The sequence below is a fragment of the Ovis canadensis genome, chromosome 21, assembly GCF_042477335.2.
Source record: "Ovis canadensis isolate MfBH-ARS-UI-01 breed Bighorn chromosome 21, ARS-UI_OviCan_v2, whole genome shotgun sequence".
NCBI classification, from domain to species: domain Eukaryota; kingdom Metazoa; phylum Chordata; class Mammalia; order Artiodactyla; family Bovidae; genus Ovis; species Ovis canadensis.
The window spans coordinates 57,861,994-58,005,194 of NC_091265.1; the positions used below are offsets into that span (position 1 = coordinate 57,861,994).

The 143,201-nt window shown below is 39.0% G+C and overlaps 2 protein-coding genes, 1 long non-coding RNA gene and 2 pseudogenes across 8 annotated transcripts; 3 read left to right on the top strand and 2 right to left on the bottom strand.

The window, feature by feature from the left end:
• The first annotated feature begins 35,032 nt into the window (after positions 1–35,032).
• LOC138426965 (solute carrier family 22 member 10-like) lies at positions 35,033–58,984 on the top strand. Its single transcript, XM_069566016.1, has 10 exons — positions 35,033–35,652; positions 36,608–36,711; positions 48,273–48,427; positions 48,531–48,699; positions 49,849–49,972; positions 50,664–50,779; positions 53,773–53,987; positions 56,066–56,174; positions 56,657–56,860; positions 58,128–58,984. The coding sequence occupies exons 1-10, from the start codon at positions 35,251–35,253 to the stop codon at positions 58,186–58,188; spliced, it is 1,659 nt and encodes a 552-aa protein (XP_069422117.1). The 5' UTR covers positions 35,033–35,250; the 3' UTR covers positions 58,189–58,984.
• LOC138426968 (uncharacterized) lies at positions 51,595–73,432 on the bottom strand. The gene is made up of 5 exons (XR_011251852.1): positions 73,316–73,432; positions 57,103–57,187; positions 55,728–55,822; positions 55,137–55,261; positions 51,595–53,636 (listed from the first exon to the last, which is right to left on the bottom strand). It is a non-coding gene; the product is annotated as an uncharacterized lncRNA (long non-coding RNA).
• LOC138426966 (solute carrier family 22 member 10-like) lies at positions 72,142–106,256 on the top strand. Of its 6 annotated transcripts, XM_069566018.1 has the most exons (12): positions 72,142–72,909; positions 73,384–74,117; positions 75,065–75,168; positions 78,534–78,688; positions 78,791–78,959; positions 80,486–80,609; positions 83,117–83,232; positions 93,542–93,756; positions 95,760–95,868; positions 97,793–97,996; positions 100,354–100,429; positions 105,178–106,256. In XM_069566018.1, the coding sequence occupies exons 2-11, from the start codon at positions 73,734–73,736 to the stop codon at positions 100,406–100,408; spliced, it is 1,635 nt and encodes a 544-aa protein (XP_069422119.1). In that variant the 5' UTR covers positions 72,142–72,909; positions 73,384–73,733; the 3' UTR covers positions 100,409–100,429; positions 105,178–106,256. The 6 variants fall into 6 exon arrangements, 4 of the variants coding, with proteins under 4 accessions (XP_069422119.1, XP_069422118.1, XP_069422120.1 ...); XM_069566017.1 differs by lacking the exon at positions 105,178–106,256 and having other exon boundaries at positions 100,354–103,118; XR_011251850.1 differs by lacking the exons at positions 72,142–72,909; positions 105,178–106,256 and adding an exon at positions 104,515–104,978 and having other exon boundaries at positions 73,323–74,117; positions 100,354–100,574.
• LOC138427356 (U6 spliceosomal RNA) lies at positions 76,624–76,720 on the bottom strand (annotated as a pseudogene).
• On the top strand, positions 105,110–105,459 carry LOC138426967 (transmembrane protein 216 pseudogene; annotated as a pseudogene).
• Positions 106,257–143,201: the final 36,945 nt, after the last annotated feature.

Consider the following 143,201-nt stretch of genomic DNA (forward strand, 5'->3'; position numbering starts at 1 on the left):
TGAAGAAGGCTGAGCGCCGAAGAATTGATGCTTTTGAACTGTGGTGTTGGAGAAGACTCTTGAGAGTCCCTTGGACTGCAAAGAGATCCAACCAGTCCATTCGGAAGGAGATCAGCCCTGGGATTTCTTTGGAAGGAATGATGCTAAAGCTGAAACTCCAGTACTTTGGACACCTCATGCGAAGAGTTGACTCATTGGAAAAGACTCTGATGCTGGGAGGGATTGGGATCAGAAGGAGAAGGGGATGATCGAGGATGAGATGGCTGGATGGCATCACGGACTCAATGGACATGAGTCTGAGGGAACTCCGGGAGTTGGTGATGGACAGGGAGGCCTGGTGTGCTGCGATTCATGGGTTCTCAAAGAGTTGGACATGACTGAGCAACTGAACTGAACTGAACTTGCATGTGGGCCACTCACAGGAGTCTGCTCCTAAGGCTGCCCTGGAGGACTTGGGTCTGCTGCAATGGGGACCAGGCATGGAGGCAGCATGGCTGCTTGAGTTGAGGAAGGCTGGTGGTGCCCAGCATGCAGGTTAGCCTGTGGCCATGGATGCAAGAGATAAGGCTCTATTGGTTGCTTTTGCTAACCTCCAGAGGCAGGCAGGCAAGGGGCAGCCATGGCTGGTTCTTCTCTATTTCTGGGTAGCCCAGGCTGGTGTGTGGGGAGAGAGAAGCTACAGTGGTGACTCTACTCCCTGCATGTGACTCAGCAGTCGCGCCCTGCTTCCATGGCAGTCCAATTTTCCTCCAAAGGCATTCCCTGTTGTGGATTTTCTCCTCCTATTCCCTTAAGACGTCTCCCCCAGCCACCAGCAGTCCTCGCCTGGGTTTGCTCTCCAATCCCCAGGCTCCAGCTCCCAGACCCCGTGCATACCTGTGGATGTGGCTTCCAGTCTAGGGTATGTAGGACTGTGGCACAGATTGTCTGTATGGTTCTCACTCTATCCAGACAGATCAGCTGGTTCATCCTTTTCTGACAGCCTCAAATTCTTCCCTTCTGTCCCAACTGATTTCCCTGGATGTGGGAATCTCTCCTTTCCTTCAGCTACCCGACCCTGTGGTGTAGGCCTGGTCCTGCTTGCTCTCCTCCTTATTCTCCCTTCTTTCTTTCATCTTAGCCAGTTATGTGTGGCTCCATATGGTCCTTTCTGGTGACTGAGGTCTCCTGCTAGTAGTGTTCAGCCAGTGAGAACTTTTGCACCTGCAGAGGTATTCCTGATGCATCCGTGGAGAGAGATGCACTCCATGTCCACCCACTCCCCTAACATCTTGGAAAACCCCAACAAACAGTTTTTAAATGGATAAATTCATTCCTACACTTAAAACCATTCTAGGAAGAATCAGATTTAACAGATCACAGAAAAATGACTATAGATTTAACAGTGAGATGAGTTCAGAGAGAGGGGACAGTGTAATCCATGTCCGAATCACGTGCTCAGTCATTCTATCCTCTTGAAAACCATAAAAGGAAGCTAGGCCCCCTGTTCCCATTTTACTGCTGAGGAAATTGAGGTGCATGTAATATGTGACTCACATGTGTAGTTAGATATCAACATTGTTGGTAGTGGCAGGAGTATTTATTTATTTTTTTGGGGGGGTAATTATTTTATTTATTTATTTTAATTGGAGGCTAATTACTTTACAATATTGTCATGGTTTTTGCCATACATTCACATGAATCAGCCATGGGTGTACATGTGTTTAAAATATTTGTTGACCTCTACCATACATAACTGGGGCTTCTTCTAAAAATTTTTTTTATTTATTTGTTTATTTTTGCTGTGCTGGGTCTTTGCTGCTACACTGGCTTTTCTCTAGTTGCACCCAGCAGTGGCTACTCTTCATTGCAGGGCATGGGTTCTCACTGGGGTGGTTGCTCTTGTTGCGGAGCGGGAGACCTGGAGCACACAGACTTCAGTAGTTGCGGCACATGGGCTCAGTAGCTGTGGTTTCTGGGGTCTAGAGCACAGGCTCAACAGTTTTGGTGCATGGGCTTAGTTGCTCCCCAGCGTATAGGATCTTCTCAGAACAGGGATTAAACCTAGGTCTCCTGCATTGGCAGGTGGACTGTTTACCACTGAGATACCAGGGAAGCCTGGGGTACTTTTTGAAAAGAATATATATTATGTGCACAAAATTGCTAGATCTCATGTCACACTTTGAGAGGGAATTATGTATGTGAGGCACTCTCCAGTTTAACCTTCATAAACTTCTAGGAAAAACTCCTGCTGAATAAGCATAAAGGCAATTTGTCTCCAAGTCTGTCATCCCAGCATGAAATTATGACTCATATTTTCCTAGAGTTAGTTTAACACAACATGAATGTCTAGTTGATGTAGTGGATATTAGGCAGAAGGCATAAAACATGTCAATAATCATATAGCAAAGAAGGGTTGACTATACCTGTCTGCTCTTCTTTCATCAGGTGGCTGGTGGAATCTTCACGGTGGCTGATTGTCACCAATAAACCAGATGAGGGCTTAAAGGAACTTAAAAAAGTTGCACACAGAAATGGAATAAAGAATGCTGAAGAAATCTTGAGTATGGAGGTAAGCCGGAAAGGGAAGGTGGTTATTGGGTGGGAGGGAAGTCATGAACTAATGCCTGCCTCCTCCTTATTGAGATAGACAAACTGCTTTTGTAACAAGGCCATCTGGTTGAGAATGCAAGCTCAGTTTCCTGGTCTTTCATGCGCATTTCTTATAAAAGGAGCTTTGAACACTATACAAGGACTTCTTCCTGTAGTTCATCTCCTGATTTGAACCTGCAGCCTGTGTGCTCTCCTGGATGCCCTGCTCACTTCCCTCCGCCTTGGCCTCATTAAAAAAAAAAAATCATTGTTGCTGTGTAATTTCCTGGAGTCTCCCTTAACTCTCTACATCCTCTATATCCTGTTCACACAAGTGACTGCATGTGTAATCTGTTGTACTACATAGAAAGGGAATGTATCTCTCCTATCCTATTGGGTGCCAGTGTTCATTACAATACCTGGCACTATGTCAGCAAGTGATATGTGTTTGTTGTTGTTGAAGGGCTTGAAAGCGACCATGCAGGAGGAGCTGGAGGCAGCACAGACCAAACCTACTGTGTTTGACTTGTTCCGCACACCCAATCTGCGTAAAAGGATCTGTCTTCTCTCCTTTGTGAGGTGGGCTTTACAGAATGCATGTGGTTGTTGCTAAGTCATGTCCAACTCTTTGTGACCCCAGGGACTATAGCATGCCAGGTTCCTCTGTCCTCCACTATCTCCTGGAGTTTGCTTAAACTCATGTCCACTGAGTCGGTGATGTTATCTAACCATCTCATCCTCAGCAGCCCCCTTGTCCTTTTGCTTTCAATCTTTTCCAACATTGGAGTCTTTTCAAACAAGCTGGCTCTTCACATCAGCTGGCCAAAATATTGGAGCTTCAGCTTCAGCAGTAGTCCTTCCAGTGAATATTTGGGGTCGATTTCCTTTATTATCGACTGATTTGATCTCCTTGCTGTCCAAGGAACTCTCAAAAATCTTCTCCAGCACCGCAGTTTGAAAGTATCAATTCTTTGGCACTCAGTCTTCTTTATGATTCATCTCTCACACCCATACAGGACAAAACAGGACAAAACATCCATACTGGATAAAACATAGCTTTATATAGCAACATTAAAAGAGTACTGACATGAAACTATTTCATTAATTACAACAGTGTTGTGACAGGGAGGCACTGATTTGAAGATAAAAGATGAGGGAAACACACCAAATAATACTGCCACAGAAATTAGAATATGAAGTAGAGTTGGTCATATCACTCTGCCAATCTCTTCAGTGAAGGTTTATGTTGAAAATTTCTGTCACAGTGTGGATTTGGGGGTTTATTTTTTTCTTTAAATTTTAATTGAAGCCATTTTTGCCAATCGATACATGAAGATATTATGAATATTTACAGATCAATGAATATTTCAACATGTAAAAATGTAGCAACTTCCAGATCAAAGCCTGAAAATCCTAATACCCCAGGATTCCCCTCACATATCCTGTACAATAATAAACACCACTACCTCCACCACTGGCTCATTCTTGTTCTCTCCTCACTGCCCTCGCCTGTCCAGCTGCTCTGATCTCTTTCACTGCAGAAGAGTCTTGCCTGATCTTGACCTTCACCTAATGTAAATGATAAGAGGATTCTGTGACAGGCCCCCTTTTCTCATACTCATTCCTGAAGATTCACCCATTCTGCTGCGTGTAACATTAGGTGGTTCTCCTCCCTAGTGCTCCAGTTTTCATTAGATGAATACAGCACAATTTCTTTATGTACGTCAATGTTGGTGGACTTTTAATGGTTTCCAATTTGGATGCATTTTATTTGTGTGTTAGCACAAGGGCTTCTGTAAGGAAATCTTGGTCATTGTCTCTTGAAGGGATATAAGTACTTTGGTAGAGTCCGAAGGAGAAATTTTAAATATAATTCTTTTTTTAAAATATAAATTTATTTATTTTAATTGGAGGTTAATTACTTTATAATATTGTATTGGTTTTGCCATATAGCAACATGAATCCGCCACAGGTATACACGTGTTCCCCATTCTGAACCCCCTTCCCTCTTCCCTCCCTGTACCATCCCTCTGGGTCATCTCAGTGCACCAGCCCCAAGCATCCAGTATCATGCATCGAACCTAGACTGCCGATTCATTTCATATATGATATTATACATGTTTCACTTCCATTCTCCCAAATCATCCCACCCTCGCCCTCTCCCACAGAGTCCAAAGCAAAAGAGACACAGAAGTAAATATAATTCTTAATTTGTGAACACTGAATGCACAAGAAACATACAGGACAACATAGACCCACTGACAAACTTAAGTAAGTGACTATTGCATTTCGTAATTGGTCTCTTCCCAGGCATATCATAGTAGATCATTTCTGCATTTAACTTTATTATGATTTTTCATAATGAAGAATGAGGGGGAGGCACTGATTGGGAGATAGAAGATGAGGAAAACACACCTAATAATACTCACATGGAAATTAGTGCCTCATTTTTCGGAGGGGCTTCCCTGGTGACTCAGACAGTAAAGAATCCACCTGCAGTGTGGGAGACCTGGGTTGGGAAGATCCCCTGGAAAAGAGCACGGAAACCCTCTCCAGTGTTCTTGCCTGGAGAATCCCCAGGACAGAGGAGCCTTGTGGGCTACAGTCCATTGTGTTGCACAGAATCTGACATGACTGAGTGACTAAGTTCACAGCACATGCATTTTCAACTTTTCCATATTCTCTAGGACATAGACTTGTGTTTCTGAATCCTAGACAATCAGAGTGGAAGGAAAAAATAAAGATGACAGTCATCAGACACCTTTCTTGGAATACTGTGATCTGTGATGTTTCTTCTATTTTAATGTCTAAGTCTAGTTGTACTAAGTCTAGCTCTCTCTAGGTATAGTAGATCATTAAAGTGGGCTTCTTTCCTTTAAATGTTTTCTGGGTAAAATCTGAATTGAGATCCTTTGATTCCATTTCTGAAGTTACTGTTGGTGTATGTTTGCTTTCCTGTATTCTTACACTGTTTCTTAGCCTTAAAAAATCAGGAATGAACTTTACATTTCCTAGAACTGTGTTAATCCCCAGGGCACTATGCTGTCAAGTCAAGGGGACACAGACAATATTTTCTAGCTTCAACCACTAGTTGAGAAAATAGAAATTCCTTGCAGTATTGGGATTGGGCGAAGAGGGGGAGGACTCACAGCATATAGACAACCCTCAAAAAGAAATTATTTCCCTAATTTCTAAGTTTCACTGTTAATGCTTCTGTTGTCAAATATTATATACCATCTTGTTTGGAGACTGAGTCACGTTATGTTTCCTCTTACTGTCATATTTGTGTTTAATAAATCAGACAAAAGATTGTCAGAAAAAGTGTCATTTTCATATACAGCCATGTAATTTTTATGGTGATTTTTCACTTTAAAATGAAGAATTACACAAGTCAGATAGGGCCTTTATTGTTTAACTTTGATCATTGGCTGCCTGGGTGAATATAATTATCAATTATAGTACCTTTGCTCTAAGTCTTATGGTTTATGTCTTTTTTCTTCTTCTTTTTTTTTTTCCACTACAGATTTGCAATCACAATACCCCATTTTGGCATCTTTATGAATCTACAGCACTTTGGGAGCAATATTTTCTTGTTCCAGGTAATCTTTGGAGCTCTCACGGTCTCAGTCCGAAGTCTTGCAGTTTTACCACTGAATCACATGGGCCGTCGACCAACCCAGATGTTTCTCATGTTCCTGGTAGGAATTTCCATTTTGGTCAACACATTTGTGCCCCAAGGTGAGAGAAGACTGGACTTTGGGGGAAATGAAGGGTCTTTTTCTCATTCTTCAAGGTTTGTTTGGTCATACTTGTCTGAAGCCAGGAGTAAAAAGAGGTCCTAATGAAAGGTTAAGTATTCCCCCAAACCAAACTGATGAGAACTTCTGCTAATAAGTTTTTTAAAATTTAAATTTATTTATTTTAATTGGAGGCTAATTACTTTACAATATTGTATTAGTTTTGCCATACATCAACATGAATCCACCAGTTTTTGAGAAAAGAGCTAAAGGTCAGTAAGGGGCAGCGCAAACATATATTTATCTTTCATCATATAGTGGAAATGTCTGGAAAATGGTCCCATTTATTCCAGGTAGTCTCTCTAGGACAGCAATCATTCACTTGTGGTTTTCCCATTCACACATTAAATAACAAGTAGAGAGGGATGAGGCTTTGCAATTATATCCCATGTGAGAGCATACTATGGCCACTCCCTCTATTTGGGCTCTTCATTACCAGCTTTGATGACTGGTCTACTTCCCCATTTCTATGTATCTACATATGACTGTGAGCTCAAGTCACTATGACTATGGTTCTTTCTTAAGAAAGTCTCCCAGGAAATGAAAAAAAAATCCTCTTTTTCAAGTGGGGAAGGAGGGTGCAGTAGAAACAAGAATTGAAGCTGAGAAAAATCTTTGTCCATTCCCTCTCAGATTACTTTATAAGTTAATAGAATGATGATATGTAATAATTAGGAGAAACTTGGTGGGCAATTTGCATCTCCAGTGCAGGAATGTGACTCACAGCATTACAGATAGGTATTTTTATTGCTCTTCAGAATATCATCAATAATGCATTAATAATACTGCTTTACTATGGAGGTCTTTCCAATATTATCCAGTTATAATTACATTTCTTTTTATACTGTGCAGAAAACTGATTCCCCTAAAATTTTCTCAATTGTTCCCTAATTCTGACAATTTTCCCCAACTACAGGCTTTGATGTTAGGTTCTTCATGTCTAACATTGATGTAGACCTAGCTTCTCCACAGCCTGTCCACTAATAGAGCAGTACTGTCCTGTTACTCTCTGGTGTCATACTTACCCTATGGCAATGCTATATCTACAATAGGTTGATTGACTCATTTGAGTTTACCTGGGACTTTTCTGATTTTATCAATGAAAATCTCACATTATCACAACCTTCAAATTCCCAGGATGACTGGTCACTTTAAAACCTGCTACAGCCCAGATTACTGTACCCAGCAAGGATCTCATTCAAATATGAAGGAGAAATCAAAAGCTTTACAGACAAGCAAAAGCTGAGAGAATTCAGCACCACCAAACCAGCTCTCCAACAAATTCTAAAGGATATCCTCTAGAAAGGAAACACGAAAAGGGTGTATAAACCCGAACCCAAAACAATAAAGTAAATGGTAACGGGATCATACTTATCAATAATTACCTTAAACGTAAATGGGTTGAATGCCCCAACCAAAAGACAAAGACTGGCCGAATGGATACAAAAACAAGACCCCTCTATATGCTGCTTACAAGAGACCCACCTCAAAACAAGGGACACATACAGACTGAAAGTGAAGGGCTGGAAAAAGATATACCACGCAAATAGAGACCAAAAGAAAGCAGGAGTGGCAATACTCATATCCGATAAAATAGACTTTAAAACAAAGGCTGTAAAAAGAGACAAAGAAGGCCACTACATAATGATCAAAGGAACAATCCAAGAAGAAGAGATAACAATTATAAATATATATGCACCCAATATAGGAGTACCGCAATATGTAAGACAAATGCTAACAATTATGAAAGGGGAAATCAACAATAACACAATAATAGTGGGAGACTTTAATACCCCACTCACACCTATGGACAGATCAACTAAACAGAAAATTAACAAAGAAATGCAAGCTTTAAATGATACATTAGATCAGTTAGACCTAATTGATATCTATAGGACATTTCACCCCAAAACAATGAACTTCACCTTTTTTTCAAGTGCTCATGGAACCTTCTCCAGGATAGATCACATCCTGGGCCATAAATCTAAACCTGATAAATTCAAAAAAATCGAAATCATTCCAAGGATCTTTTCTGACCATAATGCATTAAGATTAGATCTCAATTACAGGAGAAAAACTATTAAAAATTCCAACATATGGAGGATGAACAACACACTTCTGAATAACCAACAAATCACAGAAGAAATCAAAAAGGAAATCAAAATATGCATAGAAACTAATGAAAATGAAAACACAACAACCCAAAACCTGTGGGACACTATAAAAGCAGTGCTAAGAGGAAAGTTCATAGCAATACAGGCATACCTCAAGAAACAAGAAAAAAGTCAAATAAACAACCTAACTCTACAACTAAAGCAACTAGAAAAGGAAGAGTTGGAGAACCCCAGAGTTAGTAGAAGGAAAGAAATCTTAAAAATTAGGGCAGAAATAAATGCAAAAGAAACAAAAGAGACCATAGCAAAAATCAACAAAGCCAAAAGCTGGTTCTTTGAAAGGATAAATAAAATTGACAAACCATTAGCCAGACTTATCAAGAAACAAAGAGAGAAAAATCAAATCAATAAAATTAGAAATGAAAATGGAGAGATCACAACAGACAACACAGAAATACAAAGGATCATAAGAGACTACTATCAGCAGTTGTATGCCAATAAAATGGACAACGTGGAAGAAATGGACAAATTCCTAGAAAAGTACAATTTTCCAAAACTGAACCAGGAAGAAATAGAAAATCTTAACAGACCCATCACAAGCACGGAAATTGAAACTGTAATCAGAAATCTTCCAGCAAACAAAAGCCCAGGTCCAGACGGCTTCACAGCTGAATTCTACCAAAAATTTCAAGAAGAGCTAACACCTATCCTCCTCAAACTCTTCCAGAAAATTGCAGAGGAAGGTAAACTTCCAAACTCATTCTATGAGGCCACCATGACCCTAATACCAAAACCTGACAAAGATGTCACAAAAAAAGAAAACTACAGGCCAATATCACTGATGAACATAGATGCAAAAATCCTCAACAAAATTCTAGCAGTCAGAATCCAACAACACATTAAAAAGATCATACACCATGACCAAGTGGGCTTTATCCCAGGGATGCAAGGATTCTTCAATATCCGCAAATCAATCAATGTAATTCACCACATTAACAAATTGAAAAATACAAACCATATGATTATCTCAATAGATGCAGAGAAGGCCTTTGACAAAATTCAACATCCATTTATGATAAAAACTCTCCAGAAAGCAGGAATAGAAGGAACATACCTCAACATAATAAAAGCTATCTATGACAAACCCACAGCAAACATTATCCTCAATGGTGAAAAATTGAAAGCATTTCCCCTAAAGTCAGGAACAAGACAAGGGTGCCCACTTTCACCGCTACTATTCAACATAGTTCTGGAAGTTTTGGCCACAGCAATCAGAGCAGAAAAAGAAATAAAAGGAATCCAAATTGGAAAAGAAGAAGTAAAACTCTCACTGTTTGCAGATGACATGATCCTCTACATGGAAAACCCTAAAGACTCCACCAGAAAATTACTAGAGCTAATCAATGAATATAGTAAAGTTGCAGGATATAAAATCAACACACAGAAATCCATTGCATTCCTATACACGAATAATGAGAAAGTAGAAAAAGAAATTAAGGAAACAATTCCATTCACCATTGCAACGAAAAGAATAAAATACTTAGGAATATATCTACCTAAAGAAACTAAAGACCTATATATAGAAAACTATAAAACACTGATGAAAGAAATCAAAGAGGACACTAATAGATGGAGAAATATACCATGTTCATGGGTCAGAAGAATCAATATATTGAAGATGTGTATACTACCCAAAGCAATTTACAAATTCAATGCAATCCCTATCAAGCTACCAGCCACATTTTTCACAGAACTAGAACAAATAATTTCAAGATTTGTATGGAAATACAAAAAACCTCGAATAGCCAAAGTAATCTTGAGAAAGAAGAATGGAACTGGAGGAATCAACTTGCCTGACTTCAGGCTCTACTACAAAGCCACAGTCATCAAGACATATGGTACTGGCACAAAGACAGACATATAGATCAATGGAACAAAATAGAAAGCCCAGAGATAAATCCACACACATATGGACACCTTATCTTTGACAAAGGAGGCAAGAATATACAATGGAGTAAAGACAATCTCTTTAACAAGTGGTGCTGGGAAAACTGGTCAACCACTTGTAAAAGAATGAAACTAGATCACTTTCTAACACCGCACACAAAAATAAACTCAAAATGGATTAAAGATCTAAATGTAAGATCAGAAACTATAAAACTCCTAGAGGAGAACATAGGCAAAACACTCTCAGACATAAATCACAGCAGGATCCTCTATGATCCACCTCCCAGAATTCTGGAAATAAAAGCAAAAATAAACAAATGGGATCTAATTAAAATTAAAAGCTTCTGCACAACAAAGGAAAATATAAGCAAGGTGAAAAGACAGCCATCTGAATGGGAGAAAATAATAGCAAATGAAGCAACTGACAAACAACTAATCTCAAAAATATACAAGCAACTTATGCAGCTCAACTCCAGAAAAATAAACGACCCAATCAAAAAATGGGCCAAAGAACTAAATAGACATTTCTCCAAAGAAGACATACGGATGGCTAACAAACACATGAAAAGATGCTCAACATCACTCATTATTAGAGAAATGCAAATCAAAACCACAATGAGGTACCACTTCACACCAGTCAGAATGGCTGCGATCCAAAAATCTGCAAGCAATAAATGCTGGAGAGGGTGTGGAGAAAAGGGAACCCTCCTACACTGTTGGTGGGAATGCAAACTAGTACAGCCACTATGGAGAACAGTGTGGAGATTCCTTAAAAAATTGCAAATAGAACTACCTTATGACCCAGCAATCCCACTTCTGGGCATACACACCGAGGAAACCAGAATTGAAAGAGACACATGTACCCCAATGTTCATCGCTGCACTGTTTATAATAGCCAGGACATGGAAACAACCTAGATGTCCATCAGCAGATGAATGGATAAGAAAGCTGTGGTACATATACACAATGGAGTATTACTCAGCCGTTAAAAAGAATTCATTTGAATCAGTTCTGATGAGATGGATGAAACTGGAGCCGATTATACAGAGTGAAGTAAGCCAGAAAGAAAAACACCAATACAGTATACTAACACATATATATGGAATTTAGGAAGATGGCAATGATGACCCTGTATGCAAGACAGGGAAAGAGACACAGATGTGTATAATGGACTTTTGGACTCAGAGGGAGAGGGAGAGGGTGGGATGATTTGGGAGAATGACATTCTAACATGTATACTATCATGTGAATTGAATCGCCAGTCTATGTCTGACGCAGGATGCAGCATGCTTGGGGCTGGTGCATGGGGATGACCCAGAAAGATGTTCTGGGGAGGGAGGTGGGAGGGGGGTTCATGTTTGGGAATGCATGTAAGAATTAAAGATTTTAAAATTTAAAAAATAAAAAACTAAAAATTTAAAAAAAAAAAAAAAAAAAAAAAAAAAACAATAACAGACTCACAGACTTAGAGAAAGAAAAAAAAAAAAAAAAAAAAAAAAAAAAAAAAAAAAGAATATCATCAATAATGCATTAATAATACTGCTTTACTATGGAGGTCTTTCCAATATTATCCAGTTATAATTACATTTCTTTTTATACTGTGCAGAAAACTGATTCCCCTAAAATTTTCTCAATTGTTCCCTAATTCTGACAATTTTCCCCAACTACAGGCTTTGATGTTAGGTTCTTCATGTCTAACATTGATGTAGACCTAGCTTCTCCACAGCCTGTCCACTAATAGAGCAGTACTGTCCTGTTACTCTCTGGTGTCATACTTACCCTATGGCAATGCTATATCTACAATAGGTTGATTGACTCATTTGAGTTTACCTGGGACTTTTCTGATTTTATCAATGAAAATCTCACATTATCACAACCTTCAAATTCCCAGGATGACTGGTCACTTTAAAACCTGCTACAGCCCAGATTACTGTACCCAGCAAGGATCTCATTCAAATATGAAGGAGAAATCAAAAGCTTTACAGACAAGCAAAAGCTGAGAGAATTCAGCACCACCAAACCAGCTCTCCAACAAATTCTAAAGGATATCCTCTAGACAGGAAATACGAAAAGGGTGTATAAACCCGAACCCAAAACAATAAAGTAAATGGTAACGGGATCATACTTATCAATAATTACCTTAAACGTAAATGGGTTGAATGCCCCAACCAAAAGACAAAGACTGGCCGAATGGATACAAAAACAAGACCCCTCTATATGCTGCTTACAAGAGACCCACCTCAAAACAAGGGACACATACAGACTGAAAGTGAAGGGCTGGAAAAAGATATACCACGCAAATAGAGACCAAAAGAAAGCAGGAGTGGCAATACTCATATCCGATAAAATAGACTTTAAAACAAAGGCTGTAAAAAGAGACAAAGAAGGCCACTACATAATGATCAAAGGAACAATCCAAGAAGAAGAGATAACAATTATAAATATATATGCACCCAATATAGGAGTACCGCAATATGTAAGACAAATGCTAACAATTATGAAAGGGGAAATCAACAATAACACAATAATAGTGGGAGACTTTAATACCCCACTCACACCTATGGACAGATCAACTAAACAGAAAATTAACAAAGAAATGCAAGCTTTAAATGATACATTAGATCAGTTAGACCTAATTGATATCTATAGGACATTTCACCCCAAAACAATGAACTTCACCTTTTTTTCAAGTGCTCATGGAACCTTCTCCAGGATAGATCACATCCTGGGCCATAAATCTAAACCTGATAAATTCAAAAAAATCGAAATCATTCCAAGGATCTTTTCTGACCATAATGCATTAAGATTAGATCTCAATTACAGGAGAAAAACTATTAAAAATTCCAACATATGGAGGATGAACAACACACTTCTGAATAACCAACAAATCACAGAAGAAATCAAAAAGGAAATCAAAATATGCATAGAAACTAATGAAAATGAAAACACAACAACCCAAAACCTGTGGGACACTATAAAAGCAGTGCTAAGAGGAAAGTTCATAGCAATACAGGCATACCTCAAGAAACAAGAAAAAAGTCAAATAAACAACCTAACTCTACAACTAAAGCAACTAGAAAAGGAAGAGTTGGAGAACCCCAGAGTTAGTAGAAGGAAAGAAATCTTAAAAATTAGGGCAGAAATAAATGCAAAAGAAACAAAAGAGACCATAGCAAAAATCAACAAAGCCAAAAGCTGGTTCTTTGAAAGGATAAATAAAATTGACAAACCATTAGCCAGACTTATCAAGAAACAAAGAGAGAAAAATCAAATCAATAAAATTAGAAATGAAAATGGAGAGATCACAACAGACAACACAGAAATACAAAGGATCATAAGAGACTACTATCAGCAGTTGTATGCCAATAAAATGGACAACGTGGAAGAAATGGACAAATTCCTAGAAAAGTACAATTTTCCAAAACTGAACCAGGAAGAAATAGAAAATCTTAACAGACCCATCACAAGCACGGAAATTGAAACTGTAATCAGAAATCTTCCAGTAAACAAAAGCCCAGGTCCAGACGGCTTCACAGCTGAATTCTACCAAAAATTTCAAGAAGAGCTAACACCTATCCTCCTCAAACTCTTCCAGAAAATTGCAGAGGAAGGTAAACTTCCAAACTCATTCTATGAGGCCACCATGACCCTAATACCAAAACCTGACAAAGATGTCACAAAAAAAGAAAACTACAGGCCAATATCACTGATGAACATAGATGCAAAAATCCTCAACAAAATTCTAGCAGTCAGAATCCAACAACACATTAAAAAGATCATACACCATGACCAAGTGGGCTTTATCCCAGGGATGCAAGGATTCTTCAATATCCGCAAATCAATCAATGTAATTCACCACATTAACAAATTGAAAAATACAAACCATATGATTATCTCAATAGATGCAGAGAAGGCCTTTGACAAAATTCAACATCCATTTATGATAAAAACTCTCCAGAAAGCAGGAATAGAAGGAACATACCTCAACATAATAAAAGCTATCTATGACAAACCCACAGCAAACATTATCCTCAATGGTGAAAAATTGAAAGCATTTCCCCTAAAGTCAGGAACAAGACAAGGGTGCCCACTTTCACCGCTACTATTCAACATAGTTCTGGAAGTTTTGGCCACAGCAATCAGAGCAGAAAAAGAAATAAAAGGAATCCAAATTGGAAAAGAAGAAGTAAAACTCTCACTGTTTGCAGATGACATGATCCTCTACATGGAAAACCCTAAAGACTCCACCAGAAAATTACTAGAGCTAATCAATGAATATAGTAAAGTTGCAGGATATAAAATCAACACACAGAAATCCATTGCATTCCTATACACGAATAATGAGAAAGTAGAAAAAGAAATTAAGGAAACAATTCCATTCACCATTGCAACGAAAAGAATAAAATACTTAGGAATATATCTACCTAAAGAAACTAAAGACCTATATATAGAAAACTATAAAACACTGATGAAAGAAATCAAAGAGGACACTAATAGATGGAGAAATATACCATGTTCATGGGTCAGAAGAATCAATATATTGAAGATGTGTATACTACCCAAAGCAATTTACAAATTCAATGCAATCCCTATCAAGCTACCAGCCACATTTTTCACAGAACTAGAACAAATAATTTCAAGATTTGTATGGAAATACAAAAAACCTCGAATAGCCAAAGTAATCTTGAGAAAGAAGAATGGAACTGGAGGAATCAACTTGCCTGACTTCAGGCTCTACTACAAAGCCACAGTCATCAAGACATATGGTACTGGCACAAAGACAGACATATAGATCAATGGAACAAAATAGAAAGCCCAGAGATAAATCCACACACATATGGACACCTTATCTTTGACAAAGGAGGCAAGAATATACAATGGAGTAAAGACAATCTCTTTAACAAGTGGTGCTGGGAAAACTGGTCAACCACTTGTAAAAGAATGAAACTAGATCACTTTCTAACACCGCACACAAAAATAAACTCAAAATGGATTAAAGATCTAAATGTAAGATCAGAAACTATAAAACTCCTAGAGGAGAACATAGGCAAAACACTCTCAGACATAAATCACAGCAGGATCCTCTATGATCCACCACCCAGAATTCTGGAAATAAAAGCAAAAATAAACAAATGGGATCTAATTAAAATTAAAAGCTTCTGCACAACAAAGGAAAATATAAGCAAGGTGAAAAGACAGCCTTCTGAATGGGAGAAAATAATAGCCAATGAAGCAACTGACAAACAACTAATCTCAAAAATATACAAGCAACTTCTGCAGCTCAATTCCAGAAAAATAAACGACCCAATCAAAAAATAGGCCAAAGAACTAAATAGACATTTCTCCAAAGAAGACATACAGATGGCTAACAAACACATGAAAAGATGCTCAACATCACTCATTATTAGAGAAATGCAAATCAAAACCACAATGAGGTACCACTTCACACCAGTCAGAATGGCTGCAATCCAAAAATCTGCAAGCAATAAATGCTGGAGAGGATGTGGAGAAAAGGGAACCCTCCTACACTGTTGGTGGGAATGCAAACTAGTACAGCCACTATGGAGAACAGTGTGGAGATTCCTTAAAAAATTGCAAATAGAACTACCTTATGACCCAGCCATCCCACTTCTGGGCATACACACCGAGGAAACCAGAATTGAAAGAGACACATGTACCCCAATGTTCATCGCAGCACTGTTTATAATAGCCAGGACATGGAAACAACCTAGATGTCCATCAGCAGATGAATGGTAAGAAAGCAGTGGTACATATACACAATGGAGTATTACTCAGCTGTAAAAAAGAATTCATTTGAATCAGTTCTGATGAGATGGATGAAACTGGAGCCGATTATACAGAATGAAGTAAGCCAGAAAGAAAAACACCAATACAGTATACTAACACATATATATGGAATTTAGGAAGATGGCAATGATGACCCTGTATGCAAGACAGGGAAAGAGACACAGATGTGTATAACGGACATTTGGACTCAGAGGGAGAGGGAGAGGGTGGGATGATTTGGGAGAATGACATCCTAACATGTATACTATCATGTAAGAATTGAATCGCCAGTCTATGTCTGACGCAGGATGCAGCATGCTTGGGGCTGGTGCATGGGGATGACCCAGAGAGATGTTATGGGGAGGGAGGTGGGAGGGGGGTTCATGTTTGGGAACGCATGTAAGAATTAAAGATATTAAAATTTAAAAAATAAAAAACTAAAAAAAACACAAAAACAAAACAAAACAAAAAAACCCCCCTGCACTTGAATTGTAAACGTCTCATGACTGGAGCTGAATATTAGACTCAGTAATTGTCCATATCATGGTCTTAACTTCAGCAATAAGGATATTGCAAATACTGGACAAAATTAGTGAAAGCAAATTTCTGCCACACTGTTTCCTTTTTTCTTTTCTTGCAAATCTCAGATATGCAGATGGATTTGTTGCAACTATTCCAGATAGTTTTATGTAATTTTACCACATATATTGTTGATTTTACATTTCTCAGTTTATCAACATATATATATACACACACACATATATATATATATATATATATGTATATTCTATGGTATATTTCAAACCTATCAATAAACCATAGTTTTCTTTTTTTTCCTGAGTAAATTTGGTGGGTGCCACTTCTTCCAGCCCAGATTTCTTAGTGTTGCTGGTCTTCCTGCCTCCAGAAATGCAGACCCTGCGTGTGGCTTTGGCAAGTGTGGGAATTGGCTGTGTTGCTGCCTCTACATCTGCTCTTTCTGTCCAGTCTACTGAACTCATCCCCACTCTCCTCAGGTAAGAGTTTATGGATGCTCTGCCAGGATCTAAATTATGACTTCCCCATCTAACTGATGCTTATTTCAGGAGTGAACACAATAAGATCTTTAAGTTATAAATTAATCATTTGTAATTGTGATAATATATCAATAGCAACTATAGCTAAAGTTAATTGAAAAACCCAACTTTGTTCTGTGTATTGTTCTGAGCAGTAATTCAATGTATCTTCTCATTAATCTTTTGAATCTCTTATTACTATAGGTCCAATGTGTAACATTCCATATAAAATAATGAAAATGTATCAATACACTTTGACAAAGACAGCTAGAAAACCAGGGAGCAAATCTCAATAACAAGGGTTTATCATCAAGCTCATGAATATAGTAATTGTGTTTCATTGCAGAGTAATATCTCTCGAATTTTATGTGCAGATATTTACTGAATTACCACATCATGTCATTTACTCCTTCAGGGCAAACTTTGTAGGATTAGATATGCTAGCTAGCAGGTGTGGGGCAACCCTGGCTCCCCTCTTGATGACCCTAGTAGTGTATCTACCCACCCTGCCCTGGATCATCTATGGAGTCTTTCCGATTGTTGCTGGTCTTCTCATTCTTCTCCCACCGGAAACCAAAAATCTGCCCATTCCTGACACTATCCAGGATGTGGAAAATAAGTGAGTAAACCTTCTACCACCCCCTGGGAGGGACTGTGTGCTTTGGATCTGTGGGTGAGAAAGGCAACACACCTCACGAGTCCCTCAGATCACTGGGGAGGCTGAGCCTTGCCTGGGATACTCCCATCTTGGGCCATTATCTTCATGAGAGGCAAGGTCATTTCCATCCATTGTGAATTCTAGTCTAGACTGCTGAGATCCCCTCTGCCCTGTTCTCATTGGTAGTTTTAGTGCTGAACTGATGGTAATTAGCTCTGTTATGATTTTGCATCCTACCTGTCCTCAGGAGAAACACACATTCATATTGGGATCATGATCCTTAGATCCATAAGAGCTTGGGATAGAGGGGAAATAAATGGGATGACCAGTGAAGGAGCATTGTTAGGAAAATCACATTTAGTTAAGGACTTTCTGTGCAAAGGTAGTAAAAAAGTTATTTGTTTGCATGTGGCTGTAAGATTCAGTCAGTTTTGCTGCCACAAGTTATGCAAAGATTGAGGATAATAAGAAACTGGAAAAGGCATTTTAAAACTATAACATTGTATCTTAGTTTCATAGGGCTTCTACAGTAGAATCTGATAAACTGAGTGACTTAAGCAAAATAAATTTACTGTCTCAAATTTCAGGAGGCTGAAAGTCTGAGCTTAAGTTGTTGGAAGGACTCTACATCTTCTGAAGGCTCTAGAGAAGGATCTGTTCCAGGTCTCTCCTGGATTCTGGTAGTTCCTTGGTTAATGGAAAATAGCCCCAGTCTTCACATTGCGTCCCTCTGGCATGCCTTTATGTCTCAAGTTCCCCCTTTTTATAAGATCATCATCCTATTGGATCAGGGGCTCTTTCTACTCCAGTTTGACCTCATCTTAATTAATCAGCAACAACCCTGTTTTCAAATATGATAATTGCATATTCTGAGGTAGGTTGTTAAGACTTCAATATATATACTTAGGAAGGTACACAACCGAACCTATAACAAGTTGGGAATTCCTTTAGATTTTTAACCCAGTTCCTGACTTATCAAAGGTGTCATTGGCCAGAGATCCAAATGACAAAGTGAGAATCTGAAAGGCTGAGTGTGAGTAGCACTTTCAAGTGCTTTCATGTGTCTGCACAGTTGGGGTTGTTGAGTCGCTAAGTCACGTCTGATTCTTTTGGGACCCCATGGACTGTGGCCCACGAGGCTCCTCTGTCCATGGAATTTCCCAGGCAAGAATATTGGAGTGGACTTCCATGCCCTTCTCCAGGGGATCTTTCTGACCCAGGGATCAAACCTGTTTCTCTTGCATTGGCAGGAGAGTTCTTTACCATTGAGTCACCCTGATTCAGTGGTAAGAAATCTGTGACTTAGTGACTCAATAGCAACAATGAAAGAAGTTGATGGTTAGGGATCAATTTGTACTTGTACAAAGAGGGCATCCAAACTTATTTTTATTTTTTCTCTTTCATAATGCCTATTCTTATTTTCTGATTGGTTGGTTAATTTGTTGTTTCTCCTTTCGTTTTTCAGCCAAAAATTCTCAAGAAAAATAAATGAAAAATATTCTGACATAAAAGTGACAAAATTTTAAGGCTCTTCATGGTCTTGCTGGTGAGGAAGAAAAAAATACGAAGAAAAAATATCTCCAGGAGTAGATATCTCCTTTATATCTACAAAATGGCAAGAAAATACACTTGAAAAATACATCTCATTTATAATTATTGCATTAATTGGCAATTAAATATATAATAAATGAGAATATGTAATTCCATGAACAATCCCATTTTGGGGGAAGAAGTCAAAAAAGTTTAAAATTTATCAATAAATTATTAATAGACAAGGTGATTCAGAAACAGAAGAATACCATGGCAGGTTCATGTAAGGAGGACCATATGATGAACTCTAAATAAATTTGCAAAAGTCAAGTCAATCAATGTAATACACCACATTAACAAATTGAAAAATAAAAGCCATATGATTATCTCAATAGATGCAGAGAAAGCTTTTGACTAAATTCAACATCCATTTATGATAAAAACTCTCCAGAAAGCAGGAATAGAAGGAACATACCTCAACATAATCAAAGCTATATATGACAAACCCACAGCAAACATCATCCTCAATGGTGAAAAATTGAAAGCATTTCCCCTAAAGTCAGGAAAAAGACAAGGGTGCCCACTTTCACCGCCACTATTCAACATAGTCTTGGCCACAGCAATCAGAGCAGAAAAAGAAATAAAAGGAATCCAAATTGGAAAAACAGAAGTCAAACTCTCACTGTTTGCAGATGACATGATCCTCTACATAGAAAACCCTAAAGACTCCACCAGAAAATTACTAGAGCTAATCAATTAATATAGTAAAGTTGCAGGATATAAAATCAACACACAGAAATCCCTTGCATTCCTATACACTAATAATGAGAAAATAGAGAAATTAAGGAAACAATTCTATTCACCATTGCAGCGAGAAGAATAAAATACTTAGCAATATATCTACTTAAAGAAACAAAAGACCTATATATAGGAAACTATAAAACACTGATGAAAGAAATCAAAGAGGACACTAATAGATGGAGAAATATATCATGTTCATGGATCAGAAGAATCAATATAATGAAAATGAGCATACTACCCAAAGCAATCTATAGATTCAGTGCAATCCCTATCAAGCTCCCAACGGTATTTTTCACAGAGCTAGAACAAATAATTTCACAATTTGTATGGAAATACAAAAAACCTTGAATAGCCAAAGCAATCTTGAGAAAGAAGAATGGAACTGGAGGCATCAACCTGCCTGACTTCAGGCTCTACTACAAAGCCACAGTCATCAAGACAGTATCATACTGGCACAAAGACAAATATAGATTAATGGAACAAAATAAAAAGCCCAGAAATAAATCCATGCACCTATGGACACCTTTTCTTTGACAAAGGAGGCAAAAATATACAATGGAGTAAAGACAATCTCTTTAACAAGTGGTGCTGGGAAAACTGGTCAACCACTTGTAAAAGAATGAAACTAGAACACTTTCCAACATCATACACAAAAATAAACTCAACATGGATTAAAGATCTAAATGTAAGACCAGAAACTATAAAACTCCTAGAGGAGAATATAGGCAAGACACTCTCTGACATACATCACAGCAGGATCCTCTATGACCCACCTCCCAGAATACTGGAAATCAAAGCAAAACCAAACAAATGGGACCTAATTAAAACTAAAAGCTTCAGCACAACAAAGGAAACTATAATAAAGGTGAAAAGACAGCCTTCAGAATGAGAGAAAATAATAGCAAATGAAGAAACTGACAAAGAATTAATCTCAAAAATATGCAAGCAACTCCTGCAGCTCAATTCCAGAAAAATAAATGACCCAATCAAAAAATGGACCAAAGAACTAAACAGACATTTCTCCAAAGAAGACATACAGATGGCTAACAAACACATGAAAAGATGCTCAACATCACTCATTATCAGAGAAATGCAAATCCAAACCACAATGAAGTACCATTTCACACCAGTCAGAATGGCTGCAATCCAAAAGTCTACAAGCAATAAATGCTGGAGAGGGTGTGGAGAAAAGGGAATCCTCTTATGCAAACTAGTACAGCCACTATGGAGAACAGTGTGGATATTCCTTAAAAAACTGGAAATAGAACTGCCTTATGACCCAGCAATCCCATTGCTGGGCATACACACCGAGGAAACCAGAATTGAAAGAGACATGTGTACCCCAGTGTCATCGCAGCACTGTTTATAATACCTAGGACATGGAAGCAACCTAGATGTCCATCAGCAGATGAATGGATAAGAAAGCAGTGGTACATATACACAATGGAGTATTACTCAGCCATTAAAAAGAATACATTTGAATCAGTTCTAATGAGGTGGATGAAACTGGAACCTATTTTACAGAGTGAAGTAAGCCAGAAAGAAAAACACCAATACAGTATACTAACTCATATATATGAAATTTAGGAAGATGGTAATGATAACCCTGTATGCAAGACAGCAAAAGAGACACAGATGTATAGAACAGTCTTTTTTGACTCTGTGGAAGAGGGCGAGGGTGGGATGATTTGGGAGAATGGCATTGAAACATGTATAATATCATATGTGAAACGAATCACCAGACCAGGGTCGATGCATGATACAGAATGCTCAGGGCTGGTGCACTGGGATGACCCAGAGGGATGGTATGGGGAGGGAGATGGGAGGGAGGTTCAGGATGGGGAACACGTGTACACCCGTGGTGGATTCATGTTGATGTATGGCAAAACCAATACAATATTGTAAAGTCACTAGCCTCCAATTAAAATAAATAAATTTATATTAAAAAATAAATTTGCAAAAGTCAGAACTGTATAGCATATGCAACTGGACATCGAAAGAAATCCAGAAGCAAATACCTATATATCTGTAAACTTAGTGCATGATACTTTTGATGTCATAAGTCACTGGCAATTAGAAAATTATGTTCTTTTTGGAAATACATTCATTGAAATGGTAACAGTGGTAAACTTTAAGTGGTCAAATTTTAAGTGATTACTTTTTCTTTGCGATTTTTCATGTTCATGTTTTTAAAAAGTAAGCATACATAATTTAAAATATCATAAGGGGATGACCAAGTGACTACTTAATAGAGAAATTGTTATGGATCAGCCATCTCAACAGAAGCAAAGCTATTGTTCAAGGACATGGAAGAATGACTGTGAAGGCAATTCAGAGATTTTCAGAGCTGCCACTCCATTCACAAGCCCAGAGGGCAAGGGGCTGAGAGGGCCTTGTTGTTATTGTTATTTTGTCGCTAAGTCACATCTGACTGCCACCCCATGTGACCTCTGCCTGGTGCTGTCTCATGTTGTTGTCTATGGTTCCCTTATTTTTGGTATAATTTACACATGGTAAAAAGTACAAATCCCAAGGTCAAAATTCAGTGTATTTGCATAAATTCAAATACCAGGGTCAAATGCAATCCAATCAACAGGGAGATTAATTCCATCACCCAGAAATTACTTTTGTGTTCATTCCTCAGTCAGAATTGTCCCTTAGCTTTCAATCCTCTTCCACTGTGTATTTCACTAGGTGTTAACTTTGTTTCTCCTAGACCATCACGTAAGTTTATTACAGAGTTATACTTTTTTTTGTATCGACATTTGCTTGGTATATTGTACTTGAAATTCATGCCTGTTTTTGTTTGTATCAATATTTCATTCCTTTTTATTGCCATGAAGTATTACTTAGTATAGATTTGAAAATACTGCCAAGTTAGATATCTGAAAAAGGGTTAATATCCAAAATTCATAAGTAACACCTACAATTCAATAACAAAATACCAAGTAACCCAATTTAAAAATAGACAAAGAACTCTAATAGACATTTTCCTAAAGAAGACATACAATGGCCATCAGTTTTTGGACAGTTGCTCAACATCGCTGATCATCATAGAAAGGAAAATCAAAACTACAATGGAGAATCTCCTCACACCTCTTAGAATGGCTATGATGGAATAAAATTTATACTTTAAAGCAGGACAAGAAACTTTAAGCATGACATATTCCTTGCCCATACCGATCCCTCCTTCATGCACAATGAGTATCTGCGTTGTACATTAATCAGAGCTCCTAAAGGATGAGAATGTTTGCTCAACTGTAACAGGCAATGGTGATCTGCTGCTTGCTTGGTGTGTGCAGAACTAGACTATGTATCTTTGGTGAACTTGATGCAAAATGTCAGTGTGTCATTTGTGATGTAAATTTCTTTGTCTCAAATATATATATGTGACTGTGCCTTCAACTTCTAACAAATAGAACAGTCCTCAGAGTTTTCTGAAAGGCTGTCTCCTGGATTACAATCCTCAGCCTGGTTCAAATAAAATTCTCTATTCCTCCTTTGGATTGACTATTGATTAATTTTTTCATTGACAGCTAGCATCAAGAAGACAAGAGATAATAAGTGTTGGTGAGTATGTGGTTGGTATTTAGTTGCTGAGTCTTGTCCAACACTTTTGCGATGCCATGGACTATATCTTGCCAGGATCCTCTGTCCTTGGAATTTTCCAGGCAAGAATACTGGAGTGGGTTGCCATTTCCTTCTCCAGGGGATCTTCTTGACCTAGAGATCAAGCCTCCCTCTCCTGCATTGCAGGCGGATTCTTTACCACTGAGCCACCAGGGACGTTAATATGTGGAGTAGAGGCAATACTTGGTGCTAATATGAATGAGTGCAGTTACTATGGAAAACAGCATAAAGATTCCACAAAATTTTTTTTTTAAATAGCATATAATCCAGCAACCCTGTTTCTTGTTTTATATGCAAAAAGAATGAAAACAGGACAATGAAAAGATATTTGCATTCCCATGATTCTTTTTTACAATAACCAAGAAGCAACATAAGTGCTCATCTGAAAGTGAATGGTTAAAAACATGGTGTAAGTTTGAACAATATTATTCAGTCATGAGAAAAATAGAAGTGTTCTTGTGAAAACATGAATAGACCTTGGTAGCACTGTGCTAAGTAAGATAAATCAGACAGAGAATAACAGATACTGTAAATAAGTTAGATGTCAAATGTAAAAAAGTCAAACGTGTAAAATGGTATAAGTAGGATGGTGGTTATCAGGAGCTGGGAGATTGGGGAATTGGGGAAATGTTTAATTGTACAAATTTGCAACTAAGTAGATAAGATGTAATGCATAATTTGTGATTATAGCCAACAATGTATGTGTGTGTGTATGTGTGTGTGTGTGTGTGTGTGTTTGTGTATGTATGTGTGTGTTAGTTGCTCAGTCATGTCTGGCATTTTGCAATCCCATGGACTATAGCTTGCCAGGCTCCTCTGTCCATGAAAGTCTCTTGGCAAGAATGCTGGAGTGGGTTGCCATTTCCTTCTCCAGGCGATGTTCCCAAGCCAGGGATCAATCTTGGGTCTCCCGCATTGGAGGCAAATTCTTTCCCATCTGAGCTACCAGGAAAGCCCATAGTCAACAATACTATATTGCAAATTTCAAAAGTTGTTAGTCTGGATCTTAATTATTCTCCACACAAAAAAGAAATGATAATTCTGTGGCATGATTAGTGTTAGCTAATAATAATCATGTGGTGTGCATACTCAGTCGTGTCTGACTCTTTGCGACCCCATGGACTGTAGCCTGCCAGGCTCCTCTGTCCATGAAATCTTCCAGGCAAGAACACTGGAGTAGGTTGCCATTTCCTTCTCCAATGCATGAAAGTGAAAAGTGAAACTTTTCATGTCTGACTCTTCGCGACCCCATGGACTGCAGCCTACCAGGTTCCTCCATCCATGGGATTCTCCAGGCAAGAGTACTGGAGTGGGGTGCCATTGCCTTCTCCATCATATTGAAGTATATAAATGTATCAAATCAGCACTGCTGTATGTCTTGTTGTTGTTTAGTTGCTAAGTCACGTCCAATTCTTTGCAACCGCATGGACTATAGCCTACCAGGCCACTCTGTCATGGATTTCCCAAGCAAGAATACTGGAGTTGGTTGCCATTTTCTTTTCCAGAGGATCTTCCCTACCCGGGGATTGAACCCACCAGTCTCTTGCATTGGCAGCAGATTCTTTACCACTAAGCCACCAGGGAAGCCCCCATTGTATATCTTTTGCGTGTGAGCTAAGTCACTTCAGTCATGTCTGATTCTTTGCAACCCCATGGAATATAGCCCACCAGGCTTCTCTGTCCATGGGATTTCCTAACCAAGAATACTGGAGTGGGTTGTCTTGCCCTTCTCTAGGGGATCTTCTCATCCTAGGTAACTAACCTGCATCTCCTCCATCTCCTGCAGTGGCAGGGGGGTTCTTTACCACTAGCATCACCTGGGAAGCCCCTTATCTTAACCTTATACAATTTTTTAATGTCCATTATATCTCAATAAAGAACAAACAGACAAATAAAAACTTGAAACAATCCTGTTGGGCTTTGCCAGTTAAACTTACAATGTATATGTATTTCATGTATTCAACAGTGAAAAGAAATAAGTTATAGAAACACATACCAGCTTCCCTGGTAGCTCAGCAGGTAGAAAATCCACCTGCAATGCAGGAGACCCTGGTTTGATTCCTAGGTCGGGAAGATCTGCTAGAGAAGGAATAGGCTACCCACTCCAGTATTCTTGGGCTTCCCTGGTGGCTCAGCTGGTAAAGAATTCACCAGCAATGAGGAAACCTGGGTTCAATCCCTGGGTTGGGAAGATCCCCTATAGAAGGGAATGGCTACCCACTCCAATATTCTGGCCTGGAGAATTCCATAGACTATTCCATGGGGTGGCAAAGAGTTGGACAGGATTGACTGACTTTTGCACATAGGATAGGCTTCCCAGATGACTCACTGGGTAAAGAATCCACCTGCCATGTGTGAGACCTGGATTTGATCCCTCGGTTGGGAAGATCCCCTGGAGGAGGGCATGGCAACCCACTCCAGTATTCTTGCCTGGAGAATCCCATGGACAGAGGAGCCTGGCAGGCTACAGTCCATGGAGTGGCAAAGGATTGGATGTGACTGAGTGACTAACACTTTCACTTTTAATTTTCTTTGCATCTTGATATAATTTTCAACATGATAGTTTTTTTAATCTTTTCTTTCAGATATTCCATTATAAGTGCATAGAAATGCAATAGGTCTCTGTATTAATCTTGTGTCTTATAGCCTTGCTGACTGCGGCTCAGATCATGAACTCCTTATTGCCAAATTCAGACTCAAATTGAAGAAAGTAGGGAAAACCGCTAGACCATTCAGGTATGACCTAAATCAAAGCCCTTATAATTATACAGTGGAAGTGAGAAATAGATTTAAGGGACTAGATCTGATAGATAGAGTGCCTGATGAACTATGGACGGAGGTTTGTGGCATTGTACAGGAGGCAGGGATCAAGAACATTCCCATGGAAAAGAAATGCAAAAAAGCAAAATGGCTGTCTGGGGAGGCCTTACAAATAGCTGTGAAAAGAAGAGAGGCAAAAAGCATAGGAGAAAAGGAAAGATATAAGCATCTGAATGCAGAGTTCCAAAGAATAGCAAGGAGAGATAAGAAAGCCTTCTTCAGCGATCAATGCAAAGAAATCAAGGAAAACAACAGAATGGGAAAGACTAGAGATCTCATCAAGAAAATTAGAGATACCAAGGGAACATTTCATGCAAAAATGGGCTCGATAAAGGACAGAAATGGTATGGACCTAACAGAAGCAGAAGATATTAAGAAGAGGTGGCAAGAATACACGGAAGAACTGTACAAAAAAGATCTTCATGACCCAGATAATCATGATGATGTGGTCACTAATCTAGAGCCAGACATCTTGGAATGTGAAGTCAAGTGGGCCTTAGAAAGCATCACTAAGAACAAAGCTAGTGGAGGTGATGGAATTCCAGTTGAGCTGTTTCAAATCCTAAAAGATGATGCTGTGAAAGTGCTGCACTCAATATGCCAGCAAATTTGGAGAACTCAGCAGTGGCCACAGGACTGGAAAAGGTCAGTTTTCATTCTAATCCCAAAGAAAGGCAATGCCAAAGAATACTCAAACTACAGCACAATTGCACTCATCTCACATGCTAGTAAAGTACTGCTCAAAATTCTCCAAGCCAGACTTCAGCAATACGTGAACCGTGAACTCCCCTGATGTTCAAGCTGGTTTTAGAAAAGGCAGAGGAACAAGAGATCAAATTGCCAACATCTGCTGGATCATGTATAAAGCAAGAGAGTTCCAGAAAAACATCTATTTCTGCTTTATTGACTATGCCAAAGCCTTTGACTGTGTGGATCACAATAAACTGTGGAAAATTCTGAGAGATGGGAATACCAGACCACCTAACCTGCCTCTTGAGAAATCTGTATGCAGGTCAGGAAGCAACAGTTAGAACTGGACATGGAACAACAGACTGGTTCCAAATAGGAAAAGGAGTACGTCAAGGCTGTATATGGTCACCCTGCTTATTTAGCTTATATGCAGAGTACATCATGAGAAACGCTGGGCTGGAAGAAGCACAAGCTGGAATCAAGATTGCCGGGAGAACTATCAATAACCTCAGATATGCAGATGACACCACCCTTATGGCAGAAAGTGAAGAGGAACTAAAAAGCCTCTTGATGAAAGTGAAGGAGGAGAGTGAAAAAGTTGGCTTAAAGCTCAACATTCAGAAAACGAAGATCATGGCATCTGATCCCATCACTTCATGGGAAATAGATGGGGAAACAGTGGAAACAGTGTCAGACTTTATTTTTTTTGGGGGGGGGGCTCCAAAATCACTGCAGATGGTGATTGCAGCCATGAAATTAAAAGACGCTTACTCCTTGGAAGAGAACTTATGACCAACCTAGATAACATATTCAAAAGCGGAGATATTACTTTGCTGACTAAGGTCCGTCTAGTCAAGGCTATGGTTTTTCCTGTGGTCATGTATGGATGTGAGAGTTGGACTGTGAAGAAGGTTGAGCGCTGAAGAATTGATGCTTTTGAAATGTGGTGTTGGAGAAGACTCTTGAGAGTCCCTTGGACTGCAAGGAGATCCAACCAGTCCATTCTGAAGGAGATCAACCCTGGGATTTCTTTGGAAGGAATGATGCTAAAGCTGTAACTCCAATACTTTGGCCACCTCATGTGAAGAGTTGACTCATTGGAAAAGACTCTGATGCTGGGAGGGATTGGGGGCAGGAGGAGAAGGGGACAACCGAGGATGAGATGGCTGGATGGCATCATGGACTCGATGGACGTGAGTCTGAGCGAACTCCGGGAGATGGTGTTGGACAGGGAGGCCCGGTGTGCTGCAATTCATGGGGTCGCAGAGTTGGACACGACTGAGCGACTAAACTGAACTAAACTGAACTTCATTCATTACCTCTAACAGTTTGTTGGTGGTTACTTTAGGGTTTTCTGTAGAGCATAGAGTCATCTACAAATAGTGATAGTTTTATCTTTTTCCTTACCATTTGGATACATTTTAGTTTTTTTTCTTGTCTGATTGCTGTGCACAGGACTTTCAGTACTTTGTTAAATAGAAGTGGTGAAAGTAGGCATCCTTATTTTGTTCCTGAATTTACCCGAAGTCTTTCAACATTTTCCCTTTGAGTATTACATTGGCCATAGGTGGTTTTGTTAAGAGGCCTTTAGTATGTTGATTTATGTTCCTGCTATAACCACTTTGATGAAAGTTTTTATGATGAATGGATGTTGAATTTTGTCAAATGTGTCTTCTTTGTCCATTAAGGTAATTATGTGATTTTTTTGTCTTTCTTGTGACTCTGGAATAAATCCAATTTGATCATGGTAAATGATCCTTTTTATATACTGTTGGGTTTAGCTTGGTAATATTTTTTTGTTGAGGATTTTTGCATCTATATTCATCAAAGATATGGGCATGTGATTTTCTTTTGTTTCTTGTATTGTTTGCTTTTGGTATCAGGGTAATAAGAGCAGCCTTGTAGAATGAAGTTGGGAGTGTTACCTCATCTTCATTTTCTGGTAAATTTTTTAGAAGAACAGGTTTAATTTCTTCTTTATATGTTTGGTAGAATAAGTGAAGCTGTCCAGTGACGGACTCTTTCTTGGCAGGGATTTTTAAAAAATACAGACTCTACTTCACACATAATGATTGGTCTGTTCAAACTGTCTGTTTCATCTTGACTTATTTTTGGCAGGTAGTATGTTTCTAGAAATTTGTTTATTTCTTCTAAGTTGTTCAATTTGTTGGAACGTATTTGTTCATAGTATTCAATTCTGATTTTTTTCCCCTGTATTTCTATGGCACCGGTTATTATTATTTCTCTTCTTTCCTTTCTCATTTTGTTTATTTGAGTCCTCTATCATTTACTTTTTTTTTAGTTTTTTATTTTTTAAAATTTAAAATCTTTAATTCTTACATGCGTTCCCAAACATTTACTTTTGTTGAGTCTGGAAGTTTGTCAAACCTCTGAGTCTAGAGGTTTATCAATGTTGTTTATCTTTTCAAAATATTAGCTCTTGGTTCCTTTGATCTTTACCACTGATTTTTAAAAGCTCTCGTTTATTGATCTCCTCACTGATCCTTATTATTTCCTTCTTCTGCTGACTTTTGGGTTCTTGTTTTTCTGATTATTCTAAATAGTATGTCAGGTCTTTTATCTAAGATTTTTCTTGTTCCTTGGTGAAGGCATGTACAGCTCTAAACTTCCATCTTAGAATTGGCTTTTTTGCATCATTAGCTCATTGGGTTTCCTCTTTGATTTGATCATTAACTCACTGGGTTTTATGTAGTATGTTGTATAGTCTTCACATATTTATTCTTTTCTGTTTTTTTTTTTCTTTCTGAAATTGATTTCTAGCTTCATAACATTGTGGTCAGAAAATATGCTTGACATAATGTCTATCTTCTTAAATCTGTTGACACTTGTTTGGTTACCTAGTATGTAGTTGTTCTGGAGAACATACTATGGACAATTTAAAGAATGTGTATTTTGTTTTATTTGTTTGTTTTTGGTTTGAATGTAGCATCCATTAGATATCAATTAAGTCCAACATTGTTTCATTTAGGACCTCTTTTGCTTTATTGCTTTTCTTTCTGGATATTCTCTCCACTCGTGTCAGAGGGGTTTACAGTATCCTACCATTTCTGTATTTTTGTCATTTTCTCCCTTTGTGTCTATTAGTATTTATATATATAAGTGTTCCTATATTAGGTGTGTGTATTTTAATGAGTGTAATAGCCTCTTCTTGTATTGATCTATTTATCATTATTTATGTCCTTCTTTGTCTTTCTTTATGTCTTTGTTTTAAAGTCTGTTTTGTCTGACATGATTACTACTCCTGATCTCTTATTTCCATTTGAATAAAATATCTTTTTCCACACTTTCAGTCTGTGTCTTTTGTCTTCATGTGACTCTCTGGTGGACAGCATACTGCAGGTTCTTATTTTTTTTAATCCAATTAACCACTCTGACGTTTTAAAAAAGATTTATTTATTTGTTTTAATTGGAGGCTAATTACTTTACAATACTGTGGAGGTTTTTGCCATACATTGATATGAATCAGCCATGAGTGTACATGTGTCCCCATTCAGAACCCCCTTCACACCTCCCTCCCCATCCCATTCCTCTGGGTTGTCCCAGTGCACCAGCTTTGCCACTCTGACGTTTGATCTGGCTATTTAGTATGTTGACATTTAAAGTAATTATTGATAGCATGTACTTATGACCATCTTAATTTTTGTTTTCTGATTGTTTTTGTAGTTCTTCCCTTTCATTTCTTCTTCTTTTTGTTTTTCCTTTTATAGTTTGATGATTTTCCTTTTTAGTATGCTTTCTTTCTTTTTAGTTTTTGTGAATCTGTTGTTTATTTTTGATTTGTGGTTACCATGAAGTTCATGAAATTCACCACTGTGTTTTCTTTCTGTAACCCAGATTCATTTAAGTTCAACAACATTCTAAAAGATCTACATTTTTGTACTTCCCCCTACGTTTTTTGATACTTATTTATATCTTCACGCTTATTCTTTTTACTGTGTATTGTATTTATAATTGTCTTTATAAGTTTATATCTCTTTTAATCTACATATACTGGCTTATTTTACTAATCTTCAATCATTTCTATATATTTGCCTTTCCTACTGTGATTCTCTCTTTTCTTTATATTCTTGCTTATTCTCTATTTAGAGAAGACCCTTCAGCATTTCATTTAGTTTAGGCTTAGTATTGTTGGATTCTTTTAGCTCTTGCTTGTCTGAGAAGTTCTTTTTATTTTTGATATTATTATGTAGGTAGGTAGGCTTCATGTCCTCTTACACCACCATCTTGATCCCTCCCCTCTAAAACAGCTGTAAATGATAGAGTTTAAAAAATGGAAAACTCACTAATAGTTGCCAAAATTGGAAAAGGAATAATAGGAGCAAGGGCAGATGGTATATTTATATCCGTACAACAAGAAGAATACTTTAGTTAGGAATTCTTTAGTATCTTGAATGTGGTGATGGGCACAAGAAGCTACACAGATGATAAATCTATATGGTACTAAGTATCACACACACACACACACACACACACAAATACAGGTAAAACTGATTGAGAAATCTGGATAAGATCAGTATATTGTATCACTCTCAAAAAAAATGGTAACATTATACTACAATTTTACAGATATTATAATTGGGGGAAGCTGGGTGAAGGGCATGCAGTTTCTCATATTATTTCCTGCAGTTGTATGTGAATCTATAATAATCTCCTAAAACACATCAATTAAAAATGTTTATGAATGTTATAGCATGTAAATTATAAGAAATCTGGAATGGGTATATTAATATTAGAAAATAAATAAATTTAAATTAAAAAAAGAAAATAAGCAGTTGATATTGAGGAGTATTACTAGAGATAAAGAGGCCAAGTTCATAATGAGAAAATGATCAATTCATCAGGATTCTGAGTATCACCACATAAAAGATCCTTAATATATTCTGTTAAATAAATAAATAAATCTGAGAAAATAAACTCTTATGTGAGCTTACCTATCACTACTTTTCTCCCTTATCTTTATTTGGAAGAATTTAAATTATTGTGAGGTCCTGGTGTGATTTAAATTGATGCAGAATGTCAGTTACCAAAATGTAGTAATTGTGCCACTACCATACTGTCTTGATGACTGTAGCTTTGTAGCATAATCTGAAGTCAGGAAGGTTGAGTCCTCCAGCTCCATCCTTCTTTCTCAAGATTGCTTTGGTGGTTTGGTGTCTTCTCCATTTCCATATGAATTGTGACATTTTTTGTTCTAGTTTTGTGAAAAATACCATTGGTAATTTGAGATCACATTGAATCTGTAGATTGCATTTGGCAGCATAGTCATTTTCACAATATTGATTCTTCCTTCCCAGGAACATGGAATATTTCTCCATCCGTTTATGTCATCTTTGATTTCTTTAATCAGTGTTATAATTTTCTGTATATAGTTCTTTTGTCTCCTTGAGTAGGTTTATTCTTGGATATTTTATTCTTTTTGTTGCAATGGTGAATGGGATTGATTCCTTAATTTCTCTTTTTGATTTTTCATTGTTAGTACATAGGAATGCAAGTGACTTCTGGGTATTCAATTTGTATCCTGTGACTTTGCTAAACTCACTGATTAGCTCTAGTAATTTTCTGATAGTATCTGTAGGGTTTTCTATGTAAAATATGTCATCTGCAAGTAGTGAGAGCTTTACTTCTTCTTTTCTAATCTGGATTCCTTTTCTTTCTCTTTCTTTTCTGATGGCTGTAGCTAGGACTTCCAAAACTATGTTGAATAATAGTGGTGAGAGTGGACACAGTTGTCTTGTCCCTGGCACAAATACAGAAATCTAGACCAATGGAACAAGATAGAAAGCCCAGAAATAAACCCATGCTCATTTGGGTACTTTATTTTTTTAAAAGAAGACAAGAATATACAATGAGGGGCAAAGACAGCCTCTTCAATAAATGGTGCTGGGAAAAATGGACAGCTACATGTAAAAGAATGAAATTAGAGCACTCCCTAATATCATACACAAAGATAAACTCAAGATGGATTAGAGACCTAAATGTAAGACCAGAACTTATAAAACTCTTAGTGGAAAACATAGGCAGAATACTCCATGACATAAATCAAAGCAAGATCCTCTATGACCCACCTCCTAGAGTAATGGAAATAAAAACAAAAGTAAACAAGTGGCACCTGATTAAACTTAAAAGCTTTTGCACAGCAGAGGAAACTATAAGCAAGGTGAAAAGACAACCCTCAGAATGGGAGGAAATGATAGCCAATGAATTAACGGACAAAGGATTAATTTTCAAAATATGCAAGCAGCTCATACAATTCAATACCAGAAAAGCAAACAACCCAATCAAAAAGTGGGAAAAAGACCTAAACGGACATTTCTCCAAAGAAGACATACAGATGGCTAACAAACACATGGCAAGATGCTCAATATCGCTCATTATGACAGAAATGCAAATCAAAAATACAATGAGACATCGCCTCACACCGGTCAGAATGGTCATCATCAAAAATTCTACAAACAGTAAATGCTGTAGAGGGTGTGGAGAAAGGGAAGTCTCTTGCTCTGTTGGTGGGAATGTAAATTGATACCGCCACAATGGAAGATGGTATGGAGATTCCTTAAAAACACTAGGAACAAAACCACCATATGACCTAGCAATCCCACTCCTAGGCATATACACCGAGGAAACCAAAACTGAAGCAGACACATGTACCCCAGTGCTCATTGTAGCACTATTTACAATAGCTAGAACATAGAAGCAACGTAGATGTCCATCGACAGATGAATGGATAAAGAAGTTGTGGTACATATACACAATGGAATATTACTCAGCCATAAAAAGGAACGCATTTGAGTCAGTTGCAAAGAGGTGGACGAACATAGAGCCTATTATACAGAGTGAAGTGAGTCAGAAAGAGAAAGATAAATATCATATTCTAAAGCATATGTATGGAATCTAGAAAGATGGCACTGAAGAATTTATTTGCAGGGAAGCAATGGAGAAACAGACAGAGAATAGATTTATGGACATGGGGAGAGGGGAGGAGAGGGTGAGATGTATGGAGAGAGGAACATGGAAACTTATGTTACCATATGTAAAGTAGATAGTCAATGGGAATTTGCTGTATGTCTCAGAGAACTCAAATAGCAGCTCTGTATCAACCTAGAGGGGTAGCATGGGGAAGGAGATGGGAAGGAGATTCAAGAGGGAGGGACCATAAGTATACCTACAACTGATTCATGTTGAGGTTTGACAGAAAACAACAAAATTCTGTAAAGCAACTATTCTTCAATTAAAAAATAAATAAATTTTTAAAAATATAGCTATTGCACCACATTCCACCTTGCTTTAATTAAAAACAAAGGACTATATTTTGTTAATTATTTTAATCTAAATTCAATGAAAAATAAACAAACAAACAAAAAAACACTTGTTTTATCTTCTTTCCACAGGAAAATCATAAAGCAGTTCACTTCTATGTGTCTCAAATATTGTTTTCTGGAAATGACTGAAGACTGTGTGACAGTCTTATTTTAACACATTTAGAGAATATGTACATGCTGAAGTCCAATATTGATTTTACAGAATAACTGAGGGGAAGTGTTTTCAGAGAGTAAATCTTTAAACAGTTTTAACGATCAACACATAGAAGTGTCTTTGGTAAATAATTTTCTTTATAACTTTGCTAAAACAGTGATACCTCTTGATTCCAGAAAGACTGAGAAAACTGCTCCCACTGCTCTGTTGCAGTAGAGAGGGGGGATGGGACACATTGATGTGATACTGGTGTGAGTCACATAGATCTAACATGAGTTAATGAAAGGAAAGCTTTTTCTCCCTTTGAAGCTAGAACTGAGGTCATTTTGACTCTTCTTGAAGATTGCCTTTGCCCAATGGCCTTTGAGGAGCTCCTGGATGAAGTTGGTGGCCTGGGAAAATTCCAGGTCCTTCAGATGGTTTTAATTTTTCCTTCCCTCATGATAATAGTTTGTCAAATACTTTTGGAGAACTTCACTGCGGCCATTCCTCGTCATCGCTGCTGGGTCCACATTCTTGATAATGACGCTGTCTCTGATAATGGCACTGGATTCCTCAGTCCTGATGTTCTCCTGAGAATTTCCATCCCACTAGATTCAAACCTAAAGCCAGAGAAATGTCATCGTTTCCTTCACCCCCAGTGGCAACTCCTTCACCTGAATGGGACCTTCCCCAACATGACTGACCTGGACATGGAGCCCTGTGTGGATGGCTGGGTGTATGACCACAGCTTGTTCTCCTCCACCATCGTGACTGAGGTAAAGGCCCCATTTTCCTCTTCTAAGTATATGATCTGGGTATTTAGAATAACACAAAATCATGTCTGAATATTCATATCTTCACTTACTGAGTAGATAGTGTAGCCAGCTCTCTTTCATTCTTTTAAGAAAACTGGTTACTTATTTATTTAATTGCCAAGTACAATTGATGACAGTGAAGTAAATAACTGGATATGAATTTTAGTATCACAAAGGTTTACTTTCCTAACCATCTGCTGCTGGTAAGTCGCTTCAGTTGTGTCTGACTCTGTGAGACCCCATAGACAGCAGCCCACCAGGCTCCTCTGTGCCTGGGATTCTCCAGGCAGGAGTACTGGAGTTGGTTGCCATTTCCTTCTCGAATGCATGAAAGTGAAAAGTGAAAGTGAAGTCGCTCAGCCGTGTCCAACTCTTAGCAACCCTATGGACTGCAGCCTACCAGGCTCCTCCTTCCATGGGATTTATCTCACATAATGTGAGAAGTACTTGATATAAACTGCGGAAAATTATTCTTGGTCCTTTGCTCTCAGTCTAGTTGCAAATTATAAATATTTGTATTAATTTTTTTTAAAAGTCCTTTCCTGGATACTTGTCATACAAGCAAATCAGAGTGCATTTCGCTCTAGATGTGAAATCTAGAGCGTTGAAAAATCTAGGTTGTTGAAAAAGCAACCTCAAAGTTTTCAGTGTGTGGAAATGATTGAGAACCACTGAGGTATGCAGTGCTAAATGAATATGAAGATTGGCCCTAATATAACCTAGAAGATTTAGTTGATGATTATTAGAAGAAAACAATGCATAAGCTGAGACATGAATGATATAGATTAGTACATGTGGTAAAGAGAAGCCAGTGGACATGAATTTCACTGATGGCTTTTCAACTGAGTGAGCGTTGAGGGTTATAAGACTATAAGATTCTGTGAAGCTCCTGTGTGCTGGTTTCCTTCTCTTCTAGTGGGACCTCATTTGTGACCATCAGTCACAGAAACCAGTGGCTCAGTCCCTATTCTTGGCTGGAATGCTGGTGGGAGGCTTCATATATGGCCATCTCTCAGATAGGTATGTCTCCAGATCATTGCTGTCCTACTCTGTGTTGTTTTCATAGTTTATGATTAATTGTTTCATAAATAAGTCTTTATTGATTCTGATAGACAGTTTATACTGTTGGGGGTTTCCTTAGTTCCCAAGGAGCTACAGATGGAAATGTAGGATTGGACTCATTGTGAAGAATGCAATTTTGTTGCCACAGAGATCTCTGTACTGGGCACAGAAATGATATCACCATAAGATCTGGGGGCATTTCAGAATAGCTTATTATTATTATTATGAAACTGCTTTATTGGAACTGGAAGAGTTGCTGGAGAAAGAACATTCAATTTGAAATTATTTTTTAAATTAATTTTTATTGGAGTATAGTTACTTTACAGTATTAGTTTCTGTTGTACAATAAAGTGAATAAGCTGTTTGTATACATATATCCCTTCTATTTTGGATTTCCTTCCCATGTAGGTCACCACAGAGGGCTGAGTAGAGTTCCCTGTGCTACACAGTAGGTTCTCCTTAGTTATCCATAGTAGTGTTACACAGTAGTTATACATAGTAGTTATAGTAGTTATACATAGTAGTTATGACTATGTGAAAGAAAGTGAAAGTGAAGTCGCTCAGTCGTGTCCGACTCTTTGCGACCCCAGGGATGGTAGCCTACCAGGCTCTGCCGTCCATGGGATTTTCCAGGCAAGAATACTGGAGTGGGCTGCCATTTCCTTCTCCAGTGGACCTTTCCAACCCAGGGATCGACCCGGGTCTCCTGCATTGCAGACAGACGCTTAACCATCTGAGCCACCAGGGAAACCTGTATATGTTAATATGTCAACCCCAGTCCCCCAGTCCATCCCACTCCTCCTCCTCCCACTAGTATCCATATGTCCATTCTTTGGAGATCCAACCAGTCCGTTCTGAAGGAGACCAGCCCTGGGATTTCTTTGGAAGGAGTGATGCTAAAGCTGAAACTCCAGTACTTTGGCCACCTCATGCGAAGGGTTGACTCATTGGAAAAGACTCTGATGCTGGGAGGGATTGGGGGCAGGAGGAGAAGGGGACGACAGAGGATGAGATGGCTGGATGGCATCACCGACTCGATGGACATGAATCTGAGTGAACTCCGGGAGTTGGTGATGGACAGGGAGGCCTGGTGTGCTGCGATTCATGGGGTCACAAAGAGTCAGACATGACTGAGCAACCGAACTGAACTGATACTTCTGCTTTGCAAATAAGTTCACCTACATCACTTTCTAGATTCCACATATAAAAGTTATTATATGACTTTTTTTTCTCTTTCTGACTTTCTTGACTCTGTACGACAGTCTCAAGGTCCAACTGCATCTCTGTAGATTGCACAGTTTTGCTCCTTTTTAGGGCTGAGTAACGTTCCATTGCATATATACACCACATCTTCTTTATCCATTCCTCTGTTGATGGACATTTAGGCTGCTTCCATGTCCTGGTTATTGTAAATAGTGCTGCAAGAATATTGAAAGTATCTTTCTGAATTATGGTTTTCTCTGGGTATATGCCCAGAAATGGGATTGCTGTGTCATATGGTAGTTCCATTTTTAGTTTTCTAAGAAATCTCCATACTGTTCTTCACAGTGGCTATATCAATTTACATTCATTCTGGAATTTCCTTGTTTTTTTTTTTTTTTTTTTCCTATGATCCAATGGATGTTGGCAATTTGGTCTCTGATTCCTCTGCCTTTTCTAAATCCAGCTTGCACATCTGGGAGTTCTTGGTTCCTATAGCTGTGAAGCCAACTTGAAGGATTGTAAGCATTATCTTACTAGCATGTGAAATGAGCTCAATTGTATGGTAGTTTGAACGTTCTTTGGCATTGCCCTTCTTTGGGTATGGAATTAAAACTGACTTTTTCCAGTCCCATAACCATTGCTGAGTGACCTAGGTGAGTGATCACACCGTGGTGGTTATCTTGGTCATTGCTGCTACTGCTAAGTCACTTCAGTCGTGTCCGACTCTGTGCGACCCCATAGACAGCAGCCCACGAGGCTCCCCCGTCCCGGGGATTCTCCAGGCAAGAACACTGGAGTGGGTTGCCATTTCCTTCTCCAATGCATGAAAGTGAAAAGTGAAAGTGAAGTCGCTTAGTTGTGTCCGACTGTTCGCGACCCCATGGACTGCAGCATACCAGGCTCCCCCGTCCATGGGATTTTCCAGGGAAGAGTACTGGAGTGGGGTGCCATTGCCTTCTCTGGTAATGTACATAACAAGTTTTAAATGACAGAGGTAAAATAACAGAAAACAGATTACTAGATCTTGGTCATTAGGACATTTTAAAAATGGTTCTTCCGTGTATTCTTGCCACCTCTTCTTAATCTCTTCTGCTTCTGTTAGGTTCTTGCTGTTTTTGTCCTTTACTGTGTCCATATTTGCACAACATGAGAGAACCTCAAAAAATTATGCTAAGTGAAATAAGCCAAGCACAAAAGGAAATTGTAGGCAACCACTTATATGAAATATCCAGAATAACCAAACAAATGAAGAGAGAGTTTAAAATTTTCAAAAGGATAAAGGGCAGGGATGGAGAGTTATTGCTTAATTGTGAGAATTTGTCTTAGGTTGATGAAAACGTTTACAAAAAAGACAATGTTGATGGTTCCATGATATGATGAATATAATTAATTACTGACTTGTACTTCTAAAAATATTAAAATGAAGAGTATATACAGTGTCAGTTGTATCAAAATTAAAGGTATCAATGTATCAAATATATCTCTATCATAAATTTTGTTATCTGTCAGTTTTGCTTCATGTAGTTCACCTTTGCTGAGTAAAAATACATTTGATGTTTTCAACATTATTGTGTCTGTAAATAAATTTTGTTTTGAAATTTTTTTCTTTGATGATGATATAAAGACTCTAGTCATCTCATTATTACTACCTGAATTGTATATATTTTTATCTGTCAATTTACTTTCAATCTATAATATTTTAAGTACTATAGTGGGCAGCATAAAATTCCATGTCTTTTTAAACCCATATGGTAATCTCTATCATTTGATAGAGAGAGCAATTAGTTCATGTGGTTGTTGTTGTTGTTCTTTTTAATTTATTTTTTTATTGAAGGATAATTGCTTTACAGAATTCTGTTGTTTTCTGTCAAACCTCAACATGAATCAGACATAAAGTGAAAGTGAAGTTGCTCAGTTGTGTCCGACTCTTTGCAATCCCATAGACTGTAGCCAACCAGGCTCCTCTGTCCATGGGATTTTCCAGGCAATAGTACTGGAGTGGATTGCCATTTCCTTCTCCAGGGATATTCCCAACCCAGGGCTCGAACCCGGGTCTCCCGCATTGTAGACAGACCTTTTACTGTCTGAGCCACCTCCTTTTTTAACTTCCCTCCTATCTCCCTCCCCACCCCACCCCTCTAGGTTGATACAGAGCTGCTGTATGAGTTTCCTGAGCCATACAGCAAATTCTCATTGACTATCTGTTTTACATATGGCAATGTAAATTTCCATGTTACTCTCTCCATACATCTCACCCTCTCCTCCCCTCTCCCCATATCCATAAATCTATTCTCTATGTCTGTTTCTCCATTGCTGCCCTGTGAATAAGTTCTTCAGTACCATTTTTCTAGATTCTGTACATGTGTTAGAATAAGGTATTTACTTTCTCTTTCTGACTCACCTCACTCTGTATAATAGGTTCTAGGTTCACCTACCTCATCAGAACTGACTCAAATGCATTCCTTTTTATGGCTGAGTAATATTCCATTGTGTATATGTACCACAACTTCTTTATCCATTCATCTGTCGATGGATATCTATGTTGCTTCCATGTTCTAGCTATTGTAAATAGTGCCACAGTGAACACTGGGGTACATGTATCTGTTTCAATTTTGGTTTCCTTGGAGTATATGCCTAGGAGTGAGATTGCTAGGTCACATGGTGGTTTTGTTCCTAGTTTTTTTAAGGAATCTCCATACCATCTTCCATTGTGGCGGTATCAATTTACATTTCCACCAACAGAGCAAGAGACTTCCCTTTCTCCTCACCCTCTACAGCATTTACTGTTTGTAGAATTTTTGATGATGACCATTCTGGCTGGTGTGAGATGATGTCTTATTGTAGTTTTATTTGCATTTCTGTCATAATGAGCGATATTGAGCATCTTGTCATGTGTTTGTTAGCCATCTGTAGGTCTTCTTTGGAGAAATGTCCGTTTAGGTCTTTTTCCCACTTTTTGATTGGGTTGTTTGCTTTTCTGGTATTGAATTGTATGAGCTGCTTGCATATTTTGAAAATTAATCCTTTGTCAGTTGATTCATTGGCTATCATTTCCTCCCATTCTGAGGGTTGTCTTTTCACCTTGCTTATGGTTTCCTCTGCTGTGCAAAAGCTTTTAAGTTTAATCAGGTGCCACTTGTTTACTTTTGTTTTTATTTCCGTTAGTCTAGGAGGTGGGTTATAGAGGATCTTGCTTTGATTTATGTCATGGAGTGTTCTGCCTATGTTTTCCTCTAAGAGTTTTATAAGTTCTGGTCTTACATTTAGGTCTCTAATCCATTTTGAGTTTATCTTTGTGTATGATATTAGGGAGTGCTCTAATTTCATTCTTTTACATGTAGCTGTCCATTTTTCCCAGCACCATTTATTGAAGAGGCTGTCTTTGCCCCATTGTATATTCTTGTCTTCTTTTAAAAAAATAAAGTACCCAAATGAGCATGGGTTTATTTCTGGGCTTTCTATCTTGTTCCATTGGTCTAGATTTCTGTTTCTGTGCCAGTACCATACTGTCTTGATGACTGTAGTTTTGTAGTATAATCTGAATTCAGGAAGGTTGATTCCCTCCATCTCCATTCTTCTTTCTCAAGACTGCTTTGACTATTTGGGGTCTTTTGTATTTACATATGAATTGTGAAATTTTTTGTTCTAGTTCTTTAAAAATGCCATTGATAATTTGATATGGATAGCATTGAATCTATAGATTGCATTTGGTACTAAGTCATTGTCACAATATTGATTCTTTCTACCCAGGAACATGGAATATATCTCCATCTGTTTATGTCATCTTTGATCTCTTTCATCAGTGTCTTATAATTTTATATATACAGTTCCTTTGTCCCCTTAGGTAAGCATATTCCTAGATATTTAATTCTTTGTGTTGCAATGGTGAATGGGATTGATTCCTTAATTTCTCTTTCTGATTTTTCATTGTTACTATATAGAAATGCAAGCAATTTCTGTGTTTTGATTTTGTATCCTAAAACTTTACTAAATTCGCTGATTAGCTCTAGTAGTTTTCTGATAGAATCTTTAGGGTTTTCTTTGTACAGTATCATGTTATCTGCAAACAATGAAAGCTTTATTTCTTTTTTTCCAATCTGGATTCCTTTGTTTTTCTCTTCTCTGATTGCTGTAGCTAGAACTTCCAGAACTATGTTGAATAATAGTGGTGAAAGTGGACATCCTTGTCTTGTTCTTGATCTTAGGGAGAATGTTTACAGTTTTTCACCATTGAGCATAGTGTTTGCTGTAGGCCGATCATATATGGCCTTTACTATGTTGAGATAGGTTCCTCAACATAAGTAGGTTGGGTTGGAACATCGGAACCTTGGCTAGGTTCCAATGTCCATGTTTTGAATAGTTTTAATCATAAATCACTCCAGATGGTGACTGCAGCCATGAAATTAAAATATGCTTACTCCTTGGAAGAAAAGTTATGACCAACCTAAATAGCATATTCAAAAGCTGAGACATTGCTCTGCCAACAAAGGTCCGTCTAGTCAAGGCTATGATTTTTCCAGTAGTCATGTATGGATGTGAGAGTTGGACTGTGAAGAAGGCTGAGCGCCAAAAAATTGATGCTTTTGAACTGTGGTGTTGGAGAAGACTCTTGAGAGTCCCTTGGACTGCAAGGAGATCCAACCAGTCCATTCTGAAGGAGATCAGCCCTGGGGTTTCTTTGGAGGGAATGATGCTAAAGCTGAAACTCCATTACTTCGGCCACCTCATGCGAAGTGTTGACTCACTGGAAAAGACTCTGATGCTGGGAGGGATTGGGGGCAGGAGGAGAAGGGGACGACAGAGGATGAGATGGCTGGATAGCATCACTGACACGATGGATGTGAGTCTGAGTGAACTCTGGGAGTTGGTGATGGACAGGGAGGCCTGGCGTGCTACGATTCATGGGGTCGCAAAGAGTTGGACACTACTGAGCGACTGAACTGAACTGAATCATAAATGGGTGCTGAATTTTGTCAAAGGCTTTTTCTTCATCTATTGAGATTATCATATGGTTTTATTTTTCAATTTGTTAATATAGTGTATCACACTGATTGATTTGCATATATGGAAGAATCCTTGCATTCCTGGAATAAACCCAACTTGATCATGGTGTATGAGCTTTTTGATGTATTGCTGATTCTGTTTGCCAAAATTCTGTTGAGGATTTTTGCATCTATGTTCATCAGTGATATTGGCCTCTAATTTTCTTTTTTTACATGTTGTCTTTGTCTGGTTTTGGTATCCGGGTGGTGGTGGCCTTGTAGAATGAGTTTGGATGTGTTCCTTCCTCTGCAATTTTTGTAAAGAGTTTTAGAAGGATAGGCGTTAGCTCTTCTCTAAATGTTTGATAGTTTTCTCCTGTGACACCATCTGGCCCTGGACTTTTTTGGGGGGGTAGATTTTTGATCACAGCTTCAATTTCAGTGCTTATAATTGGGTTGTTCATAATTTCTATTACTTTCTGGTTAGTCTTGGAAGATTGAACTTTTCTAAGAATCTGTCCATTTCTTCCAGGTTATCCATTTTATTGCCATATATTTGTTCATAACAATCTCTTATAATCCTTTGTATTTCTGCACTGTCTGTTGCAACCTCTCCTTTTTCATTTCTAATTTTGTTGATTTGATTCTTCTCTACTTTCTTCCTTATGAGTCTGGCTAAAAGCTTGTCAATTTTATCTTCTCAAAGAACCAGCTTTTAGTTTTATTAATCTTTAGTATTGTTTCTTTCATTTATTTCTGCTCAGATCTTTATGATTTCTTTCTTTCTACTAATTTTGGGGCTTTTCGTTCTTTGTCCAGTTGTTTCAGGTGTAAAGTTAGGTTTTCTATTTGATATTTTTCTTGTTTCTTGAGGTAGGATTGTACTGGTATAAATTTCCCTCTTAGAACTGCTTTTGCTGCATCCCATGGATTTTAAATTGTGTTTTCATTGTCATTTGTTTCTAGAAATTTTTTGATTTCCCTTTTGATTTCTTCAGTCACCTGTTGGTTATTTAGAAACGTGTTATTTGTCTCCATGTGTTTGTGTTTCTTTTTTTTTCTGGTAATTTATATCTAGTCTCACAGCATTGTCATCAGAGAAGATGCTTGATATGATTTCAATTTTCTTAAATTTACTGAGATTTGATTTGTGACCCAAGATGCAGTCTATCCTGGAGAATGTTCCATGCGCACTTGAGAAGAGGTGTATTCTTCTGCATTTGGATGGAATGTCCTGAAGATATAAATGAGATCCATCTCATCTAATGCATCATTTAAGACTTGTGTTTCCTCATTAATTTTCTCTTTTGATGATCTGTCCATTGGTGTGAGTGGGGTGTTAAAGTCTCCTACTATTATTATGTTACTGTCAATTTCTCCTTTTATGTCTGTTAGTGTTTGTCTTATGTATTGAGGTACTCCTATGTTGGGTGCATAAATATTTACAATTGTTATGTCTTCCTCTTGGACTGAGCCTTTGATCATTATGTAGTGTCCTTCCTAATCCCTTTTTAATCCTATTTATTTTAAGGTCTATTTTGTCTGATATGAGGATTGCTATTCAAGCTTTCTTTTGCCTCCCATTTGCAGGAATATGTTTTTCCATCCTCTGACTTTCAGTCTGTATGTGTCTTGAGGTCTGAAGTGGGTTTCTTGTAGACATCATGTATATGGGCCTTGTTTTTGTATCCATTCAGCCAGCCTGTGTCTTTTGGTTGGAGCATTTAACCCATTTACATTTAAAGTAATTATTGATATGTATGTTCCTATTGCCTTTTTCTTAATTGTTTGGGATTAATTATGTAGATCTTTTTTTTCTCTTGTATTTCTTGAATATATAAGTCCTTTTAACATTTGTTGTAAAGCTGGTTTAGTGGTACTGAATTCTCTTAACTTTTGCTTGTCTGAAAAGTTTTTTATTTCTCCATCAATTTTGAATGAGATCCTTGCTGGGTACTGTAATCCTCGTTGTAGATTTTTCCCTTTCAGTACTATAAATATATCCTGCCATTCCCTTCTGGTCTGCAGTTTCTGCTGAAAGATCAACTGTTAAGCATATGGGGTTTGCCTTGTCTGTACTTGTTGCTTCTCCCTTGCTGCTTTTAATATTCTTTCTTTGTACTTAGTCTTTGTTAGTTTGTTTAGTGTCTTGGTGTGTTTCTCCTTGAGTTTATCCTGTATGGGGCTCTTTGTGCCTCTTGGACTTGATTGACTATTTCCTTTTCTATGTTTGGGGAAATTTTCAACTGTAATCTCTTCAAAAATTTTCTCATAAACTTTGTTTTTCTCTTCTTCTGGAACCTCTATAATTCAAATGCTGGCACATTTGATATTGTCCCAGAGGTCTCTGAGACTATCCTCAGTTCTTTTCATTCCTTTACTTTATTCTGCTCTTCAGAAGTTATTTCTATCATTTTACCTTCCAGCTCAGTGATTCGTTCTTCTGCTTCAGATATTCTGCTATTGATTCCTTCTAGAATATTTTTAATTTCAGTAATTGTGTTGTTTGTCTCTGTATGTTTATTCTTTAGTTCTTCTAGGTCTTTGTTAATTGATTCTTGTATTTTCTTCATTTTGTTTTCAAGGTTTTTGATCATTTTTACTATCATTATTCTGAATTGTTTTTCAGGTAGTTTGCCTATTTCCTCTTCATTTATTTGGACATCTGTGTTTCTAATTTGTTCCTTCATTTGTGTAGTATTTCTCTGCCTTTACACGATTTTTAAAAACTCATTGTGTTTGAGGTTCCTTTTCCCAGACTTCAAGATTGAATTCTTTCTTCCTTTTGGTTTCTTCCCTCCTATGGTTGGTCCAGTGCTTTGTGTAAGCTTCATATAGATGTAAGCTTCATATAGAGTGAAATTTGTGTTGAGTTTTTGCTTGCTTGCTTGATTTTCCTCTGTTGGGCAAGGCTGAGTGAGGTGGTAATCCTGTCTGCTGATGACTGGGCTTGTATTTTTGTTTTATTTGTTGTTTGGGTGAGGCATTTGCACAAGGTGCTGCTGGTGGTTGGATAATGCTGGGTCTTGTATTCAAGTGATTTCCTTTGTGTGAGCTCTCACTATTTGCTACTCCCTTGGGTTAGTTCTCTGGTAGTGTAGGGTCTTGGAGTCAGTGTTCCCATTCCAAAGGTTTGGGGCATGATCTGCTGGGAAGAGGATACTTGGGAGGGATGGAGCTGGGAGGCTGTGGCTGAGCAGCGAATTTTTACTCAGGTTCTAAGGGCAGCACTATGTGTGGCCCTGTGATGAACAAAAGCCTCATAGAACTGAGGACTTGGAAACTGTCCGTGGGAAGATTACAATCAAAAATCAATCATCTATTGCTCTTGTCAGCATCCCAGAATTCCCTCTGCACTCATTTCCCAGCTTGAAAGTGATGTCACCAGGATTTGAACTGCTGTCTCTTCTAACCCCAGCTCTTAGGCTCTGACAAGGCCCAAAAGAGCACTTGGTGGGGATTACCAAGGCTTCTGCTGTGGTTCTCTCTATCACCTTGAGAGCTTGGACCAATACTCAACATCTCCAGCCTCTAGTTTCTTTGGATCTTTTTTCCCCTCTTTCCTTTGTGCTTCATCTAGTTTCACTTGCTCATAGGATGCTGCATGCAGCGACCTCCACCCTGCACTCAGACCAGAGTTATAAGTATGAAGGGCCGAGGCTGGCCCATGCAATTAGGCACATGCTGAAGCACTGTGTATGGCACTGCAACTCAAGATGTGGTTGTTGTTTTGATTTTTCTCATTCTAACATTTCTTTTTTGTTTGTTTGTTTTCTGCATTATTTTCTTGATGGTGATAATAATTATGATTTTTTGGTGATGCTTGTTCTTATGGTTCACATTTTCTATTTTTAGGGTTAATTATTTGAGCATTTTAAGAGTTATATTTTAAGGATTGCAGAGGAATTTTCAATTCCAGATTGTCTATCCGTTTTTATTACTGGCATATAGATTAGCAGATCCTGTTTAATCCATGTTGCCTCCACTAAGGCCCTATTTTCTTGATGCTCATGGAACACAGAATTCACTTTTTCTTATTTGTCCTTCACCTTACTTTTCACTTCATTCTTCACCTTACATAATTCTTTCCTCTGAGAAATTTATATAATGTCTGCTGTCTGGGTTATGATACTTTTATATTCTGTTCTAGAAAAGCACACTTCTTGAAGCCTATACATCCAGATTCATCAAAGAGTGGCTCTTTTTAAAATATAAATTTATTTTAATTGGAGGCTAATTACTTTACACTATTGCATTGGTTTTGCCATACATCAACAGGAATCCACCACGGGTGTGTACACGTGTTCCCCATCCTGAACCCCCTCCCACCTCCCTCCCCATCCCATCCCTCTGGGTCATCCCAGTGCACCAGCCCCAAGCATCCTATATCATGCACTGACCCTGATCTGGCGATTCGTTTCACATATGATATTATACATGTTTCAATGCCATTCTCCCAAATCATCCCACCCTTGCCCTCTTCCACAGAGTCAAAAAGACTGTTCTATACATCTGTGTCTCTTTTGCTGTCTTGCATACAAGGTTATTGTTACCATCTTCTAAATTCCATATATATATGTGTTAGTATACTGTATTGGTGTTTTTCTTTCTGGCTTACTTCACTCTGTATATGGCTCCAGTTTCATCCACCTCATTAGAACTGACTCAATTGTATTCTTTTTAATGGCTGAGTAATACTCCATTGTGTATATGTACCACAGCTTTCTTATCCATTCATCTGCTGATGGACATCTAGGTTGCTTCCATGTCCTGGCTATTATAAACAGTGCTGCGATGAACATTGGGGTACACGTGTCTCTTTCAATTCTGGTTTCCTTAGTGTGTATGCCCAGCAGTGGGATTGCTGGGTCATATGGCAGTTATAAACCTTCAACAACTCTGATGCATTGGCCCACTGATCTTTTGCATCAGTTTAACCTGAACCTGTCTGGTCCTAGAGACCCAAGTACACTTTTAGCTCTCTTGTGTTCTGGACACTGTACAGACTCTCTACTTTGCTAAATACCTATGTTAATATGGTGGGTTCTTATGGTATTTTCCAAGTTCAAACATTATAGTTTATTTTATATAGTGCCACTTGGTGTCAGAGGCCACCTGGTGATTGGAGGATGAAGTTCTGGTCTTGTTAGTCTATAGAAAAAGAGTGTTATTTAAGGAGATTCCTATTGTTGATTTAGCCCTTCTTTTTAAAAAGCTTTCACAAAGAATTACTTGTTAAAACATTCTCTAAATTTCAGAGTATTCTTTTGGTTTCTTATGTTTTTACCACAAATTATCATTATTCCCATCATCTAAGCAGATTCTGTTTCTTAGGTTTGGGCGGAAGTTGATTCTCAGGTGCTGTTTGCTCCAGCTCGCCGTCTCTGGGACCTGTACAGCCTTTGCTCCCACCTTCCTTATTTACTGCTCCTTACGCTTCTGGTCAGGCTGTTCTGCTGTGGTCATCGTGGCAAACAACATTATGCTGAGTAAGTCAACAATTTTGGTCTCCTCCCATTTTCCAAGCCTTAAAAATCACTTTGAAATTTCATCTTTATGTGACATTAATATCCCATTTGGATTTTCTTCCAGTTATAGAGTGGACAAGATCCCAGTCAAAAGCTGTGATATTAACACTGATATCCTGTACCTTTAGTATGGGACAGGTGATGCTGGGAGGACTGGCTTTTGTTTTTCGAGAGTGGCGCACCCTACAGCTGGTGGTGTCTGTACCTTTCTTTGTCTTCTTTCTCTCCTCAAGGTATGAGCCTTCTCTCTTACTCTGTCTTATGGGAACCTGGGATGAAAATGCATGTTGAATTAAGATATATTGATTTTCTAATTCCATGAACCATTTTTATTGTTTGGACCTAAAACCCATGTCTCTCATCTGTTCACTCTGTGGGATTCAAGATTTGAGAAGCAGAATACAGAGTAATAATGACTTTTCTGTCTGGGATTTCTAGATATTTTCTCCAATCTTTATAAGTTTTACCCAGTATAGTGGTCAGAGTTAGGCTAATATTATTTTCCTTAGTATAAAATATAGGCACAGACATATTTTAAAAATACTTTTTTTTTGAGATTTGGAATGAATCCAATATGGTAAAGACTCAGTGATTTTCTATGTTGTTGCTGATTTTGGATAAAGGAAGAGGCAGCAAATTTGTTCATATAGCCAGTTGACAAAGTAGTGGCATAATTTCTCCATTACTAAAAATGGCTTGTAGAGAGGGTGATTTCTGTTATGTGTTCAGCACTTCCTTTTCCCTTAAATAGTTTTAACAAACATTTACTTATGGGTAGTTCCACCCTCACTCTTAAAACCAGTCTAGGGAGAATCAGCTTAAGTGATCACAGAAGGATGACTATAGATTTAATACACTGAGATGAGTTCAAAGAAGGAGCATAGTGTAGTCCTTGTCAGAATCATCTCCTAAGTCATTTTATTCTCTTTCCAGTTCTACAAAGAAGATGGCACTACAGTCCCCATTTTATTGATGAGAAATCTGAGGCAGATGTAAACAAGTGACTCACTTTTGTATTTAGGTACCAACAGGGTTGGTAGCAGCAAGATTATTTGCAATATTTGTTGGGCTATAAGCTTACATTATTTGGGGGCTTCTTTTTTTAAGAATACATATTATAAATATATACTATATTCACAAAGTTGTTAGATCCCAAGAAAAGCTTTCAAAGAGAATATGCATATGAAGGACTCTCCACCTTAAACTTCATAAGCTTCTTGGAAATTCTCTTCTTGAGTAAGCAGAGAGGAAATTGACTCCAGGGCCTGTGAATCCAACAAATGAAACGGTGGATATAGATGAAAGGCAAAAAGCATCTGCTGTCAAGAATCATACAATACATTAAAAAAGAGAGCTGACTGCACATGTGTGCCTTTCTTCAGGTGGCTGGTGGAATCTGCTCGGTGGCTGATTATCACCAATAAACCAGATAAGGGCTTAAAGGAACTTAAGAAAGTTGCACACAGAAATGGAATGAAGAATGCTGAAGCAACCCTGAACATGGAGGTGAGAAGGGAAGGGAAGGTGGTTAAGGGTTGTAGAGAAGAAATAAACTGACACCTGCCTTCTCCTTCTTGAGATAGAGAAGCTGATTTTCTAACAGGGCAGTTAGTTGAGAAGACAAGCTCAGTTCTCTCATCTTTCCTGTCTATTTCAGAGAAAAGAAGCTTTGCTTGCTGTGCAACTACTTTAGTTCATTTCCTGAATTGAATCTATAGGCTGTGTACTCCCTTGGATGCCATGACCTCATTTTCAAAATTTTGTTGTTGCCATTTAATTTCCTGGAGTTTCCCTTAACTCCTTACATACTCCTTCATATCACATTCACACTTGTGGTTTCATGTATAATGTGTTACACTAGAAAGAAGGAAGGGCTTTCTGGGTGATGCTAGTGGTAAAGAACCTTCCTGCCAATGGAGGCAGACATAAGAGATGTGGGTTTGAGCCCTGGGTTTGGAAGATCCCCTGGAGGAGGGCATGGCAACCCACTCCAGTATTCTTATCTGGAGAATCCCATGAACAGAGGAGCCTGGTGGGGAATTGTCCATAGGGTCGCAAAGAATCGGGCACAACTGAAGTGACTTAGCGCACACACGCAGAAAGAAAGGGAATACATCATTTCTGTCCTTTTGGGATCCAGTGCTAACCACTATACCTCGAACTATGTTGGCAAATGATATGTTTGTTGTTGTTGAAGGGTTTGAGAGTGACGATGCAGGAGGAGCTGAAGACAGCACAGATGAAAACTACTGTGTTTGACTTGTTCCGCACACCCAACCTGCGAAAAAGAATCTGTCTTCTATTCTTTGTGAGGTGGGCTTGCTCACAGTGCATGGCAACATTCAAAGCGTTGGAGCATAAAACTATTTATTTCAAAGGTTACAAAAGTGTTGTGAGAGGGAGATGGTGATTTGAAAATAAAAGATGAGGGAAACACAAATTAAGACTCACAAGAAACTGATTGTATGATGAAGAGTTAGTTAGATTTTATCACTCTATCTGTCTCTTCACTAGAGACTGATGTTGAGAAATTCCATTAAGAACAGATCTTAGCACTTATTTTTCTATATTTATCTTTCAATTTAATTGAAGCAAAATTTTAAAACAAACATGAAGAGATCAAGAATGTATATGAATCAATGAATATGTCAATATGTAAAAATGTAACCAACCTCCAGGTCAAGATGGAAAATTCTAATCTGCTAATAGAAAACTAACGAATAATTTGTAGTATATTTGTACAATGTAATTTGTACAAATTTGTACATTTGTACAGTGTAGTATCTTACAGCTGTTAAAATGATTGAACTAGGGCCAACTGCACCAACATAGATGCAGCTGTAAAAACATAATGAAAAAGAAAAATTCAGAATGATTTGTGATTTATCAGCATGATTCCAATTGAAAAAAGGTGAAACAATCCTATACACAATACTATACCAGTATGCATAGGATATACACATGTGTAACAAAAATAGAAGAGCAAGCATGTCAATGGTAAGTATCAGCCCCTTTGGGAGGACTGAAGGAGAAGAGATCAAAAAGGAACATACAGGGAGCTTTCAGTTGTATCTATAAAACTTTAATGCTATTAAGTGAGTAAATAAGTAAAGCAATTAGACAACATACTGAAATGGTGGATACATATTATTCTCTTTATTTTTCCTGTGTGCAAGAAATACTTTTATAATAAAATATTTTAATTAAAAAATGAAACATAAACCTGAAGAGATTAAGAATATATACAATCAATGAATATGTCCATATGTAAAAATGTAACCAACCTCCAGATCAAGACAGAAAATTCAAATTTCCCAGGAGTTCCTGTGAACTATCCAGTTGCACAACAACCACCACCAGCACTACTTCCTGACTCTCTTCTCTCCTCACTACCCTCTCTTGTGAAAAATAAAAATTAGCAACTGTTCTTATCTTCTTCACTACACATGAGTGTTGCCTGATTCTTTTACATAATGTAAATGACAGATGGATTCAGAGACAGCCCCCTTTCTTTATGCTCATTCACAAAGATTCATCCATTCAGTTGGTTTAACAGTAGGCTCTTCTCCTCCCTAGGGCTTTAGTTTCCACTAGATGATTAAGCTACAATGTCTACATGTATTCCAGTGTTGGTGAACTGTTACTTGTTTTCAATTTGTATTCAGCTTATTTGAGTGTTGGGGCTTCCCAGGTGACTCAGATGGTAAAGTATCCACCTGCAATGCAGGAGACCTGGGTTGGATCCCCGGGTCAGGATGATCCCCTGGAAGAGGGCATGTCAACCCACTCCAGTATTCTTGCCTGGAGAATCCCATGGATAGAGGAGCCTGGTTGGCTACAGTCCATGGGATAACAACGAGTTGGACATGACTGAGTGATTAACACTTTATTTGAGTGTTAGCACAATGGTTCCTGTGAAAATCTCATTCATTATGCCATGAGAGTATATAAGTACTTGTATTTTGATAGAGTCAAAAGGAGAAAATTTAAATATAATTCTAAATTTTTGAAGATTTAACAATCAAGAATGAAAAGCATACATGACAATATAGACATTCCCCAAGCTTAAGAAAGTAGCTATTGTATTGTACAATTTACATCTTCCTAGGAATACCCTAGCAGACTGCTTCTGTATTTAACTGCATTGTGCTTTTTCACCTTTTCCATACCCACTAGGACACAGACTTTTGTTCCTGAATCCTAGATAATCAGAGGGGAATGAAAAAGCAGAGATAATGGTCAAGAGAGGACTTGCTTGCAATTGCTGTGGTCTGTGGTGTTTCTTCTGTTGTAATGTCTAAAGGTAGCTCTCTCTGGGTGTAGTAGATCATTAAAGTGGACTCTTTTCCCTTAGATGTTTTCTGGGTGAAAGGTTGATCCCAAGTTGGAATATTTGATTCCGTTTCTGCTGGTGCGGTAGATGTATGTTTGCTCTTCTGAATTCTCACATGTTCTCTTAGCCCTAAGAAATCTTATATGAACTTTGAATTCCCCAGAACTGTGTTAAAACCCAGGATATTATGCTCCCAGGTCAAGAAGACACACATGGTATCTTCACAGCTTTAATCACTAGTTGAGAAAAGAGAAATGGTTTACAATATTGGGTTTGGGGTAGGAGATGTCAGACTCACAGCACACAGACAAACCTCAAAAAGTATTTCTTTTTCTAAATTCCTAGTTTTAGTCTTCTCCATTCAATTTCTATGTAGCATCCAATTTGCTGACCAGAGCAGATATGCTTTCCTGTCACTGCCAACTCTATGCTCAGGGACTCAGACAAAAGAAAGACAGAAGGAGTATTGTTTTCATATATTTGTTATTCAGTTACTCAGTCGTGCCCTACTCTGAGACCCCATGGACAGCAGCAACCCAGGTTTCCCTGCCCTTCACCATCTCCTGGAGTTTGCTCAAAGTCATGTCCATTGAGTTGATGATGCCATACAACCATCTCATCCTCGGTCATCCCCTTATCCTCCTACCTTCAATCTTTCCCAGCATTAGCATCTTTTCCAGTGAACCGGCTCTTCACATTAGGTGGCCAAAGTATTGGAGTTTCAGCTTCATTATCAGTCCTTCAAATGAATATTCAGGGTGATTTCCTTTAGCATTCACTGTTTGATCTCTTTTCAGTCCACGTGACTCCATGTAATTATTTATGATAATTTTACCTCTAAAATTGGAGAAATCAGATTGGGACTTTATTCTTTAACCTTGACCATTAGCTGCCTGGGTGAATATAATCATCAACTGTAGCATCTGGGCTCTAAATTTTATGACTTCTGTCTCTCCTCTTTTGTTTACTACAGATTTGGGACCACAATACCCTATTTTGGCATCTTCATCAATCTACAACACTTTGGGAGCAACATATTCCTCTTCCAGGTCATCTTTGGAGCTCTCACTTGCTTAACCCGATGTCTTATACCTCCAGTATTGAATCACATGGGCCGTCGACCAACCCAGACGCTTTTCATGTTCCTGGTGGGACTTTCCATTTTGGTCAACACGTTTGTGCCCCAAGGTGACAGAAGACTAGGCTCTGGGGAAAGGAAGGGTCTTTTTCTACTCCTTCAGGGACTGCAATTGATCACACTTGTTGGAAGCCAGGATTAAAGAGAGATCCCAATTAAGGGCTAAGTATTCCCCCCAAACCAATATGATTGTTAATGAGAAACTCTGCTAATAAGCTGTTGAGAAATGAGTCACGTGTCGGTGAGGGACAAATCAGGCATATGTTTATATTCACTCCATTATGGAAATGTTGGAAACTAGTGCCATTTATTTCAGTTTCTCCAGAACAGCAATTGTTCACTTTCTCTTCACCCATTCACTCTTTTGGGCTTCCCTGATGGCTCAATGGTAAAGAATCTGTCTGACAAAGCAGGAGCCACAGGAGATGCAGGTTCAGTCCCTGGGGCAGGAAGATCCCCTTGAGGAGGAAATGACAACCCATTCCAGTATTTTTGCCTGGGAAATCCCATGTACAGAGGAGCCCAGCAGTCTACAGATCTATGGGGTCACAAGGAGTCAGACAGTACTGAGCACACATACACTCATTCACTCTTTTAATAACAAACATGGAGGGGCAAGGTCTTGCAATTATATTCCAGGTGAGGACACAATATGGTCACCCCCCTGGGCTCCTCATTACCAGCTTTAATGACTGGTCTACTTCCCCATATCTATGTATCCACATGTGACTGTGGGGTTAAGTCACCATAACTACATCTCTTGCTTATGGAAGTCTTCCAGGAAATTTTAAAAAAAAATCCTCTTCTTCAAGTAGTGAAAGAGTGTAGAGCAGGAAGAAGAGTTTAAGCATATTAAAACCCTTTTCAATTCCCTGTTAGATTACTTCATATGTTAATAGAATAATGTTACGTAATGACTAGGAGAAACTTAGTGGGCACAATGTCTTGCCATCTCCCAATGCAGAAATATGTTTTACATCCTCATAGACTGGTGAACTCTGCTTCTCAGAATATCATTGATGATGCAGGCTTACTGCCTTACAGTAAAGTTTGTTTCCAATATTATATAGCTATAATTAGATTTCTTTTTATATTGCTCAGAAAATTGATTCTTTGAACATTTGAACATAGGGAACAAGTGTTTCCCTAATTTTGAATTGGGACTTCTCTGATGGCTCAGTGGTAAAGAACCTGCTTACCAATGCAGAAGATGTGGGTTCTATCCCTGGGTCAGGAACATCCCCTGGAGAAGCAGATGGCAACCCACTCCAGTATTCTTGCCTGGAAAGTCCCATGGATGGAGGAGCCTGGAGGGGCTATAGTCCTTGGGGTTACAAAAGAGTCAGACATGACTTTGCAACTAAACAACAACAGCAACAAATTTTGACTTCTTTTTTTTTTCTAGTAGGTTTCCATTCTTCCATTTTTTTCCTAGTAAGTTTCCTAATAAAATAAAATTAAAAAAAAAAAAACAAGAAAAAAACCCCCTAAAATTGATCTAGATCTAGATCTTCTGCCTGTCCTTTCAGAGATTAGTCCTGTCCTTCTAGTACTTTCTGGTGTCATGCTTACCCTCATGGTGATGCTGTATCTGCTCTAGGTTGACTGACTCATTTGGGTTTACCTGGGACTTTTCTGATTTTATCAATGAAAGTCTCACCTTATTAAAATCTGCTAATTCCCAGGTACACCGGGATGACTGATAACTCTAAATTCTGCACTTTAATCATAAAGTCCTCGAGGTTAGAGATGAGCCTTAGATTCAGGAATTGACTGTATGATGGTCCTACCTTCTGCCATTAGGATATAACAAGTACTGGAACTGAATAAGTAAACGAATTTCTGCCAGATTCATTTTTTCTTCTGCTTCTCCAGTAAATCTCACCTATGTGAAGAGATTTGCTGCGATTAATCCAGATACCTTTATGTAGTTTTTATCACCTATATTTATAATTTTACATTTTTCATTTGTTCAGCCACCCCATGATCACTGCCACTGTACAATTTTCTACAATATATTTCAAACATACAGGTAAAGCAGTAGGTTTTTTTCCCCCCTGACTAAATTTGGTGGATGCTGATTCCTTCTACATAGTTATTTTAATCTCTCTGATCTTCTTGTCTCCAGAAATGCAGACCGTGCGTGTGACTTTGGCAAGTGTGGGAATGGGCTGTGTTGCTGCCTCTAACACCAGTATTTCTGTCCACTTTGTTGAACTCCTCCCCACTCTTGTCAGGTATATGAGTTTATGAATGTTCTGCCGCCACCCCAAAAAAAACTTTCCCAGCTAACTGATGGTTGCTGCAGGAATAAGCATAATAGGAAATGTTAGCTATAAAGCAATTGTTTTTAACTGTACCAGTGATATGCTAACAGCAATTATAGCCACAGTTTGTTGAAAAAGCTGATTTGGGACAATGCACTGTCCTAAGTGATACTTCAGTGCTTCATTTCATTAACTTTTTGGGCCATTTGTTAGAATAGGTCTAGGTGTAATGTTCTGTTTAGTTATGACAATGGGTCTTTCACACTTTGATCCTGACAAAGACAGTTGGAAAATCACAGAGCAAATTGCAAAAATAAGTGTTGTCATCAAACCCAAGTATTTAATAATTGTTTTATATTGTCTTCCATAATCATGTCAAAATAATAGATCATAAATTACAAGTGCAGATTTTTACTGAATTATTACAAAAATTATTACTTATCATTATTTAGAGCAAAAGCTGCAGGCATAGATATGATGGCTAGTAGGTGTGGGGCAGCACTGGCTCCCCTGCTGATGACCCTGGTGGTGTATCTACCCACTCTGCCCTGGATCATCTATGGAGTGTGTCCCATCATTGCTAGTCTTCTCGTCCTTCTCCAACCTGAAACCAGACATCTGCCTCTGCCTGACACCATCCAGGATGTGGAAAATAAGTGAGTAACTTGCTACCAACCCCTGCAAGGGACTGTGTGCTTTGAATCTGTAGGTGAGAAAGGCAACACACTGCGTGGGTCCTTCAGATCACTGAGCCTTGCCAGGGACACTTCCAGGTTGGGTCATTGCCTTCACGAGAGGCAGCGTCATTTCTACCCACTGTGTGTTCACGTCTAGACTGCAGAGATTCCCTCTTCCCTGTTCTTATTGGTAGTTTTAGTGCTGAAGTGATGGTAATTACCTCTGTTGTGAGGGCACATCCTACCTGCCCTCAAGAGGGACACACATTCCTGATGGTGTTTCATGGTCCTCAGATCCATAAAAGGCTGGTATATGAAAGGGAAACAAACATGAAGGAATAATGTTAGGAAAATCACATAGAGTTAATGATTCTCTTTGAAAAGAAAATTAATATTATGTATGTGGCCATTAGAATCAGACAATTTGCTGCCACAAGTAATGGAAAGATTGGTACAGGGAAAATAGAAACTGACAAAATATATTTCAAAATAAGAAAAATGGTATATTAGTGACCTGGCGCCCATAATCATGGTTCACAAAGTCAGTGACTGAACAGAAATTATTGCCTCATAGTTACTTAGCTTTTAAGTCTGAGCTCAAGTTGTTGGCAGGTTCATGCCCCATCGGTAGACTCTAGGGAAGGGTCTGCTCCAGGTCTCTCCTGGTTTCTGGTAGCACCTTTGCTTGTGGCAGAATAACTCCATTCATGACACCTCCCTGGCACACTTCTATGCCCAAATGTTCCCTTTGAATAAAGATACTAATCATATTGGATTAGGGGCCCATTCTAGCCCAATATAACCTCATCTTAATTAATTTTATATGCAACATTCTTGTTTCCAAATATGGCAACCTCAAATTCTGAGATACTGAGAGTTATGACCTCAGTGTATGAATTTTGGGAAAGACATAATTCAACCCACAACAGATGGGGAGTGGCCTTAGATCTTCAGTTCACCTCTTGGCTTTCCAAAGGTGTTGTTGGTCAGAGGTCTAAAGAGACCCAAGTGAGAGTAGCAATTTTCAAACTACTTTCTTGGGTCTGCACAGTCTGCAGAGCCTTTTCCAGCATGAATGTCAACCCTATGGATTTTATTGGATTACAAGAAGTTGATGGTTAGAAGTTCAGTTTGTACTTGTGCAGGGAGGGTATCTGAACTTATTTTCATGTTTTTCTCTTTTTTAATGTTTATTTTTATTTGCTAATTGGCTGGTTGATTTGTTGTTTCTATTTTGTTTCTCCAGGAAACAATTCTCAAGAAAAGTAAATGAGGAAGATTTCTGCATAAAAGTGACAAAATTTTAAGGACATTTTATGACTGACCAGGGAGGAAAGGAAAAATATGAAGAACAAAAGTTGGAGTTTTCCTTAATATCTACAAAGTAGCAAGTAAATATACAGGAAAATTAAATCTAATTTATAATTATTGCCTTAGTAATCACTTAAACATATGATTTCTTGGTACATGTTCCATGAGCAGTTCAATATTTAAGGAAAGTAGTTGAAAAAGTTTAAGATCTATCAATAAATTATTAATAGACAAGATAATTCAGAAACAGAGGAATGTCATGGAATTAGTATGTGACTGCTTGATGTGTGGGACAGCATATGGTGAACTGTCCATAAATGTACAGAATAATATAAGATATGAAACCAAACATCAAAAGAAATCTAGAAACAGATACTAATATATATGTGTGTATATATAAATAAATATATATATACTTAAGACATGATACATTTGACATCATAAATCTCTCCAAATAGAAGGATTATGTGATATGTGGAAATACATTCATTGAAATAAGAATGTTGACCTTCTCATGGTGAAATTTTAAATGATTATTACTTTCTCTTTGCAATTTTCTCTTTTCATATTTTCAATAGTAAGCATATGTAATTTAAAATTCTTTGAATTTATCAACATTGAATGGCAAATATAGAAAAAAGCAATTTTTAAAATGTGTATGTATTGAATATAATCACTGAAAATTAAAGTTATATTCTTAGTGCCATGGCTAATTAATAAGAAAAGCTTTTCTAATTAATAGTAATTATTGAAGAGAAATGGTAATTAATAAACGACAAATCCAGTTTGAAATATAGGTTTTCATTTTTAAAACAGCAGATTTAACAAATTATTGTCTCATTTTGGGTTAAGGCACACAGTGATGGGCATTCATAAATGTGAAAACATGCTATAATCTAAGAAATCAAACATGTTATACGCTGTGGGAAACAATTGGCATTTTATTAAGAGTTTTATTCCAAAACTGAACCAGGAATAAATAGACAATCTTAACAGACCCATCACAAGCACAGAAATCAAAACTGTAATAAAAAATCCTCCAACAAACAAAAGCCCAGGACCAGATGGCTTCACAGCTGAATTCTACCAAAAATTTAGAGAGGAGCTAATACCTATCCTACTCAAACGCTTCCAGAAAATTGCAGAGGAAGGTACACTTCCAAACTGATTCTATGAGGCCACCATCACCCTAATACTAAAACCGGACAAAGATGCCACAAAAATAGAAAACCACAGGCCAATATTAATGATGAACATAGATGCAAAAATCCTTAACAAACTTCTAGCAATCAGAATCCAACAACACATTAAAAAGATCATACACCATGACCAAGTGGGTTTATCCTAGGGATGCAAGGATTCTTCAATATTCACAAATCAATCAATGTACTACACCACATTAAACAATTGAAAGATAAAAACTATATGATTATCTCAATAGATGCAGAGGAAGCCTTTGACAAATTCAATATCCATTTATGATAAAAAAAAAACCCTCCAGAAAGCAGGCATAGAAGGAACATACCTGAACATAATAAAAGCCATATATGATAAACCCACAGCAAACATTAACCTCAATGGTGAAAAATTGAAAGCATTTCCCCTAAAGTCAGGAACAAGACAAGGGTGCCCACTCTCACCACTACTATTCAACATAGTTTTGGAAGTTTTAGCCACAGCAATCAGAGAAGAAAAAGAAATAAAAGGAATCCAGATTGGAAAAGAAGAAGTAAAACTCTCACTGTTTGCAGATGACATGATCCTCTACATAGAAAACCATAAAGATACAACCAGAAAATTACTAGAGCTAATCAATGAATCTAGTAAAGTTGCAGGATATAAAATTAACACACAGAAATCCCTTGCATTCCCATACACTAACAATGAGAAAACAGAGAAATTAAGGAAACAATTTCATTCACCATTGCAATGAAAATAATAAAATATTTAGGAGTAAATCTACCTAAAGAAACAAAAGACCTATTTATAGAAAACTATAAAACACTGATGAAAGAAATCAAAGATGGCCCAAATAGATGGAGAAATATTCCATATTCATGGATCAGAAGAATCAATATAGTGAAAATGTGTATACTGCCCAAAGCAATCTATAGATACAATGCAATCCCTATCAAGCTACCAATGGTATTTTTCAGAGAATAAGAACAAATAATTTCACAGTTTGTATTGTGAAATACAAAAAATATTGAATAGCCAAAGCAATCTTGAGAAAGAAGAATGGAACGGGAGGAATCAACCTGCCTGACTTCAGACTATATTACAAAGCTACAGTCATCAGGACAGTATGGTACTGGCCCAAAGACAGAAATATAGATCAATGGAACAAAATAGAAAGCCCAGAGACAAATCCACACACCTATGGACACCTTATCTTTGACAAAGGAGGCAAGAATATACAATGGAGAAAAGAAAATCTCTTTAACAAGTGGTGCTAGGAAAACTGGTCAACTACTTGTAAAAGAATGAAACTAGAACACTTTCTAACACAATACACAAAAATAAACTCAAAATGGATTAAAGGTCTAAATGTAAGACCAGAAACTATAAAACTCCTAGAGGAGAACATAGGCAAAAACTCTCCGGCATAAATCACAGCAGGATCCTCTATGACTCACCTCCCAGAGTAATGGAAATAAAAGCAAAAATTAACAAATGGGACCTAGTTAAACTTAAAAGCTTTTGCACAATGGAGTAAACTATAAGCAAGGTGAAAAGACAGCCTTCAGAATGGGAAGAAATAATAGAAAATGAAGCAAGTGAGAAAGAATTAATCTCAAAAATATATAAGCAGCTCCTGCTGCTCAATTCCAGAAAAATAAATGACCCAATCAAAAAATGGGCCAAAGAACTAAATAGACATTTCCCCAAAAGAAGACATGCAGATGGCTAACAAACACATGAAAAAATGCTCAACATCACTCATTATCAGAGAAATGCAAATCAAAACCACAATGAGGTACTATCTCATACTGGTGAGAATGGCTGCTATCAAAAAGTCTACAAACAATAAATGCTGGAGAGGGTGTGGGGAAAAGGGAACCCTCTTACACTGTTGGTGGGAATGCAAACTAGTACAGCCACTATGGAGAACAGTGTGGAGATTCCTTTAAAAACTGGAAATAGAACTGCTATACAACCAAGCAATCCCACTGCTGGGCATACACAGAGGAAACCAGCAATGAAAGAGACACGTGTATCCCAATGTTCATTGCAGCAATATTTACAATAGCCAGGACATGGAAGCAACCTAGATGTCCATCAGCAGATGAATGGATAAGAAAGCTGTGGTACATACACACAATGGAATATGACTCAGCTATTAAAAAGAATGCATTTGAATCAGTTCTAATGAGGTGGATGAAACTGGAGCCTATTATACAGAGTGAAGTAAGTCAGAAAGAAAAACACCAATGCAGTATATTAATGCATATATATGGAATTTAGAAAGATGGTAACAATGGCCTTTTTTGCGAGACAGTGAAAGAGACACAGGTGTAAAAATAGGCTTTTGGACTCTGTGGGAGAAGGTGAGGGTAGGATGATTTGAGAGAATAGCATTGAAATATGTATATTACCATATGTGAAATAGGTTGCCAGTCCAGATTCGATGCGTGAGACAGGATGCTCAGGGCCAGTGCACTGGGATGACCCTGAGGGATAGGATGGGGAGGGAGGTGGGAGGGGGTGTTTAGGATGGGGGACACATGTACACCCATGGCTGATTCTTGTCAATGTATGGCAAAAACCACTACAGTATTGTAAAGTAATTAGCCTCCAATGAAAATAAATGAATAAATTTTTAAATAGAGTTTTATTCAATTGTTGGTTCTGAAAATATTTGTAGGGCACATATAACTTACAAAGGACTTGACTTATTACCATGGACAGAGATTTAATGAGAAACAAGTATGAAATCAGCTAAAACAGATAGTCCACAAATGCAGTTTCATGGTCACATTGTGATTCTCTACTAGTCCATTTAATTTTTACCTTGGAGGCTCAAGTCTCTGTCACTTGGCAGGATTCCATAATTATTTTGGGTCCATGTACCTCAAAATCTCCCCATTTGAGGGCTCAAGATACTAGCATCTTCATACAAAACGAAGATTATGAGTTAGAGATCAAAGAAGGAGTTTTCGCTTATCTATTTAAAAGTGATTTTTAGGTCTCCAGTAGTGCACTCTTTGTCCATGTCCACTTGACATTCTATAGCTCCTTGCCTTTTGCAATAGACTTTGTCAAATATACTGACATGAATATACAGTTATTTTCTTGTTTAGTCTCTGTAAGTGGTGAATTACACTGGTTCTTTTTAAAATGTTATTTATAATTGGAGCATAAATGCTTTACAGTGTGATTCAGCCACATGTGTACCCATGTTCCCTCCCTCGTGAACTTCCCTCCTACTCCCTCGCCATCCCATCTCTCTGGGTTGTCACAGAGCACCGGGTTGAGCACCTTGTGTTATACCACAACTCCCCATTCAGTTCAGTTCAGTTGCTCAGTTGTGTCTGACTCTTTGAGACCCCATGAATTGCAGCATGCCAGGCCTCCCTGTTCATCACCATCTCCCGGAGTTCACTCAGACTCACATCCATCGAGTCCGTGATGCCATCCAGCCATCTCATCCTCTGTCATCCCCTTCTTCTCCTGCCCCCAATCCCTCCCAGCATCAGAGTTTTTTCCAATGAGTCAACTCTTCTCATGAGGTGGACAAAGTACTGGAGTTTCAGCTTTAGCATCATTCCCTCCAAAGAAATCCCAGGGTTGATCTCCTTCAGAATGGACTGGTTGGATCTCCTTGCAGTCCAAGGGACTCTCAAGAGTCTTCTCCAACACCACAGTTCAAAAGCATCAATTCTTCGGTGCTCAGCCTTCTTCACAGTCCAACTCTCACATCCATACATGACCACAGGAAAAACCATAGCCTTGACTAGACGGAGCTTAGTCGGCAAAGTAATGTCTCTGCTTTTGAATATGCTATCGCTATCTGTTTTATATGGTCATGTATATGCTTCAGTGCTACTCTCAATTTGCCCCACCCTCTCCTTTGCCCGCTGTGTCCACAAGTCTGTTCTCTATGTTTGTGTCTCTATTCCTGCCCTGCAAATATGTTCATCAGTACCATTTTCCCTAGATTCCATAAATGTCATTAATATGCAATATTTGTTTTTCTCTTTTTGACTTACTTCACTCTGTATGGGACTTCCTGGTGGCTCAGACAGTAAAGTGTCTGCTCACAATGCAGGAGACCCAGGTTTGATCGCTGGGTTGGGAAGATCCCCTGGAGAAGGAAATGGCAATCCACTCCAGTACTCTTGCCTAGAAAATTCCATGGATGGAGGAACCTGGTGGGCTGCAGTCCATGGATTCGCAAAAGAGTCAGACACAACTGAGTGACTTCACTTCTCTCTTTCACTCTGTATAACAAGCTCCAGGTTCATCCACCTCATGAGAACTGACTCAAATCCATCCTTTTTATGGCTAAGTAATATTCCATTGCATATAAGTACCACAGCTTCTTTATCCACTCATCTGCCACTTCCATGTCCTGGATGTTGTAAATCATGCTGCAATGAACATTGGGGTACATGTGTCTTTTTCAATTACGTTTTCCTCAAGGTATATCTCCAATAGTGGGATTGATGGGTCACTGCAGGCATGAAATTAAAAGACGTTTGCTCCTTGGAAGAAAAGTTATGACCAACCTAGACAGCATATTAAGAAGCAGAGACATTACTTTGCCAACCAAAGTCCGCATAGCCAAAGCTATGGTTTTTCCAGTAGTCCTGTATGGATGTGAGAACTGGACCATAAAAAAGGCTGAGCACCTATGAATTGATGTTTTTGGCCTGTAGTGTTGGAAAAGACTCTTGAGAATCCCCTGGACTGCTAGGAGATCCAACCAGTCAATCCTAAAGGAAATCAGTCCTGAATATTCATTGGAAGGACTGATGATGAAGCTGACGCTCTAATACTTTGACCACCTGATGCAAAGAACTGACTCATTGGAAAAGACCCTCATGCAGAGAAAGATTGAAGGCAGGAGAAGGGGATGACAGAGGATGAGATGGTTGGATGGCATCACTGACTTGATAGACATGAGTTTGAGCAAGCTCTGGGAGTTGGTGATGGACAGGGAATCCTGGCATGCTGCAGTCCATGGGGTCACAAAGAGTTCGGCATGATGAGCGACTGAACTGACTGATGGCAGTTTTATTTCTGTGTTTTTTTAAGGAATCTCCATACTGTTCTCCATAGTGGCTTTACTGATTTACACTCCCACCAACAGTGCAAGAGGGTTCCCTTTTCTCCACAATAGCCATTCTGACCAGTGTCAAAACAGATATATTTTAAAGTGTTAAACTAAGCTTCCACTAGAATAAGCCTGCTTGTTCAGGGTGTGATGACCTTTTAAAAACAACATAGTGGGAATTGACATATATATACTTTTGATACTATGTATAAAGAGGAGATTGACACATATACTATTGATACTATGTATAAAGCAGAGAACTGTTGAGAACAGACTGTATAGCTCAGGGAACCCTATCCAGTGCACTGTGGTAACCTGAATGGGAAGGAAATCCAAAAAAGAGGGGATATATGTATATGTAAAGTTGATTCACTTTGCTGTACAGTAGAAACTAGCACAACAGTGTGAAACAACTGTACTCAATAAAAATTAAAAAATAAAGTATTATTTTAATTGATTTTTAAATACTTTAGCAAGAAGTTTTGCATCTATGTTAATGAAAGCTATTGATTGCTAGATCACTTTTCTTCTACTTTCATCTGCTTTTGGTATCAGAATAATGCTACTCAACATAGACTGTTAGGAAGCCTTCTCTCCTCTTCTATTCCTGAAGAAGTTTGTGTAAAACAGGAACTTGGTCTTTCTTAAATATTTGGTGAAAGTTTCCGGTGAAAGTACTTGCAATTTTCTTTGTAGGAAGATGTATAACTATGCATGCCCATTTATTTTATGTAATAAATAGGTAAAGGACTATTCAGCTCCTCTATTTCTTCATGAAAAGTGAATAACAAACTTTTAAATATAAATTGTAAATTTATAATACATTATTATTGATGATAATCAGGATGTTGTACATTAGATCTCCAGAACTTATCTATAGGTGCATGTTGGTGGCCTTGAACATCTTTTTCACAAACCTGGTTACAACATGATGCTCTCTATTTTTATGAGTTTGGCTCTTTGAAATGTTACATACATGTGACATCATATAGTATTTTATTTTTATCTCTGGTGACTTAGCATAATGTCCTCCAGGTCCATTTGTGTTGTCACAAATAGCAGGGTTTTCTTTTTTCTTCGTTGAGTAATAATCCTTTGTACATATAGACCATTTTTTAAAATCCATTTATCCATTGACACCCACTTAGTTTGTTTCCATATCTTGGCTATATTGATAATGCTGCAGTCAAAATGGGAGTGCATTTATCTCCTCAATATACATTTTTAATTTTCTTCAGATGTATACACAGATGTGGGGTTACTGAATCACATGATATTCCTATTTTAAATTTTGTTGAGGAATCCCCACACTGTTTTTCATAGTGGCTGCACCAATTACATTCCCACTACCAATGTAAAGGGTTCCCTTTTTCCACATCCTTAACAATACTTATTATTTTTTGTCCCCTTGCTGATCACTATTGTAAATGATGTGTGGTGATATCTAATAGTGGTTTTAAAATTTACATTTCCCTGATAATTAGTAATGTTGAGCATCTTTTCATATATCTATTGTCAGTCTTGATGACTTCTTTAAAAAAAATGTTTTGCTCCTCTGCCATTTTTTTAGCTGCTTTTTTTGTTTGTTTATTTTGTTACAGAGTTGTATGAGCTTTTGTATATTTTTAAAATAAATTTATTTATTTTAATTGGAGGTTAATTACTTACAATATTGTATTGGTTTTTCCACACATCAACATGAATCTGCCACGGGTGTACAGGTGTTCCCAATCCTGAATCCCCCTCCCACCTCCCTCCGTATACCATCCCTCTGGGTCATCCCAGTGCACCAGCCCCAAGCATCATGTATCCTGCATCGAACCTAGACTGGCGATTTGTTTCTTATATGATTATTATACATGTTTTAATGCCATTCTCCCAAATCATCCAGTCTCCCATTTAATTTTGCTGCCTTTTCATTTTGTTGATTGTTTCAGGTCAATTTCATTTGGGATGTGGATGCAAAAATCCTCAGTAAAATACTAAGAAACTAAATATGCATGCATGTGTGCTAAATCATTTCAGTTGTGTCCCACTCTTTACAACCCTGTGGAAGTAGCCCACCAGGCTTCTCTGTTCGTGGGATTCCCCAGGCAAGAATACTGGAGTGGGTTGCTGTGCCCTCCTCCAGGGGATCTTCCTGATCCAGGGATCAAACCTTCATGTCTTACATCTCCTGCATTGGCAGGCAGGTTCTGTACCACTAGCATCACCTGGGAAACTCCAACAAACTAAATATACCGACATATAAAATGATTATAAACACAACCAAGTATTATTAACCCCATAAATACAGAATCAATTTAACACATATAATTAAATAATAAAATATAGCATCTTAAAGATAGAAAGTTAAAAATCACAAAATTATGTCATTAGAGAAAGCATTTATCAATAAGTTGAACTCTTTCATAGTAAAAAAGCTTAATAAACACATGATAGAGTGGGACTTCACCCTGATAAAGAGAATATATGTTGTTTCATCTTGTTGATTATTTTCTTTGCTATGTAGAAGCTTTTGAATTTGTTGTAGTCCCACTTTTCTATTCTGATTTTGTTGCCTGTGATTTTGGTCATATCCATGAAATCATTGCCGAGACCAATGTCAAAAAAGTTTTCCCCTGATTTCTTTGAGGTGTTTTGTGGATCCAATTCTGTGTTCAAATCTCTCTTATAAAAGAAATATTATTTGGCCTTAAAATAGAAGCCAATCCTGCCATATGGGGCAACACAAATAAGCATACAGATATTAAGATAAGTGAAATAAGCCAGTTACAGAAGGACAAATACTGAATGATTATGAGATTTTAAAATTATTCAAACTTATAGAAGCAGAGTAGAATGGCTGGTATTTGTCAGGGGCTGAGGGAGTGGGAACTCTCAGTAGTATGAGGTTTCTAGATAACCCTAGAAAATACCATATTATACATCAAAAACGTGTCAAAGGAATGGATCTCATGTTAAATGTTGCCTTAGAAAACTACAAAAGAACAAAAGGGAATTTTTGGATGTGGTCAATATGGTTAGTACCTTAATGTAATGATGATATCATAAATGTATATATATCTACAAACTCAAAGCGTATATACTAAATGTGTGATAGTTATATATCTATTATACCTCAATTAACCCATAAAAGAGCAGATATGAAGAACATACAGAAATTGTCACCCTAAATGATGAAAGGCAAATTTCTTCAAAATGAATTCAGGTACAGTATAATGTCAACTATCACCACATATATTCAACAATTTATTGAAAGTTTTAGTGAGAATAATTAGATAAGAAAAAGAAATTATATTGGTTTTGCCATACATCAACAAGAATCTGCCACAGGTATACACGTGATCCCCACCCTGAACCCCCCCTCCCAATTAAAATAAATAAATTTATATTAAAAAATAATAAAATAAATAAAATAAAATTGAGAATCACTATATCATACACCTGTAATTTATATAATACTGTACCTCAACTATACCTCAATAAAAAAATAATGTAAATTAAAAAAGAAAAAGAAATTAAAGACATACATCCATTTTGGAAAAGAAGAAACAAAGCTATTTTTATTTGCAAATGGCATAACTTTATATGTAAAAAATAGCAAACATCCACTAAATACTTATTAGTAATAAATGAGTTTGCCAAATTTTCATGTTAAAAAATAAATTGCAAAATCAGTTTTATATCTCTGGTGATGATGGTGAGTGCTCAGTAGCGTCTGACTCTTTGGGATCCCACAGATTGTAGCTCATGAGGCTCCTCTGTCCATGGGATCATCCTGGCAAGAGTACTGCAGTGAGCTGCCATTTCCTCCTCCAGGGAATCCTCCCGACCCAGGTATGGAACCCATGTCTCCTGTGTCTCCTGCATTGCAGGCAGATTAAAAAAAAAATCACCTTGGGAGGCCCCCTATTTCCCTAGACTAACAATAGACAACACAAAATTAAATCTATAAAAACCAAATCAATTTACAATAGTATTACAGAGAATAAAATACATACAAAGAAATTAATAGAAGGAGTGCAAGATCTGTCCATTGTTAACCACAAAACAGTGTTAGAAAATAAAGTGGATCTTAATACAGGAATGGAGAAGGCATTGGCGACCCACTCCAGTACTCCTGCCTGGAAACTCCCATGGATGGAGGAGCTGCAGTCGACTGAGCGACTTCACTTTCACTTTTCACTTTCATGCATTGGAGAAGGAAATGGCAACCCACTCCAGTGTTCTTGCCTGGAGAATCCCAGGGACGGTGGAGACTGGTGGGCTGCTGTCTATGAGGTCGCACAGAGTCAGACACAACTGAAGTGACTTAGCAGCAGTAACAATACAGGAAAAGATATCTTATATTTTTTATCGAGACAAACATTGGCAATAATGCAATATTACTCAAATCAATCTATAGATTGGACACCTTGTCTATCCACATCTCAGCTGGCTTTTTTCCTTTTGGCAGAAATTGACAAGCTGTCATTAGCATTCATATGAAAATCCAAGAACCCAGATTGCCAAAACAATACTGAAAAAGAACTCATTTTTTCAGTTTCAAATATTATTGCAAAGCTATAACATTGTATGGTTGAGGCATAATAGTAGACTTAGAGATAAAGGAATAAAATTGAGAACACAGAAATAAACTCTAAAGTTATGGTCCATTGATTTTCCACAAAAGGAACAAGAAGTCTTTAAGAAATGATGCTTGATCAAAACCACACACTACTATATATAAAATAGATGACTAATAAGAAGCTGCTGTAGAGCACAGGGAACTCTACTCGATACTCTGTAACAGCCTATATGGGAAAAGAATCTAAAAAGAAGGTGGATATATGTATACGTATAACTGATTCACATTGCTATACAGCAGAAACTAGCACAACATTGTAAATAAACTATACTTCAATAAAACTTGAAAAACTACAATGAAGTATCATACTACACTTGTCAGAATGGTTATTATCAAAATGTCTATAAATAATAAATGCTGGAGAGGATGTGCAGAAAAGGGAACCCTCCTACGCTGTGGGTAGGAATGTAAATTCATGCAGCCACTATGGAGACCAGTATTGAGGTTCCTTCAAAACCTGAAAATAGAGTTACCATATATGGTCCAGCCATCTCACTCCTGGGCATACATCCAGAAAAGATAAAAATTCTAATTCAAAGATACATGTCCAGTGTTTGTAACAGCTCTACTTACAAAGTTGTTGTCCTTTATAGTCGCAGAGTTGTGTCTGACTCTTTTGCAACTCTATAATAGACTCTAGCCCACCAGGCTCCTCTGTCCATGGGATTTCACAGGCAAGAACACTGGAGTGGGTTACCATTTCCCTCTCCAGAGGGGATCTTCCCGCCCCAAGGATCAAAGCTGTGTCTCCTGCATTGGCAGGTGGATTCTTTACCACTGAGCCATCAGGGCATTTGTAATAACAAATAACATTTATGGAAGCAACCTAAAAGTCCATTGACAGAAGAATGGATAAAGAAGATGTGATATTAATACATATAAACAACAGAATATTGCTGATCTATAAAAAGAAGGCAATAATTCCATTTGCAGCAACATGGATGGACCTAGAGAATATCGTACTAAGAGATAAATAAGGCAGAGAAAGACAAATACTGTATTATATTACTTAAATGCTGAATCAAAACTGATACTAATGAACTGGTTTTCAAAACAGGAAGAGATTCACAGACATAGAAAACAAACTTACAGTTATCAAAGGGGAGGGAGGGTGGAGAGAGGAATAAAATAAGAGGTTGGGACTAACATATACACACAACTATATATAAAATAGATAACCAACAAGCATAGCACAGGCACAGGAACTATATTCCATATTCTGTAATAACATATAAGGGTTGTTATATAGTTTCTAGTTCCTTGTTACAATGATCTGTGTTTCTATTGATCAGTTCAGTTCAGTCACTCAGTCATGTCCAACTCATTGTGACCCCACGAATCGCAGCACACCAGGCCTCCCTGTCCATCACCAACTCCCAGAGTTTACCCAAACTCATGTGCATTGAGTTGGTGATGCCATCCAGCCATCTCATCCTCTGTCGTACCCTTCTCCTCCTGCCCCCAATCCCTCCTGCGGAGTGTGCAGGCCGGCGCGTTTGCTAGGCTGGGGCTTGGGGTCATGGCACCGTGGTGGCTGCACTGCTTTCCAGTGTATGGGCTGCCTCCCTGGGTGTTTTCCCCTGAGATCTCTCTGCCCCAGATCCAGAACTAAACCATGCTGTGGAGTAATTGGGTCTGGGGTCTTGGCCCTGCTCAGATTGGGGAGTGTGGTGAGGAGGCAGCTGCCAGGGCAGAGCTCTCTGTCCATCTTCACTGTTGGAGCCAAAATGTGTGCTCCCTTGTGTGTAAGGACACAAGGGACCCTACAAGACACCTCCAGCCTACCTCTTTGTCCCTACCTCTTTGTCCCAGCAACCAAGGGGGATTGTGCCATCTATGCAGGGCCCCTGGACTGGGATTTCCAGGATGTGACTCAACCAGCTAGCTCCCCAGAGTGAGAGTCTGCCTCTGAAGAACTTCTCTTATTTTAAGACTCCTTTCCTGGGCTGGGATCCTGACCCTATGCCTTTCCTCTGTCCTCCTCTGTTATGTGGAAATCTGTCTTGCATCTTCAGTTGTATAGGAGTTCTGATAATTTCTAGTTAATATTTTGTAAGAATTGTCCCATATGTTGATGTATTTTTCATGTGCTTGTAAGGACAGCTGAACTCCACATCCTCCTACTATGCCACTTTGATCCCTTCCTTCTATATAATAACTTTTATTTATTAAAAATTTTTTTTACATTAAAAAAATTTTTTTCAATAACTTCATTTTATTAGAAAGAAATATAATGATTGATCCAATAACTTCCCTTTTGATGGACATTTAATCTCTTATACTTCTGAGTTTTTATTATCATTTTTTAATTTATTTATTTTTAACTGGAAGATAATTGCTTTACAAAATTGTGTTGGTTCCTGCCATACATCAAGATGAATCAGCCATAGGCGTACATATGTCCCCTTCCTTTGGAGCCTCTCTTCCACCTCCCACCCCATCCCATATCACTAGGTTGTCACAGAGCACCAGTTTGAGCTCCCTGCATCATACAGCAAGTTCCCACTGGCTATCTATTTTGCATATGGTAATGTATATGTTGCTGTTTAGTCACCAAGTTGTGGCTGACTCTTTGTGACCCTGTGGACTGCAGCATACCAAGCCTCCCTGTCCCTCACCATCTCTCAGAGTTTGCCCAAGTTCATGTCCATTGAGTTGGTGATACCATCCAACTATCTCATCCTCTGTCACCCTCTTCTCCTTTCAAAGTTGTTATATATATTACCATTAGGGGAAAGAAGGACAGGATGGTAATGTACATGCTGCTGCTGCTGCTCAGTCACTTCAGTTGTGTCTGACCCTGTGCAAACCCACAGACAGCAGCCCACCAGGCTCCCCCATCCCTGGGATTCTCCAGGCAAGAACGCTGGAGTGGGTTGCCATTTCCTTCTCCAATGCATGAAAGTGAAAAGTGAAAGGGAAGTCACTCAGTCATGTCTGATTCTTAGCGACTCCATGGACTGCAGCCTACCAGGCTCCTCCGTCCATGGGATTTTCCAGGCAAGAGTACTGGAGTGGGTTGCCATTGCCTTCTCCGGTAATGTACATAACAACTTTTAAATGACAGAAGTAAAATAACAGAAAACAGATTACTAGATGCCAAAGGTAGGAAAGGGAATGACAAGAGCAAGGGGAGGTGGCATATTTCTAATAGTACAAAATTAAGGATTCCTGTGGAGAGGGAATTCTTTAGTATCTTGACTGTGGTGATGGGCACAGAAAGATACACGGATAATAAAACTATGGTACTAAGTTCAAGAACACACAAATACAAGTACAGGAAAAACTGGGAAAACCTGAATAAGATCGGGAGACAGTGTAACTGTCAATATGTTAGCTGTGATTATCATATTACCATTTTATAAATATTACTATTTGGGGAAACTGAGTGAAGTGCATGTATGTTATATTTTTCTTGCTCCTGCAATGAATATTCAATAACATCAATAAACATTTAAATTAAAATACGAATGGGGAACTTCCCTAGTGGTACAGTGGATAGGAAGCCACCTGCCAATACAGGGGGCATGGATTCCATCCCTGGCCCAAGAAGATTCCACACGCTGCAGAGCAAGCCCAAGCACCACAACGACTGAACTCCTGTGCTGCAGCCACTGAAGCCCTGGAGACCGTGCTCCCAGAGAAGCCACCGCAGGGAACAGCCCACACAGAACTCCGGAGAGCGGCACCTGCTCACCACCGCTTAGAGAAAGCCCGAGGGCAGCAGTGAAGACCAGAACAGCCAAAAATGAATAAATGAATAAAAACTTTTTCAAACATAGAGGACTGGAAAGTTGTAGCTTGTAAACTGTAAGTATAAGAAACTTGGAATTGTTACTTTGAAGTGAGTAAATATATACTCGTGTAGGTATAGCGGAACATTACTAGAGATAACAAGACCAGCCACATTTTGATAAAATGATCAGTTCATCAGGGTTCTGACCGGTAGCACATAAAAGACCCTTAATATATTCTGTAAGTGAAAACCTCAGAAGATAAGCCCTTAGGTGATCTTACCACTGTCTTTCTTCAGTATCTTTATTTGAAGGATTTAAAAATCATTGTGTATTCTTAGTGTGATTGAGACTGAAGCACAATAGCAGTTGCTAAAAGGTAGTAATTGTACCACAATTCACTTTGTTTTAATTAGAAGCAAGGGATTATATTTTGTTAATTATTATAGCCTAAAGTCAGTATAAATAAGAAAAGCACTCACTTTCTGTTCTTTCCACAGAAAATTCATAGAGCAGTTCACTTCTGTATCTCTCAAATTCTGTTTTCCAGGAATGACCGAAGACTGTGTAGCAGGTTTATTTTAGATTATTTAAAAACCATGTTCATGTCAAAGTCCAATGATGATTTTACAGAATCACTGAGGACAAGCGCATTAAGTGAGTAAACCTTTAAACAGATTTAATGTTCATCAGATAGAGGAATCTTTGGTAAATAATTTTCTCTATGACTTTACTAAAAAGCCAATACCTCGTGATTCCAGAAGGACTGAGGACGCTGCTTCCACTGCTCTCTTACAGCAGCGAAGTGACGAGAACCGTTGATGACAAACTGGTGTGAGGTCACATAGATTCCATGTGAATTAATGAAAGGAAATTTTTCCCTCCCTTTGCCTCTTCACAATGGCTTTTGAGGAGCTCCTTAATGAAGTTGGTGGCCTGGGAAAATTCCAGATCCTTCAGATGGTTTTAGCTCTTCCTCTTGTTGGGATAGCAGCCTGTCATATACTGTTGGAGAACTTCACTGCTGCCATTCCTGGTCATCGCTGCTGGGTCTACATCCTGGATAATGCCACTGGGATCCTCAGCCCTGATGTCCTTCTGAGAATCTCCATCCCACTGGATTCAAACTTAAAGCCAGAGAAGTGTCATCGCTTCCTCCACCCCCAGTGGCAGCTCCTTCACCTGAATAGGACCTTCCCCAACATGTCTGACCTGGACACGGAGCCCTGTGTGGATGGCTGGGTGTATGACCACAGCCTGTTCTCCTCCACCATCGTGACTGAGGTAAGGCCCCATTTTTCTCTTCTGAATAGTTGGTGTGGGTGTTTAGAATAACATAAAATAGACACTGTTCAAATCTTCAGTTACTGAGAAGATAATGTAATGAGTTCTCTTTTACTCTTTCAGTGGTTTTTATCTTTTTATTTATTTATTTTTAATTAATTTATTTATTTTACTTTACAATACTGTATTGGTTTTGCTTATCTTTTTAAATTGCCAAGAACTTACATTATAATCCCAGCTTTCCTTGTGGCTCAAACAGTAAAGAATCTGCCTGTAATGTAGGAGACCTAGGTTTGATCCCTGGGTCAGGAAGGCCCCCTGGAGAAGGGAATGGCTACCCACTTCAGTATGCTTGCCTGGAAAATTTCACAGAGAGTGGAACCTGGCACATGGGGTCACAAATAGTCAGACACAACTGAGTGACTAACACTTTCACTTCCTTTTTAATTAAAATTGAGAATGAGGAAATCAGAAAACTGGATATGAATTTTACTGTCACCAAACTTAAAATTTAATGAGGAGGTTGATGTTTAGATAAGTACATGTTTGATATAATGTGTAAAAAATTGTTTTTAGTTGCATGTTCTCAGCCTAGTTGTAATTAGAAGTACTTCTATTAACTTTAAAAAATTCCATTTCCTGACTAATTTTCAGAGAAACAAATCAGTGTATTTCACTCTAGGTGTGATCCAGATATCAGTGATCAAAAAAAAAATCTCAACTATTTTCAGTGTATGGAAAAGATTGAGGTATGCAATGCTAAGTGAATATAAAGATTGGTCCTGATAAAATCTGAAAGATTGAGTTGAGAATTTCTAGAAAAGCCATGCTTAAACTGGGACTTAAATAGAATAGGCGAGTAAATGTAGGAAAGGAAAGCAGAATGTACTCACTGAGGGCTTTAAAATGCTGTGGTACTCCTCTGTGCTGGTTTCCTTCTCTTCCAGTGGGACCTCATATGTGATCACCAGTCACAGAAATCAGTGGTTCAGTTTGTATTCATGGCTGGAATGCAGGTGGGAGGCTTCATATACGGCCATCTCTCAGACAGGTGAGTGTCTCCCAATCACTGCTGCCCTTCCACTGTGTGTTTTCACAGTTTATGATTGTTTCATAGAGAAATCATTACTGAGTTCCCATACACAGTTTACACTGTGGGTTGTCTTGGTTCCCTGGAAATTATAGATGGAAATGTAGAATTAGACTCATTCTGATGCATGCCGTTTTGTTGCCACTGGGCTCTCTGTGCTGGACACAGAAATGTCACCTCCATAACATCTGAGGGGAATTTCAGAATAATACTTAGAGGTGAACTATCATAAACTTCATTTATAAAGTTGAGAAGGAATTACCACTGGGAAGAAGAGGAAGGTGCTTCAAGACAGGAAGTTCTTGTTCTGTGAAAAATGCCACTGATAATTTGATAGGGATTGCATTGAATCTGTAGATTGCTTTGAGTAGTTTGAGCAAACTCTAGGAGATAGTGAAAGTGAAAGTGAAGTCGCTCAATCGTGTCCAACTCTTTGCGACCCCGTGGACTGTAGCCCACCAGGCTCCTCTGTCCATGGGATTCTCCAGGCAAGAATACTGGAGTGGGTTGCCATTTCCTTCTCCAGGGGATCTTCCCAACCCAGGGATCAAACCTAGGTCTCCCACATTGCAGGCAGGAGATAGTGAAGGGCAAGGCAACCTGGCATGCTGCAGTTCATAGGATTGAGAAGAGTCAGACACATCTTAGAGACAGAAAAATAGCAATGCATTAAAGAAAAGAACCTCGGAATATATGAAACAATCACTGACATAACTGAAGGGCAAAGTAGTTCTCTATTCATAGCTGAGAAGGTCAGTACTTCAGTTTTAGTAATGGATTAAACATCTAAGCCAAATAATAGTAAGGAAATACAAAACTTGAGCAGCACTACAAACTACTAGAGCTAACAGACATGGATAGAACTTCCTTCTTGATGAAAGAATACACATTTGGTTCATGGAGTATTCTCCAGACTTGACCATGTATGAGGCTCAAAGCCAAAAATCAGAAAATTTTGCAAGATTTCTAGGCTTTTTAGATGTCCTGAGGTGACAATGTATGATAAAAAGTAGGGCTAGTGAATTAACCAATCTGTAAATAGTTTTGTTCTAATTGATAAAAATAAAAGGCAACATCTTAGACATGGAATTGTTAAACCATCTCTGAGAAATGTGAGTCACGACTTATTCATTTAGGTTGGCAGCAGAGGAGCAGAAGCAACTATAGAGTGAGGGCTGTGTGTGGATGTGTTCATATTTGTAGTTTGATGATAACCATTGATGTGTGTGCGTCTCCAGGCTGTACTACAGGAATGCATTGCTAAGTAATTAACTCAATGAAAACACACCTCTCTGCTAATACTTTAATAGCTGAGTTTGAATAATGAATCCTCTTAGAAGCATTATACTTTGTGTACTCTGTTGCTTTATGTCTCATTTTTAACTGAAGATGAAGTGAATGTAGTATTTCTTTTTTTTTTTAATGGAACGCTTCATGAATTTGCATGTCATCCTTGGGCAGGGGCCGTGCTGTATCGTTCCAGTTTTAGTATATGTGCTGCCGAAGCGAGCACTGAATGTAGTATTTCAATCACAGCTCTACCAATATCTTTATCTAGAGGCCTGTTGTCATTTTTCTCTTCTCTGAAATTTTTGTCACCAAGAAAGGCATGATTACGTTTTTTTCCTTGAAGATGAAGTGGTGGCTCAGACAGTAAAGAACCCGCCTGAAATGTGGGAGACCTGGGTTTGATCCCTAAGTTGGGAAGATCCCCTGGAGGAGGGCATGGCAATCCACTCCAGTATTTTTGCCTGGAGAATCCCCACGGACAGAGGAGCCTGTTAGGCTACAGTCCATGGGGTTGCAAAGAGTTGGGCGTGAGCAACTAAGCACAGTGTATTTTTGATTAACGGCAAATATTCAAGATGTGTGAAATAGCATGATACATAACTGTATGATCTTAATTACGTAAAAATGGATGCTTAGTTGTCTAAATACACAAATGAGACCTAGAAGAACACATCAAATGGTAAACTGCTTGTGAATATGAATGACTTAGTTTTTTCACTTTTTTTGCACGTTAACTTTTAAGAAACAAATGTTATTATTTTTTTTGAAACAAATGTTATTTAAAAAACCTTTTTAAAAAATATTTTCTGTGATTACAACAGAATGAAATTAGAAAACAGAAGCAGAAGGAAAACTGGAATTTTTACAAATACATGGAAATTTATTGTGACTCTTACATAAACCTTAACAACTGTGATGCATTGTTTCACTGATCTTTTGCATCAGTTGCATTTTAACCTGTCTGGTTCTAGAGACCAAAGTACACTTTTATCTCTTTTGTGTCCTACACTGCAGGGGTTAACAGTCAGTTGCCTGTTGCTCTGGCTAAGCCATGAGAATATCACCATGGGAAAAGAATAAAAGCAAAATATAGCAGTACAGCACAATCCAAATAAAAGTACATCGGGTTGATCAGTTGGGGCTGTCATACCCTGCTAAACTAAGGAAAAACACAGTGTGGATCTTGGAACGCCGGGTCAGCTCAAGTTCAGAACACTGCTTGTGCACACACTAAGATGTTTTCCCAAGACATATGCGGGTCTATGACCTCCAGTTAGGTGGTAGCCCTTGTACAAGAAAATAACAAAGACAGTTTAAAGTAATCAATAAAACAAGAGGCGTGACCAGGGACACAGGAAGCTGACTTCATTGTAACACGATAGATACTTTCTGCTTGCCAAGACACTAAATAAAAGTGATGTGATCCAAGAAACAGGGCTCTTGACCCAAGAGGTCTTGAGTTCCCCAGTCCCATCTTTAAAACTTTAATTCTGTCTCTAGTTTCTTTTTTCCAAACTGTGCGTCGACCGCTTTTGATACCTACCTGCTGTGCTGGCTGCAGCACTACACACTACAGAGATTCTCTACTCTGCTAAATACATGAGTTAGTACAATGAGTGCTTATAGTATATGATAATTTCCAACACTGTAGTTTTTTTATGGGCTTCCCTGCTGGCTCAGATGGTAAAGAATCTACCTGCCTTGCAGGAAATCTGGGTTTGATCCCTGGGTCGGGTCTCCTGGTGACTGGGTGATGAAGTTTCAGTAATGTTTTTTTATACAAAACATTATAATACTTGTTTAGGTAACATTATACCTAACTTTTTTAATACAAAACATTATACCTACTTGTTTAGGTAACAAGGATTGTTACCTTGAAGCGATTTCCATTGTTGACCTGGCTCTTGTGTACTCAAGCTTCCGGATACAAAGAATCACTTATTAAAACATTTTCTAAACTTCAAAGTATGTCTTTTAAATTTTTCACCACAGATTATCACTACCTCCATAATCTAAGCTGACTCTCTGTTTCTTAGGTTTGGGCGAAAGTTGATTCTCAGGTGCTGTTTGCTCCAGCTCGCCATCTCTGGGACCTGCACAGCCTTTGCTCCCACCTTCCTCATTTACTGCTTGCTACGCTTCTGGTCAGGCTGTTCTGCTGTGGCCATCATAACAAATAACTGGATGCTCAGTAAGTCAATAGTTTTGTTCTTCTTCATTTTCCAAGCCTTGAATTTGATCTTGAAATTTCACCCTTAGATGACATTAATATCCCAATTGGGTTTTCCTTTAGTTGCAGAGTGGACAAGGTCCCAGTCTAAAGCCATGGTGATAATGCTGATAACTTGTGCTGTTAGTATTGGACAGATGATGCTGGGAGGACTGGCTTTTGTCTTTCGAGAGTGGCGCACCCTACAGCTGGTGGTGTCTATACCTTTCTTCGTCTTCTCTTTCTCCTCAAGGTATGAACATCTCTCTCACTGTGTTTTAAGGGAACCTGGGATGAAAATGCTTGCTGAATTGGGATATACTGATTCTCTCTCTCTCTTTTTTTTTTTTAAATTTTACTTTGCAATACTGTATTGGTTTTATTCCCTGAACCCTTTCTTATTGTTTCTGCCTAAACCAGGGTCTTTCACCTGTTTACTCTGTTCAATTTGAGATTTGAGAAGCAGAACACAGAATAACAATGAGCTTTCTGCCTGGGAGTTCCAAGTATTTTCTGCCATTTTGCTTCCTAAGTCTTACCCAGTGTTGTGCCATTGAGTTATTCCAGTACTATTTTTCTTAATATAAAATATATACTTAAGTATATTTGAAAGATAAAGCTTCAATTTTTTTGCTTTGGAATGAATATGATATAATCAAGTTCTCAATGATTTTCTATGTTGCCGATTAAATTGGATAAAGGAAGAGGCAGAAAATGTATTCATAGAGCAATTTAACAAAATAGCAGCTTAATTTCTCCAGAAGAGAAAATGACATGCAGATTGGGATGATTTACATTATGTATTCATCAGTCTGTCTTCCCTTAAGTAATTTTAACGAACATTTATTTATGGATAATCTCATCCCTACACTTAAAACCATTCTAGGGAGAGTCATATTCAGCAGATCCCAGAAAGATTGTTATGGATTTAGTACAGTGACATGAGTACAAAGAGAGAGAAATAAAAAGGATAATCCACATCAGACTCATCTGCTAAGTCATTCTATCCTCTTAACCAGGAAGGTGTGTTTATTGTCTCTGTTTATTGATAAGGAAACTGGGGCAGATGTAAATAGGTGACCCCCATTTATGTAGCTGTTGTTGTTCACTCAGTGGTGTCCGACTCTTTATGACTCCATGGACTGTAGCACACCATGCTTCCGTACATTTGCATTCCACCGACATTGCTGGAAATAGCAGGAGTATTGACAATATTTGTTGGCCTAAAAGCATACATGGTTGGATGACATCACCAACTGAATGGATGTGAGTTTGAGTAGGTTCTGAGAGTTGGTGATGGACAGGGAAGCTTAGCATGCTGCAGTCCATGGGGTTGCAAAGTGTCGGACTTGACTGAGTGACTGAACTGAAATGCATTTGGGGGTTTCCTTTTTCAAGATAATATATATTATGAATATATGCTATGTGCACAAATGTGCTGGATTTCATGCTTAGCTTTGGAGGGAATTATGCAAGTGAGGGACTCTCAAACTTAAGCTTCTTAGGCCTCTTGGAAAACCTTCTGCTGAGTAAGCAGAGAGGCAATCTGACTGTAAACTCTAAGATCCTTTGCATGTAGAACATCTTTCAGATGTACTACATAGAGTGGTCATTCTTGTATTTTCCTAGAAGTATGTAACAAAACATGAGCTTCTCTTCCTAACCCAGTACTTGAAGTGGTGAATATTGGTTTGAAGGCAAAAAGCATATGCTGTAATTAACCATATGACAAATAAGCAAGAGGGAACTGGCTGCACTTGTGGGCCCTTCTTTTATCAGGTGGCTGGTGGAATCTGCACGGTGGCTGATTATCACCAATAAAACAGATGAAGGATTAAGGGAACTTAAGAAAGTTGCACGCAGAAATGAAATGAAGAATGCTGAGGCAATCCTGAACATGGAGGTGAGCAGAAAGGGAAGATGGTTACCACTGAATGGGAGTCATAAACTCACACCTGCTTTCTCCTAATGAGATAGGCAAGCTGCTTTTCTAACAAGGGCAGCTAGTTGAGAATACAAATACCCTGGTTCTTTATGGCCATAAAGGCCATAAAGCTCATAGAGAAGAAGCTTTGAGCACTGTACAAAGCTTCTTCCTTTAGCTCACTTCCTGATCTGACTGTATAGCCTATGTACTCTCCAGGATGCCCTGACCCCTCTGTGCTCTCATTTTCAAAATTTAATGGTTGCCATTTAATTTCCTGGAGTATCCCTTAACTCCTTACCTACTCCATCATATCAACATCATACCTGTGATGGCATGTGTAATATTGTTCAGTTGCTAAGTCATGTCCAACTTTTTGTGGCCCCATGGACTGCACCTCGCCAGCCTTTCCTATCCCTCACTATCTCCTGGAGTTTGCTCAAACCCATCTCCATTGAGTGATGCCATCCAATCATCTCATCTTCTATCGTCCCCTTCTCCTCCTGCCCTCAGTCTTTCCCAGCATCATGATCTTTTCCAATGAGTCAGCTCTTAGCAGCAGGTGGCCAAGTACTGGAGCTTCAGCATCAGTCCTTCCAATGAATATCCAGGGTTGATTTCCTTTAGGACTGACTGGTTTGATCTCCTTGCTGCCCAAAGGAACTCTCAAGAGTCTCTTGCATGAAATTCAAAAACATCAATTTTTCGGTGCTCAGCCTTCTTTATGGTCCAACTTTCACATGTGCACATGACTACAAAACCATAGCTTTGACTATATGGACCTTTGTCAACAAAGTGATATCTCGGCTTTTTAATGGACTGTTGAGGTTTGTCATAGCTTTTCTTCCAAGGAGCAAGTGTCTTTTAATTTCATGGCTGCAGTCACCATCTATAGTAATTTTAGAGCCAAGAAAATAAAAGTTGCCACTGTTTCCACTTTTCCCCAACTATTTGTCATGAAGTGATGGGACTGGATGCCATGATCTTAGTTTTTTGAATGCTGCATTTTAAGCCAGCTTTTTCACTCTCCTCTTTCACACTCATCAAGAGGCTTTTTTGTTCCTCTTCACTTTCTGCCATTAGAGTGGTATCTTCTGCATATCTGAGGTTGTTGATACTTCCTGGCTATCTTGATTCTAGCTTGTGAGTCTTACAGCCTGGCATTTTGCATGATGTACTCTGCATGTAAGTTAAATAAGCAGGGTCACAATGTATAGCCTTGATGTACTCCTTTCCCAGTTTTGAACCAGTTCATTGTTCCATGTCCATTCTGTTGCTCCTTGACCTGCCTATAGGTTTCTCAGGAGGCCAGTAAGGTGGTATGGTATACCCATTTCTTGAAGAATTTTCCACAATTTGTTGTGATCCACACAGTCAAAGGTTTTGGCATAGTAAATGAAGCGGAAGTAGGTGTTTTTCTGGAATTTCCTTGCCTTTTCTATGATCCAGCAGATGTTGGCAATTTGATCTCTGGTTCCTCTGCTTTATCTAAATCCAGTTTGTACATCTGGAAGTTCTCATTTTGTGTACTTTGAAGCCTAGCTTGAAGGATTTTGAGAATCACCTTGTAGCATGTGAAATGAGTGTAATCGTGCAGTAGCGTGAACATTCTTTGGCATTGCCTTTCTTTGGGATTGGAATGAAAACTGACCTTTTCCAGTCCTGTGGTCACTGCTGAGTTTTACAAATTTACTGACATATTGAGTGCAGCATTTTAGCAACATCATCTTTTAGGATTTTAAATGGCTCAGTTGGAATTCCATCACCTCCACTAGCTTTGTTCGTAATAATGCTTCCTAAGTTCCACTTGACTTCACATTTCAGGATGTCTCACTCTAGGTGAGCAAACACACCATCGTGGTTATCTGGGTCCTTCAGACCTTTTTTGTGTAGTTCTTCTGTGCAGTCATGCCACCTCTTCTTAATCTCTTCTGCTTCTGTTAGATCCTTGCCATTTCTCTCCTTTACCGTACCCATCTTTGCAAGAAATGTTCCCTTGGTATCTCCAATTTTCTTGAAGAGATCTCTAGTCCTTCCCATCCTATTTTCCTCTGTTTCTTTGCATTTTTCACTTAAGAAGGCTTCCTTATCACTCAATGCTATTCTCTGGAACTCTGCATTCAAATGGGTTTATCTTTCCCTTTCTCCTTTGCCTTTCACTTCTCGTCTTTTCTCAGCTATTTGTGAAGCCTCCTCAGACAACCACTTTGCCTTCTTGCATTTCTTTTTCTTTGGGATGGTTTTGGTCTCTACCTCCTTACAATATTATGAATCTCCACCCATAGTTCTTCAGGCATGCTGTCTATCAGATCTAATCCCTTGAATCTATCTGTCACCTCCACTGTATAATCGAAATGGATTTGATTTAGGTCATACATGAATATATTACACTAGAAAGAAAGGACACACATCTCTCCTATCCTACTGGCACTCATCACAATACCTGGCACTATACTAGCAAATGATACTTGTTTGCTTTTGTTCAGGGTTTGAGAGTGACGATGCAGGAGGAGCTGGAGGGAGCACAGACCAAAACTACTGTGTTTGACTTTTTCCGCACACCCAACCTGCGTAAAAGGATCTGTCTCCTCCTCTTTGTGAGGTGGGCTACCCACAATGTATGACAACTTGAATGGGAACATGAATCTGTTTATTACAAAAGGTTATGATGGTGTTGTGAGAGGGAGGGCTTATTTGTGGTTAAAAGATGAGGAAGAGAGAAAAATATGGCGAAGGAACAGGTGGACGTGGAGTACATCTCTCTCCATGGATACATCAGGAATACACCTTCAGACATAGAAGTGCATGCAGAATACCAGTTGAGAGCAGACAGGAGTACCTGACCAGTGGAAAAGAATATATAGAATCATGCAAAACTCGGTAGGATGAAGGAACTAAGGGGGAACCTGCCCTTGGTGGGAGGGGCAACTGAAGCAAGGGTCCAGTTCCCACAATGGGACTATTGTCTGAGTCAGAGGAGAAACATTTAAGGCTGAGAGTGAAACAGCTGATCTGTGGCAGCCTAAATGGAATGAGAATCAGACAGTTCTTGCTGCAGCCATACATACCCTGGACAGGGATGTGGGTCCCCTGGAAGGCATAGTGGCTGGGACCTGGAATTTGGGGATTGTGGAGTGATCCCAGGGTGAGGGCTGCTGTTGACTGTGGAGAGACAGACTGAGAGGAGGTTAAGCAGGGGGTGGATTGTGGTGGGGAATGCCGGTGGAGGAAAGCCTGGCAGCCATGGAAGCAAGGTGATACTGCTGAGTCACACATAGGGGATGGAGCCATCACCGTAGCCTCTCTCTCTCCCCACACACCAGCATCAGTAGCTGAACAATAGAGAGCCTGGCCCATCAAATGCCTGACACACTGAACTAAAGAGCAGGACCCCACTCAGAGTGCTCCTTTCAGTGACTGATATGCCGATCTACAGAGTAGGACTCCAGCCAGGGGGACCCCTCTATGTGCCTGATGCATAGAACAAGAGAGAAGGACTCCAGGCAAGGGAGCCCTGCAAGGGCCTGAATGGGTGGAGCTACGGAAAAAGAATGGCCAAAGAGGCCTTCTGATTGCCAGCTACAAGAGGCTCGAAGAAAGACTCTGATAGGGCCATAACTCCTGCAGCAGAGGCAGTCTGTGTCCCTGCACACTTGGTGCCGCCAGGGTCCCTGCAAGCCAAGCAGCTGTGCCACCTTCATGCTCAACTCTCACTGGGGCAGAGCTGCCACAGGCAAAAAAGTCTTGCGTCTATGCACACAAGGTCACTTCAGCCGTGTCCAACTCTTTTTGACCCTGTAGACTGTGGCCTGCCAGGCTTCCCTGTCAGGGAGGGTGATTCTCCAGGCAAGATACTAGAGCATATTGGCCAATACTGGTTGCTGTACCCTTTCAAATCACTCTATTTCCTGCTGCTCTAGCTGCCAACTTCCCTGTGTACCTGGTGCTGCCAGAACCCCTGTGATCCAAGCAGCTGCACCACCTCCACACCTGGCCCTCACAGAGGCAAACCTGAAACCTCCAGGGCAACCTCAGAGGCAAACCCCAGTGGATGACCCACATGTAGAGGTGAAAATAAAACCATGGTTGAAACCCAGGGGCAGTGTGGCTAGGGAAGAAGACCCAAAACCTTCCCACCAGCTGAACAAGCTGCAGATGAAATCCACATGATCAACTAGGTGGACTCTGTGTCTATGGAGTATATAAAAGGTTGTTGAGAGCTCTCACAAAAGAAAACACATTAGTTCTGATAGCTGTGGGCCTTGGAAGCAAGAACACATAGGAGTAAGACCAGATTAGAACCTGAGCTGCCCCCACAGCAGGTCCAGAGGTCAGCACAGTGTTGGAGAGCATCCTAGGGAGGTGAGGTGAACTGTGACTCCCAGCGAGGGAAAGGACTCTGACAGCAGTGACTCAAGAAAAACATTTATTATTCTTACGTTTTGACTTGTTCTGTAGATTCTTTTGAATTTTTTCTTTTTTCTTTTTCCTCTTTTCCTCCCTCTGCTGTAGTTGTCAATTTTATTGGCACTATGAAACCTAATAAAGCTTTTGAGCTTTTTTTTTTCAGTGACTTTTTTTTAATTGTTGATATAAACCTCTGCCTCTATATTGGGCTTTTGCAGTTCTGTGAAGTTTTCCTTTTTTTTTTTTTTTCCTCTTTTTAAAATTTTAATCTTTTAAACCTATAACTATTTTTCTACATTTTATTCCTTTGTTTGCTTTTCCTACTGTTCTTTTCCCCTTGCAGTTAATCATTAATGTATACAAATCTTCTTCATCTACCTCTATTTAACTTTGCATATCTATTCTTTCTTTCCTGTCTCTCTTTCCTTTCCTTGCAACATAATTGTTAGTTTTGTTTTCATTGCTTTATTCCCCCCTTGGCACCTTGCTTTAGTTTTGTTTTCCAGTTTGTCTTTTAGTTAGTTTTGTTCTTAACTGGTAAATATAATTTTTGATTTCTTTGTTTGCCAGGTTAATCTACTGTACTTTATTTTTGTTGGACTGTTTTCACTTTGCTTATGGGTGTATATGTATATGTGTATATTCCATTATTTTGATTATTATTTGCCTGACTTTGTAACTGCCATTTGTCTGAGGTTCCTCTTTGGTTTCTAATTTTTGCATTTTTGTTTTAATCTCACTTAATTCCATAACAAGCCACTTGTGGAATCTTAGTTTCTGACCAGAGGTCAAGCCCTGACCCTTGGAGTGGGAGCACCTACTCCAAGACCCTAGACTTGTATCAGAGAACTAACCCGAGGGAGTACCAAACAGTGAGAACTCACACAAAGGAAACCACTTGAATACAAGACCCCACATCACCCAACCACCAGTAGCACCCTCTGAGTGCTATAGCGTTTAGATGAGGACGCCTCATCTAAACAACAAACAACACAACAATAAAAACCCAATCATCAGCAGACAGGATTACCACCTCACTCAGCCTTGCCCATCAGAGGAAAAACAAACAAACAAATAAACAAGCAAACAAAAACTCAGCACAAATCTCACCCTATATGAAGCTTACGCAAACCACTGCACCAACCTTAGGAGGGCAGAAACCAAAAGGAAGAAAGAATTCAACCTTGAAGTCTGGGAAAAGGAATCTCAAACACATAAGTTAAAAAAATTAATGAAAAGGCAGAGATATACTACACAAATGAAGGAGCAAACTAGAAACACAGAAGTCTAAATAAATGAAGAGGAAATAGGCAAACTACCTGAAAAACAATTCAGAATAATGATAGTAAAAATGATCAAAAACCTTGAAAACAAAATGAAGAAAATATAAGAATCAATTAACAAAGACCTAGAAGAACTAAAGAATAAACATACAGAGACAAACAACACAATTACCAAAATTAAAAATACTCCAGAAGGAATCAATAGCAGAATATCTGAAGCAGAAGAATGAATCACTGAGCTGGAAGATAAAATGATGGAAATAACTTCTGAAAAGCAGAATAAAGTAAAGGAATGAAAAGAACCGAGGATAGTCTCAGAGACCTCTGGGACAATATCAAATGCACCAGCATTTGAATTATAGGGGTCCCAGAAGAAGAAGAGAAAAACAAAGTTTATGAGAAAATTTTTGAAGAGGTTATAGTTGAAAATTTCCCTAGCATGGAAAAGGAAATAGTCAATCAAGTCCAAGAGGCACAAAGACTCCCATATAGAATAAACCCAAGGAGAAACACACCAAGACACATACTAAACAAACTAACAAAGACTAAGTACAAAGAAAGAATATTAAAAGCAGCAAAGGAGAAACAACAAGTAACATACAAGGCAAACCCCATACACCTAACAGCTGATCTTTCAGCAGAAACTCTGCAGGCCACAAGGGAATGGCAGGATATATTTACAGTACTGAAATGGAAAAATCTACAACGAAGATTATAGTACCCAGCAAGGATCTCATTCAAAATTGATGGAGAAATAAAAAGCTTTTCAGACAAACAAAAGTTAAGAGAATTCAGTATCACCAAACCAGCTTTACAACAAATGTTAAAGGGACCTGTATAGGGTCAAGAAATACAAGAGAAGAAAAAAGATCTACAAACTCAACCCCAAACAATTAAGGAAATGGCAATAGAAACATTGCAACCACATGGACTGTAGCCTATCAGGCTCCTCCATGGGATTTTCCAGGCAAGAGTGCTGGAGTGGATTGCCATTTCCTTCTCCAGGGGATCTTGCCGACCCAGGAATCAAACCCGGGTCTCCCACATTGCAGGCAGACACTTTACCGTCTGAGCCACCAGGGAAGCCCTAATAGGAACATACACATCAATAATTACTTTAAATATAAATAGATTAAATGCTCCAACCAAAAGACAGACTAGCTGAATGAATACAAAAACAAGACCCATATATATGCTGTCTATAAGAAACCCACTTCAGACCTCAAGACACGTACAGACTGAAAGTCAGGGGATGGAAAAATATATTCCATGCAAATGGGAAGCAAAAGAAAGCTGGAGTAGTGATCCTCATATCAAATAAAAACAGACCTTAAAGAATACTACAAGAGATACAGAAGGACACTGCATAAAGAGCAAGGGATCAATCCAAGAGGAAGACCAACAATTGTAAATATCTATGCACCCAACATAGGAGCACCTCAGTACATAAGACAAACACTGCTGCTGCTGCTGCTAAGTTGCTTCAGTCGTGTCTGACCCCATAGATGGCAGCCCACCAGGCTCCCGCATACTTGGGATTCTCCAGGCAAGAACACTGGAGTGGGTTGCCATTTCCTTCTCCAATGCATGAAAGTGAAAAGTGAAAGTGAAGTTGCTCAGTCGTGTCAGACTCTTAGCGACTCCATGGACTGCAGCCTACCAGGCTCCTCTGTCCATGGATTTTCCAGGCAAGAGTACTGGAGTGGGGTGTCATTGCCTTCTCCGAAGACAAACCCTAACAGACATAAAAGGAGAAATTGACAGTAACACAATAATAGTAGGAGACTTTAACACCCCACTCACACCAATGGACACATCATCAAAACAGGAAATTAATAAGGAAACATAGGTCTTATGATGTATTAGATGAGATGGATCTCATTTATATCTTCAGGACATTCCATCCAAACGCAGAAGAATACACCTTCTTTTCAAGTGCACATTGAACATTCTCCAGGATAGACCACATCTTGGGTCACAAATCAAATCTCAGTAAATTTAAGAAAACTGAAATTGTATCAAGCATCTTCTCTAATGACAATACTGTGAGACTAGATATCAATTACCAGAAAAAAAGTGGTAAGAAACACAAACACATGGAGATTAAACAACATGTTTCTAAATAACCAACAGGTGACTGAAGAAATAAAAAGGGAAATCAAAACATTTCTAGAAACAAATGACAATGAAAACACGACAACTCAAAACCTATGGGATACCGCAAAAGCAGTTCTAAGAGGGAAGTTTATAGCAGTACAATCCTACCTCAAGAAACAAGAAAAACATCAAATAGAAAACCTAACTTTACACCTAAAACAACTGGAAAAAGAAGAACAAAAAAACCCCCAAAATTAGTAGAAGGAAAAAAATCATAAAGATCTGAGCAGAAATAAATGAAAAAGAAATGAAGGAAACAATAATAAAGAATAATAAAACTAAAAGCTTGCTCTATGAGAAGATAAAATTGACAAGCCTTTAGCTAGACTCATCAGGAAAAAAAGAGAGGAGAATCAAAACAAAATTAAAAATGAAAAGTGAGAGGTTACAACAGACAATGCAGAAATACAAAGGATTATAAGAGATTATTATGAACAACTATATGGCAATAAAATGGATAACCTGGAAGAAACAGGCTGATTCTTAGAAAAGTTCAATCTTCCAAGACTAAATCAGGAAGAAATAAAAATTATGAACAGCCCAATTACAAGCACTGAAATTGAAGCAGTGATCAAAAATCTCCCAAAAAACAAAGTCCAGGACCACATGGCTTCACAGAAGAATTCTATCAAATATTTAGAGAAGAGCTAACATCTATCCTTCTAAAACTCTTGTCAAAAAATTGCAGAGTAAGGAACACTTCCAAACTCATTCTATGAGGCCACCATCACCCTGATACCAGAACCAGACAAAGATAACACAGAAAAGAAAACTACAGGCCAAAATTACTGATGAACATAGATGCAAAAATCCTCAACAAAATTTTAGCAAACAGAATTCAGCAACACATCAAAAAGCTCATATACCTTGATCATGTTGGGTTTATTCCAGGAATGCAAGGATTCTTCAATATAAGCAAATCAATCAATGTGATATACTATATTAACAAATTGAAAGATAAAACCATATGACAATCTCAGTAGATGCAGAAAAAGCCTTTGACAAAATTCAGCACCCATTTATGATTAACAGCCTTTAAAAAATGGGCATAGAAGGAACTTACCTCAACATAGTAAAGGCCGTATATGATAGGCCTACAACAAACATTATTCTCAATGGTGAAAAAATGAAAGCATTCTCCCTAAGCTCAGGAATAAGACAAATATGTCCACTTTCACCACTATCATTCAACATAGTTCTGGAAACACTAGCTACAGCAATCAGAGAAGAAAAAGAAATAAAAGGAATCCAGATTGGAAAAGAAGAAGTAAAGCTCTCACTGTTTGCAGATGACATGATGCTGTACATAGAAAACCCTAAAGATACTATCAAAAAATCACTAGAACTAATCAGTGAATTTAGTAAAACTGCATGATACAGAAATCAGTTGCATTTCTATATATTAACATTGAAAAATCAGAAAGAGAAATTAATGAATCAATCCCATTCACCATTGCAACAAAAAGAATTAAATATGTAGGATAAACTTACTAAGGAGACAAAATGACTACACAGAAAATTATAGGACACTAATGAAAGAAATCAAAGATGACATAAACAGATGGAGAGATAGTCCATGTTCCTGGGTAGGAAGAATCGATATTGTGAAAATGACTATACCACCAAATGTAATCTACAGATTCAATGCCATCCCTATCAAATTACCAATGACATTTTTCACAGAACCAGAACAAAAAGTTTCACAATTCATATGGAAACACAAAAGATCCTGAATAGCTAAAACAGTCTTGAGAAAGAAGAATGGAGCTGGAGGAAATCAACCTTCCTGAATTCAGATTATACTACAAAGCTACAGTCATCAAGACAGGATGGTACTGGCACAGAAACAGAAATCTAGACCAATGTAACAAGATAGAAAGCCCAGAAATAAACCCATGCACCTATAGGTACCTTATTTTTGACAAAATAGGTAAGAATATACAGTGGGTGCAAAGACAACCTCTTCAATAAATGGTGCTGGGAAAACTGGACAGCTACATGTAAAAGAATGAAATTAGAACACTTCCTAACACCATACACAAAAATAAACTCAAAATGGATTAAAGACCTAAATGTAGAACTAGAAACTATAAAACTCTTAGAGAAAAACATAAGCAGAACACTCCATGACATAAATCAAAGCAAGATCCTCTATGACCCACCTCCTAGAGTAATGGAAATAAAAATAAAAGCAAACAAGTGGGGCCTGATTAAACTTACAAGCTTCTGCACAGCAAGGGAAACTATAAGCAAGGTGAAAAGGCAAACCTAGAATGGGAGAAAATAATAGGAAATCGTGGCAGATTCATGTTGATGTATGGTGAAACCAATACAATATTGTAATTAGCCTCCAATTAAAATAAATAAATTTGAATTATAAAAAAAACTGACAAAGGACTATTTTCCAAAATAAACAACCAGCTCATACAACTCAATGCCAGAAAAACAAACAACCCAATCAAAAAGTGGGAAAAAAGACCTAAACAGACATTTCTCCAAAGACATACAGATGGCTAACGAACACATGAAAAATCCTCAACATTGCTCGTTGGTAGAGAAATGTAAATTAAAACTACAATGAAATATCATATCACCTCACACTGATCAGAATGGCCATCATCAAAAAGTCTACAAACAATAAGTGCTGGAGAGGGTATGGAGAAAAGGGAACGCTCTTTCACTGTTGGTGGGAATGCAAATTGACACAGCCACTGTGGAAGATGGCATGAATAAAACCTCCATATGACCCAGCAATCCCATTTCTAGGTATATACCCTGAGGAAACCAAAACTGAAACAGACACATATACCCCAGTGCTCATTGTAGCACTATTTACAATAGCTAGAACAGGGAAGCAACCTAGATGTCCTTCGACAGATGAATGGATAAAGAAGTTGTGGTACATATACACAATTGAATGTTATTCAGCCATAAAATGGAAAGCATTTGAGTCAGTTCTGATGAGGTGGATGAACCTAGAACCTACTATACAGAGTGAAGTGAGTCAAAAAGAGAAAGATAAATATCGTATTCTAACATATATATATATGGAATCTAGAAAAATGGTAGTGAACAATTTATTTACAGGGCAGCAATGGGGAAACAGACATAGAGAATAGATTTATGGACACGGGGAGAGAGGAGGAGAGGGTGAGATGTATGGAAAGAGTAACATGGAAACTTTCATTACCATATGTAAGGTAGCCAACTGGAGTTTGTGGTATGGCTCAGGAGACTCAAACAGGGTCTCTGTGTCAACCTGGAGGGGTGGGGTGGGGTGGGGAATAGGAGGGAGGTTCAAAAGGGAGGGGGTATGTATACCTATGGCTGATTCATGTTGAGGTTTGACAGAAAACAACAAAATTCTGTAAAGCAATTATCCTTCAATAAAAAAATTTAAAAAGAAAGATGAGGAAAACATAGCAAATAAAATTCACATGGAGCTGACTATATTATGAACAGTTCATTATGTCATATCACACTATCAGTCTCCTCATTGATGTTGAGAACTTCTACTGCAGTACAGATTTGCATACTGAATTATCGTTTTTTCTTTCAGTTTTCATTGATGCAAGTGTTGCAAACAGAAACATGAAGAGATCAAGAATATATATGTAAATCAATGAGTATGTCAGTATGCAAAAATGTAACCAACATACAGATCAAGATAGAAAATCGTAAATCCCATGGAGTCCCCCAGTACCACCACCACCAGCACTACCCCTATTCTCTCCTCAACTACCCTCTCCTTTGACAAACAAAACTTAACAGCTGTTCTGCTCTCCTTCGCTATAGACGTGTGTGCCCTGATCTCGAGCTTCACATAATGTAAATTATAAAGGGTTCTGGAACGGCCCCTGCGTCTCATGCTCACTCATGTAGATTCACGCATTCAGCTGCATGTAACAGTAGATGATTCTCCTCCCTAGTGTTTTTGTTTCCCATTCCATGAATACACTACAATGTTTATATGTACTTTAATATTGATGGACTTCTGTTTACAATTTGGATACATTTTTTGTGTGTGTTAGCACATGGCCTTCTGTGAAAGTCTTGTTTGTTATCTCTTGAGGGAATGCCTTGGTAGAGTCAGGAGGAGAAATTTTAGATTCTGAATTTTTGAAGATGTATGCACATGGACCAAAAAAGCACACAGGACAGTATATATCACTGCCAAACTTAAAGTGACTATTGAACAGTATATTTTATCTCTTCCCAGACATCTCAGTAGATTGCTGATTCACTTAACTACATTGTGCTTTTTTGACATTTTCATATCCACTAGGACATGAACTTACGTTTCTGAATCATAGATGATCAGAATGGAAGGGAGAAGTACAGATAATGGTCAAGAGAAGCCCTGTTTGCAATTGCTCTAGTGGTTTCTTCTCTTGCAACATCTCGGTCTAGATCTCTCTGGTGAAGGAGAGCCTTAAAGTGGATTCCATTCCCTTAGGTGCTCCTTGGTTAAAAGGTAGATCCTCACCGGGGATCTTTGATTCCATATCTGGTGGTACAGTTGGTGCATGTTTGCTTTCCTGCATTCTTACATCTTCTTTTAGCCCCGTGAAATCTGATATGAACTTTAAATTTCCCAGAATTCTGTTTGGACACCAGCATACTATGCTGCCAAGTCAAGGGGACACAGGTAGCTTCTTTGCAGTTTCAGTCACTAGTTGAGAAAAGGGAAGTGCTTTACAGTATTGGCTTTGGGGGAAGAAAGGGAGGACTCTCTGCATACAGACAACCCTCAAAAAGAAGTTATTTCCCTAAATTTTTAGTTTTCATGCTTATGTTTTCAAATTCTCTGTACCAACCAGTTTGGCGAATGAGTCACATTGTATTTTTTACCGACAACTCTTTGCTTAGAGACTCCAAAAAGGACAAAAGGAATATTGTTTTCATTTACAGCCATGTAATTATTCATGGTAACGTTACCACCTAAAATTGAAGAAACTAGGTTGAGACTTTATTCTTCAGCCGCCTGGGTGGATAAAGTCATCAGCTGCAGCACCTGGGCTCTCAATCTTACGGCTTGCGTCTTTCTTCTTTTGTTCACTGCAGGTTTGCCGTCACAGTACCCCTTTATGGCATCTCTATGAATCTACAGCACTTTGGAAGCAATATATTCCTGTTCCAGGTCATCTTTGGAGCTCTCACCACCTTAGCCCGATGTCTCGCACGTGTAGTACTGAATCACAAGGGCCGTCGACCAACGCAGATGTTTTTCTTGTTCCTGGTGGGAGTTTCCATTTTGGCCAACACGTTTGTGCCCCCAGGTGAGAGGAGAGTGGACTTTGGGGAAAGGAAGGGTCTTTTCCCCATCCGTCAGGGACTGTAATTAGTCACCCTTGTCTGAAATTAGGTTTAAAGAAAGGTTCATATTTTGAGCTAAGTATTCCCCCAAAACAATCTGATGATTTATGAGATTTTCTGTTAATATTTTTTTGGGAAAAAAACAGGTCAGTGAAGGGCAAATAAGGCATCTTCATCAGATCATGGAAGTGTCTATAAACTGGTAGCATTTATTCCAGACTATCTCCCTAGGGAGCACTTGTTCTCTTGCCCTTTGTCCATTCACACTTTGAATAACAAGTATGGGGGGAGGGCAGAGGCTTTGCACTTATATCCCAGATGACGATCACTTATATCCCAGTATGATCACCCTTTTTTTGCCCTCTTTGTTAGCACCTTTGATGACTGGTCCACTTTCCCATCTCTAGTATACACATGTGAGTGGGCTGTTAAATCACCATGAGTACAGCTCTTGCTTATGGTAGTCTCCCAGGAAATGAAAAAAAAAATTCTCCTTTTTCCAAGGAATGAAGGAGTAAACAGCAGGAACAGGATTTAAGCAGATTAAAATCCCTGTCCATTCCATGTTAGATTACTTTACAAGTTAATAGAGCAAAAATACGTATAGATTAGGAGAACCATAATGGACACAATATTTCACCATCTCCCAGTGCAGGAATGTGCTGCACAGCATTAGAGGTGGGCGGGCTCTGCTCCTCAGAATGTCACTAATGACACAAGCTTACTCCCTTACAAGAGTGTTCTTTACAATGTTATAAAGTCATAACTAGATTTCTTTTTATACTGTGCAGAGAACTGTTTCTCCAATTTTTTTTTAATGATCCCATTATCCAAACAGAAGTTTCCTTCCTTGGTTCCTCATGTCTAACATTGATGTAGACCTGGGTTCTCTTTAGCCTTTCCACTAACAGAGCAGTCCTGTCTTCCTATTACTCTCTGGTGCCATACCTATGGCAATACTGTTTCTACACTAGGTCAACTGACTCACTGAGGTTTGCCTAAGAGTTTCCTGATTTTTTCCATGAGAATCCCACATTGCTAAAACCTCCTAAATCCCGAGGAACACAGGATCACTGGTCACTTTAAATTCTACACTGTAATTGTGAAGTCCTTAACTTTAGAGCTGAGTCTTCCACATGACAACCCTACCTTCTACAATAAAAATATAACAATATTGGACAGAATAAGTAGATGCAAATTTCTGCCAGACTCACTTTTTCTTCCTGTTCTCTGGCAAATCTCAGATATGCAGAGAGATTTGCTATAATTAATCCAGATCATTTTATGTACATTTTACAACCTATGTTGATAATTTTATATCTCTCAGATTACAAAAGACTCCATAATCTCTGCTATTGTAATATTTTTTAAAATTTTTTATTTAAATTTAATTTTTTTACTTTACAATACTGTATTGGCTTTGCCATACATTGACATGAATCCACCACAGGTGTACATGAGTTCCCAACCCTGAAGCCCCCTCCCACCACCCTCCCTGTATCATCTCTCTGGGTCATCCCAGTGCACCAGCCCCAAGTATCCTGTATCCTGTATCGAACCTAGACTAGCGATTCGTTTCTTACATGATTATTACTCAGCCATTAAAAAGAATACATTTGAATCAGTTCTAATGAGGTGGATGAAACTGGAGCCGATTATACAGAGTGAAGTAAGCCAGAAAGAAAAACACCAATACAGTATACTAACACGTATATACGGAATTTAGAAAGATGGTAATGATAACCCTATATGTGAGACAGCAAAAGAGACACAGATGTAAAGAACAGACTTTTGGACTCTGTGGGAGAGGGAGAGGGTGGGATGATTTGGGAGAATGGCATTGAAACATGTATGCTATTGTAATATTTTCTACAACCAACGTTCAAATAGTCTGTGGAGCTGTTGGTGTTGACTAAACTTGCTGGACTCTGATTGGTTCCACACAGTTGTCTTACCCTCTCTCCAGAAATGCAGGCTCTGCGTGTGGCTTTGGCAAGTGTGGGAATCACCTGTGTTGCCGCTGCTGTCACCAGTTACTGCGTCCACTGTGATGAGCTCATGCCCACTCTTCTCAGGTATAAGACTTTTTATATCTCAGGAAGCCTGATTAAAGTTTGATATATAGTGTCCAATAGTTTAATAAAATTTGTGGTTTAGGGACAGGACCAGGAAAATGTTCTAATTCCACATATAAGAAGGTGGTAGTTTACCATTTGTAAGTTCCAAGTATGAGTGTAAAACAGAAATACAAAATACTGAATCAGTCAGTTCTAGTGAGGTGGATGAACCTAGAGCCTGTTATACAGAGTGAACTAAGTGAGAAAGAGAAAGACGAATATCATATACTAAGGCATGTATAGGGCTTCCCTGGTAGCTCAGACAGTAAAGCGTCTGCCTCCAATGTGGGAGACCCATGTTTGATCCCTGGCTCGGGAAGATCCCCTGGAGAAGGAAATGGCAACCCAGTCCAGTACTGCTGCTGCTGCTGCTGCTGCTAAGTCGCTTCAGTCGTGTCCGACTCTGTGCGACCCCAGAGACGGCAGCCCACCAGGCCCCCTCCGTCCCTGGGACTCTTCAGGCAAGAACACTGGAGTGGGTTGCCATTTCCTTCTCCAATGCATGAAAGTGAAAAGTGAAAGTGAAGTCGCTCAGTCGTGTCCAACTCCTAGAGACCCCATGGACTGCAGCCTACCAGGCTCCTCTGTCCATAGGATTTTCCAGGCAAGAGTACTGGAGTGGGATGCCATTGCCTTCTCCACTCTTGCCTGGAAAATCCCATGGACTGAGGAGCCTGGTAGGCTACAGTCCATCGGGTCGCAAAGAGTTGGACACGACTGAGTGACTTCACTTCAAGTCATGTATATGGAATCTAGAAAAATGGTATTGATAAACCTCCTTGCAGGGAAGGAATGGAGATGCAGACATAGAGAACAGACTTGTGGACACAGTGGAGGAGGAGAGAGTGGGACAAATGGAGAGAGTAGTATAAACATACATACACTGCTGCTGTTGCTGCTGCTGCTAAGTCACTTCAGTCGTGTCCGACTCTGTGCGACCCCATAGACAGCAGCCCACCAGGCTCCCCCTTCCCTGGGATTCTCCAGGCAAGAACACTGGAGGGGGTTGCCATTTCCTTCTCCAATGCATGAAAGTGAAAATTGAAAATGAAGTCACTGAGTTGTGTCCAACTCTCAGCGACCCCATGGACTGCAGCCCACCAGGCTCCCCCATCCATGGGATTTTCCAGGCAAGAGTACTGGAGTGGGTGCCATCGCCTTCTCCGATACATACACTACTGTGTGTAAAATAGGTATCTGGTGAGAAGCTTCTGTATAACACTGGAAGCCCGACCTGGTGTGTGATTATCTAGAGGGGTGGGATGGGGGGAAGGGAAGGAGGCTCAAGAGGGAGAGGATATATGTATAATTATGGCTGATTTGTGTTGTTGTATGGCCAAAACCAATGCAACATTTTAAAGAAATTTTCCTTCAATTAAAAAATAATAATAATGAATGAAAATAGGTTACAGAATTTTTATACAAAATGTAAGTATTTAAAATACTCATAAAAATAAAGACAAAAACAAATGCCTAGAAACGAAATGGGAAGTACCAAAAATATTAGGAAATAACACCAAAAAGTGGATTTAATTTTAATTACTGTTGACTTTGGATATGGATTTTCTAAAGAGTGATGTTTTAATATACCAAAGATAATTATCACCAAGTTTATTGAAGAAGATGACTTGCTGCCATGTACTATACTAAGCAGTATTTCAATGCATCTGTTTAAAATGAGGAAGATGGGTCTAACACATCTCGATCTTGTCAAAGACAGATGGAAAATCAGAGTAAATCACAAAATCAAGTGTTTTTCATAAAGCCCATGCATATATAATAATGATGTTTTATTGTGTTACATAATCACATCAAAAAATAGATCATAATTTACATATGTGGATTTTTACTGGACTATTATATATTCTTGTTTATCCCTTAGGGCAAAAGCTTTTGGATTAGATGCAATGGTTAGTAGGTGTGGGTCAGCACTGGCTCCTCTCCTAATGACCCTAGTGGTGTATCTACCCACCCTGCCCTGGATCATCTATGGAGTCTTTCCCATCATTGCTGGTCTTGTTGTCCCATTCCAACCTGAAACCAAAAATATGCCTCTGTCTGACACTATCCAGGATGTGGAAAATACGTGAGTAAACCTTCTACCATCTCCTGGGAGGGACTGTGTGCTTTGGATATGTGAGTGAGAAAGCAACACACCGGTTGGGTCCTTCAGATCACTGAGGGAGATAAGCCTTGCCCGGGATACTTCCATCTCAGGCCATTGCCTTCATGAGTGGTGAGGTCATGTCTATCCATTACAAGTTCCAGTCTAGACTGCAGAGATCCTCCATACCTTGTTCTTGTTGGTAGTTTTAGTCCTAAAGAGATGATAATTAGCTCTATTGTGATGGCATATCCTCCTGCCCTCATGATGGTATTTAATGATACTCAGATCCATAAGAAAGAAAATATTAGTTGCTCAGTTGTATCTGACTCTTTGTGACTCCATGGACTGTAGCCCTCCAGGTTCCTCTGTGCGTGGAATTCTCCTGGCAAGAATACTGGAGAGTGTAGCCATTCCCGTCTCTAGGGGATCTTCCCAACTCAGGGATCCACAAGAGCCTGAGATATAAAAAAGGATATTTTAATCAGGAGGCATGGTCACTCATACAAAATAACTGGGAGTGTCATGCTATATCAACAACAAGTTGACCAAAATATTTAGCTAGACAAGTCTTATCTCAGTGGAAAAACATGGACAGAAGTCTGACAAGATTGAATAAATAATGAGAGATGAGGAAGTGGAAACAATAAGTGTAAACAGCACTTTAGAGAAATCTCACTGTATGCATTTGAGATTAGGAAAACCACCTGAAATGGCTGATAGTTGGAGGGGGACAGAGGACAAGAGCAAAACCAATACAGTATTGTAAAGTAAATAAAATAAAATAAAATAAAAGGAGTCTTTATTTAAAAAAATAATAATAACAAGCAATATTTCACAGAGTTTCACTACTGGTTAGAAGTAATGAACTGAACTCTTTGAGGTTTTGGTCATTTCTTTATTGTTTCCCATTCTTGTTTGAGTACAATGTGTTAGTCATTCATGCGGTATCATTCAGTGCCCAGAGTCAAATAGATCTGGGATATGAAAATAACTCATATTTAAATGTATGTGTTTCCAACATCATATATTTTATTGTTTACAATTAATGGGTTCTAACCTCATGAAGGTATTTGGATTTTTTGTTTTATAAAACAATTTTCCTAATTTGAGTTAAGGCATTTCAACTAACTAGATAAGATCACTTTCTCTGAGCAAGAGAGATTCAAAAACTTTGAGAGAAAAATTAATCATTGTTAAAAATGGAACAAGCTGTAGAAATTATGCTATTACAATGATTATTTACACTTTTTTCTTGGTATGAAATTGTTGGTATTTATTATAGTTTAAAACAAATAAATCATATTATAGCAAAAAAAAAAAGAAATGGTAATAGAGAAATTAATCTTGTTTATGAGCCTGTAAGATTCAGGCAAATTTTGTCACTACACTTCAAGGATAGGAGGAAAAAGAAACTAGTAGATGTATTTTAATGTGAGAAATATGGTATCTTTGCGACATTGGGCTTCTATGTGGAACTTAATTAGTTCCACAAACTGAGTGAATCACACAACAGAAATGTATTTTCTCACAGTTTGGGAGCTTGGAAGTCCAAGCTCAAGTTGTTGGTAGGGCCACACCCCTTCTGAAGGCTCTAGGAAAGGGTCTGATTCAGGTCTCTCCTGGCTTCTGGTAGTTCCTTGGCTTGTGGCAGCGTAACTTCAATCTTCATATGGCATCTCCCTGGTATGCCTCTATGTCCAAATATCCTCTTTGTATAATGACACCAGTCAAATTGGTTTAGAGACATGACCTACTCCAGGATGATCTCATCTTCATTAATTATAACTGCAAGAACCATGCTTCCAAATATGATAATGTCACATTCTTAGATACTGAGAGTTAAGATTGGATATATGAATTTTTTTATTTCCAGCTTTATTGAGGTATAATTGACAAATTAAAATTATTTAGGATGTACAATAGGATTTTTAAAAGGTATACAATGTAATGATTCAACACATGCATTTTTTAAGAAACTTTCCTTTATTAACACAACTTTTTAAATAACATATGAATTTTTGAAGGGACACATTTCAATGCATAACAAATGGGGTTAACATTTCCCATTTGCCTCTTGACTTTCCAAAGATGTCATAGGCCAGAGATCTAAAGAGACAAATGGGAGTAGCATCCTTCAAATTTGCTTTCTTGTCAACAGCTTTTGCAGCATCAGTGTCAATCTCTCATGGATTTTACTGGATTATAAGAAGCTGATGGTTAGAGGATCAGTTTGTACTTGTGCAGGGAGGGCATCCAAACATTTTTTTTTCTGTTTTTTAATGTTTGTTTCTATTTGCTAATTGGTTGGTTGATTTGCTTCTGTTTTGTTTTTCCAGCAAAAGAGTCTCAAGAGAAGCAAAAGATTTCTACATAAAAGTGACAAAATTTTAAGTGGATTTCATGAGATGACTGGTGAGGAAAATAAAAACATGAAGGAAAAAACGGGAGTTTACCTTTATCTTTACATACTAACAAGAAAATATACTGTAAAATGAATCCCATTTACAATCATGTCATTAATTTGCAATTAAACGGGAGACATGGGTCCAATCCCTGGGTTGGGAAGTTCCCCTGGAGAAAGGGGTGGCTACCCACTCCAGTATTCTTGCCTGAGAAATCCCATAGACAGAGGAGCCTGGTGGGCTACCATCCATGGAGTCACAGAGTCAGACACAGCTGAGCAACTAAGCATACACCCAAACACAAACATAATTTCTTGGAATATAATTCCATGATCAGAACAATGGTGCCCACATAGAATGAATGTTAGAAAACATTTTTTTCTCTTCTACTTCTGAAGGAGTTTGGGTAAAATGGGTTATATGTCCTTCTTAAATAACTGGTAAAATTTCCAGTGAAGATACCCGTAGTTTTCTTTGTGGGAGGATGTTTAACTGTAAGTTTATTTTATGTAACAGATGTAAGACTATTCAGTTTATCTTTTTTGTTCACTTATAGTTTCTATCATCATCATGTATCCTATTTTCCTATAACTTTCCTTACCTGGTAATGCTTGATGGATACCAAGCATTGTGACTCAACTTCTGGGATGTTAGATAACTTTTTTATTCCTAAAAGCACTGAGCTGTTTGGGATATGCCTAAGTTACTTGAAAACATTGATCTTTTTGGGTCTGGGGGAAATCTTGGGCAGTGTGTACCAGGCAGCTTCTTGGATTCACCCATAGGCTATCAATACTGGCAAGGGGCCAAAGAACCGTGGATGAAAGGGCTGTCTAGACATATCTCCTGGCTTGCTCATCAAATTTGTAATCCATCTAGGTTTGCCCACTGCAGGACAAGTCAAACACCGAGTCACTGAGGTTTGCCACAGAGAAAGTGTTATTTGTGAGGCAGCTAAGTGAGGACACAGCAAAACAAATCTCAGCTCTGCATCCCCAAAGGCCAGAGACCTGAGATATTTATGATACAAAGAGGAGGAGTGGTCTCAGGCGTTTGGAAAGGTGATTGGAGGCTGGGAAAATGTGAGGTAATTCATTTCTCTGCAGGCCCATGTTTAGGGTCAGTGGGCTCAACTAGTTATGGGGCAGGCATATTGGGCAGGGCATGCCCAAGTCACTTCAGTCATTTCCAACTCTGTGTGACTCTATGGACTGCAGCCTTCCAGGCTCCTCTATCCATCGGATTCTCCAGGCAAGAATACTAGAGTGGGTTGCCATGCCTTCCTCCAGGGGATCTTCCCGACCCAGGGATCGAACTCTCGAGTCTCCTTAGTTTCCTGCATTAGTAGGTGGATTCTTTACTGCTAGCGTCACCTGGGAAGCCAGGTGGGTATTGGATAGGAGCTGATTCCAAATTTTTGGAAAACAACTTAAGTCCCCATTACTATGGTGATTCATACATCAGAAGCATGCGGTTAGAAGTCTGATGATAAATTACATATGGTTCACGAAGCTGGGAGGGTTTGTAGAGACAAGGGGAAAAAATAACTAAAGTAGGCTTAACTAGTAAAGGCAGGTTACAAGTAGAGGGTTTTCTAAGAAACTGTTCCCTTTTCTGCTACTCTGTAAGACATGTTCAAAGAGTTCTGTTAAGTGCCAGCTTCCATTAATCCTATGGAGCATGGTTTCACAATTTCTCCCTCTTCATTTTCTTTCTCTGTCTTGTTACCAACTGTATGTGTTTCTCTGCTTCCTGGTCACTTCCCTTATCCTATTTTTTTTTATTTTTGCCTTTAAAATTTCTTTTTTTAATAAGGAAAAGTATTTGTTTGTGCCTTACACAATTTTTGAAAGCCATTATTGCTATTTAATTGTTGTTATTTACTACAATACTGCGTGCAAAGTTAACAAAAGAAACGCTTACTGAATAAATGAATTTCAGGATGAATGAACTGATAGTAATTTCTTGAGAGCTCAAATTTCATTACAGTGACCCTTCTAGGTAGCCCCATAGGGGTTCAGCACAAGTCACAAATATGCTTGATCTTCTGCAAAGTACATTCATTTTTAAGACTGTAATGCTTACATGAGGCAAAACTTGGAGGTTACTACACAAAAACTAGCATATGCCAGCCTGCACTAAGGTAAATATCAGAAACTAACTGCTCAGTGTTAAATTAACCAAGGGTTCATATAGGTGCCTCAAACGAAAAAAAAATGTGTGAGGAGTATGTGAAACAATAATTTTTAGATGAATGAAATGACAGAAATCACAATCAGTACAAACTAATAACAATAGTGGAATCAGTTCAGTTCAGTCTCTCAGTCATGTCCGACTCTTTGCGACCCCATGGACTGCAGCACACCAGGCCTCCCTGTCCATCACCAACTCCCAGAGTTTACTCAAACTCATGTCCATTGAGGTTGGTGATGCCATCTAACCATCTCATCCTCTGTCGTCCCCTTCTCCTCCTGCCTTCAATCTTTCCCAGCATCAGGGTATTTTCCAGTGAGTCAGTTCTTTGCATCAGGTGACCAAAACATTGGAGTTTCAGCTTCAGCATCAATCCTTCCAATAAATACTCAGGACTGATTGGAAGGACTATTCATTGGAAGGAAGAAACAGATATCTTTCACGAAATGAACAAATTCCTAGAAAGACAAAATTTACCAAAACTGACATGAAAAAGAAATAGAAAATCTAAATAAGACTGTAAAGGTTAAAGATCTTGAGTTAGTAATTTTAAAACTCAAGCTCAAGCTCATTTAGCTTCACTGGTGAGCTCTAACAAACATTTCAAAGGAATTAACGTGAATCCTTCACAAATCTTTTAGAAAATAGATGAGAAATGAGCAATGGAAGGGGACTTCACCCTAACAAAGAGCATGTATACCTTTTCATTTTGTTGATTATTTCATTTGCTTTTTAGAAGTTTTCGAGCTTGATGTCCCACTTTTCCATTTTTGGTCTTGTTGCCTGCGATGTTCATGCCAAATCCTAGAAATCATTGCCAACACTAATGTCAAAGAAAATTTTCCCTATCTTTTTCTTTTGAAGATTTTTAGAGTCCCAAGTCTGTGTTTAAGTCTTGCTTAAGATGCAATATTATTTGTGCATAACAAAGAAGTAAATCCTGCCATTGGGACGTGTATAAGCATATAGACATTATGATACCTGAAATAATCTGATTACTGAAGGACAAATACAGCATAATTCCACTTATACAAGGTTTTAAAACAGTCAAATTCATAAAAGAAGAGAGTACAATGAAAGGTAGCTGTCAGGAGCTGAAGGGATAAGACAAGTTGAAAATTATTTTCCAATGAGTATAAAGTTTTTTATTCAAGATGAATAAGGCTATATATAGTTAGTTATTGAGTTAGTTGGCAACATTGTATTGTGCATTTTATAATATGTTAAAGGGATGGATCTTATGTTATGTTCATTTAAAAAGATTACAAAAGAACAGAAGGGAATTTCTGGAGTTAGTATATAGTTCCTTAGTGTAGTGATGGTATTGTAAGTGTATGCATATGTACAATCTCCACAAGATGTACAATTATGGAGTGTATCAACTATATCCCCTAGTAAAGAGCAAATATAAAGAACCTACAGAAATTTTTATCCTAAATGCTGAAAGACTGATTTCTTCACCATAAATTCAGGAAAAATATAATGATGTCAACTATCACCATGTATATTCAACAAAGTATTCAAAGTTTTAGTGAGGGTAACTAAGAGAAGGAAAATAAATAAAAGATATATATATATATATATAGGAAAATAAAAAATACAACTGTCTTTATCTGTAGATGACATAATTTTATATGTAGAAATTCCCAAGGATCCACTAAATATCCATCAGAAATAACAAATGAGTTTACCAACTTTGCAGAATACTAAATAAATTGTAAAACTCAGTTGTATTTCTCTACACTAGCAATGTGTGTGTTGTGCTTAGTTGCTCAGTCATGTCCAACTCTTTGTCACTCCATAGACTGTAGCCTGCCAGGCTCCTCTGTCCATGGGGATTCTCCAGGCAAGAATGCTGGAGTGGGTTGCCATGCCGTCCTCCAAGGGATCTTCCCAATCCAGGGATCAAACCCATGCCTCCCACATTGCAGACAGATTATTCACCATCTGAGCCACACTAGCAATAGACACTCCAAAAATAAATCTTATAAAAATCTATTTAAAAGAGGGTGGTAACAATAACCCTGTATGCGAGACAGCAAAAGAGACACAGATGTATAGAACAGTCTTTTGGACTCTGTGGGAGAGGGAGAGGGTGGGATGATTTGGGAGAATGGCATTGAAACATGTATAATATCATATATGAAATGAATTGCCAGTTCAGGTTCGATGCATGATACTGGATGCTTGGGGCTGGTGCACTGAGATGACCCAGAGGGATGGTAGAGGGAGGGAGGAGGGAGGGGGGTTGGGATGGGGAACACGTGTATACCTGTGGCAGATTCATGTTGATGTATGGCAAAACCAATACAATATTGTAAAGTAATTAACCTCAAATTAAAATAAATGCATTTATATTAAAAAAAGAGTATCACAGAGAATAAAATACACAGAAAAAATAGAGGAAGTCTGAAGATGGTACCATGAGGTGAGATTTTGGAGGTAAATGATTGTCCTCCACCCTCCTGGAAATCCTGTCCTTTCTGAATGGATGGTATTATGCTACCTATTTCCTGCTAGAACTCTGTAGTGCTGTATAAAGATCTCCTGCTCCATATCCAACAGCCAATCTAGTACTGGATGTGATGATGCTCTTCCTGTGTCTTGGAACTGAAGAGATTTGACTACTTTTTGGTGCAAAGGGAAGTTTCTGCCAATGGAAGATGCCACTTGCTGTTAATCTTGACCTTCCTGTCCACCATGGTGGCCTCCTATTATCTGCTGCTGCAGACCTCTGTGATCCGCCTGGAAGCCATCATGAACGGCATCTTGCTCTTCTTCTGTAGCTCAGAGCTGCGGCTTGAGGTGCTAACCCTGGCCACTTCCTCCAGTATGGAAAGGACATAAAGTACAAAAATTTCAGCCAGCAGCCCTCACAGGCTGAGACCACACATACTTCTGGTACTTCAGCCTCACCAGTGAGAAGAGGCAGACCATATTGGAAAAAGTTGCAGCTTTTCCTTGGCACAGACACCTGGGGAACAAATCCAGCATAAGGCCACTGGGCACCATCTTCTCAACCAGGACCATCAGCCCGGGAGACTCTTCTACATTCCAGAATAGGGAGGGGCCTTCCTGGCCCCTCTAGGAACCAATTCCCTTCTGACCTCAGGTTTTTCTCTTTGATCATTGTGGCCAGAGCATCTTGGGTGGGCCGTGCAGGCTCCCTGGGCTTCCAGCAGGACCTGAGCCACACGCTCCCCGTGTGTGCTGTGCCCCACATGTCCTGCAGGAGCATAGGATGCCTCAGGAGGGTGTGCTTCCAGAGTGATACAAAAGCTGCTCATCCCATTTCTCAGACTGAGCTCCAGAACTTTTTAAGTGACTCATAGTGTTAGTTTTCTAGTCTCATCATGAAACAAACATTGTTTTATAATATGTACTTTTTGTTAACAAATTAATAGGAGTGTAAGAATTGTCAACTATAAACCAAAAAAATAGTGTTCTGAGAAAATAAAGATCTCTAATATATAAATGGAAAGATAGCTCTAGAAGGCTTAGTATTCCCAATCCTGATACCACCCCCCTCCTCATACTACCCGTGGTGGATTCATGTTGATGTATGGCAAAATCAATACAGTATTGTAAAGTAATTAGCCTCCAATTAAAATAAATAAATTTAAATTAAAAAATAAAATAAAAAAGAAGGCTTAGTGTTGTCAATAAGGCAATGCTTCTCAAGTTAATCTATAGCTTCAACACAATTTCCATCCAAATCTCAACTGACTTTTTGGGGCAGAAATTGACTTTAATTGTCAATTCTATCATTAATTGTCAATTTGTAATATCTTTGTTATTAATATTAATATGGATTCAAAGACACAGATTAGCCAAAACAATATTGGAAAAGAGAAACTCAGAGGACTTTCACTTTTCACTTTCAAAGATTAGTGCAAAGCTATAGTACAGTGTGATTCAGGCATTAGAACAGAATTTGACATAAAGGAATAAAATTGAGAGAACAGAAATAAACCCTAAAGCTATGGCCAATTGATTTTTAACGAAGGAGACCAGAAAAATCAGTGGGAGAAAGGCAGTCTTCATAGATAATGCTTGGAAAAAAAGATATACATACACATAAAGTTTTAGGACCTCTATTGTATACTGTGGGGCTTTCTGGGTGGCTCAAATGGTAAAGAATCTGCCTGCAGTGTGGGAGACTGGGATTCGATTCCTGGGTCAGGAAGACCTCCTGGAGAAGGGAATGGCTACCCACTCCAGTATTCTTGCCTGGAAAATCCCACGGACAGAGGAGCTTGGTGGGCTATAGTACATGGAGTCACAAAGAGTCAGACATGACCATAAACAAACAAGTTTCAAAATGAATCCTGGACTTGAATATAAGAACTAAAACTGTGAATTTTCAGAAGAAAGTATAAGATTACATATTCATGGTTTTGGTTAGTCAATGGTTTCTTAAACATCGTATGAAAGCCCAAATGATAAAAAAGATCAGCATCAGAAAGATGGCAGAAGGGGATGTCCCAGCCTTACTGTTCCATGGAAACACCAATTTAACAACTGCCCGTGGATGAAAGTTCCTTTTTGAGGCACCCGGAATCCAGGCAAGAGGTTTCATCAGCCTGGTGCAGCACAGAAATGAGAAAAGACTCATTTCAAAGGGTAAATAGAAAAGCTTCACTTTCCTCCTGTCATTCCTGTCAACAAAACACAAGCAGCGCTGAGAAAAATCCCTTTAGCCTAAAAGTTCTTTCACAGCAGAAAGAAAGAGAAAGCCTGTCTGTGGATTCCGACATTAGGCTCTGCCCGTGGACCTCACCAGGCAGCCCACCCAGGGTCCCCGACAACTGGCCTGTCCAGAGTTTCTGGCCAATGTGACTGGTGTAGAACTTTCCCTGCCAAAGCCAGTCTGTAATGCCTGGAAGGGGTGACTGCTTCTTCAAAAATGCAAGGTTACAAGGATCATGAAGACTTGGAGAAATATGATACAACCAAAGAAACAAAATACAGCTCCAGGAACTGACCCTAAAGAAATGGATATCTATGAACTGCCTGACAAAGAATTCGACATAATCGTTTCAGAGAAGTTCGGGTAGCTCTTTAAGTTGCAAAGAAATAATGCTAAGCAGCAACACAAAAACATAAGAAAGGACAAGTCTCACTGGTAAAGGTAAATGCAAAGACAAATAATAATATAACACTGGGATGGTGGTATGTAAATTACCTTTTAGCCTCATCATAAAAGTTAAACACAAAAGCATTAAAAATTCATGACCATAAATTTTTTTATAAATATAGAATAAGAAAATGTAAATTCTGACACCAATATCACATGCCCTGTGTGTTTGTGGCAAGTAAATTCATAGAGCTTTTGCATGCAATTGAAGTTAGTTGTTATCAGGTTAAAATAAACTGTCCAAACTAGAAAATGTTTTATGCAAGAATTATGTTAACAAGAAAGGAAAATCTGACAGTTGATACAAAAAGATAGAGAGGAAAGTATCAAAGTACATTACCACACAAGCAAAAGGACCTTTTCATTGATATGCTACAGCTCACTTCATTGATTTGATCTCACTGAAAGCCTTCAACAGTATAAAGGGGCCAAACCAGAGTTCATATCCATGTTTGCTTACTGGAGACAGACTGCACCTAGGCCATGTGAGATATTTCTACTAGGCAAGACTGTTCTGAAAATTGAGGCCTTCTCAAAAGTCTTCCCAAGAAAGATGCCCCAGAAAGATGCTACCTTCATCCTAAAGACATATTCTACTAAATCAGTGGAACCAGATCTGCCCCAACCTTCAGTGAGACAAGGAAATACAGGACATAGAAGAATTCTGTAGCATGAGATAAGCTTTATCTAAGAATTATCAGGCTCCTGATGTACAAACAAGGAGTGAGTTATTCCAACTTAAACAGAAAACAGAATAAACTTCTGATGAACCCACTTTCTTCTTCAGGTACTGCCTTATTCTCTGATTTCTTTCACAGAAAAAAGTTCTTTCTCATTTTCTTCTCATCTATTTATATTTTTAACCATTCCTATAATACATTCAATTATTCAGTCGCAGGAGGACTTCCCTATAGCTCAGATGGAAAAGAATCTTCCTGCAATGCAGGAGATCTGGGTTCGATCCCTGGGTCAGGAAATTCCCCTGGAGCAGGAAATGGCAACCCACTCTAGTATTCTTGCCTGGGAATTCCATGGACAGAAGAGCCTGGTGGGATATAGTCCATGGGGTCCCAAAGAGCTGGACATGACTAAGCAACTAACACACACGCACACAATGCATTCCATAGAGCAGTTCTCCTGGGTTCCCTTATCATACCACTCTCCCCCCAGTGCCCCTTCCCAATAAAGCCTCTTGCTTGGTCAGTTTGTGTGTCTCCTTAGACAATTCACTTCCAAGTGTTATATAAGAGCCTACTTTTGGGCCCTGGAAAAGGAGTTCCCCTTCCTACAACAAATGGTGACTCAGATGGGGACACTTCTTTGCTGCAACTGACATCCTAACCACTTGGGATACTCAACAATGGGCTTGCCTGCCAATAGACCAGGCCCAGTGGACGCAACTGGGATCCTCTTGTCCTTGGTCTCCTTCTAATGCAGATGACTCCCCAGAGTGCCCCGATTGGGTAAGGAAAAAGGCTTTATTGGTCTTTCTCTCCTTCCTTCTCTCTTTCATTTTCTTAATCTTTCCTATCCTACCATTTTTTCTGGTGCCCCGGTCCTGGACCCAGAAGTCTGGTCAAAGGGCCTCAGCCTGAGATGAAGGTCAGAGCCTGATCACCTTCAGTTGGCAGAGAACTCAAATTCTGATTCTGTTCTGGTCTGGTCTGGTTTCTGGTTGAGCCAAGTTCCAGCCCTCCCTTCCCTGGAAGCCCAGTGTAAAGTCTCATAATGCCTGGGGGTCAGCAGGTGGCAGGAGACATCTGTAAGGCCACCCCTTTTGACTCCCTCCCCTGGAAGATCCCCTGAAGAAGGAAATGGAAACCATTCCAGTATTCTTGTCTGGAGAATTCCATGGACAGAGGAGACTGGCAAGCTACAGTCCATGGGTTTGCAAAGAGAGGACACGACTGAGCTACTGCGCACACACACATACACATAATACGTTTGGCCCCACCAAACTTCTTAAAATCCTAATGTTTTCTGTATTTTCACATCCAAATGTTTGTGTGTTTGTTGTTCAGTCATGTCTGATTCTTTTGTGACCCCGTGGACCGTAGCCCACCCAGCTACTCTGTCCATGGGATTCTCCAGGCAAAAAAGCTGGAGTGAGTTGCCATTCCCTTCTCCAGGGTATCTTCCCAACCTAGGAATCAAGCCTGGGTCTCCCACCTTCCAGGCAGATTCTTTACTGTCTGAGCCACCTTCTTCAAGTGGCATTCAAAATCTGACTGCCCTTAATGACCTGCACTATTACTTACCAAGTCTAATTCACTCTCATTTCTCATCTGGACTATTCTCCCTTCTCCAATTCACATGAAGGCAATGGCACCCCACTCCAGTACTCTTGCCTGGAAAATCCATGGATGGAGGAGCCTGGTAGGCTGCAGTCCATGGTGTTGCTAAGAGTCGGACACAACTGAGCTACTTCACTTTCACTTTTCTCTCTCATGCATTGGAGAAGGAAATGGCAGCCCACTCCAGTGTTCTTGCCTGGAGAATCCCAGGGACGGCTTAGCCTGGTGGGCTGCCGTCTATGGGGTCACACAGAGTCGGACACGACTGAAGCGACTTAGCAGTAGCAGTAGCAATTCACACATAATTTTTCAGTGAAGTCTTTTAAAATTCTTCATGTGATGCCAGATCTCAGCTCAAATATCTCTTGTGGCTTCCATCTCATGCAGAATGAAAGTCAACACTCTTACCTTCAATATTAGATCTAGCCTCCTCTGTCTCTTTACCTCTCTAACCTTATCTAACTTTTTATAGCCTTTTTGCAACCCCATGGCCTGCAGCATGTCAGGCTTCCCTGTCCTTCGGTATCTTCAAAGAAAAGTATATAAAACGAGTGTGTGTGTATATATATATTTATTTATTTAAATTATTATTAAAAAACAGCTATTAACTACTATCAAAGTTGCAAACTGCAACACAATAGTAACTAAGAAGACACATATTTGTCCCTCCAGAATAATATTTTATTAGAAACCACCCTCTAGATGTTTGTAGTAATTACTTTCATACACATCACTTTGTTATTGTTCATGGTTTCTTTATTAGATAAAATTCACACATGGTCACATATATGAATTCTAAGTTCAAAATTCAATGTATTTGATGAGATAGGGCGCGTTCAGGACTGTATGGAGTAGACAAAAAATTCAGTGTATTTGGATAAATTCATATATCAGTATCAGCCACAATTCTATAAACAGGCAGATTAATTCCATCAGCCTAGAAAGACCTTTTGTGTTCATTTGTTAGTCAGAATTGTCCCCTAGACCTCCTCTCTCCTCCACTATATATTTCAGTAGGTATTATTTTTTCTTACTCTGGAACATCACATAAATATAATTACAGACTAATTTTTTTTTTTTTGCATTTGGCTTTTGCTCAGTATAGTGTATATGAAAGTCATGCCTGCTTTTCTTTGTATCACTACTGTATTCCTGTTTACTGCTAAGTAATGTTACATAGTACAGATGGGAAAATATTTGCAAACCATAGTGCAATGTGCTTCTGCATTATACATTAACCAGACCTCCAGAAAAGTGATAAAGCCTGTTTGATCATAAACATCAGTGTTATTTTTCTTTTTCTTCCAATGTCAGCAACCCTTTAGAAGATTAACTTCTGTTTTCCTAATTCTATAAGGGATCACAGAGACCTGCTGCTCACTTCAAATGTGCAGATCTGAACTAGGTACCTTTTGTGAACTTCATAAAATGTCTGTATTATTTTCATGTATGATCCTTTGTCTCAAAAGTGTATAGGACTGTGCCTTTGACTTTTAACAAGTGAAATACTTCTCAGCTTTCTAAAGACTGTCTCTGAGATTATAATCCTCTATTTGGCTCAAATAAAATTCTTTATTTCTCCTTTGATTTGATGTTTAGTTAATAGCTATCATCAGGAAGACATGAGATAGTTAAGTGCTGGTGAGGATGTGGACAAGGGAGAACTTTTGTACACTGTCAGTGGCAATGTAAATAAGTACAGTCACTATGGAAAACAGCAAAGAGTTTCCTCTGAAAATTAAAAATAGAATTGCCATACGATCCAGTAATCTTGCTCTTGGCATATATCCAAAGGAAATGAAAAAAGGAAATTAAAAAGATAACTGCACTCCCATGTTTATTGAAGCACTATTTACAATCTCTAGGATATGGAAACCATCTAAATGTCAACCACTTGGTGATGGATAACCATGTATATATACACACACACATGTCCGTTGCATACATCTAATATATATGATGAAATATTGTTTACCCACAAGGAAAGGGAATCGTGACAACATGGGTGGACCTTGAAAACACTGCTAAATGAGATGTCAGAGAATGACACATTCTGTGTATAACAGATGTCAGATCTAAACCAGTCAAACCCGTGGAAACAGAGTTAGAACGGTAGTTATTGGGGCTGGAAGTTGGGGGAATTCATGAAAATTTTAATGGTATAAACTTGCAACTAGTAGATAAATAAGTTCTGCAGGTGTAATGCACAGTTAGTGATTTTCATCGTCCACGATTCGTGTTTGTGCTCATGGTCAGTGGTGTCCAACTCTTTGTGACCCCATGGACTATAGCCTGCCAGGCTCCTCGGTACGTGGGATTTCCCAGGCAAAAGTACTGGAGTGGGTTGCTATTTCCTTCTCCAGGGGATCCTCCCAATCCAGGGATCAAATTACATCTCTTGGGTTGCCTGCATTGGCAGGTGGGTTCTTTACCACTGAGCCACCAGTCCATAATACTACATTATACATTTCAAACTTAGTAACAGCCTAGATCTTAATTGTTCTCACCACAGAAAGGAAATGATAATTTTGTGACATGAATAAAGTGTTAGCTAACACAATGTTGGTGATCATATTGTAATACACAATGTATCAAATTAACACATAGTGTATCTTAATCTTATGAATTTTATCTGTCTATTATATCTCAATTGTGAACAAACAAATACAAAACCTGAAAACTATCTAGATGGCTTTCATCAGATGATGGGTTAAACTAACATTTGTATTTACATTTCATGTATTCAGCAGCAGAAAGAAGTAAGCTATTGATAGCAACTTCCATGAATATCTGTATAATTTTGATTGGTATGAAAGCAAACTTCAAAATATTACACACAATATTATTATTTGGTTAAAATTACAATTTCCAGCTTCAAGAGATAATGTAATAGATATGTCTCACATTAACACTGTGTATGTTTAAGATGTACAGCATAATAGTTAAATATATGTATGTATTGTGAAATAATTAATAAAATAACCTTAGTTACCACATACAACACCTCACATAGTTACAATTTTCTGTGATGAGAACTTTATATGTAAAGCACATATTCTTTATCCATCCATTGATAGACTGCTAGGCTGTTTCCATGTCTTGAGTATAGTAAAGTGAAAGTGAAGTCGCTCAGTCGTGTCCGACTCTTTGCGACCCGTGGGCTGTAACCTATCAGGCTCCTCTGTCCATGGGATTTTCCAGGCAATAGCATGGGAGTGGGTTGCCATTTCCTTCTCCAGAGGATCTTCCCTACCCAGGGATCGAACCCAGGTCTCCCTCATTGTAGACAGACGCTTTACCGTCTGAGCCACCAAATAGTGCTGTAATGTACATTGGAGATGAGATGCAGATATCTCTTTAAGACGGTGACTTCATTTCTTTCAATTTTGTATCCAGAAGCAGGAATGCTAGATCTTATGATAGTTATATTATTAGTATTTAGAGGACTTTCCATATTGTTTTTTATAGTGGTTGTTTCAGCTTACTTTGCCACCAGCAGTCTACATGGTTTTCGTTTTTGTCCTCATGCTTACTGGCACTCGTTATCGCTTATTCTTTAATGATTATATGATCATTGTTTTAACAGATGTGAGGTAGTATCTCATTGTAGTTTGGTTCACATTTCCCTGTTAATTAGTGATATTGAAATGCTTTCATTTATCTGTTTGCTTTTTTAATATCTCCCTTGGAGAAATGTCTATTCATGTGCTTTGTTTATATTGGTAGGATTTTTTTTTTGCTATTAAATTATGTGTGTTTCTTAAGTATTTTAGATGTTAATTTCTTATCAAATGTGTAAATTGAAAATATTTTCTGTCATATCATAGTTTCTATTTAATTTATGGATCACTTCTTTAATGTGTAGTAGCTTTCTAATTTGATATAGTCCCACTTGTTTAGTTTTGCTTATATAGCTTGTAGTCCAGTGTCATCAGTAAACTCATTGCCAAGACCAATGTCAAAATGCTTTCCTCCTATGTCTTCTTCTAAGAGTTATACATTTTCAGGCTGTATGTTTAAGTTCTTAACCCATTTTGAGTATTATTTTTTGTAAGTGCTATAACAGAGGGGTCCAGTTTCTTTCACGCATGAATATCTACTTTTCCAGCACCATTTACTGAAGAGACTGTGTTTTCTCCAAGAAGTATTCTCGGCTCCTTTGTCAAATATTGCTTGCATGCTAAGTTGCTTCAGTTGTGTCTGACTCTTTGCGACTCTATGGGCTGTAGCCCACCAGGTTTCTCTGTCCATGGGATTCCCCAGGCAAGAATAGTGGAATGGGTTGCCATGCCCTCCTTCAAGGGAACTTACTGACCCAGGGATCAAACTCTCATCTCTTACATCTCCTGCTTGCAATGCAGAGTTCAATCCCAGGGATGGGAAGACCCCCTGGAGGAGGAAATGGCAACCCACTCCAGTATTCTTGCCTCGGGAATTCCATGGACAGAGGAGCCTGATTGGCTATAGTCCATGGGGTCACAAAGAGTCAGACATGACTCAGCACCTAACTCTTGTCAAATGTAAGTTGATTCTATATGTAAATAATCTATTTCTGGGCTTTATATTGTATTGCCAGAAGTGTCACAGCCTGAGACAAGCTCCCCTGAGGAGACACATGGCCCACCTGGCACTGTGCCCTCATGGAGCATCTGGAAATGTGAGCAGCTTGGATCTGGGAAGTACACAAGGCATATGGACCACCTGGATGCAAAAATAAATTATCATATAATAAAGCATAATGAGAAAGAATATATACAGCTGAAGCACTCTGCTGTATAATAGAAATTAACACAACATTGTAAATCAACTACACTTCAATAAATTTTTTAAAATCTACATTCTATCATGACAGAGCACAGTCTGCATACAGAAAAGAATCAGTTGAGTGTCCATCAGCCTCGCTGTCAGCTACCTGGCTCCAGGCAGCCTTTCAGTGACAGCTTTGTTTGCCACTAAAGAGGAATCAACAGGAGGCCAAGGAATTTATATTTCATTGTCTAAAAAGTGATCCATTGAAGACAAGTCACCAAGCAAGAGTTTGTCAACCTCGGGAAATGACATTTTTTTAATGCGGGGTGGGGGAGACAAAAATCATTGCTGGCTAAATTGACAGGCTTGGTTCTCTAAGGTGGGGACTCACATTTGAAAATCCAATCAATCCTGCCTTAAATAATAAAGTGATCCAAAAAAAGCAGAGAGAAAAAAATTTTTAAATCTGATCATAATGTTATGGGGACTCTCTTTTAAGTTAAAGCCACTTTTCTGCTGCTGCTTTCAAACTTTGTTCTTTGTGTTTGGCTTCTGACAATTTAATATGTGTCTCAGTGTAAATACCTTTCAGGTTTAATTTATTTGGGGTCTGGGTGCCATGAATCTGATGTTCATTTATTTTCCCATGCTTGGGAATTTTTTTTTTAATTTTTATTTTTACTTTATTTTACTTTACAATACTGTATTGGTTTTGCCATACATTGACATGAATCCACCACGGGTGTACATGAGTTCCCAAACATGAACCCCCCTCTCATTTCCCACCCCATATCATCTCTCTGGATCACCCCCGTGGACCAGCCCCAAGCATCCTGTATCCTGCATCAAACATAGACTGGCAATTCGTTTCTTACATGATAGTATATATGTTTCAATGCCATTCTCCCAAATCATCCCACCCTCTCCCTGTCCCTCAGAGTCCCAAAAGTCCTCTCTACACATCTGTGTCTCTTTTGCTGTCTCGCATACAGGGTCATCATTACCATCTTTCTAAATTCCATATATATGCCTTAGTATACTGTATTGGTGTTTTTCTTTAAGACATTTTTTTCTTGAAATTAATTTTCTGTCCCTTTCTCTTTCCCTTCTTGGATTTTCATAAGCATGTATTGTTTTCTTTGTGCTGTCCCATAAGTCCCATGGCTTCTCTTCACTCTTTTTCATTTTTGTTTTCTTTTTCTCTCCTCCGACAAGATAATTTCAAATGACCCATCTTCTGGTTCACTGATTTCTTCTGCAATGTTTGGTCTTATATATAAGTTCTCTATTAAATTCTTTAGTTCAGTTGTATTCTTTTTTTAAATATAGATTTATTTATTTTAATTGGAGGTTAATTACTTTACAATATTGTATTGGTTTTGCCATACATCAACATGAATCCACCACAGGTATCCACGTGTTCCCCATCCTGAACCCCCCTCCCTCTCCCTCCCTGTACCATCCCTCTGGGTCGTCCCAGTGCACCAGCCCCAAGCATCCAGTATCATGCATCGAACATGGACTGGCGATTCATTTCTTTTAGGTCAGTTCCTGGAGCTTTAATTCCTTTGGTGGTTTAATGTCCACTTGATTTTCTGTGACCCTTGGTTCCTTGTATTGGCATCTATGCTATGAGCAAACAGTCTCCTCTGCTAGACTTTAAAGGTCTGCTTCAGCAGGGAAGGTCACTGTACAACCTTCCTTGCTGTGTGGGGCTTCAGGCTATGTTCTACACTTGGGTGAGGTTTTTGGAAGAGGGATGAATAAGGCTGCAGACTATGTTCAGTGATCAGGCAGGGTCATAGGCTGGGTTGGGATATGAGGTGAGGCTGTTTTCTAGGCTTTGCAGCTAGGTAGTACCATAATTGGGCTCTGAAGATCACTGTTCAAGGAGCTTGGTTATATGGGTTCAGAGATTATTCTTAAAAGTAGAGCAGAACTTCTGGCTTGACTTCCTGTCCACAGATGGGTACTGTGGCTGCCTGGGTTCTCTGGGCAGGGTTCCTGATTGGGTGGAAATGGAAGCTATACTCAGAAGTTAGGCAGACTTGTGAATTTGCTTCCCTGCTCAGGCAGGGCCATAAGCCAGCACCATGCCTAGGACGGCTTGTAGGCTGGAAATCCAAATAAGGTAGAATTTCCAACTGAGCTCTTTGGCTACCAGCTCAGTTCTGCAGATGAACAAAACCACTGGCTGGGCTCTCTACTTGGATTCTGTGGCAAGCAGAAATGCAGCCCAGCAAAACTTGAGTGCTGGTTACTGTGAGCTCTGCCCACTTCTTCATCTCAATTTGATTCCCAGTGATTGAACCTGGGAATTCCCTTAGCGATTCCCACAAGGCCAGACCTGAGTGGGCCTCCTGGGAAGCCTGTCATAATTCTATGGCAGATGAATGTCCACTTGGATCCTTTTTTTTCTCTCTGGAGAAACTGTAAGCTCAAGGGGGCCCTATTGGTGCGGTGCTGTGTTGGGCTGGGGGAGGAATAATGTGGTCAGAGTGTAGTCACTCCTCTTGGCCTTCTTAAGTGTTTTTCTCTATCTTTGTCCTTCAGAGATTGCTTCATCCTTGTCCTCAAGTTCTGGAATTTTCACAGCGATGACTTGTCTGAGGATAGTTGCTAGCTAATCTATAGAGAAGGACTCAGATAAGAATGACCTCCTAACAGCTTCACTTCCTCATATTTTTCTTTGTATACAACAAGATTTTAATGACAGATTTTTTTTTCATTTTTAGTTTTTTATTTTTTAAATTTTAAAATCTTTAATTCTTACATGCATTCCCAAACATGAACCCCCCTCCTACCTCCCTCCCCATAACATCTTTCTGGGTCATCCCCATGCACCAGCCCCAAGCATGCTGCATCCTGCGTCAGACATAGACTGGCGATTCAATTCACATGATAGTATACATGTTAGAATGTTTAATGACAGATTTTTAAAGTGGAAAACAGATTAGTAGTTGCCAAACATAGCAAAGGGAAAGACAGGACCAGGTGCAAGGTGAGTATATTTATATACTCAAGAGGGATACATACATATATATGCAAGAGGCATATCAGTGGAGATAGATCTCTAGTATTTTGACTGTGGTGGTGGATGCACAAAGCCAAACAGGTGATACACTGCTGCTGCTGCTGCTAAGTCACTTCAGTCGTGTCTGACCCTGTGCAACCCCATAGACAGCAGCCCACCAGGCTCCCCCGTCCCTGGGATTCCCCAGGCAAGAATGCTGGAGTGGGCTGCCATTTCCTTCTCCAATGCATGAAAGCAAAAGCTCAGTCATGTCTGACTCTTCGTGACCCCATCGACTGCAGCCTACCAGGCTCCTCCGTCCATGGGAGTTTCCAGGTGAGAGTACTGGAGTGGGTTGCCATATGGTACCAAGTACCTCCCCCCAACACACATACACAAATGTACAGGTAAAACTGACTGGGGAAGTCTGAATAAGGTTAGTGCATTGTATCAGTATCAATAAATTAGTACTAATATACTATACTTTTGCAAATATTTCTATTGGGGGAAAATGGGTACTGTGCAGACAGTTTCTCATTACATTATTTCTTGCTGCTGTATGTGACTCTACATTTATCTCATTAAACATTTTAATAAAGTATATAAAGAATTGGTAAGTTATAGCTTGAGAAAGCTAAATATAAGAAACTTAGATGACTATATGAAAATGAGAAAATATATACTTGAAATCAAACAGTATTACCAGAGATAACTAGGCCAGTTTCATAGTGATAAAAGGATCGGTTCATCAGTATTCTGAAGAATTGCACATAAATTATACTTAATACATTATGTAAAGTATTAGTTGCTCAGTTGTGTCCGACTCTGTGACCCCATGGACTGTAGCCTGCCAGGCTCCTCTGTCCATAGCATTCTCCAGGCAAGAATATTGGAGTTGGTTGCCATTCCCTTCTCCAGGGGATCTTCCCAACCCAGGTATTGAACCAGGTCTCCTGGATTGCAGGCAGATTCTCTCTGTCTGAGCCATCAGGAAGTCCATATATTATGTAAACCAATAATATATTATGTAAACCAATAAATAAATCCAAGAAAATAAATTCACATGAGTTTACCACTGCCTTTCCCCTGTACCTATATTTCAAGGAACTTAAAATTATTGTAAGTTTTTTGTGTAATTTAAACTGGAGCATGATATCAGCTACTGAAAACTAGTATGGCTGTGTTTTGTTAATTATTTTAATCAAATTCAGTACTAAACAAAAAAACATTTGTTTCCTATTCTATCCACAGAAAAATCATAAAGCAATTTACTTCAGTGTCTCTCGAACTCCATTTTCTAGAAATACTGAAGACTGTGTAGCAGGCTTATCTTAGATTATTTAGAGACCATGTTCATGTCAAAGTCCAATGCTGATTTTACATAACCACTGAGGACAAACACATTCAGAGAGTAAACCTTTAAACAGATTTCATTGTCAACAATCGAAAGTATTTTGGTAAATAATTATCTCTATAACTTTACTTTAAAAAAAGAACAGTATTATATCCTGATTACAAAAGGACTGAGAAAACTACTCTGTTGCAAGTAAGGTGACAAGACTCATTAGTGAGAAACTGGTGCGAGGTCACATAGATAGTTTGAATTAATGTAAAGAAACTTTTTGTGCCTCTGAACTTGTCCCTGTAATATCACCTTTTCACAGTGCCTTTTGAGAACCTCCAGGATGGAATTGGTGGCCTGGGAAAATTCCAGATCCTTCAGATGCTTTTAGGCTTGCCTTCTCTCATGATGATAGCATGCCATATACAGCTGGAGAACTTCACTGCAGCTGTTCCAGGGCATCGCTGCTGGGTCCACATCCTCAATAATGACACTGTCTCTGATAATGATACTGGGACCCCCAACCTTGATGTCCTCTTGAGAATTTCCATCCCCTTGGATTCTAACTTGAAGCCAGAGAAATGTCATCGCTTCCTCCACCCACAGTGGCAGCTCCTTCACCTAAATGGGATCTTTCCCCACATGAGTGACATGGACACAGAGCCCTGTGTATGGCTGGGTGTATGATCGCTGCTTGTTCTCCTCCACCATCATGACTGAGGTAAAGCCTCATTTACTATTGTGAGTACACGGTCTGGGTGTTTAGAATAACATAGCATAAATACTGTTCAAGTGCTTAGTATTAGTGTAACCACCTGTCTTTCATTCTTTCAGCAATAATGATTGCTTACCTTTTTAAAAGCCAAGCACTTAAAATTGAGGACAGTGAAATCAACAAACTGGATATGAATTCTAACATCACAAAGCTTTACATTTAGTGTAAAGACTGGTGATTAGACAAGTAATTACTTGTGAAAAATTATTCTTTCTCACTTGTTCTCAATCTAGTTGCAAATTGGAAATACTATTTTTAATTAGAACATACTTCAATACCCTGGTTTCTTGTCAGAGAAACAGACTGGAGTATATTTCACTCTAGATGTGAAATCTAGACTTCAATTTTTTTTAACTCAATGTATATATGAAACAAATCACCAGTCCAGGATGGATGCATGATACTGGATGCTTGGGGCTGGTGCACTGAGACGACCCAGAGGGATGGTACGGGGAGGGAGGAGGGAGGGGGATTCAGGATGGGGAACACGTGTATACCTGTGGCAGATTCATGTTGATGTATGGCAAAACCAATACAATATTGTAAAGTAATTAACCTCCAATTAAAATAAATACATTTATATTTTAAAAAACTCAATGTTTCCAATGTGTGGCAAAGATTGAGGACCGCTGGGGTATGCAGTGCTAAGTGAATATAAAGACTGATCCTGTTATAACCTAGAAGACTTGGTTGAGAAATTCTAGAAAAGCCATGCTTAAACTGAGACTTGAATGATATAGATGAATAAACATAGTAAAAACAAAACAAAACAAAATGTGTTCATGAAGGGCACACTGAAGGATTATGAGATGCTGTGAAGCTCCTTTGTGCTGGGTTTCTTCTCTTCCAGTGGGACTTTGAATGTGATCATCAGTCACAGAAATCAGCGGTTCAATCCCTAGTCATGGCTGGAATGGTGGTGGTGGGGGGCCTCATATGTGGCCATCTCTCAGACAGGTGAGTGTCTCCACATCACTGCTGCCCTTCCTCTGGGGTGAGTTGCCTTGGTTCCCAGGGAGCTATGGATGGAAATGCAGAATTTAACTCATTGTGATGAATGACATTTTGTTGCCACGGAGCTCTGTGTACTGGACACAGAAATATCATCTCCACAAGATCTGGGGGATATTCCAGAACAGTATTTAGAGGGTAAGTATTATAATACTTCATCCAGAAATATGAGGAAGAGTTATCTATGGGAACAGAAAGGAAGGTGCTTCAAGACAGGAGGTCCAGCTTCTTTAAAAACACAGATATAGAAAACAGCACTGCTGGCCTTTGCCATGATTTCTGTGTTAAGTCCCTACTGGATTCAATGAGCTAAATGACTATGGGTTCCCACACTGGTCATCATGTCTTGGTTGCCCCACCATAACTGGTAGGCATTTCTATAAAACCTGGTGCATAGTGAGGTAATACTGGAATTGTAAAATAATTGTGGTTGTAACCTGGATGTTTATCTTGCTTTTAAAAGCCTTGTATTAAGTATTCTTGCAGCTATGTATTATCTTAGTATAAGGTAATTAATCTATAGACCTCAGGAGTCACAATTTGTTTTGTGAGAAGTTTGGGTTATCCTTTGCCAGCAGTGTCCATCTTGAATTAAGAGACAACGATGGCAGACAGACACTCAAGTCTTTCACAGGAGAAATGAGAGACTTAAAGTATCCCTTACCATCCATAAGCCTAATGTCATTTTATCTTTCACCTGAAAATTGTGAACTTCGTATGTAATTACCCCAAATATAATTCACAAAAGAGTTGACCAATATTCTGACCAAAGCCTTTATGATAATTCACAATAAAGTGCTTTTTGATGCTACTGTGTGTGGAATTGTTCTCTTTAATAATTTTTTCACATACTTCATTGTTGGTGTATAGAAATGCAATTGATTTCTGTATGTTGATTTTGTATCCTGTAACTTTACTGAATTTGTGGACTAGTTCTAACAAATTTTTGGTTGAGTCTTTAGAATTTTCTGTGTATAGGATGACAGCATCTGCAAACAGAGAGAACTTAATTCTTCCTTTCCAACTTTTATGGCTTTTTTCTTGCCTGCTTTCTCTGATTACAACTTACAGTATTATGTTAAATGTGACCTGTGTGAGTGGGCACCCTTGTTTTTTCCTAAGCCTAGAGGAAAATTTTTCAACCTGTCAGCACTGAGTATGATATTAGCTGAGGATTTGTCATATATGGCCTTTATTATGTTGAAGTACATTTCTTCTATACCCAATTGATTATTTTTATCACTAAAGGATGTTGCATTTTGTCTACATCTCTTGAGATGATCATACTAATTTACCTTTCACTCCATTATGTGGTTTTTTGCATTTATTAATTCACATATCTTGAGTAATCCTTACATCCTAGGGGTGAATTCCTCTTGATCATGTTTTATGATCCTTTTAGTGTGCTATTGTATTTGGTTTACTAATATTTTGTTGAGAATGTTTTGCATTTGTATTCAGCAGAGATGTTGGTCTGCAGTTTTCTTGGAGTGTCCTTATCTGACTTTGGAATCAGAAAAGTGGTGGATTTCTAAGATCAGTTTGAGAGTGTTTCCTCCTCTTCAAATTTTTTGGAAGTGTTTGAGAAGAACTGGTTTAATTCATTTTTAAATGTTTGGTAGAATTCACCTGTGAAACCTCTTGTCCAGGTTTTGCATTGTTTTTCTTTCTTTCTTTCTTTGTGAGAAGGGGTGGTTTATATTACTGATTTAATCTCCTTAGTCATTATTGGTCTGTTCAGATTTTTCCATTTCTTTATGATTCAGTCTTGGTAGATTGTATGTGTCTAGGAACTTATCCATTTCTTATAGGTTAACCTTTTTTTATTAAAGGTTTCATTTTATTTTATTAACGGTTTTATTTTATTAAAACACAGAAATACTTGAGTAGTACCTTATAACCCTGTGTCTCCTCTTTCATTTTTAATTTTTTATTTGAGTCTTCTCTCTAACTTTCTTAATCTGGCTAAACATTGTTGAAAACAAAGTAATGAGGTCCACCAATATTATTGTATTGCTGTCTATTTCTCCTTTCACGTATGTTAGTATTTGCTTAATATACTGAGGTGCTATGGTGTTAGGTGCATAATTATTTATTACTGATATATCATCTTGATAAATGGTTCCTTTATCATTATGTAATGCATCACTTCATGGGAAATAGATGGGGAAACAGTGGAAACAGTGTCAGACTTTATTTTGGGGGGCTACAAAATCACTGCAGATGGTGACTGCAGCCATGAAATTAAAAGACGCTTACTCCTTGGAAGAAAAGTTATGACCAACCTAGATAGTATATTCAAAAGCAGAGACATTACTTTGCTGACCAAGGTCCGTCTAGTCAAGGCTATGGTTTTTCCAGTAGTCATGTATGGATGTGAGAGTTGGACTGTGAAGAAAGCTGAGCACTGAAGAATTGATGCTTTTGAACTGTGGTGGTTGGAGAAGACTCTTGAGGGTCCCTTGGACTGCAAGGAGATCCAACCAGTCCATTCTGAAGGAGATCAGACCTGGGATTTCTTTGGAAGGAATGATCCTAAAGCTGAAACTCCAGTACTTTGGCCACCTCATGCAAAGAGTTGACTCATTGGAAAAGACTCTGATGCTGGGAGGGATTGGGGGTAGGAGGAGAAGGGGATGACAGAGGATGAGATGGCTGGATGGCATCACTGACTCGATGGACGTGAGTCTGAGTGAACTCTGGGAGGTGGTGATGAACAGGGAGGCCTGACGTGCTGCGATTCATGGGGTCGCAAAGAGTCAGACACGACTGAGAGACTGAACTGAACTGAACTGAATGCACCTTTTTGTGTCTTCTTACCATTTTTGGTTGGAGTCTATTTTGTCTGATGTAAGTATCAGACAAAAAAATTCTCATTTAATTGTACTCTGCATAGAGTATCCTTTCCTGTCCCATCACTTTGAGCCTATGTATGTCTTTATTTATGGTTTTAAAATATAAATTTATTTATTTTAATTGGAGGTTAATTACTTCACAATACTGAATTGGTTCTGCCATACATCAACATGAATCCGCCACAGGTATACACATGTTCCCCATCCTGAACCCCCCTCCCTCCCCCCTCCTCATACCACCCCTCCGGGTCATCCCAGTGCACCAGCCCCAAGCATCCAGTATCATGCATCAAACCTGGACTGGTGATTCGTTTCATATACAATATTATACATGTTTCAATGCCATTCTCCCAAGTCATCCCACCTCTCCCTCTCCCACAGAGTCCAAAATACTGTTCTATACATCTGTGTCTCTTTTGCTGTCTCACATACAGGGTTATCGTTTACCATCTTTCTAAATTCCATCTATATGCATTAGTATGCTGTATTGGTGTTTTTCTTTCTGGCTTACTTTGTATAAACGGCTCCAGTTTCATCCACCTCATTACAACTGATTCAAAGGTATTCTTAATGGCTGAGTAATACTCCATTGTGTATATATACCACAGCTTTCTTATCCATTCATCTGCTGATGGACATCTAGGTTACTTCCATGTCCTGGCTATTATAAACAGTGCTGCAGTGAACATTGGGGTACACGTGTCTCTTTCAATTCTGGTTTCCTCTGTGTGTATGCCCAGTAGTGGGATTGCTGGGTCATAAGGCAGTTCTATTTCCAGTTTTTTAAGGAATCTCCACACTGTTCTCCATAGTGGCTGTACTAGTTTGCATTCCCACCAACAGGGTAGGAGGGTTCCCTTTTCTCCACACCCTCTCCAGCATGTATTGCTTATAGACTTTTAAGTGAGAAAGAAAAACACCAATACAGTGTACTGTATTATATAACCACAATGAACAAGCAGAAAATGAAATTGAGCAAGTTATTACACTTACAATATCTTCTAAAAGAATAAACTACCTATCAATAAAATTAATCTAACAGGTAAAAGATTTGTATACTGTAAACTATAAAGCCTTGCTGAAAGAAATAGAAAAGCCATAAATAAATGGAAAGGAATCCTGTGTTAATGATATAGAAAGACTTAATGTTGGCAACAAGTCAATCTACTTAATGCAATCAAGTTTCAATGAAATCCCTATCAAAATTCCAACATTGTTTTCTGTAGAAATGGAAAATAGAATGATATTCTGGTACTTGGTACAACATAAATAAACTATGAGAAAAATATGCTGAATGAAATAAACCAGGCACAGAAGGACAAAAGTATGCACCCACTTACAAAAGAATGATCTTTCTGACCTTTGGGGTTTTAAGCAGGAGGTGTCCAAAAATTTACCGCAGGGATAATTGGCTTGCGGCGGCCAAGTGTTCACAGTGACATTGCTTTTTGATCCTTCAATGTCAGCTCTTCCTATCATTGTGAAACAGAATTCACAAGAACTAGTTCAGTTCAGTTCAGTCGCTCAGTCGTGTCAGACTCTTTGTAACCCCATGAATTGCAGCACGCCAGACCTCCCTGTCCATCACCAACTCCCAGAGTTCACTCAGACTCATGTCCATCGAGTCGGTGATGCCATCCAGCCATCTCATCCTCTGCCGTCCCCTTCTCCTCCTGCCCTCAATCCCTCCCAGCATCAGGGTCTTTTCCAATGAGTCAACTCTTTGCATGAGGTGGCCAAAATACTGGAGATTCAGCTTTAGCATCAGTCCTTCCAATGAACACCCACGACTGATTTCCTTTAGGATGGACTGGTTGGATCTCCTTGCAGTTCAAGGGACTCTCAAGAGTCTTCTCCAACACCACAGTTCAAAAGCATCAATTTTTCAGCACTCAGCATTCTTCACAGTCCAACTCTCACATCCATACATGACTACTGGGAAAACCATAGCCTTGGCTAGACGAACCTTTGTCGGCAAAGTAATATCTCTGCTTTTTAACAAGAACTGGTTAAAACTAGGTAAATTAGTGGAGGCAGAAAGTAGATTTAAGGTATCAGAAGAATAAGGTGAATGAAGAGTTATAAAGTAATGATTGCAGAATATGAACTCTGTATCTAATTCTGTCAGTTTTATTTCATGTATTTCAAGCTTTTGTTGAGTTCATATACATTTGACCTTTTCAGAATTATTATTTCTCTAAATGTATTTTGTTTTGAAATCTCTTTTATTTGATGATAATATAAAGACATGAGGAATCTTATAATTACTATTTGAACTAAATGTTTTTTACTGTCAATTTACTTTCAACCCACAATATTTTAAGTACTATTGTACTTAAAATTAGGTCTTTTTTTAACCCTTTGATAATCTCCTTCATGTGATAGATGGTTTAGGTCATTAGCAATTTGTTTGATGTGATTATTGTTATGATTCGTTTCAGTCTGTCACTTTAAGTTTTTCTACATAATTTTCTTGATGATTATGTTGTTGTTGCTGTTCAGTTGTTCAGTTCACGGGGTTGACTCTGCAGCCCCATGGACTGCAGCACACCAGGATTCCCTGTCCTTGACTACCTCCCAGAGTTTGCTCAAACTCATGTCCATTGAGTCAGTGATGTCATCCAACTATCTCGTCCTCTGTTGTCCCCTTCTCCTGCCTTCAATCTTGATGATAATAATGATTACTAAAATGATTATTTGGTGTTATTTTTGTTCCTATGTTTTTACATTTTCCAGTTTTTTGGTGGACTATTTGAATTTTTAAAGAATTCTATTTCAAACCTTGCAGAGGAATTCCAAATCCCAAAATTTGTACATTAGTTTCTATTACTGGGTGTATATATTAGCACATCCTATGTAGTCCAAGTCATATACACTAAATTCCTCTTTTCCTGATGCCCAAGGAAAAGCGAATTCCCTTTTCCTCATTTGTCTTTCACCTTCTTTTCCCCTTGATTCACCATTAATCTTAAAAGATTAATCTCACATTAATCTTTCCCCTGAAAAACTTATGTAATTTCTTCTGTTTGGCTTATGGAGCTCATATTGTTCTAGGAAAACATGATGCTTGAGAACTGAAAATCCAGATTCAATTGAGTGATTTTACATAAAGCTTTAACAACTTTAATGCATTGTTCCATGATACTTTGCAGTGGTTCAGGACTTCCCTGGTGGCTCAGACATTGAAGAATCTGTCTGCAATGCAGGAAACCTGGGTTTGACCCCTAGTCCAGGAGATCCTCTGGAGAAGGGAATGGCAACCCACTCCAGTATTCTTGCCTGGAGAATTCCATAGACAGAGGAGCCTAGTAGTATATTTAGTCCATGGGGTCGCAAAGAGTCAGACATGACTGAGCAACTCACATTTTTTTTTCCAGCTGTAATATAGAGACTCAAGTATACTTTTAGCTCCATGTGTTCTAGACATTCTAGAGACTCTCTACTTTGCTAGATACACATACTTGTAAAATGGATGTTTATGGTAATATTTAGTTCAGTTCAGTTCAGTCACTCAGTTGTGTCAGACTCTTTGTGACCCCATGAATTGCAGCACCCCAGGGTTCCCTGTCCATCACCAACTCCCAGAGTTCACTCAAACTCATGTCCATCGAGTCCGTGATGCTATCCAGCCATCTCATCCTCTGTCGTCCCCTTCTTCTCCTGACCCCAACCCCTCCCAGCATCAGAGTCTTTTCCAATGAGTCAACTCTTTGCATAAGGTGGCCAAAGTATTGGAGTTTCAGCTTTAGCATCAGTCCTTCCAAAGAAATCCCAGGGCTGATCTCCTTCAGAATGGACTGGTTGGATCTCCTTGCAGTCCAAGGGACTCTCAAGAGTCTTCTCCAACGACCACAGTTCAAAAGCATAAATTCTTCAGTGCTCAGCTTTGTTCACAGTCCAACTCTCACATCTATACATGACTACTGGAAAAACCATAGCCTTGGCTAGACGGACCTTAGTCGGCAAAGTAATGTCTCTGCTTTTGAATATACTATCTAGGTTGGTCATAACTTTTCTTCCAAGGAGGAAACGTCTTTAAATTTCATGGCTGCAGTCACCATCTGCAGTGATTTTGGAGCCCCAGAAAATAAAGTCTGACACTGTTTCCACTGTTTCCCCATCTATTTCCCATGAAGTGATGGGACCAGATGCCATGATCTTCGTTTTCTGAATGTTGAGCTTTAAGCCAACTTTTTCACTCTCCTCTTTCACTTTCATCAAGAGGCTTTTTAGTTCCTCTTCACTTTCTGCCACAAGAGTGGTGTCATCTGCATATCTGAGGTTATTGATATTTCTCCCGGCAATCTTAATTCCGGCTTGTGTTTCTTCCAGTCCAGTGTTTCTCATGAAGTACTCTGCATATAAGTTAAATAAGCAGGGTGACAATATACTGCCTTGAAGTACTCCTTTTCCTATTTGGAACCAGTCTGTTGTTCCATGTCCAGTTCTAACTGTTGCTTCCTGACCTGCATACAGGTTTCTCAAGAGGCAGGTCAGGTGCTCTGGTATTCCCATCTCTTTCAGAATTTTCCACAGTTTATTGTGATCCACACAGTCAAAGGTTTTGGCATAGTCAAGAAAGCAGAAGTAGATGTTTTTCTGGATCTCTCTTGCTTTTTCCATAATCCAGCAGATGTTGGCAATTTGATCTCTGGTTCCTCTGCCTTTTCTAAAACCAGCTTGAATATCATGAAGTTCACGGTTCACGAATTGCTGAAGCCTGTCTTGGAGAATTTTGAGCATTACTTTACTAGTGTGTGAGATGAGTGCAATTGTGGGGTAGTTTGAGCATTCTTTGGCATTGCCTTTCTTTGGGATTGGAATGAAAACTGACCTATTCCAGTCCTGTGGCCACTGCTGAGTTTTCCACATTTGCTGGCATATTGAGTGTAGCACTTTCACAGCATCATCTTTCAGGATTTGAAACAGCTCAAGAGAATTCCATCACCTCCACTAGCTTTGTTCGTAGTGATGCTTTCTAAGGCCCACTTGACTTCACATTCCAGGGTGTCTTGCTCTAGGTGAGTGATCACACCATCATGACTATCTGGGTCATGAAGATCTTTTTTGTACAGTTCTTCTGTGTATTCTTGCCACCTCTTCTTAACATCTTCTGCTTCTCTTAGGTCCATACCATTTCTGTCCTTTATCGAGCCCATCATTGCATGAAGTGTTCCCTTGGTATCTCTAATTTTCTTAAAGAGATCTCTAGTCTTTCCCATTCTGTTGTTTTCCTCTATTTCTTTGCATTGATTGCTGAGGAAGGATCTCTTCTTGCTATTCTTTGGAACTCTGCATTCAGATGCTTATATCTTTCCTTTTCTCCTTTGCTTTTCACCTCTCTTCTTTCCACAGCTATTTGTAAGGCCTCCCCAGACAGTCATTTTGCTTTTATGCATTTCTTTTCCATGGGGATGTTCTGGACCCTGTCTCCTGTACAATGTCACGAACCTCATTCCATAGTTCATCAGGCACTCTATCTATCAGATCTAGACCCTTAAATCTATTTCTCATTTCCACTGTATAATCATAAAGGATTTGATTTAGGTCATACCTGAATGGTCTAGCTGTTTTCCCTACTTTCTTCAATTTGAGTCTGAATTTGGTAATAAGGAGTTCATGATCTGAGCCACAGTCAGCTCCCAGTCTTGTTTTTGTTGACTATATAGAGCTTCTCCATCTTTGGCTGCAAAAAATATAATCAGTCTGATTTCGGTGTTGACCATCTGGTGACGTCCATGTGTAGAGTCTTCTCTTGTGTTGTTGGAAGAGGGTGTTTGCTATGACCAGTGCATTTTCTTGTCAAAACCCTATTAGTCTTTGCCCTGCTTCATTCCGCATTCCAAGGCCAAATTTGCCTGTTACTCCAGGTGTTTCTTGACTTCCTACTTTTGCATTCCAGTCCCCTAAAATGAAAAGGACATCTTTTTTGAGTGTTAGTTCTAAAAGGTCTTGTAGGTCTTCATAAAACCATTCAACTTCAGCTTCTTCAGGATTACTGGTTGGGGCATAGACTTGGATAACTGTGATATTGAATGGTTTGCCTTGGAGACAAACAGAGATCATTCTGTCGTTTTTGAGATTGCATCCAAGTACTGCATTTCAGACTCTTTTGTTGACCATGATGGCTACTCCATTTCTTCTGAAGGATTCCTGCCCACAGTAGTAGATATAATGGTCATCTGAGTTAAATTCACCCATTCCAGTCCATTTTAGTTCGCTGATTCCTAGAATGTCGACGTTCACTCTTGCCATTTCTTGTTTGATTATTTCCAATTTGCCTTGATTCATGGACCTGACATTTCAGGTTTCCATGCAATATTGCTCTTTACAGCATTGGACCTTGCTTCTATCACCAATCACATCAACAGCTGGATATTGTTTTTGCTTTGGCACCATACCTTCATTCTTTCTGGAGTTATTTCTCCACTGATCTCCAGTAGCATATTGGACACGTACTGACCTGGGGAGTTCCTCTTTCAGTTCCTATCATTTTGCCTTTTCATACTGTTCATGGGGTTCTCAAGGTAAGAATATTGAAGTGGTTTGCCATTCCCTTCTCCAGTGGACCACATTCTGTCAGACCTCTCCACCATGACCCGCCTGTCTTGGGTTGCCCCGCGGGCATGGCTTGGTTTCATTGAGTTAGACAAGGCTGTGGTCCTAGTGTGATTAGATTGGCTAGTTTTCTGTGAGTATGGTTTCAGTGTGTCTGCCCTCTGATGCCCTCTTGCAACACCTACCATCTTACTTGGGTTTCTCTTACCTTGGGCATGGGGTATCTCTTCAAGGCTGCTCCAGCAAAGCACAGCCACTGCTCCTTACCTTGGATGAGGGGTATCTCCTTACCGCTGCCCTTCCTGACCTTCAACGTGGGATAGCTCCTCTAGGCCCTCCTGTGCCCAAGCACCCACCGCTCCTCAGGTTGCTCCTCCCAGCTGCTGCCCCTGGCTTGGTGTGCAGCGTGGCTCCTCCTGGCTGCCGTCCCTGGCCTCCAGCGCAGGGTGGCTCCTCAGGGCCACCGCCCCTGGACTCGTGCTCGAGGTGTCTCCTCCTGGCCGCCACTGACCTAGGACGTGGGGTAACTCTTCTCGGCCGCTGCCCCTGACCTTGGACTTGGGTAGGTCCTCTCGGCGTTCCTGTGCTGTCCCAGCCTGGCACTCTCGGCCACTGCCCCTGACCTCGGACGTGGGGTAACGCGTCAAGCCGCCCGCGCTTAGTGCGCCGGGTCGCAGCCGCCCGCGCTTAGTGCGCCGGGTCGCAGCCGCCCGCGCTTAGTGCGCCGGGTCGCAGCCGCCCGCGCTTAGTGCGCCGGGTCGCAGCCGCCCGCGCTTAGTGCGCCGGGTCGCAGCCGCCCGCGCTTAGTGCGCCGGGTCGCAGCCGCCCGCGCTTAGTGCTCCGGGTCGCAGCCGCTCGCAGCCCCACCCCCCCCTTAGATAATTTTAACATTTATTTGTAGTGAACTTCATCATTGCACTTAAAATCAGTCTCGGGAGAATCAGATTTCATCAATCATAAAGAAATGACTATATATGTAATACACTGAGAGGAGTTTGCTGCTGCTAAGTCACTTCAGTCATGTCTGACTCTGTGTGATCCCATAGACGGCAGCCCACCAGGCTCCCCCGTCCCTGGGATTCTCCAGGCAAGAACACTGGAGTGGGTTGCCATTTCCTTCTCCAATGCATGAAAGTGAAAAGTGAAAGGGAAGTCGCTCAGTCGTGTCCAACTCTTCGCGACCCCATGGACTGCAGCCTACCAGGCTCCTCCGTCCATGGGATTTGCCAGGCAAAAGTACTGGAGTGGGGTGCCGAGAGGAAAGTGCAATCCATGCCAGACATAACCGTTATGTCATTCTAGTCTCAGGCCCACAAGGATGGTGGCATTGCTTTCTCCACCACATTGATGAGAAAACTGAGACTGATTTAAATAAGTGACTCATCTGTGTACTTAGCTACTAACAACAGGTTACTAAGAGCAGGTCATGGTTGGAGTACTTGCACATGTTGTTGGGCTTCAAGCTTACATAATTGGGGGGCTTTTTTAAAAAAGAATATTTTATAAATATATACTGTGAGGACAAATTTGATAGAACCTAAGACAAACTTTGGAAGGTAATTATGCATGTGGAAGACTCTCAAGCTTAAGCCTCATAAGCTTCTTGGAAAATCTGCTGATTAAGCACAGAGGAAATTTGACTCCCAAGTCTGTATGGGACTGCATGTGCTATACCTTTCAGGTGCAATGCCCACAATAGTCATTCTCCTATTTTCCTAGTATTTGTATAACAGAACATAATTTCTTTCCTAATCCAACAAGTGAAGTTCTAGATATAGATGAAGAGCAAAAAGTATCTGTTGCCGATAATCAGGTGACAAATAAGCAAGGGAGAGCTGACTGCACTTGTGTGCCCTTCTTTCATCAGGTTGTTGGTTGAATCTGCTCAGTGGCTGATTGTCACAAATAAACCAGATGAGGGCTTAATGAAACTTAAGAAAGTTGCACACCAAAATGAAATGAAGAATGCTGAAGAAACCCTGAACATGAAGGTGAGCAGCAGGAAAGGGAAAGTGGTTACTGGGTTGGAGGAAGAAATAAACTGACACCTGCATTCTCCTTATTGAGACAGACAAGCTACTTTTCTAAAAAGGGCAGTTAGTTGAGAATGTAAGCTCAGTTCCCTTATCTTTCATGGCTATATCATGAAAAGAAGCTTTGAGCACTGTACAAGGACTTTGTGATTTAGCTCATTTCCTGATCTGAATCTACAGCCTATGTGCTCTCATGGATCCCTGCCCAGCTCTATGGGCTCATTTTCAAAATATCATTGCTTCTGTCTAATTTCCTGGGGTCTGCCTTAATTCCCTGCACCTTTCTTCATATCACATTCACATTGGCAATTACATGTGTAATATGCTTACGCTACAAAAAAAGGGAGCACATCTTTCTCGTCCTGTTGGGTACCTGTGCTTTTCACAATACCTGGCACTATGCTGACAAGTGATATGAGTTTGTTGTTATTGAAGGGTTTGAGAGTGACCATGCAGGAGGAGGTGGAGGCAGCACAGACTAAAACTACTGTTTTTGACTTGTTCTGCACACCTAACCTGTGTAAAAGAATGTCTTCTGCTCCTTGTCAGATGGGCTGACAACATTTAAAGAGTGGGGACATGAAGCCATTTATGTCAAAGATTATAACATGTTGTGAGAGAGGGGGGTGTATTTAAAGGTAAACTATGAGGAAAACACACCAAATAAGACTCACACGGAATTGATTATATGATGAACATTTAAGTTGTATCACGCTGTCAGTCTCTTCACCGGAGATGAATGTACTCCATCTGTAATCCATCACAGCACAGATTTTGGCACATCAGTTCAGTTCAGTTGCTCAGTTGCGTCCCGACTTTTTGCAACCCCATGGACTGTAGCACACCAGGCTTCCCTGTCAATCACCAAGCTCCTGGAGCTTGCTCAAAATCATGTCCATCGAGTTGATGATGCCATCCAACGATCTCATCCTTCTCCTGCCTTCAATTTTTCCCAGCATCAGGGTCTTATCCAATGAGTCAGTTCTTCCCATTAGGTGACCAAAATATTGGAGTTTCAGCTTCAGCATCAGTCCTTCCAATGAATATTCAGGACTGATTCCTTTTAGGATTGACTAGTTTGATCTCCTTGCAGTCCAAAGGACTCTCAAAAGTCTTCTCCAACACCACAGTTCAAAAGCATCAATTCTTCAGCACTCAGCTTTCTTCATAGTTCAACTCACATCCATACATGACTCCTGGAAAAACCATAGCTTTGACTAGATGGATTTTTGTTGGCAAAGTGATATCTTTGCTTTTTAAATACTCTGTCTAGATTGGTCATAGATTTTCTTCCAGGGAGCAAGTGTCTTTTAACTTCATGGCTTCAGTCATGATCTGTAGTGACTTTGGAGTCCCCCAAAATAAAGTCTCTCACTGTTTCTACTGTTTGCCTGTCTATTTGCCATGAAGTGATGGGACCGGATGCCATGATCTTAGTTTTTTGAATGTTGAGTTCTAAGCCAACTTTTTAACTCTCCTCTTTCATTTTCATCATGAGGCTCTTTAGTTCTTCACTTTCTGCCATAAGTGTGGTGTCATCTGCATATGTGAGTCATTGATATTTCTCCTGGCAATCTTGATTCCAGCTTGTGTTTCTTCCAGTCCAGTGTTTCTCATGATGTACTCTGCATATAAGTTAAATAAGAGGGTGACAATATACAGCTTTGATGTACTCCTCTCCCAATTTGGAACCAGCCTGTTGTTCCATATGCAGTTCTAACTGTTGTTTCCTGATCTGCATACAGATTTCTCAGGAGGCAGGTCAAGTGGTCTGGTATTCCCATCTCTTTCAGAATTTTCCACAGTTTGTTGTGATCCACACAGTCAAAGGCTTTGGCATAGTCAATAAAACAGAAGTAGATGTTTTTTGGAACTCTCTTGCTTGTTTGATAATCCAGAAGATGTTGGCAATTTGATCTCTGGTTCCTCTGCCTTTTCTAAATCCAGATTGAACATCTGGAAGTTCAGAGTTTATGTACTGTTGAAGCCTGGCTTGGAGAATTTTGAGCACTACTTTACTAGTGTGTGAGATGAGTGCAATCATGCAGTAGTTTGAGCATTCTTTGGCATTGCCTTTCTTTGGGATTGGAATGAAAACTGACCTCTTCCACTTTGGCCACTGCTGAGTTTTCCAAATATACTGCCATATTGAATGCAGCACTTTCACAGCATCATCTTTTAGGATTTGAAATAGCTCAACTGGAATTCCCACCTCCACTAGCTTTCTTTGTAGTGATGCTTTCTAAGGCCCACTTGACTTCACATTGCAGAATGTCTGGCTCAAGGTGAGTGAGTGATCACATCATCGTGGATATCTGGGTCATGAAGATCTTTTTTGTATAGCTCTTTTCTGTATGATGTAGGTCATACCTGAATGGTCTAGTGGTTTTTCCTATTTTCTTCAATTTAAGTCTGAATTTGGCAATAAGGAATTCATGATCTGAGCCACAGTCAGCTCCCAGTCTTGTTTTTGCTGACTGTATAGAGCTTCTCCATCTTTGGCTGCAAAGAATATAATCAATCTGATTTCAATATTGACCAAAATAGGAGAAAACTTTGCAAACTGTAATATGAAGAGATCAAATTGTTGTTTAGTTGCTAAATTGTGTCCAACTCTTTGTGACCCCATGGACTGCAGCACTCCAGGCTCCTCTGTCCTCCACTAACTCTTGGAGTTTGCTAAAATTCATGTCCATTGAGTCAGTGATGCTATCTAACCATCTCATCCTCTGTCATCCCCCTCTCCTTTTACCTTCAGTCTTTCCCAGAATTAGGGTCTTTTCCAATGAGTCGACTCTCCACATCATGTGGCCGAAGTATTGGAGCTTCAGCAACGGTCCTTCCAGTAAATATTCATGGTTGATTTCCTTTAGAACTGTCTCATTTGATCTCCTTGAAGTCCGATGGACTCTCAAGAGTCTTCTCCAGCACCACAATTGAAAAGCATCAGTTTTTCAGTTTTCAGCTTCCTTTTATTCCAACTGTCACATCCGTATATCATCACTGGAAAAACCATAGCTTTGATCATAGAAACCTAATGTTGGCAAAATGATGTCTCTGCTTTTTAATATTCTGTATAGGTTTGTCATAGCTTTCCTTCCAGGGAGCAAACATCTTTTGATTTCACCATCTGCAGTGATTTTGGAGCCCAAGAAAAGAAAATCTGTCACTGCTTCCATTTTTCTCTTTCTACTTGCCATGAAGTGATGGAACCAGATGCCATAATCTTAGTTTTTTCATGTTGAGTTTCAAGCCAGCTTTTTCACTCTCCTCTTTACCCTCGTCAAGACTCTTTAGTTCCTCCTCACTTTCTGCCATTAGAATGGTATCATCTGCATATTAGGTTGTCAGTATTTCTTCAGGCAACCATGATTCCAGTTTGTGATTCATCCAGCACTGCAATTAGCATAATGTATTCTGCATATAAGTTAAATAAGCAAGGTGACTATATACAACCTTGTCGTACTCCTTTCCCAGTTTGGAACCAATCAATTTTTCCATGTCCAGTTCTAACTGTTGCTTCTTGACCTGTGTACAAGTTTCTTAAGAGGCAGGTAAAGTGATCTGGTACTCTCATCTCTGTAAGAATTTTCCACAGTTTGTTGTGATCCCCACAGTCAAAGGCTTTAGCATAATCAATGAAGGAGAGGTAGATGTTTTTCTGGAACTCCCTTGCTTCCTCCATAATCAACCAAATGTTGGCAATTGATTTCTGCCTCTTTGAGACCCAGGTGGTACATCTGAAAGTTCTTGGTTCATGTGCTGCTAAAGCCTAGCTTGAAGGATTTTTTAACATAACCTCACTAGCATGTGAAATGAGCACAATTATGTGGCAGTTTGAACATTTTTGGTGTTGTTTTTCATTGGGATTGGAATGAAAACTGACCTTTTCCAGTCCTTTGGCCACTGCTGTGTTTTCCAAATTTGCTGACATATTGAGTGCAGCACTTTAACAGCATCATCATTTAGGATTTGAAATAGCTTTGCTGGAATTCTATCACCTCCACTAGCTTTGTTCATAGTGATGCCTCATAGGGCCAACTTGACCTCACACTCCAGAATGTTTGGCTCTAGATAAGAGACCACACCATTGCAGTTATCTGGGTCATTAAGACCTTTTTTGTATGGTTCCTCTGTGTGTTCTTACAATTTCTTCTTAATCTCTTCTGATTCTTTCAGGTCCTTATTGTTTCTGTCCTTTATAATGCCTATCCTTGCATGAAATGCTCCCTTGATATCTCCAGTTTTCTTAAAGAGATCTCTGTTGTTTTCCTCTATTTCTTTGCATTGTTTACTTAAGAAGTCTTTATCTCTCTTTGATATTCTCTGTAACTCTGCATTAAGTTTGGTATATCTTTTCTGCTCTTCCTTGCCTTTTACTTTTCTTTTCTCAGCTATTGTAAGGCCTCCTAAGACAATCACTTTGTCTTCTTGCATTTTTTTTCCCTTTGGAATGGTTTTTATTCACTTCCTCCTGTACAATGTTATGAACTTCTGTTCGTAGTTCTTCGGGCACTCTGTTTACCAGACCTAATCCATTGCACCTATTTGTTAGCTCCATTGCAAAATCATAAGAGATTTGATTCAGGTCATACCTGAAATGCCTATTGATTTTCCCTACTTTATTTGATTTAAGTCTGACTTTTGCGCAGTCAGTTCTAGGTCTTATTTTTGCTGACTTTATAGAGCTTCTCCATCTTCAGCTGCAAAGAGCATAAACAATATGATTTTGGTATTGACCATCTGGTATGTCTCTGTGTAGACTCATATCTTGGGTTGTTGCAAAATGGTATTCAGTAGGACTAGCATGTTCCATTGACAAAACTCTATTAGCCTTTGCCCTGCTTCATTTGTACTCCAAGGCCAAGTTCAGTTCAGTTCAGTTGCTCAGTTGTGTCCGACTCTTTGCGACCCCATGAATAGTAGCACGCCAGGCCTCCCTGTCCATCACCAACTCCCGGAGTTCACTCAGACTCGCATCCATCGAGTCAGTGATGTCATCCAGCCATCTCATCCTCGGTCGTCCCCTTCTCCTCCTGCCCCCAATCCCTCCCAGCAAAAAAGTCTTTTCCAATGAGTCAACTCTTTGCATGAGGTGGCCAAAGTACTGGAGTTTCAGCCTTAGCATCATTCCTACCAAAGAAATCCCAGGGTTGATCTCCTTCAGAATGGACTGGTTGGATTTCCTTGCAGTCCAAGAGACTCTCAAGAGTCTTCTCCAACACCACAGTTCAAAAGCATCAATTCTTCGGTGCTCAGCCTTCTTCACAGTCCAACTCTCACATCCATACATGACTACTGGAAAAACCATAGCCTTGACTAGACGGACCTTAGTCGGCAAAGTAATGTCTCTGCTTTTGAATATGCTATCTAGGTTGGTCATAACTTTTCTTTCCAAGGCCAAACTTGCCTGTTCCTGGTGTCTCTTTACTTCCTACTTTTGCATTCAAATCCCCAATGATGAAAAGGACATCTTTTAGGTGTTAGCTCTAGAAGATGTTGTAGGTCTTCATAGAACCAGTCAACTTCAGCTTCTTTGGCATCAGAAGTTAAGGCATAGACTTGGATTAGTATAATGTTGAATGATTTTCCTTGGAAGTGAACCGAGATCATTCTATCATTTTTTTTTTCTATTTTTTTTTCTATCATTTTTGAGATTGCACCAAAGTATGCTTTTCAGACTCTTGTTGACTCTGAAGGCTACGCCATTTCTTCTAAGGGATTCTTGCACACGGTAGTTGATATAATGGTCATCTGAATTAAATTCAGCCATTCCCATCCATTTTAGTTCACTGATTACTAAGATGTCGATCTTCACTCTTGCCATCTCCTGCTTGACCACATCCAATTTACCTTGATCTTTTGACCTAACATTCCAGGCTCCCATGCAATATTGTTCTTTTTAGCATCAGACTTTACTTTCACCACCAGACACATCAACACCTGAGTGTTGTTTCCACTTTGGCCCAGCTGCTTCATTCTTTCTGGAGCTATGAGTAATTGCCCTTTACTCACTCTTCACTGGTAGCATATTGGACACCTTCCAACCAGGGGGGCTCATCTTCTGGTGTCAAACTTTTTTGCCTTTTCATACTGTTCATGGTATTCTCATGGCAAGAATACTGGAGTGGTTTGCTATTTCCTCTTCCAGAGGACCATATATTGTCAAAACTCTTCACTATGACCCATCCATCGTGGGTGGCCCTGCATGGCATGGCTCATAGCTTCATTGGGTTATGTAACTTCCTTCACCACAACAAGGCTGTGATCCATGAAGGGGGATGAGATCATGAGTATAAACAAATCAATATTTCTAAATGTAAAACTGTAACCAGCCTGCAGATCGAGATAGAAAGATCCTGTTTCCACAGGGGTTCCCCTCAAATTACCCCACACAGCAACAACCACCACCACTGCCTGACTCTTTCCTCACTTCCTTCTCCTGTGCAAAATAAAAATTAATAACTATTCTGATCTCCTTCACTATAGTTGAGTATTTGTTGATCTTGACCATCAAGTAGTGTAAATTGATAAAGAGTTCTGTGACAGGCCCTCTCTCCTCATGCCTATTCATGAATATTCACCCATTCTATTGCATGTAACAGGAGGTTGTTCTCTTTCCTAGTGCTTTAGTGTCCATTACATGAATACATTACAATTTTTTTATGTACTTCAATGTTAGTGGACTTTTTTATTTACCCTTGAACAGATTTATTTATTTTATTTATTATTATTATTATTATTTTACTTTACAATATTGTATTGGTTTTGCCACACATTAACATGAATCCGCCATGGGTGTACACATGTTCCCAATCCCAAACCCCCCTCCCACTTCCGCCCCCCCCAACACCATCCCTCTGGGTCATCCCAGTGCACCAGCCCCAAGCATCCTGCACCCTGCATTGAACCTAGACTGGTGATTCATTTCTTATATGATATTATACATGTTTCAATGCCATTCTTCCAAATCATTCCACCCTCTCCCTCTCCCACAGAGTCCGAAAGACTGTTCTATACATCTGTGTCTCTTTTGCTGTCTTGCATAGAGGGTTATCATTACCATCTTTCTAAATTCCATATATATATGTTAGTATACTGTATTGGTGTTTTTCTTTCTGGCTTACTTCACTCTATATAATCGGCTCCAGTTTCATCCACCTCATTAGAACTGATTCAAATGCATTTTTTTAATAGCTGAGTAATTCTCCATTGTGTATATGTACCACTGCTTTCTTATCCATTCATCTTCTGGTGGACATCTAGGTTGCTTCCATGTCCTGGCTATTATAAACAGTGCTGCGATGAACACTGGGGTACACGTTCTTTCAATTCTGGTTTCCTTGGTGTGTATGCCCAGCAGTGGAATTGCTGGGTCATAAGGCAGTTCTATTTCCAGTTTTTTATGGAATCTCCACATTCTTCTCCATAGTGGCTGTACTAGTTTGCATTCCCACCAACAGGGTAGGAGGATTCCCTTTTCTCCACACCCTCTCCAGCGTTTATTGCTTGTAGACTTTTGGATCACAGCCATTCTGACTGGTGTGAAATGGTACCTCATTGTGGTTTGGATTTGCATTTCTCTGATAATGAGTGATGTTGAGCATCTTTTCATGTGTTTGTTAGCCATCTGTATGTCTTCTTTGAAGAAATGTCTGTTTAGTTCTTTGGCCCATTTTTTGATTGGGTCGTTTATTTTCCTGGAATTGATCTGCAGGAGTTGCTTGTACATTTTTGAGATTAGTTGTTTGTCAGTTGCTTCATTTGCTATTATTTTCTCCCATTCTGAAGGCTGTCTTTTCACCTTGCTTATAGTTTCCTTAAAACTCCTAGAAGACAACATAGGCAAAACACTCTCTGGCATAAATCACAGCAGAATCCTCTATGACCCACCTCCCAGAATACTGGAAATAAAAGCAAAAATAAACAAATGGGACCTAATTAAAATTAAAAGCTTCTGTTGGTCGATTTTTGTTTCCAATTTGGAATGTTAGCACTAGAGCTTCTGTAGAAAATCATGTACATTATCTCTTGGGATATAAGTACTTATTTTGAGATTGGGGGAACATTTTATATTTAATTCTGAATTTTTAAAGTGTTTTTTTAAAAAAAAAAACCCATACAGGACAATATAGAGCCAATACCAAGTTTTAAAAAATTAACTACTGAATTATACAGTTTACCTCTTCCTAGGCATATGCTAGCAGAAAACTTCTGGATTTAACTGCATTGTGCTTTTTCAATCTTTTATCTACCCACTGGGCTATAGACATGGGTTTCTTAATCTAGACAATCAGCTTAAGATTTCCTTACTTTAGACAATAAGAATGGGGGGGGGGAGTAGAGATAATAGTCAAGAAAAGACTTACATTCTTGGGACTGCTGTGATCTGTGGTGTTTCTTCTGTTGAAATGTCTAAGTCTAGCTCTCTCTGGGTGTAGCAGATCTTTAAAGTGGATTCCTTTCCCTTAGATCTTTCCTGGGTAAATTGTAGATCCCCAGTGGGAACTTTTGATTCCCTTTCATATCATACAGTTGATGCATGTTTGTTTGCCTGAATTCTTATATTTCTCTTGGCCCTAAGAAATCAGACATGAACTTAAATTCCCTAGAATTGTGCTAGGTACCAGACACTGTGCTCCCAGGCCAAGGGGACACAGTAGTATCTCTGCAGCTTCAACCACTAGTTGCGAAAAAGGAACTTGTTTATAGTACTGAGGTTGGTGAAGGAAAGGGAGGACTCAAAGCATATTAACAACTCTTACGAAAGAAATCCTTCTCTAAGTTTTACCCTTCTGTTTCCAACTTCTATACACCATCCAATAGGTGACTTGATCAAGTTATGCTTTGTTTCACTGCCAACTCTATACTAAGTGACTCAGACAAAAGAATGACAGGAGTATCATTTTCACTATTGTCATATAATTATTTATGGTAGCTTTATAATTAAAATCTTAAAATGACGTATTATACAGGCTGGGTCTTTATCCTTTAGGCTTGACCATTGACTGCGTGTGTCAATACAATCATAGACTGCAGCTCTAAAGCTGGGCTCTAAATCCTATGGCTTGTGTCTTTCCTCTTCTGTTCACTACAGATTAGGAAGCACAATACCTTCATTTGGCATCTTTATGAATCTATAGCTCTTTGGGAGCAATATTTTCTTGTTCCAGGTAATCTTTGGAACTTCCACTGTCTCAGCCTGAAGCCTTGCATTTTTGCCACTGAATCATATGGGCTGTTGACCAACCCAGATGCTGTTCATGTTCCTGGTGGGACTTACCATTTTGCCCAACACCTTTGTGGCCCCAACATTAAAGAAGACTGGACTTTGGGGAAAGAAAGTGTCTTTTTCTCATCCTTCAGAAGCCAGCGGTAAAGAGAGATCCTAATTAAAGGCTAAGTATTCCCACAAGCCAAACTGATGAGAAATTCTGCTAGTAAGTTGTTGAGGGTAGAGCCAAAGGTCAGTAAGGGGCAGCTGATACACATATTTAACTTCATCATATCCTAAAATATCTGTAAACTGGTACAATGTCATCCTCACACTTCCTCTAGGACAGTTGTTATTCACTTGCCTTTTGTCCATTCACACTGGTAATAACATAGAGAGGTGAGGCCTTGCAATTATACCTCAGGTTGAGGACACAGTAGAGTCACTCCCTCTCTTTGGGCTCTAAATTACCATCTTTGAGGACTGGTCTACTTCCCCATCTCTGATGTATCCACATGAGACTGTGGGGTTAAGTCACCATGACTAGAGCTAGTGCATATTACAGAGGTCTTCCAGGAAAATGAAAGAAAGTCCCCCCTTTTCAAGGAATGCACCAGTGAATAGTAGGGATAGTATTTAAGCAGTTTAAAATCCTTGTCCATTCCCTGTTGGGTTACTTTGTACATTAATAGAATGATGACATGCAGTGATTACGAGAACCTTAGTGGGCACTCTGCTTCACCATCTCCCTATGAAGGAATGTGCTTCACAGCATTAGAGATGGGTATACTCTGTTCCTCATTAATGATGGCGGTTTATTCCCTTACCATTGAATTCTCTCCTATATTAGAAAGCTATAATTATATTAATTTTTATATAATATATTTTATATAATGTAATTTATAATTCAATAATATGATATATTAATATTTTAATATTTTGATTAATTACTGTAAAACTTCCTCTGAAACATTTTCAGGGGGTTCCAAATTCTGACTTTTTTTTCTCCGTATAGAAGTTTCCATTCTTGCTTCCACATGTGTAACATTCATGGAAATCTGGCTTCTCTTCAGCCTGTCCAATGACAGACCAGCCCTGTCCTTCTATTGCTCTCTGGTGCCCTACTCACCCATGGCAATGCTGTACCTGCACTAGGCTCACTGAGTCATTTAGGTTCACCTGGGACTTTCCTAACTTTATCAGTGAAAACCCCACATTGCTAAAACCTTCTAATTCCAAGGAAAACCAGGATGTCTGGTCACTTTAATTTTAAGTTTCTTAAGGTTGGAGCTGAGCCTGAGACTCAGTAATTGTCTGCATGGCAGTCCTACCTTCTACAATAAGGATATTGCAAATAATGGCAACCCACTCCAGGATTCTTGCCTGGAGAATCCCTTGGATAGAAGAGCCTGGAGGGCTACAGTCCATAGGGTCACAAAGGGTTGGACAGGACTGAAGCAACTTAGCACTCACAAACAGACAGAATAAGTAAGAGCAAATTTCTGCCAGACTCACTTTTTCTTCTCCTTCTCTGGCACATATCCGATATGCAGAGAGATTTCCTGCAATTAATCCAGATAATTTTATGTACTTTTTACCATCTACATC

Bases quoted from the DNA above. Each gene is read 5' to 3' on its own strand.
- LOC138426966 (XM_069566018.1), top strand. From the start codon at position 73,734: ATGGCTTTTGAGGAGCTCCTTAATGAAGTTGGTGGCCTGGGAAAATTC. The intron at 78,960-80,485 runs GTATGAACATCT...TTCTTTTATCAG, and splicing joins GTCTTCTCTTTCTCCTCAAG to GTGGCTGGTGGAATCTGCAC. The intron at 80,610-83,116 runs GTGAGCAGAAAG...GCTTTTGTTCAG, and splicing joins AGGCAATCCTGAACATGGAG to GGTTTGAGAGTGACGATGCA.
- LOC138426965 (XM_069566016.1), top strand. From the start codon at position 35,251: ATGGCCTTTGAGGAGCTCCTGGATGAAGTTGGTGGCCTGGGAAAATTC. The intron at 36,712-48,272 runs GTATGTCTCCAG...TCTGTTTCTTAG, and splicing joins TATGGCCATCTCTCAGATAG to GTTTGGGCGGAAGTTGATTC. The intron at 53,988-56,065 runs GTGACAGAAGAC...TCTTGTCTCCAG, and splicing joins CAACACGTTTGTGCCCCAAG to AAATGCAGACCGTGCGTGTG.